The sequence below is a fragment of the Mustela lutreola genome, chromosome 4, assembly GCF_030435805.1.
Source record: "Mustela lutreola isolate mMusLut2 chromosome 4, mMusLut2.pri, whole genome shotgun sequence".
Lineage (NCBI taxonomy): Eukaryota > Metazoa > Chordata > Mammalia > Carnivora > Mustelidae > Mustela > Mustela lutreola.
Genome location: NC_081293.1, coordinates 68,946,620 through 69,090,798, shown reverse-complemented (window position 1 = coordinate 69,090,798; position 144,179 = coordinate 68,946,620).

Genomic DNA, 144,179 nt, shown 5'->3' with positions numbered 1-144,179 from the left:
ACTAACGTTACGAGTAGTTATTCAGATTCCCTTTCACTGCCTAGCTTTATGCTAGCAATAGGAATGATGAAATCACACTTTAATCTGGTACTCACTAACTCTGGTCCAGATACCGTGTCATAACCTCTAAGAGATGCTCAATCATTACAACAGGTAAATGAAGTATAGTATCCCCAGGTCAGCATTAGAGCTAAGCAAAATCTTGGGAATTATGGGGCATGCCAAGACAAGGTTGAAACTTTAGTCTTATACTCCCTTGAGCTCAAGACCCAAATACCTGGCTGTGTAGCCTCCTTACAAAGTCCTAAATTGGCCAAAACTCATATAAGATACAAGAAGTTCATTAAATTGTTACCTTATACTTTTCCCCTAGAAGCGCTACTAATGGTCCCAAGAAAAAAAGGTAAACATCTTTTCTACTTGAGATAAGGCAAATATAGAGTATAAAAGAATGTATTTTACCAATGTAAACACATTTAACTAGGAAACTGGGAAGGGTAATTATGTAAATAAGGCTTTTAACCTTTGGTGAAAATGTAAGACTTAAAGTGGATTCCTGATAAAGACAGAAAAAAGTAGATTTTGATTTTAAAAACTTCCTTGAGCAGAATGCATTCTGATCCTATTGTAGTATTAGGGTTCTGGTCAGTTATAATTAGCCCCATGTGGTTTTAGAATTCTGAACCATCAACACACATAATCTTTGAAGAATAAATATATCCATGAGTAAGTGAGAAGCTGAAATTCTATTGTCATATTTTTCTAATGCTGTCAACTCATGCCTATGACTTTTAATCTGTTCTTCCTTCTCGAAATACACAGCCGTTAACTCAAAAAGACACCCTTGGCTTGCTACAGTTCTTGATGGATTTCATTCTAAAACACTTGACCTAGCTCATTATATGCCGTTTGTTTTCCCCGGTCTTATTCTGTATTGTATTTGGCCTCATAGATCCACTCCCTCTCTCTGCTGGAAACTAATTCCATAAGACCAGCACCAGTGTTCCAGCCCAGATCCTCTTTTCTGTGCCACGTTCTGAACTCACCCATTGACTATGCTGCTTTCAAAACCTATTTGCTTTGGATGGGCTTCTGGTCTGTTGCACTTGTCAGAGGTCCTCTGAGCCAAAATTTCAACCAAAACAATTGAAATGATCCATGTAGTTTGGGATGCTGTGAGAAACAGCAGAGAAAATCCCAAGGACAGGCAATAACCTCACTTTCCCTCAGTGCATTAGCTCATTCTCAGAACCACTTATAGTCGCTTTCCCATCTTCCTTGTACACAGACATTCACAGGTAGGAGAAAATTCAAGATGACGTTTGTGTTTACTCTCCAGAATTTTAAAAAAAGGAAGGGAGATTGAAAGAAAAGAAAGGCCAACCTGAGCTGGTGAGCTGGTACACAGAATCCTTACTGAACCTGTGTTCTCTAGCTCCTTGTTTTTTGTGGATTTTTTTGTGTTTTTTTTTAATTTTAAATATTTTATTTATTTAACAGAGATCACAAGTGGGCAGAGAGGCAGTCAGGGAGAGAGAAAGGAGAAAGCAGGCTCCCTGCTGAGCAGAGAGCCGAATGTGGGGCTCGATCCCAGGGCCCTGAGATTATGACCTGACCCGAAGGCAGAGGCTTAACCCACTGAGCCACCCGGGTGCCTCTCTAGTTCCTTGTTTTGTAGGGAGAATGGAATAGCGGAAGCTTGAAACATGGCTGTAAGTGACGCACAGGGTGGGAAGCTGGTCTCCTGACCGAAGGCGGATGGCCTGCGGCTTGTGCTGTGCAAGATGCGGCCATTCCTTGCACCATTCCCAACGGCCCTTTCCCCAAGGTGTTGACCAGCTGCTCCTCAATTGTCCTCTAGGCAGGCGGTGTCATGAACACCTCCACCTCTCACCAAGTCACAAGAACCCAGACAAAGCTCCCAGGGTGATGCTGACTGAAAACTGAGCTGCTGACGTCGGGCTTGGCCCCTCCTCCCAGGCCTCGGTGGTCACGTCCCAAATCACACGCTTTCCTAATCAAAGCACACCCAGTGATCTGATTTATCGCCTTCTAACTACAGAAGTCACCTGGCACATCTCTGAGTCTCTCCCTCATGACAGAAGAAAAAAACCAACAACAACTGCTTAGAAAACACCACCTGCTCAGCACTTCAAACAGGAAAATCACAGCTGGTACCGTGTGAAACACAAAAGTGCACGGGCCGAAGCTCAGCGTGTTCTCAGCAATTTCCTTCTCTTAACCAGCCGTGCAGGGTGTGAGGCACAGAGGGTGTGAGGTTGGACACAGCACACACACATCTGCTGTGTCCTGGGACATTCCTGGTGCAAGGCGGTCAGATGCAGAGTGTGACCGATGTGGCCCATGCCCAGATCCAACCCTTGCTGTCTGAAGCTCAGGAAAAACGGTCATCACAAGGGACACCGGGAAGTCATCCAGGTAGCGCATCCGAGGGCTGGAAGGCGGCCAGTCAGGCTCTTGGCTGGGGCTGACGGTTGCCCTGACGTGCGGCAGTAGTTAACAGTTTTCAGCAGGCTCTCAGTGATGATTTTCATTTATCTCTAGGAATCAGAGGGGGGACAAGAGCCTCCCGGCATCTCACACCTGTGCTGCAGACAACACAGTCATGGGAGACAGGGAGGCAGCAGACCGCACAGGGTCAAAGACTTGCTCATGACTCAGTGCTTTGTGCTGTCCACTCCTGGGCATTTAGCACCTGCCCAAAACAGAAAGCCTTTCTCTTGCATGAGAGTTCTCACTTTCAGTCCATTGGTTCCATTCGCTAAGGTTTTTCCTTCTAGTTGGAGAAGTAATACTTAGTAAGATTACATTTATATCAATAGCAATGTTTAGCTTCATTAAAGCATGGGATAAAAATTTTGACCTTATCTGAAAAATATTAAAATATAAATCCTCTGAGTATGCGGGTATAATATTTTTAGGAAACAGAATGCCAGATTCCCTGAAGCCCTAAACCACAGACCAAAAGAGCAGCAGTTTGTTCCCAGTTCCTTTGAGCATCCAGGCTGACTCTTCCCCTCCTGCATCTGTGGGATCTAGGCTACAAGAGCATGTGAGCTAAATGGCTGGGTGCCGATCTGGGGACAGAGGTGGTAGACTGTGCAAGCACGGTTGCAGAACCACCAGCCGTGAAAATGGAGGAGAGCAGGGCCCAGAATGCAGCGGTAGCTATTGTATGTCAGACGCTCAGCATTTGAGAACAACAGAAAGTCTCCTTGGCAATTTCGAATGCTGGGCTGTTTTATCATCAGCACTCTAGAAAACAGGAAAGTTCACTTCAGGAGGTTACAGGACTCGTTTAAATTGAAATGGACCATGAAGCCATCAGCTGTGCCCTCAGAACAGAAGCTGTGGGCACCTCGCTGAGCTGTGCTGGGCCTGGCAGCCTCAGGTGCTGTCTCCGCGCATGGTCTCCGAACATACAACCTTGGCAGTGTACACCTTCTCCCCAGTACAAGCCAGAGCAGGTGCTCTCCTAGAAATGCATCTGAGCAGTCTGCCCATAGAGACACAAGTCCACACTGGGAGACAGCATCTCCTGTGTGGTGGCGGAGTCAGAAGGGCAGTGGGCAGGCACTGATGACTGAGAAACACTGGGAAGCACAGCCTAGCAGACGGAGCTCAGGGAAAGGACACCCAGATCATTCAGACAACTGTGGAACAAAGTGTTTACTGTGGTTGGAGTGGCAGACGTAAGAAATAATTACATCACTTTAAAACAGGCCCATCAGGGTGCCTGGGGCTCAGTTGTTAAGCATCTGACTTCAGTTCAGGTCATGATCTCAGGGTCCTGGGATCAAGCCCCTTATTGGGCTCCCTGCTCAGTGGGGAGTCTGCTTCTCCCTCTCCCTCTCTTTTTTTTTTTTTTTTTTAAAGATTTTATTTATTTATTTGACAGAGAGATCACAAGTAGGCAGAGAGGCAGGCATAGAGAGAAAGGAGGAAGCAGGCTCCCTGCTGAGCAGAGAGCCCGATGCGGGACTCGATCCCAGGACCCTGAGATCATGACCTGAGCCGCCCAGGTGCCCTCCCTCTCCCTCTCTTGATCTGCCTACTTGTGCTCTCTTGCTTTCTCTGTCAAATAAATAAATAAAATCTTTTAAAAAAATTTTTAAAAATAAAATAAAGCAGGCCCACTCCATGCAGAAGTAGAGTTAGGAAGGAGTTCATGTAGCAAGCCTTTAAAGACGTTAACCGTATATGCACATGATCCTGCTCTAGTCACCGAGGTTCTTGAATGAGTTCAGAGAGGAGCTCCCCATAACGGGGGCAGGACGGAGCACACAGGCACTGCAGGCACCTCATGGCCAGGCAGGCACGGCGGGGGCTGTAGTCGGTATCCACCAGCACCTTTGCCCACACTGGGCCCAGCTCTCCAGTTAGGAGCAGTGTAGAGACTGTTGTGTCAGGGGAGATCTCTTGGGGCATGAAGATGTTCCAAATACTGGTGTGAAATAAACAGAGATGAGACACGGGCATTACGGTGGGGACAGGAATGCTATCATATATGTAAGATCCATTTTAAAGAAGGAAAGTTTACAAATGTGGAATGTGCCAAAGAAAGTGAGTAATTCCAACTGTACATTTTTTCCGTCATAAGCAATCACTCCTTCGTGGTCTCATAAAGACAGTTCAAGTGTCAACTGGAGAGCTGAACTCTATTTCATGTGGCCATCTGATCTTCTGGTGTTCTTGAAAAATAAGATTGTCTACTCATACACTTCCTAGAAAGTCCTGAGTTCTAGTAGCTGCTACCATGGTTAGGTAGGTTTTCCCCATGGTCTTCAACACCCAGCACTCAACTATGTCCTTAACAATAACATTTGTCATTCCGGCCAGCTGTCAGCTATGGCGCACCACACCCAGCGTCCTTCCTTCACTTCCATCCCTTGTGTTCAAGGAAGACATTCCCACTCTCAGTCTGAGACGGCAACACATAGCTTTTGACCCAGCTTTCTTCCTTCGTTTTTTTTTTTTTTTTTCTAAAACTCTTTCTCTCTAATTTGAGACTAGGACTAGAACCCCTGAAGCTCAAATAGAGCAGTTAGGTTCTATCTAGGAAAATAATGATAAATTCTCACAGAAGAATGAAGAGAAGAAATGAATTGTCCCCAAACCCATAGCTGAGTGACAGATTTGAAAATTAAATCCTTGGTTCTTGACTTATGGTCTGGTGCTGCTAAGATGTGTAATTAGTTATCTGATTAGTCCATTTTAATGGTTCATGTAAAGTGTTGAACAGTCAAATATTATGTATGTGAAAGTCCAAAACTAGTTGTGATGTGTGAAAAGAGAAATTGGGGGGTTTTCAGATGGAGCCAGGGGCCATAAAGGAGGCAGGCCTTGTGCACATCCTCTCCTGGGGCAAGCACAGCCTTCTGGACCAGCCAAGGGCAGGGGCATGGGCCCACTTCCTTGCAGTGACAGTCCCAGCAACCGGTCATGGTTCCTCAAGAGTGTTTCTGCCACCGACACCGTCAAAACTCTTGGTGGGCATCTTATATGAGCATTTCCTTCCTATCTTTGAAAACCTCCGACATTTGCTCCCCAATGGAGCACCATTTGGGTTGTTACCCAAATCTGTGTACCCTGAACTGCAAATTCTTCGATCCCAAATACATAAATTACTTCCATCCCAAAGTAATTTGGTTAATACTGCTTCCTGACAATTTTAGGTCACCAGATATGTAATCGAATAATCAAAATTGTCAATTCCAAACAGCGAAGTGTTCTGATGGAAGGCAAAAGATCTTCTATGGAAGGAAGCTGCATCCATAAATCTGAGTAAAACTTTGAAATGTAAAATAAGACGGACTAAACCATAGATCTCTCTCAGTAATAAATGTGATGACTTATTACTTACAAGATATTGATTATAATGGAAAATTAGAAAAACAGTTCTATCAGAGTATATCATTTGCTTGTTTTCAAAAGGGAAAAAGGAATAAAGATTCAGCATGAGTTCAGTCCTTACTATACACCCATTATTGCATTAAGAGTTTTTAGATTGATTATACCATTAATACTCATGGATACCCTATGGGTAGTATATTTGGGGGGGGATTAATTTTTAAGTTCTCAATTTTCTAAATTATTTTTCTAAAATGAAAAAAAATATAGCCATACCATTTCAAAATTCATAGTTGATTGCCAATGATACTATTCCTCTACAATTTTTCTCACACAATTATTCTCAATGATTTAATAAACAGAAGTAGTAGAATTACCCTGTGTCCACAACAGCGTATTTGTGTGTATGCCTGTGTATCTGTGTGTGCACATATGCACGTGTGTGTATGTGTGTGTGTGTGCATACTCATGCATGTGTGGTGGGGGATGAGATGGCAATGTGGGAGTGTGGACTTAAACTCTGAATAATAGTGGCAATAATGGTGACCATAGGGAGAGAAGCTTGTCACCCAGCAACCCCATCTGTGGGAATTCCCATAGGAGTCTTACTTGGTGTCTACAATGTGCTCCTGCTAACTTACCTAATGTAAGAGTCCTAACTTAGGGAACTCACTCAGAAACAATACTTCTTAATATGCTTGCAAATATATCCGAGAAATAGAGTATTTTCATAGTGATTTGTAAGATAAATAGACAAATTCATCTAATAATTGCAAAAATCAGAACCAAAATGATAGTGCATATTCTGGATGAGAAAAACCATTAAAAGTGATACAAATCTTGCATCTTTGATCCAAATTACCAACTTTCTTTTTCTTCTTAAAATAATGACATTATAGGTGGAAAACAACAAGCCATAAAAAACCTGAGTATAAATAAAGGAAAAACAAATGAGAAATAGTGTTTTACTAAAGCCATTCATTCCTGTGTGTGGGGGGGTGTAGAGTTGTGAGTCCACTTAAGTGAACAAATTAACAAACTGAACAAAAGGTCTGTGTGTGTGTATGTTTCTGTCAGTATGCATCTTTGTCTCTGTGCTGGGGATTAATATTTAGATTTTATAGGACTTTCAAATAGAACATAAAATAGTGTTGTTACCCACATTGCATAGAGAACCAGAGAAAAGGCATTTAAATAACCTTGACAGAAATGTTGGAAAATTAATGCAGAGAATTGTATTTAGAGTGAGAATGCCCAAATGCCTTACAGTACTGAGAAAGTAATTAAGCAAAAGAAATTACTTTTAGAGCTTGGAAGTATTTAAAGCATCACCATTAAAGCTTGAGTGGATATTCTGCTCCATTAGCAGACTGGTTCTGTGTATACTGCTATCCTGTGTGGCCAGAGAGAGCTCACTGCACTTGCAAGGACTTTGTAAAGACTGCCATGTTGGACTTACTGCTGCTTGGAAATGTCTCCATGAAGAATATTTTTTTCTAGATGTAGATCCAAGTCAGAGATGTAAGCAGCCTGAAGTAGAAATCTATTTAAGAAATAGATTGAGGGGCACCTGGGTGGCTCAGTGAGTTAAAGCCTCTGCCTTCGGCTCACGTCATGATCTCAGGGTCCTGGGATCGAGCCTCTCCATCCGGCTCTCTGCTCGGCAGGGAGCTTGCTTCCCCCTTCTCTCTCGGCCTGCCTCTCTGCCTCTCTCTCTCTCTCTCTCTCTGTCAAATAAATAAATAAATCTTTAAAAATAAATAAATAGATCGAGTCTGTTTTAGATCATTGTGTTTGCATTGTAGCATTCCCAGTTTCTTCTTCTATTTGCCAAATTACACTTTTGTTAATTTGATTGATTTTATTTTTATCTCTGTATCTGTCTACACATCTATGTATCCACTTCTCCATCTGTCCATCCACCCATCCATCTATCTCTTCATTCTTTTTGTACTTTATATATATTGAACTGGGTCACCTAGCTGGCTTGATTTATTTTAATGTAGACAGACAGAAAGTGGAATTTCAGACAAAGTCTCCTAAACATGGAGCCACCTGAGGTCAGCAAAGAATCTGCTGCAGACCCCATCTACTTAGATTTATAACTACAGAAAAATGTCAGTAGCTGAAATACACAATTCTTGGGACCAGACCGAATTTTTAACCTTGGACTCTGCCATTGACTGGCTGTGATTTGATTTCCTTAAAGAGAGTAGGCTTTAGTTTCCTCCTTTATAAAGCAGGAATAATAAAAGGCCGACTTTATGTTAACTGATATGAATTGCTTTAAGTACTCAGAGGAGATCATAGGCTCTCATTGGACTGGGTGGCACAGATGGAAGGTTCATTTCTCAGAAGTGAAAGGAGGTCAAGACTTGCTTGACTCCTGGAGCGCAGGCCACTTAGCAGATTTGCACGTGCCCCTGATGCTCTCCCAGACCTTTCCTGGCCTGTGAGCAGCAGAGAGAGCTCATCCTGCTCACTCCCTATACCGTCTGCATGTGGAAGCTCACACAACAAGACCAAACCAGGTAAGGAGACACTGCACACATGTCTGTTCTCCAGCTGCCCAATCTAGATGCTTCCAAATGTGAAACAAAACCATCAGTAATGTGAGCTCAGGAATGAGTTCTGACCACCCACATTTTAGAATGACATATACTCCGACCAAACCAGGAAACAGACTCCTCTGTCTAGAGAACACGCTGATGGTCACCAGAGGGGAGGTGGGCAGGGTGGGGTGGGGGGTGGAGGAAAACAAGTGATGGGGATGAAGTGTACCTGTATCACTGTGAGCACTGAGTACTGTACAGAATTGCCGCATCCCTATACTGTACACCTGAAACTCCGATTACACTGTATGCTAACTAACTGGAATTTAAACAAAAACTTGAAAAAGAAACAAAAAAATTACATGTATTCTACTTGTCAGTTGTGGCTTAATCAAGGAAGCCACCAGTATCCTTCTTTCACATAGATTCATCACAAAACTGCATCCCTTTGCTTTATCTTAAATAAGTCTTTCACTTCATAAAACATTATTTGGATGGCTATTTTACCACCCAATTATGCTAATTATTACCTTTTCCTTCCTTAGTTGTAAAAGAGAAAAAAAAGAGAATACAAATTTCTCTTGGCTTGGCAGTTATTTAGTTATTTTATATTTGTGGTATTTATTTCTAGATATCACACAAGGATCTTTCCCCTATAGAAATGATTAAGAAACACATTTGATTATTACAATTTCACATTTCATTTTCCTACAAATCAGCTCTCTTGTGAAAATAGAAGAACAGTGTATGCATTTTGTAGTAAGTTTCTGATATGCAGAATTGTCAGGATTGCAGCACTAATGTTTATAGGAACGAGGCTCTGAACAAATCAAACCCTATAATAATTTTGATATTAATATTCTTTGAAAAGACTCACCGAGTCAATGAGCTAGTCATCTATGCTCACTGATTTAAAAAAGATAAAAGAAAATCATTCCATAGTGTACTAGTTGTGTTTATCTAATATTAAAGTTTGGTTTACAAGGACTATTTCTGAGCAACAGCATTTCTGTGGGATCCATCTCTGTACATGCAACTCCAGAAAATCACATTTATAATACCTTTATCTCCTCCCACAGGAGCTGTAAAGCCAAATGAGAACACATGGATGGAAGAGCTGCACAGTGAAAAGTCCTTCTTCTGCCATCTGTGGCGCACCTGTCATCCATAGGCCCAGCTACCTATCCTCCTATCTGTCTGCATGTCTGTCTGTGTGTCTGTCTATCCATCTACCCATTGATCCATCCATCCATCCACCCACCCACCCATCCATCCATTGATCCATCCATCCATCCACCTGGCTATGAGCCTGCCTCTCCCTACCTGTCCTCTGTGTGTATCGACTACACACTGTGCTCTTACTGCCGTCCAACAGTACATTTGAGGACAGAGGATGGAGCTCAGGTAAACTAGATGTGCTCTCTCTGAATGCACTACTTCATAAACACCATCAGCGAGAGAATTTGGAGACAAGAACCCACAAACCACAGATGTCAAGGCCATTATATTCACTTTAAAAAAAATTATTTATTTGACAGAGAGAGATCACAAGTAGGCAGAGCAGCCGGCAGAGAGAGAAGGGGAAGCAGGCTCCCTGCTGAGCAGAGAGCCCAATGCGGGGCTCGAGCCCAGGACCCTGGGATCATGACCTAAACTGAAGGCAGAGGCTTTAACCCACTGAGTCACCCGGGCGCCCCTATATTCACTTTCTTAATCGTTACTTAAACCTCCCTAATATGCTTCAATTTATAGTTTCCTGTTTGTTTAAAGAAGAAAGATCTCAGAAGATGCACTGCTACACCAATCGTCCTTTGAGATTTAGAAGAAAACAAATACCAGTAGTTTATTGCAAGAAAAACCAATACGCACTGGCCTCTCCCCCTTGGCAGGAAGATCTGTGCCACCTCCAAAATGCATACAAGCCAGGAGAGGAAGCATGTCTGCTTAACTTCGAGGGAAAGGGGACAATGATCAGGATCAGGAGGTAGTCATCTACCCAAAAGGAAAACCTGAATAGTCCGAGGGAAACATTTCAGGGGGTCTGGGCCAGCCCCACAGCTCTCTACCACACTCAGGGCCCTCTACCTGAACAAAGGTCAGCAAGAGAAGGAGGGTCAAGGAGAAATGTGACTGGCAGCATAGTGCGTGTGCGGTGAAACACACTTACCTGGAGTGTGAGGACGGCCCTGCTTGGGTGACGATTATACTGGGGGCTGATCCTTTGCCTTCTTAGGTCCACTGGTTGTACAGTAAGACTTGCTGGTGATATAGAGCTAGCTTTAAATCAGCTCAGTGACAACTTTTGAAGTTATCTTTTGGGAGAAAACTTTTACAAATTTATGATAGACTTGCTTCGGGGAAATTACTTTTTATTTTGGAGAGTAGACAGATCACTATGGATCAGCAGGAGGCAATCTGACAAATACCTAGTTAGCATTTGTCAGGGATGATGCCATCAGACACACAGATACTAGTGTAAATGAGATCAAAGTCTACACTGGCAATACAGTCTCTGTTACAAAACCAGTAGCCTGAATCTGTGTTAACTACTTATCTTATTGATCAATGGGTCAATAATCACAGATTAAAATTTCTTGGTGTGTGTGGGTGTGCTTGTTTCAGAATGGAATGAGCAACAGAGATTACATTCTTTCCTGAACTCATCTGCATAGAGGGCCTGCCAGATGCCAGATATTAAGCAAAGGTAATTGAGAAAAAGAATATACAAAACCTACTCAGGGCTTGGGAAACACAGTTTCTAACCAGGGAACTCAGACAAGGGTGGACACGAAGAGCGCAGGCCTGTGAGTCGGCCAAAAAAGGCAAGTACAGCCGGGACCTGCAGTGGGCCCAGGTGAGTGAGGGAGCCTCGTGTACTTCAGAGGGGACTCCTGCCACCGGAGCAGTTGCATCAGCCTGCGTACCATCGGGGAGACAGCATCTCCTTCTATAGTACCTCTATCATAGAACAACCTGGACCACCCCCCACATGACTGACTGAGCAAGCCAATCGTTAGCTGACCGCCAGCAGAGCTCAGGACCCCAGCTTGGGCTCGGCGCTCTCTCCACTAGTTATACTTAAATTTCTTTTTAGAGACAATGGAAGTTAGTAAGAATGTAACATGTGTAATGTTAATTCTTCTCCCTCATTTTTCCTTCTCTGTATTTTTTTCTTAAAATTGCTGGGAAGTGTCTGTAATTAATAAAGATACAAAACAGAAAAGTAATCAACTTGGTGGCTGACTGCTGAAGAGTAAGATCATAAAGTCCCTATAAAGGAGAGTGATGGGGGTGCCTGGGTGGGTTAAGCCGCTGCCTTCGGCTCAGGTCATGATCTCAGGGTCCTGGGATAGAGGCCTGCATCAGGCTCTCTGCTCAGCAGGGAGCCTGCTTCCCTCTCTCTCTCTCTGCCTGCCTCTCCGTCTACTTGTGATTTCTGTCTGTCAAATAAATAAATAAAATCTTAAAAAAAAAAAAAAAAAGGACAGTGATGGTCTGGGAAGCTTCATGCCAGTGAGAGCTATTTTGGGGGTTCTTCGACAACTCACTGTGCCTCTGCTGGGATAAAGGAAACAGGACTTCTGTTTCTGGACAAACCAGCACTGGGGCTTGTATTCACTTCGCTAAATTCTATACTTGGACATGATGTGACAGAATCTGAAATAATATACTACATATAATGTATCATTAGAGATTTAATGAACACCTTAACCTCCATCCATGCTACTATAAAAAAGAGGCTCATTATTATGATTAAATCTAACTGCAGGCTTAGGCTGCCCGGGTTAATAAAGATCAGGAAAATAAATTGGTCACTGGAGAAGCCTGTGCTGAGAGACGGGGAGCATGATGATATCACAGGCTCCCTAGGTTTTAACTGACACTCAGCATAATACATTGAACACTAAAGCTTGCCTGAAACAAACTGGGGAAGTAATAATGCCTTATATGCTGAACTGATTGACAGGTGAAGTGTAAATGAAGTGCCTTCGTTAGAGAGAAATTTTTATCCAAACTTCTGGGTGAACAGATGAGGGCTCTGTCTCTGGAATGCTGTGTTCTAAGGTTCACTAGCTTGCTGAGCAGCAACATGTCTGAAATATTCTAAATTTCAGGTTTTCTTAACCATAAAACAGGTAAAATTTTACAGAAGAGGTTAAAGATCTTTGGTACATACTAATTACTCAATAAACATAGATTCTTATTACATCTGAAGGTGCAATAGAAAGAAATAAAGAGGCTGTCCAGACAAGTCCCTAATCCTGGCCTTCAACAGCCCACAGCCAAGGTCAGCACACTTGCCTGGAATGGGCCAGATGGTAAATATTTTACCTTTTTAGGATATATGGTTTTTGTTGCAACAATTCACTTAACTGTAGCATAAAAGTATCCATAAACAATATGTAAATAAATGAGAAGGGTGGTACTCCTTTAAAATTTTATTTTAGTGCAGGTGGGGGTGAGTAATGTCAGCAAAATGTTGAATTAGGCAGCTCCAAGCTTCTCTTCCTCCAAAGAAACGTCAGAAACAAGCAGAAACTCTCAGAAACTACATTGCCAGAAATATGAATAATGGTCAAAGGTTTCTAGCAACAAATCTGATGTTGAATCAAGAAAAAAGCAACCAACCACAGCGGGACACCTGTTTTCACTTGCCCTGCCACTCCGGAGGTGGGGAGCAGCTCTTGAAGGCAGCACCCACGTTCCCAGTGTGGGGCTTTGGTCTGTTTGCAAAGGCAGCATCGCCAGCCCTACTCGCAATAACTGTGTGAGTCTGTTCCACACTGCAGGAGTGCCTGTCCCTGCCCAGTCTAGCTCACAACTCACCCAGGCTGAAAAGTGGTGGAAACGGCTCGAGAACAGTGTGGAGTGGGCAGGGTGACAGCTCAGGAAGGTACACACCACCCAGGCCTGGGGAGAAAAGCCAGGAGAGACAGGGTGCTGTTGTCATTGCAGTTGTAGTTGTCTTGTTTTGGACACCTGAGTAATCAACAGCACCCTGAATTAGGAGTGATTCCGAAAACCTCACACACACCAAGGGCAAGACGCATGTCCAGGAAAGACCTGAGAAGAACTTCCCCTCTCACCCGAGGCTCATCTCTACATCACTGCAGGCCTGGCTAAGTGTTTGCATGTTTGCAGAGAGATCAAGCACGTAGCGAAACAGCAGAGACAGGAAGAGGTGTCTGGTTGTAGTTGTAGCTCCTGGTATTCAATAAAAACTCACTAAGTACACTAGCCGAACAAAAACTAAGGAACAGAGACTTCACTGAAACATATGACATAAAATACATTCCTTTGAAAAGAGTGGGGAAAAGTCACTACTCACAGACTTCAAAAAATTTAAAAAAAAAAAAAAACAGCAAAACCTGGGAAAGAAAAATTAAAAAAAAAAATTCTAATTTCTAGAGTAACAAAACAATGATACCCATTTCCAGCAGCAACAACAAAAAATCGCAAGACATACAAAGAAACAGAAAAGTAAGGTCCATTTACTGGAACAAAATAAACTGACAGACAACCATCCACGAGAAGCCCAGGCACCAGATTTACTCAAAACACTTTGAACAATTAGCTTACATGTGCTTAAATGGCTAAAGAAAAATATGAACCAACAACTACAGGAAATCAAGAAAACAAGGTATAAAGAAAATGAAATATCAATAGAGATAAAAATTATAAAGGAAAAAAGTCTGGAGCTGAAAAGTACAAAAATTGACATAAAAAATTCAACCGAAGCATTCGCAGAAAAATAAAGCAAGCTGAAGACAGAATCAGCAGATTGGAGATACGATGACAGCAATCATCCAGCATGGGGAGAAGAAACAGAAAATAAGCAAAGAAAAGTGAACCAAAGCATCATCTGTGATGATAAAAGGCTGAAAGCTGTACCGTGACACCAGGAAAAGCTGAGGATGCTTGGTCTCTCACTGCTGCCAGCTGACATTGTACTGAAGTCCTTGCAGAACAATTAGGGAAAACAAACAGAGGCCTTCAAAGTAGAAGAAAGAGGTAAAACTATCTCTCTTGGCAGATGACGTGATCCTGATATAGAGGGAAAATAGGAAACAGTCCAGCACATGATGACTAGAACTAATGAATGAATTCTGCAGAACTGCATGTCTCAAGGTCAACACACAAAAATCAGCTTTGTGTCTACTCAGAAGTGAGCAATCCAAAAAAGAACTTAAGAAAATAATTCTATTCATAACAGTATCTGGAAGAACAAGATACCTAGGAATAAATGTAATGAAGGCCATAAACACTTGTACCCGGGAAGAAACAAAGCATTGCTGAAGGAAGTCAGAGAAACTTAAATGAATGAAAAGACATTCTGTGATCATGAACTGGTAAACTTACTGTTATTAAGATGGCAGTGTCCTCCAAACTATCTAACAATTCAACACAATCTCTAATGCAGGAATGGAAATGCCAATCCTCAAGCCTTTTTGGAATTGCAAAGGGCTTTAAATGACCCAAACACTCTGGAAGATAAAGAACCATACCGAAGGGCCTGCGCTTCACTATTTCAGAACCACTAAAAAGTGACAGTACTAAAACTATGGTGTTGTCATCAGAACAGATGTACTGATCAGTTGAATAAAACAACAAAAAATAAAAATTGAATAAAATAAAAATTAAATAAAATTGAGTCCAGAAATAAGCCTATCCATTTATGGCCAATTCTTTTCCAACATTGCTACCAAATCTACCCAATGAAGAAAGAATAGTTTTCAAGAAAATATTCTGGGATAACTGGATTTCTACATACAGTAGAATGAATTGGAAACCCTACTTCACACTTTGTTAAAAAAAAAAAAAAGGACTCAAAATGGATCAATGGCTCAAATATTTAAGAGCCAAAACCATGCACTTCTTAGGAGAAAACCTGGGGGTTGAACTTTATGAACTGGGAGCTGGCAACAGCATCTCAGTATAATACTTGAGAGAGCAGGTGACAAAAGAAAAAATAGATAAGGGGGAATTTACCCCAACATAAAACTTTTGTTCATCAAAGGACATTATCAAGACAGTGAAAGATAACCTACAGAATGAGGGAAAATTCTTGCAAATCATATATCTGATAAGGATCCAATATTCAAAATATATAAAGAACACCAAAAAAGACAAAGAGCCCAGTTTAAAAGTGGGCAAAAAGACTTGCAAAGACATTTTTTCAAATGCCATTGTGGCATTATTCACAAAAGTTCAAGGTGGAACAAGCCAAGTGTCCTTGCAGATATGTGGATGAAAAGAATGTGGGTCATCAATGGAAAGAACATAAAAAGGAACAAAATTCTGATACATGCTACATGATAACCCTTGAAAACGTTATCCTAAAATATACTGGAGTTTACCAAGGGCTACAGGGAGATGTTATTGCTTAATGATTTTAGAATTTTTGTTTGGGGTGATGGAAACATTCTGGAAATAGATGTTTGTAACAGTTAACACATTTTGAATTTAGTTATGTGGCTGAGTTGTACCTTCAAAAATGTTTCAAGTGACATTTTATATATTTTTCCACAATAAAATTTTAAAAAGAAAAATGTAGGTGGGGTCAGAATTGGGCCATGTAGAGTAATAAGCTGACCCCTAGTCTACAGCAAGGTTCTCCTATTTTAGTAATAATAGGATTTACTGGAGGGTCTATTCAAACACAGACACCTGCTCCCCCAGAATTTCTGATTCACTTTTCTTTCCAGGGTAGAAAAGATGAATTTGCATTTCTAGCAAGTTTGCTTAAGGTGCTGACAGCAGCTGGTCTGGGGACACCACTCTGAGAACCACTGGACTGTATTATATTGAAATCGCCTCTCTGCTCTATCAGTGCCATTGCTATTTATTTTCTAGAAGGAAACAGGTCAAGGTACTGCAACGTAATATCATACTATCATAGCTTGATGCAGTCGGTCAAAAGTAATTGTGCCCACCGAACAAGAAACAGGGAGAAAGAGGGCACCTGGGTGGCTCAGTGGGTTAAGCTGCTGCCTTCGGCTCAGGTCATGATCTCAGGGTCCTGGGATCAAGTCCCACATTGGGCTCTCTGCTCAGCAGGGAGCCTGCTTCCTCCTCTCTCTCTCTGCCTACTTGTAATCTCTCTCTGTCAAATAAATAAATAAAATCTTAAAAAAAAAAAAAAAAAAGAAAGAAACAGGGAGAAAGTAATGCAGGGTTTAAATGTAAGCTCTGAGGTTACATGCCCTGGATTGGTCTAACTTCCCATTAGTGCGGCCTTTCTGCTCTGTACCATTTAAGTCTGGGGAAACTCCCTCACACCCTGTTTTCCTCACCCGGAGAGCAGCTTTCTTTCTTTCTTTCTTTCTTTTTTTTAATTTCATTTATTTATTTGACAGACAGAGATCACAAGTAGGCAGAGAGGCAGGCAGAGAGAGGGGGAAGCAGGCTCCCCTCTGAGTAGAGAGCTGGATGTGGGGCTGGATCCCAGGACCCTGAGATCATGACCTGAGCTGAAGGCCGAGGCTTTATCCCACTGAGCCACCCAGGTGCCTCCGGAGAGCAGCTTTCAAAGAGGAAACCCCTCAGGGAGCATTGTGGGCATTGTAGGGGTAGGGGGGTGGATAACGTGAATACTGCGTTTGGTGAGCCACAGGGTTTCTGGCATAGGAAAGGCCTGACAGAGGTTTGCAAATCTAAGAGGGAGGGGCTTGAAAGGGACACTCAGGCCATGTCAAGTAAAAAATGCCCACCTAAGACATGCCTAGAATTCAGGAATTCCTAGAATGTTTTCACATTCTAAATACAACACAATCCTTCAGCTCTGTGCCTTACAAAGGGGCGAAGATCTGCATATCTGGGAAGAGTGAAAGGATGGAGAGTCCGGTTGATAAAGATCAGTCATATTTGGTTTCCAAGGAGCAGTGACCTCAATGAGGAACTGCTAACTGAAACGGGCAGTGCACCCGAGCTTATGAATTATTCACATTCTTCTGAATCAAAGTGAAAACCTGTGTGAGAGGAGTGAAGCAGCTGGTAATAAATGTGCTAATGTCTTTCCTTCTCTCTGATTTTAAGGGAGGGCAGGCCGGATGCATGGACAAGTGCTGTTTGTGGTGAGTACCAGCTAAGCTCTACAGGTGTCTTGATTTCTCTTGGAGAAATAACCTACTTTCCGACGTGTGAAGATGAACTGTCACAGCGATTCCGACGAAGAAGGCTCCAGATCTGTACAAATGGACTCATACAACTTGTCCAGTTGCTCTGCAACATTTCAGCAGAGATCCACCTGTGTCCTGTGGGGCCTGGCCTCTGTCTCTGCCCCCTGTTCCCACTCGACGGCTCCCTTCCTGGGAGACACTGGATGGTGGCAAGTTTAGGGGAGCGGCTGTGGTCACTGCAGGGAGCCTGGCCTCTCCACCCCTCAGCCCCTCAGCCCCCTGCTTCCACCTCTCCTGGGAAACTGTCAGTTGTCTGGAGCTGCAGCAGGCATCTCGGCTGGGCCACGCCCATATGCCCAGTAGTGCGTCCCCACACCAGCCGGCCGTGCTCTCTGAGGTCAGTTTCTGTCCCTCCTTCTGGGTCAGGATGGATACAGTGTGTTCACTCAGCGATCACTTACTGAGCTCCTACTGAATCCGCAGTGTGCAGATGGATTAATGGAGGGCTAGTTCTTAGAACTCTTGTTGGAGGAAGCGCTGTGGGTTTGTGGTGGAAGGAGAAGCAGAGGATTAACTGGCAGATCTACAGCAGGGGAGATTTCAGCTGTGCCCACCCTGAAAATACAGTCTCGAGCAGTGTTCTGGAGTCCCTGAGAAGGACCGGAAGGAAGGAGGGGACAGGGATCTTCAGGCGAGAGGGGGATCTGATTTCCTTGCAGGAGCGAGGGATGCAGGGAAATCGGTGAGACTCCAGGAGTACTGTCAGCCAAGCAGACCAGATGCTTTGTTGAGGTGCTGGGTGAGACCTGTGATAAAACAAAACCACCCAATAAAAGCACCCCCAAAACCCCCCTCACATTCACAAATTCTACTTCTGTTTGCCTGTGGATCCCAGGAAACCAGTATGTCTGCCATTTTGCATATGAAATTGCTCTTGGAAAAGTGGCTTAGTGGGGTCATAGACCGGACTCTTCACTTTGCCCACTTGGAAAATTATGTGCTCCCTTGGCTTTCTTGGCTACAATTTCTCCTGCTTCTTTTCTATTTTGGGAATATATTCCCCAGTCTCCATTTTAGGTTCTTATTTGTGGTCCACTTCTTAAGTATCTTTGGAATTCAAATTTTGTCAGAGACTCCCCTGCTCCTTGACAATGAAATAAAATTACCAAAAGTTCTCCCTCCATAGGTTGTATGGAAAATCAAATAACGTTTTTAAAAGTCTGCAAATTCTTGGGGTTTTACTTTTTGTTCCAATTCCAAAATGCTGCTGAAATTCATTTTCCTTTGCAACTTATTTGATGAGATTTTCTTCTCCTTTCTGCTCTTACTTTACACATATAAGTTCCTTCTCATTACTTTTTTTTTTAAAGAAGTAATTTACATTCAACATCTGTGTTCCTGAACTTAGTGGAAAAGCTCTGTTGTTCCCCACTGGCTTTTATGATATTAAGGTATGCACCCCCTATCCCTAATTGTGAAGAGTTTTAATCAAGAAAGGATGCTGTACTTTGTCAAATGCTTTTTCTGCATCTATTGAAAGTATGATATGATACCTATTCTTTCTTTTGTTAATGTAATGAATCACATTGATTGATTTGCGGATGCTGAACCAAACCTTCCAGCCCCGGAATAAATCCCACTTCTTTGTGGTGAATGATCTTTTTTACTGTACTCTTGGGTCCGATTGACTAGTATTTGGGTGAGAATTTTTGCATCCATGTTCATCAGGATATTGGTCTGTAATTCTCCTTTTTGTTGGGGTCATTGTCTGGTTTGGGGATCAAGGTAATGCTAGCCTTACAGAACGAGTTTTTAAGTTTTCCTTCCATTTCAACTTTTTAGAACAGTTTCAGGAGACTAGGTATTAATTCTTTAAATGTTTCGTAGAATTCCCCTGGGAAGCCATCTGGCCCTGGGCTCTTGTTTGTTGATAGATTTTTGATTGCTGTTTCAATTTCCTTGCTGGTGATGGGTCTGTTCAGGTTTTTCATTTCTTCCTGGTTCAGTTTTGGTCCTGTATATGTTTCTGGAAATGCATCCATTTCTTCCAGATTACCTAGTTTGTTGGCATATAGTAACTTATAAATGTTTTTATAATTGTTTGTATTTCCTTGATCTTGGTTATGGTTTCTCCTCTTTCATTTATGATTTTATTTATTTGGGTCCTTTCTCTTTTTCTTTTTGATAAGTTGGCCAGGGGTTTATCAGTTTTGTTAATTCTTTTAAAGATCCAGCTCCTACTTTTGTTGATCTGTTCTACTATTCTTTTGGTTTCTATTTCATTGCTTTCTACTCTGATTTTTATTATTTCTCTTCTTATGCTGGGTTTAGGTTTTATATGCTGTTCTTTCTCCAGCTCCTTCAGTTGTAAGATTAGGTTGTGTGTTTGAGAACATTTTTTTTTTAAGATTTTATTTATTTATTTGTCAGAGAGAGAGCACGCACAAGCAGGCAGAATGGCAGGGAGAGGCAGAAAGAGAAGCAGGCTCCATGCTGAGCAAGGAGCCCAATGTGGAACTCGATCCAAGGACTCTGGGATCATAACCTAAGTCGAAGGCAGCAGCTTAACCCACTGAGCCACACAGGCACCCCCAAGACCTTCCTTGTTTCTTGAGTAAGTCTTATATGGTATATACTTTCCTCTCAGGACCACCTTTCTTGCATCCCAAAGATTCTGAAGAGTTGTGTTTTCATTTTCATTTGTTTCCATGAATTTTTCAATTCTTCTTTAACTTCCTCATTGACCCATTCATTCTTTAGTAGGATGTCCTTTATTCTCCATGTATTTGAGTTCTTTCCAAATTCCCTCTTGTGATTGAGTTCAAGTTTCAAAGCATTGTGGTCTGAAAATATGGAGGGAATGATCCCAGTTCTTTCGGTACTGGCTGAGACCTGATTTGTGACCCAGGATGTGATCTATTCTGGAGAATATTCCATGTGCACTCAAGAAGAATGTATATTCTGTTGCTTTAGGATGGAATGTTCTGATTAGATCTGTGAAGTCCATCCGGTCCAGTGCATCCTTTAAAGCCCTTATTTCCTTGTTGATCTTTTGCTTACATGATCTGTCAATTACAGTGAGAAGGGTGTTAAATTACCCTCACTTATTGTATTATTGTTGATGTGTTTCTTTGATTTTGTTATTAACTGGCTTATATAATTGGCTGCTCCCATGTTAGGGGCATAAATATTTACAATTGTTAGATCTTCTTGTTGGATAGACCTTTCAAGTATGATATAGTGTCCCTCCTCATCTCATATTACAGTCTATGCTGTAAAATCTAATTTGTATGATATAAGGATTGCCATCCCACCTTACTTTTGATGTCCATCAACATGGTAAATTGTTTTCCACCCTCTCACTTTAAATCCGGAGGTGTCTTTGGGTCTAAAATGAGTCTCTTGCAAATGGCATATCAACGGGCCTGTTTTTTTTTTTAATATAATTTGATGTCCAGTGTCTTTTGATTGGGGCATTTAGTCCATTTACATTCAGGGTAACTACTGAAAGATATTAATTTAGTGCCATTGTATTGCCTGTAAGGTGACTGTTACTGTATACTGTTTCTGTTCCTTTCTGGTCTATGTTACCTTTAGGCTCTCTCTCTTTGCTTAGAGCACCATTTTCAATATTTCTTGTAGGGCTGGACTGGTGATGGCAAATTCTTTTAGTTTCTGTTTGTCCTGGAAGGTTTTATCTCCCCTTCTATTTCCAATGACAGCCTAGCTGAATATACTAATCTTGGCTGCAAATTTTCTTCATTTAGAACACTGAATATATCATGCCAGTCCTTTCTGGAATGCCAGTTCTTTGTGGATAAGTCTACTGCAAGTCTAATATCTCTACCATTGTATGTTACAGACTTCTTATTCTGAGCTGCTTTCAGGATTTTTCTCTTTGTCTCTGAAATTTGTAAGTTTTACTATTAGATATCGGGACACTGACCTATTTTTCCTGAATTTGAGGGGGTTTCTATGTGCCCCTATATTTTGATGCTTGTTTCCTAGCCTCAGCAATCAGACAACAAAAAGAAATAAAAAGCATCCCAATTGGCAAAGAAGAATTCAAACTCTCGGTCTTTGCAGATGACATGATACTTTATGTGGAAAACCCAAAAGATTCCACCCCAAAACTGCTAGAACTCATACAGGAATTCGGTGAAGTGGCAGGATATAAAATCAATGCACAGAAGTCAGTTGCATTTCTGTACACCAACAAGACAGAAGAAAGAGATATCAAGGCATTGATCCCATTTACAATTGCAACCAAAACCATAAGATACCTAGGAATAAATCTAACTGAAGAAGCAAAGAATTTGTACTCAGAAAAGTATAGAATACACATCAAAGAAATTGAGGAAGACACAAAAAAGTGGAAAAATATTCCATGCTCCTGGATTGGAAGAACAAATATTGTGAAAATGTCTATGCTACCCAGAGCAATCCACACATTTAATGCAATCCCTATCAAAATGCCATCAACATTTTTCACAGAGTTGAAGCAAATAATTCTAAAATTTAATGGAACCAGAAAAGACTGTAAATAGCCAGAGGAAAGTTGAAAAAGAAAACCAAAGTTGGCAACATCAAAATTCCAGACTTCAAGCTCTATTACAAAGCTGTAATCTTCAAGACAGCATGGTACTGGCACAAAAACAGACACATGGGTCAATGGAACAGAATAGAAAGCCCAGAAATGGACCCTCAACTCTATGATCAACTAATCTTCAACAAAATAAGAAAAAATGTCTAATGAAAAAAGAGAGTCTCTTCAACAAATGGTGTTGGGAAAATTGGACAAACACATGCAGAAGAATGAAATTGGACCATTTCCTTACATCACACACAAAAATAGACTCAAAATGGATGAAAGATCTCAATGTGAGAAAGGAATCCATCCAAATCCTTGAGGAGAACACAGGCAGCAACCTCTTTGATCTTAGCCGCAAGAACTTCTTCTTAGAAACATTACCAAAGGTAAGGGAAACAAAAAAATGAAGTATTGGGACTTCATCAAGATCAAAAGCTTTTGCGCAGCCAAAGGAAACAGGCAACAAAAGCAAAAGACAACTGACAGAATGGGAGAAGATATTTGCAAGCGACATATCAGATAAAGGGTTAGTATCCAAAATCTATAAAGAATTTATCAAGCTCAACACCCAAAGAACAAATAATCCAATCAAGATATGGTCAGAGGACATGAACAGAAATTTCTGCAAAGAAGACATCCAAATGGCCAATAGATAGATGACCAAGTGCTCAATATCACTATATTACTCAGCATCAGGGAAATACAAATCAAAACCACAGTGAGATACTACCTCACACCAGTCAGAATGGCTAAAAATAACCGGTCAGGAAATGACAGATGTTGGCAAGGATCCAGAGAAAAGGGAACCCTCCTATACTTCTACACTGTTGGTGGGAGTGTAAGCTGGTGCAGCCACTCTGGAAGACAGTATGGAGTTTCCTCAAAAAGTTGAAAATAGAGCCATCCTATGACCCAGAAACTGCACTACTGGGTATTTACCCTAAAGATGTAGTGATCCAAAGGGGCACATGCATCCGAATGTTTATAGCAGCAATGTCCACAATAGCCAAACTACGGAAAGAGCATAGATGTCCAATGACTAATGAAGGGATAAAGAATATGTGGTATAAAATACAATGGAATAGCTGGAGCCATCAAAAAAATGAAATGTTGCCATTCACAATGAGGTGGGTGGAACTAGAGGAGATTATGTTAAGTGAAATAAGTCAATCAGAGAAAGACAATTATCAGATAATCTCACTGATATATGGAATTTGAGTGAGAAACAAGGCAGAGGATTATAGAGGAAAGGAAGGAAAAATGAAACCAGAGAGGAAGACAAACCCTTGACTCTTAATCTTAGAAAACAAACTGAGGGTTGCTAGATTGGAGCGGGGTAGGAGGGGTGGGGTGGCTTGGGAATGGACTCTGGGGAGGATATGCGCTATGGTGAGTGCTGTGAATTGTGTAAGACTGATGAATCACAGACCTGTACCCCTGAAGCAAATAATACATTATATGTTAATAAAAATAAATGAAAGGAAAAAAAAAAGAAATTTACATGTGCAAGAAAGCTTCCTGTGGTGCAGGAGACTTTGGGGCCTGGGGGAGGAGGCATGGCAGGGTCCACACCACAGTGGGGGAGCACCAGGACACTGAACTGGAGACATTCCTGCTGGAGCAGTCGTCTTCCTTGCAGCAGCTATGAGTCTCCCTTTGAGAAATTTTCATTCACTAGATCACTGCCACTGCTTGATTCTTCGGCCTTTGGATTCCACCTTTTCCCACATTCCAGTTCTGTCATTTTATGTCTTTTAAAATTTTCTGTAAATTATTGACACAACTTCAAATTTATGGAGATGTTGTCAGACTAATTCAAGTGACTTCCACATTCTCTCCAACACTTTTGCTCCCTTTTCTTTCCCCTCATATTTATATAGACACATACATACTCATACAAATATATCACATATATTGCATTTATATAAAATATATATAATCTACATTATATGTGTGTGCTTTTTCTAATTATTTGAGATGCCCTTTTACCCTAATTACTTCTGAATGTATTTCCTAAGCACAAAGATCATCTTTATGTAACCATACATTACAGAAATATAGAAAATGAACACTAATACCTACTTACTCTTATCCAATTTCCAACTTTGATCAAACTACATTAATTACTACTATGGCATTTTGGTCTAGGGCACCACTCTTAATCACATGCTGAATTTATTGTCATGCACTACAGCCTTCTTTAATCTAGAATACATTCTTTAATCTAGAATACATTTGATATTCTGAAGAGTACAGGTCAGCTATTTTGTAAAATGTTTCTCAGTTTGAGTTTGTCTGCTGTTTCATTAAATTTTCATTAAGTAGGGTTTGCTACAGGCCCCCCAGCTTCACCCAGAATAAGCCAGGACCCAATGCAAAGTAAAATAGAAGGAAATTGGATCCAAGTGATCACATGGAGAGGAGACTCCTTGGCAGTTCTGGGCAAAGTAGCAGTAGAATGTACCGTGAAGAAAAATAACATTATCTTATTTATGTCCCTAAGTCTGGAAGTCTTTATCCAAGTTTCATTCTGATGCGTCAGTAAACACTTTAAATTGCAGATGGTATTCCTGTGATTAGCAACTGTCTACAATACCCAAAAGCTGAAATCTGAGAACATGTTGGGCTTATTCACTGCTAGCTCCCAGATACCTAGTTGAGTGTGTACCTACAGATACTAAACAAATGCTTGTTGAAAGTTGGAATCAATATGACTTTCAACAGTAATAGTTTCTGTTTGTTTGCCCTGTTGTGAGCCAATTCCGAGTTCCCTGATTGATGGCTGATTCAGTTCACACATCGACTGCTCCCCATCATGTTCTCAAGTCCCAGGTTCCCATCCACATCACCCCAGGGGCTGGCCCTGGGCCCCAACTCCACCCACATGATCCCAAACAGCCAACGCACAGGGAGCACGTGAAATGAACACTGCTCTTTGTGCCATACAAAAGCTGTCCCCTACAATTTCAGCCACATGCTGCTCCTTTGTGCCTACTTTCTTTCCATGGTTCTTTCCAATTCTAGACTTTACATAAATGCTACATATTTTCTCTCCAGTCCTTTTAAGTAATCACAAGGCTTGTGATATTTATCTGATTAATGAATGCATCATGTTCTTAGAAACTAACTGAGGGTTTTGGCGGGGGGGGGTGCAGGGAGGAGGTTGGGCGAGCCTGGTGGTGGGTATTATGGAGGGCACGTATTGCATGGAGCACTGGGTGTGGAGCATAAACAATGAATTCTGGAACACTGAAAAGAAATTTAAAAAATAAATAAAAATTAAAAAAAAAAAAGAAATAGCACTGGGGTTTACAATGATACTGAGGGCTCATCTTCCACTCTGGACACAAAGAACAGCACATCAACACAGTCTTGCCTGTTAAGGGGTGGCACACAAGCCAAAGGCACAGGCTCCGAGGCCTCTTACTTGCTCAGTGAGCAAGATCTCGAGCAGTTCGCTCCTCCCATGCCACAGTTTTCTCATGTGGAAACACCAATGTCAACAGTGCACACCTTAAAGAGGTGTTATGAGGCTCAGATGAGTTAGTCTATTTCCAGGGCTTGCGGCACTCCGTACTGCGAGCATGAGCGCTCAGTAAGTGTGATCTGGGGTAGCGAGAATTGCCACGATGAACATGCAAACCCAAAAAGGGCAGCTGCTCCAAAGAAGCCCCTCAAAATCATCAGATCCAAGAGAAAACAGACAAGTCAGAAGCAGTCAAGAACTATCAGAAAACATTTTAAGTGTTAGCCACAGTGTGAATGCTTGTTCATGTGTAGCATGCTTGACAGCGAAATGCAACCGCCTGCAAGCAGGGCTGGGAGAGGCCTGCAGGAAGCCCTCTAAGAGCTGCCAACAGAGAAGTCTGAGGCTCTCCTGCGCAGCAGGACCGCCAGGAACCCCAGGAGTCATGCACTCACTGCAGGTGCCCACACACAGTGGTTTTTCCTCTGCACATGCAAAAGCATTTAGTGATGACTTGTAGATGAAGAAATTGGGAAGAGATTTTCACTTTGTAACATTAAGAGCAATGTGAATATGTGCATGCGTGCACACACACACACACACACACTCTCTCTCTCTCATGCATGTGTATATATACTTTTTGCTATTCTTATTTAATTAATGAAACCTTACCTGGGAAAACAATTATGTCTTCTTATTCACAGTTCACTCTATTCTACAAAAAAGCATAAACATCCCGTTTTTCAAATACAGGAAGCATGAAATTGTGAATCATTGAGAGAGGAGTTTGTGTGAAGTCATCAAACATGGGGAAGAACTGCAGACACACTGGGACAGAACTAAAAGGGATCCGTTCATGGAGTAGAGAGAGCTGCACGCTCCACCAGCAAACACCAGGCCGGCTAACAGAGGAACATGTGGTGGTAGCCGTGTTTCCTGGCACGGGGGCTATTTACTGGCTACCCCTGCTGCTGTCGCTATCAAAATACAGACTTCAGTGTTTGTATTGCTTTTGGAAGAAGGGATGGGTTGGGCAGAGAACTGGAAGTATTTGCAGAAAATAAACATGATTTCCACACAGAGGAAATTTCAAAAATGAGACGGCCTTTCAAGTATCTTTGAATGAATGTTGGAAACAAGATTATGCCAGATAGATGTCTTTGTGAGTAACAATTCTCTTGTTTGGGTGGAGATGATAGCTTTGCCTGAGAGTGCTTCAGAGAGACTGTGATCGCTAGTCTTTCATGAGTGGGTGCTGAATATACAGGAGCATAAAGCCCATAGGTTCAGTGATCATCATAGATACATGTCCCCCTGGTGATGTACATGGAGCCAACAGAGATATCTGTGTGGGCGTGCATGCGTACACACACACACACACACACACACACACGATTTAGAGGAAACAGGCAAATTTAAAGCAGAAATTCACAGTGGACATGTCCCAAGAAAGTAAAGTGGAGAGAGAACCTTGTTCAGGAATTAAGTCATTTTAGGAAGAAATGAACCATCCGAGCAGCAGGTGTGTATGCTAATAGAATGGCTGTGTGTTTTAATTAAGCAGCACCTCCCTACAGAGTAATTACATATGTTGCTTACTCAACTATTTTTTTTTTAAGCCATTAACAGTTCTATAATGTACTTTCTTCCCAGGCTACAAGTTAAAAACCTTATGAACATTTGTTTTTATCATGAAAGAAATACATAATAGGTACTCGGCTTGATGCCGATACTTACTTCCTACCAATAGTGCATCCAGGAATTCAAACACATTCATGGCCTGACTTCCATAGCTCATTTTAAGATTAGAAAATTTGTCATAGCTTTGTTGTAAAGAATTATGCCTTGGATTCTACAGAAGCGCAGGAATTTTGGAGGTAAGGTCAAAGGAATTTCACTCCACTGATGGAGACTTCGCACAGCTGCGGTCCATTCTCATGGAGGCAGCACAGTGGAGGGCGGGGGAGGTGAGGGGAGGGGCTGTCACTGCGTGCACCACTGGAAAGCCACAGAGCGCCATCTTCTGAACTAAGTACTTGTCAACTGAATTAAAACCCTCCACATGAAACCTCCAGAATGTAAGCATTTATGTTCCTTTTGAAATAATTTCTTGGAAATCTTGGCAGCATTTTCTTAGGAGCACAAGAAGTCTGTATGTGTTAAGGGTTTACAGAAGACAAGCTCACAAAAAGCCCTACAGGAGAAGCCTAGACTATGATCTTTCAGAACATTCAACACGGCTTCTGAGGATCATGTACCCTAGGGTCTCTGGTTGTGACCTTCTGCTGGGAGCATGGACTTGTTGAAGGGGCCTCAACTGTTACGACAAGAATCTTGTGGAAAGAAGAGAAAGTGCTTGATTAGACTTAATTAGAGGATTGAAAAGTGATGTCTCCTTTTGTTTTTCTAACGCTACCTATCAATTTTATAAATTATTGTCAAAAATACTCATGGCTACAACTGGAAGATAATATGTGGCAGCCCGCATTTTTGACAAAAGTAATTCTAGACAAATCAGACCAGTTTAGCTGGCAAGGCAGTGAGTGTGAGCAACTGTTCAGCGGAAATGTCATGGCAGGCTTGATGTGTTTCCTTCTCTACAAAGGAGGCCCCTGAGGCTGCCGAAGTTGGGTGTCCCGGGACAGAGCTTCAAAAACAATACCAATAGATATTAATCCCAAATGCATGCTAAAAATGCCTGTGCCAACAAAGAGTATGCATTACACACATGTGTGTTTATGCCAGCATGTTCTGAAGAGGTGAATTTAAAGCACTGTGTATGGGGAAGATTGCAGCACAGATGACCCAAGAAGGGAGACTGGATAACAAGATTTTGAGTGCTTTTCTTTAGTAGCTCTGTGAAATGAAGAGTCACACTCCCTTCCTGATGGAGGGTCAAGTCCCTTCTTGGAAGTTAACTTTGGCCGTCACTTAAGGAAGCCATCACATACAACTAACTGGGTTTTGGGTTGTCTTTTCACGGTTCTCACCCTATAAGTTCATGGAAGAAATGATAGGAAACTAATTTGAATTGTTTTCGACAATTAGACCAACATTGTGCCGATAGGGTTTCAGGAGAGAAGAGGGATTCCAACACCCCTGTTGTCCGGTATCTGATGATGCCTCTTTCAATGCGGCTTTGAGAGGCAGATGGAAAGGAGCTAAAATAAAACTCCATGTGATTTGAGACCCTAGCCATTGATTACAGATATTTTGTTATTTTCCTCCTTTTTAAAAGAAGGAAATAATGATGTGTCTGCTTATCAGTGGAACACGTACTAGGGCACACTTGTCTCTGGCACAGAGAGGTGCCATCTTCTGGACAGACCTCCAAGCAGAGGTTTGCAGGTGTAGGTTCCAGGTCAAGTTAATAATTGTTATCTTGCAGCAGTAAACAGGATGTCTACAATTTTAAGATTTTCAGATTTATCAATTAGCCCAACATCAGCTATACAAAAACCATGTAAATTAATTCTCATACTTTGGATGTGAAATGTAGTCTTTTCAAAAAAGATTTTATGCATGAGAGACAGCAGAAACTGGGAGAGGGAAAAGCAGGCAGGGAGCCCAATGCAGGACTCTATCCCAGGACCCCGGGATCACAACCTAAGTTCAAGGCAGACGTATAACCTACTGAGCCACCCAGGTGCCCCTTGTGCATTATTTTCTTTTCTTTAATTTTTGTGAACTCCATATTAAAAGAAAGACCAGTTACTCTAGGTCTTATTATCTATATTGCTAAAATACCTTCCCTTAACAAGTGTTGGTACAATTTTTTGCACTATTTTAATTACAGAACCTGACTTTTTTACTCAGCAACTTACTAGATATAGGATACAGAACATGAATTAATGATTTTCCTGTTTGTATCTGACATACTTGGTGGTCACTACAGACTTATTGAATGAATATAAAGACTATTAGAACAACAATAAAGTGAATTACTTTTTAAACTGGAGACTAAAATTTTCAGAGACAGTTTATTAATTTCACTGCCTGCATTAGTCTCTAGGACTACATACCAAGTACTACAAACTGAGTGGCCTAAAGCTAGAGACACGTGTCCCTTCACAGTTCTGGAGGCTGGGGACCTGAATTCTGGGCAGCTTCCTCTGCTTACAGCTGGCTGCATTATTTCAGGCTCTTCTGTCTTCCATGGCTATCTTTCCTTCTTGTCTCTGTTCTTGTTAAGAGGACACCAGTTATATTGGGTTAAGGGCCAATCCAACTTCGGTGTGACCTCATTCTAACCAACGGCATGAGCAATGAGCCTATTCTAGAATAAGGTCACATACTGATAAAATTACCGTCGGGGCTTCAACATATCTTTTTTTTTTTAAGATTTTATTTATTTACTTGACAGAGATCATAAATAGGCAGAGAGGCAGGCAGAGAGAGAGGGGGAAGCAGGCTCACTGCTGAGCAGAGAGCCTGATGCGGGACTTGATCCCAGGACCCCGAGATCATGACCCAGGCTAAAGGCAGAGGCTTTAACCCACTGAGCCACCCAGGTGTCCCTCAATATATCTTTTTGGAGGGGATATGACTCAACCCTAATAATACCAGAGGTTAAAAGTACAATATGCCTGGTTTAAAATAATGTGATGAATGACTTAAGACTCTACCCTTGTGGAAGGAAGGAATGATAGAAAGATGGGTTCTCATAGAAAAGAAAAACTGAGAACAGTACACTGATTTAGCAAATAAAATCTGTTGACAGCCAATCTTGGCAATGAAGTTAGACATCCATGCTTGATATTTCCCTTGACCTTCATATTCACACTAAACTCACAGCTCGTAACATGTCAACAAGCCATGTGTTTTCTTACCTATAGTAGAAGCAGTGTTTCCTTTCACATACTGGACATTTAACACAATTCTGACATAAAGATGAAATCTTAGCATTAACACAAGTTTAGGTAATATTTCCAGTAGTGTATCTTCAACACACTAGGAAATGTCACTATGTAGTCTAATGAGGTATATCCCTGCTGTTCTGGATTCTCATTAGAAACCACTAGAAAAATGATGTCATTTAGATACAATCATAAGCTCTATCCCTTTATGCTTCATTTTCTCATTATATTATTTCCACTGTGATTTTGGCTATCAGAAATAAGCTGAATTTCCTTAAGTAGAGCAGTTAGTTAATTGGTTTGAGGATTCTTGGTTAGAATACAGATTTTAGCTTCAAATTTGTATGTAAATATTATCATAATAAAGAAGAAAAATATCTATCAAGATGCATTTCTTAATACATACAATGAGAAAAAGAGAAGAGAAAATATAATATATAGATATCAAATTTGCAACCAAGTGCTGCTGCTCTGTTTTATGCTGAATAATGGGTTTTTTTAATAAAGACTCAATGGCATATTTCAAGTAATTCCTTGAAAAAGCATCAAGCCAGTGAACATGTTTACATTTTTTGGCTTTATGAGTTTAACACTGCCCTAGTTTCTATAAGCAGCACTGTCGAATATGGTTACCACTGTGGTGGCTGAGCTGATATGTGGCTCGGTTGAATTTTTAATTTAAATTGTTTTAATAAAATTAAATTTAAAAACTAAAACAGAGTAAATTATTATTATTACTTTTTTTGATTAAGTACATTGTTATTGTTAGGGTAGGATTACCCTTTATCATAACTATTGAAAACACAGGATTCAAACAGAGGAGTATTGTGACTACACACCAGAATTTGAACACCGAGAACAAAAACTTGACATAAAATACCTCAATAATAAGTCTGAACTATTTGATTACACATTGAGATACTATTTTGCACATGCATTTCCTATTTTTTGTGAATCTATACATTAAACATTAACATTAAAATGTTATGTATGTGGCTCAGATTACTTTTCTATTAGATAGTGCTATGTATAGAGTAACCTAAGGAAAACAGTTCTACAGTTTCGGAAGATTTACAAACAGTTCAGTCTTAGGATGAAGTGGGGTATTTTGCCAGAAAAAGAAGAATGAAAGGAGCGTTTCAAACTCAAATCTGTCAATCAAACCTATGTGCTGGCTATCTCACATTTCTCAGGAAATTATACTTCAATGCCCCATGACTTGTATGACAGGTGCTATTACTTCTTTTTTGAATTAAACTTGAATTTACATGCAAAAAACTCCCAACTCCTACCCCATATGCATGTGTGTGTGCGCGTGTGCACACACACGTGCACATACATGTGCATACACACATACACAAAACACGCACACACATACATGTGCACAAATGAATGTGGGGGGGAGGGGCAAAGAGAGGGAATCTCAAGCACTCTCCCCATGGGGCTGGATCCCAGAACCCTGAAATCATGACCTGTGTTGAAACCAAGAGTCAGAAGCTTAGCCAAATGAGCCTCTCAGGTGCCCCACATTCAGTCTATTTTCATGTAAGAATTGAACTGACCACCTCTAAGGAGTTAGGTCAAGGATGGTTTTCTAAGACTTAAAGGAAAAAAATACCTGCTCTCAGGAAGCTATCATTCACTTGAACAAATACTAATCAAATCCATACTATGTACAAGGCCCAAATTAAGGTATCTTGTTCTTTCCTTTAATGTGTTTTCCTAAAATAAAATACTGGCTTTGTCATATAATTGATTGATTGCTATTATTTTCCATGGGTGTAAAAATAACCACTCCTGAGTCATTACTGGTATCACCGGCTTACTAATGTATTCTCTGTGAGAGTCCATAAAGCTAAACGAAGCACAGATAATTTAAACACATTCCATCAGCAGTCCTAGTACTTAGAAAAATCGTTATTATATTGGTACCCTGTTTTCTGTTTTTTTCTATACATATACATGTAATTGTGTACACCATATATGTATTTTTGAATCTTTATATTCAGTTAACAGAATGTCATAAACACTTTCCATATTATTAACTATTTTAATATTTTTCAAAGATTATTCTTAACTATTTTGATTAAGTCAAAATTCTCCCTTTAACCATATACAGACTGCTTTCAATATTTCTCAGTTATAAATAATACTTTGGTGTTTATTGTTGCAAAGTAAATCACTTTGTGTATCTCCGATTAGTATAATTTCCAAAAGGCAGAATTACATGATAAAGAAGGCAACTATTTAGAACACTTATGAAAAACTGCATAAAAGAAAAGTTGTTCAGAAGATCATTCTATTTATGTAGTTCATAAAAACATCATTTCACAAACTTTTACCAGTACTAAATATTTTCTACTTTGTAGTTTTAAAATTTTATATTTTGTAAATTTTATTTTCATATCACTTGTCAACTTTGCATATAAAATTATATTCAGTTTTAGGTGTCATATTTTCTGTATGTTTCATCACTTTCCTTTGATTAATTTAAAAAGGCATTTTCTTAGTACCTTCTTAAAATCCTGTCCTTTTAATGGCATAATAAGTGCAAACTGAGCAAACCAAAAGAAAGGAGAACAGGAAAGAACAGAGTTGTTTCTTCCCACAACTTAGTAGTTTTCCTTTCTTTGGGGGAAGAACAACACAACCCTCCCCCCTTGCCTATGATTGATTTTCCCTTTAACATCAGAAGTAGAAAAGTGTGGAGAGGAAACATGCTCACTGAGAGACTCAGACCCGACTTTCTGAATGGATGGAAGCTTCCACTGTTTGTACTTTCGATGCACAAAAAATCAATGATAAAATTAAAGCAAACAAATCCTCACAGAAATGAGATTTTTAAATATTATCAAAAGATACTGTAGACCCTCCTTACCTCTTCTGTGACCTATTTTCTATGGCCTGTAGTAGATGAAACCGTTAACAAAGATTTTTCCATACTGCTCCTACACTGAGATTCTCCTCAGACTACTGTTTTCTAGGTTTGCGGGCACAATGTGAATTAATCCACTCTGGTGGAAATGTGCTGGCCAATGGAGCCAGCAGCCGGATGGACTGCAGGTGCATGGTAGGTGTGATTCAGCTCACGCAGCTCCAGGGCTCAGCTCAGCAGCCGAGACCAACCCCCTAGAAGAATCATCTGGACATAAGTGCAACTGAATTCAATCAGGAAAGCCTTGAATTTTGGAGTCAATCTCCCAGAAAATGCCAAATTACATGGAAAATTACTCTGGTTTACCTTGGAGATAGCTTCCCACTTAGAAAATTAACCTGCAGAAGGAGTTTCTTTCTGCAATGACAAAGCTTACAGTGTGTCCTCAACACCATACAAGTAACAGGACCTCAAATAATGGTGCAGAAATAGAGGAGTTGTAGGGTTCAAGAGAATATCCAGCACAAATAAGAGGAAGACTAGCTGAGTACACTCAACTGTGTATCTCCTAAAACACTGACATGTGAAAATGTTAAATCCTTCCATTTGGGAACCATGAGATATAACCTCATAATTTTTTTTTTTACATTTGTTTTTATTTAGGGTTCTTTCAAAACTTCCAACATGTAACCACACATACATGGGAGAGAGAATCATGACTACATACCTCAATGTACTGAACACAGGGAGGCTGGAAAAAATACATAGGTTGACTGACTTATAATGAAAAGATGAGTTTTCCTTCTTGACTAAAGAGCGACCTGAATTATTTGTAATCCCCTATCTGCTATTCACAGAGCCTAGAAATTTGAGCTCTCCTGTGAAGTCCTCTGACTGTAAACTGAATCTTCTGCTCATTTTCTACTCTCTTCCTATCATTTCATTCCATTATCCTGACATATAAAGTCTTACATAACAAGTAGATTTATATAGTCTATCTAGCGCTATAATAAGATAGAGTAGGGATTTCTCCACTACAAGGTGTCAATGATGGTAACACAGGCACATTAGCTATACAGAATTTTAAAACACAATGAAGCAGACTATAGTCCAATCTGGTTTTTATTATGACCAAACACCAGGAATTCTACACAATGAGATGACAAAATGCTCCTGTTCTTCACAGAAGATCACTCATCCCCACTTCTACCCCTGTTTGGAATACACTCACAGTTCTCCTTCATCAACTGCCAAAGATTTGAGGAAAGAATCATTTTTAACCTAATTCATCCATCCATCCATCCATTCATCTATTTCCTATGTATCTGTATCTGTGGCCATACAGACAATACTCAGCAAATGTTGGTAGAACATGTCAATGAATAGTGCAGGTAGAAGGTCTTAAAGGAAGGAAAAGGAGAAAGCTGGATTTCTTTTTAAAATATATCAGAAAATGTCTTCCACATTAAAACAGGGAAAATATTATATGAAACCAAATAAATGATGGGAAGTTTTCACAAAGTCATCAAGTTGTGAATAAAGGTTATTGAAATATATGGTAAAGAATAAAATAAGCAGCAACTTAAGAAGAAAACTTGTGTCTCACATCTGCTCATGTGTCTGCCTGCAAACACCTAGGACACATGTTGAAATAAGAACTCTCCTTTGCATTGGTTTTCTGCATCTCAAAGAGTGGCTATCATTGACACAGTCAAATCCAGAAATGTGAGGAAATTGATTTTGGAATATGCAGACCATGACTGCTCTTTATGATGCAGAAGAAATCATCCTGGATGGTACTCATGCCAAGTAGATACCAGCAAACTACAATAGATCTGCGCTGGGGAAGATGGATTTGGCCAAGTCCACAAAGCAGGCAAGAAGTGGGAGTGGATAAATCTCTTTTAAAAATGAGAAAAAGAAAGTTGAGGGGCACCTGGGTGGCTCAGTTAGTTGAGTATCTGCCTTTGGCTCAGGTCATGATCTCTGGGTCCTGGGATCGAGCTGCATGATGGGCTCGCTGCTCAGCGGGGAGTCTGCTTCTCCCTCTGCCCCTCCTCCTGCTTATGCTCTCTCACTCTGGCATAAATAAATAAAATCTTTAAAAAAAATAAGAAATAAAAAAATAAAAATGAGGAAAAAAGAGGTATGGATCCCAGAGATACAAATGTATTGATTCAAAGGGGCACCCACACCCCAATGTTTATAGCAGCAATGTCCATGGCAGCCAAATGTTGGAAGGAACCCAGAGGTCCATCAACAGATGAATGGATAAAGCATATGTTATATATATATATATATATGTGTATATATATATATATATATATTTAATGGAAAATTACTGGCTATCAAAAAGAATGAAATCATACCATTTGCAATGATGTGGATGGAACTGGTGGTCATTATACTGAGCGAAATAAGTCAATCAGAGAAAAGACAATTATCAAATGGTTTCACTTATATGTGGAATTTAAGAAACAAAACAGAATATCATAGAAGAGAGGAAAATAATAAAACAAGACAAAACCAGAGAGGGAGGCAAACCATAGAGACTCTAAATCATAAGAAACAAACAGAGGGTTGCTGGAGGGGACGGGAGTTGGGATAAGGGAGTAAATGGATGATGGTCATTAAGGAGAGCACATGATGGGGATGCCTGGAGGGCTCAGTCAGTTAGGTGTCTGCCTCTGGCTTGGGTCATGATCTGGGAGTCTCATAATAAAGCCCTGCACTGGGATCGCTGTTCAACGGGGAGTTTGCGTCTCTCTCTGTCCCTCACCCCACTTGTACTCTCTCTTTCTCACTCTCTCCCTCTTGCTCTCTCTCAAATTATATAAATATATATACATATATATATATATATATTTTAAAGGGAGGAAAGGAGTGGATGGAATGAGCATCATGATGGATTCCAACATGAAGAAATGAGCACTGGGTGTTATAGAAAACTGATGAATCACTGATCTCTACCTCTGAAACTACTAATGCGTTGTCTGTTAATTAATTGAATTTAAGTTTAAAAAATGAGGGGGAAAAGTTCAATTCTACCAAAATAGCAAAATATTGGAGGTGTACATACATATAGGAGGTATACACACACGCGTATATATGGAAAAATTTGTAAGACAAAATCAAATACTGAAGGAATATGGATTTCCTTTGGAATAAAAAACAAAATGGGCATATGCAGTACAAAATCATGGTAAATCACATGTCTAATGCTGAAGAACTTCTGATTTTGATAATAATAATTTAAATGTCATTGTATCCCAGCTACAAGATTGAGTATGAAGAAGTTAATCATTAAACTATGATAGAATTGACTTTCATGCAGAAAGAAACATGGAAGGAAAAGGTTCATCTTTTATACTAAGTACAAAGTCATTTGGTGTCACTGCAAATGTAAATTGAAAGGGGAATTTATTATTTTGATGTGTACTCTCCTCTACTCAAATTAAGGCAGAGAGCTATTCAAGAATGTAAACTTCCCTGCATGCAACCAAGCCAGTGTTTGAAAGGGCTTTCAATCTGTGGCTATTAAAATTGCATTATATACAGCATATAATTTTATATATATGGTATATATTATGTACCACACATATACAATACACGTATTATACTATAAATGATGTATATAATTCATTGTAACTTACATTGCATATAAGTCATGCAATATATAAATTCTAAATACTGGGTATAATCATGACCAAGTTTTCATAAATTCACATACCATGAACCTAGAGTATATTTTCAACATTATAAGTAAATCGGAACTTCAAAGTTTCATGTGAAAAAAGGAATAGTTACCAATCAGATGTAAGTGAAAGCTGACATTACCTTTTCACTACCCTTTAATCTCCTTGAGGACAGAGATCTCTGGTTCCCTCCCACTAACCTTCAGTGAATAAGGTTACATAAAAATGAACAGTCCAGGTGGGGCAAGACAGAAACATGACTACGGTGTCAGGAACAAGATGAACGAACTATTGTCGGGTACTGGGCATTGCATAATATGCATATTTGGTGTTGACATTCTAGATGACAGAATGCAGAATGCGATAAACTGCGGCAGAAGCAAATGACTCTGATCGTGACGGTTTTGCCTGTGAGTTTCTGACACAGTGGACTGTAGGCACCAGGACATGAGCTCTGGACAGATAAGGGGCGGACAAGGTCATGGGCTCTTTTCCAAGCAGAACTCCCTGGGAGCATCCCCGTTCTGCTCCAGGCTTGTCTTCAGACACCCCTTGTCGTTTTTAGCACAGAGTCTACAAATCTGGCTCTGTTCTCGAACACTGTTACTTCTACTTCTCCTATGTTGGCTTCAACATACCCAGACACAGATACGGCAGTTACCAACTTGGATTCCTCACATTCTTGCTCCCCAAGTTAGGCCGTTTTGGTCATTGTTTTCTTACTGTTAGCAGCTCCAGAAAAATGTTTTGGAATTAATAAAAGATGATACCAACTGAAAAGAAAGTCACACACCATCTAAAATTGACTCTTACCAAAGTGGTAGAGTGTTGTACACACTTCTTGTGAACTTTCCTCCTGCCTTCCCGCCGTCTGGCAGCCCCCTGCATGCACTCAGACTGTAGTGCGGGGACTGAAACCAAGTCCCTACTCGTGCAAAAGGACATGCTACCAACCTAAGAGCAGTCATAGGTGTGAACACTGCCGAAGGCAACCTGGCCTGTGAGTTTCCTCTCCAGCCACAGCCATAAGCACGTAAGGCCCACACCGCCCATGGCTCCCACGCAGCAGCTGTCCCCACACACCCTGGCCCACCGTGGTCTCCCAGGAGGGGAGGCTGTACTGCCGCAATGCCCAGACCAGAGCACAAGCTGAAAGACAAGCTCTCTTCTGCCTGGATTTTAAAAGGCCCTAAGCAAACCCTGCCATCATCTAGCCAACTCTGCCTCACTAACCCAGGGCCTTTATGATTTCAATTTATCATGCAGCATATAGAAAGATTGTGCAGAAATGCAAAAACTTCTAGTGACACCTGATCAAACGGGTCATCTCCCTGCCTCCCCCATGGGGGTGCTACCCATCCCTCCTGCACGTAGGGCCCCCTGCATCTCCTGTAACACTGCAAGCTTGCGGCTGGGACGCTCACTCTGCAGCAGCTTTCTCTGTCCTCGGTGAACACCTCAGACACTCATCTTCCCCCTGTACCCTTGTCCATGTTTTGGTGTAAATGCTCATTCCCTTGGTGCCAAAGGTGAAACTCAGTATTGGACTACGTGGCCTGTAAGTGGGGCTGTGGGCAGAAAAGCCACAGTTACTACTCGAACTTGGTTTCCACATAAGTGTTTCAAAAATCTTGGGAGAAAATACAACTCTCAAAGTGCTTTGGGGAATTCTGTTGTTACTATGATTATTTTTTAATTTCACCAAAATTTAGTTCACTTCCAATTTGAATGGAAAGTAAGTTTGGCGTCTCAGGGAAGGTGTTCAGTGGCTCTCACCATGGGAGAACTGCTCAGGTAGACATTTGACTAAGAGTTTGAGCTCACCCTCGTGGGAGGACAGCAGGGTGAACAAATAGTATTGCTAGGCTGGTTAAATTCTAATTAAATGTGGAACATGGTGAGGGACAGATTAATATACTAAGGAAAAATTTTAATAACCTGAAAACCCTAAAATTAAACACAGCAGGTTGAAAGGATTTAGAGTGATTACCAAAGACATTATGAACTATCAATTTATATCAGGTAACACTGAATTTTTACATTTTTACCCAGATTTTCCTAATGTAAGGTGTTCTTATGAAAACCAAAATCAAAATAGCAATGCCTTAAATACCCAGGTGGCATTATAGTTCAGGTAACTTGATTTTTGGCATGTTTCTGGAAGAATTTCGGAGCATTATATAGTTACACACACACTGCTAGAGTCTAAATGTTGCTCATATTTACATTTTCCAATTGTTGAATAGTTTTAAAAAACAGAGGATAAAAAAAGGACTTCAGCCTATTTTCAGCTTCCCCAAACACCAGCCTGACTCCAGGAGTTACTAAAACCCCACTGCATTCGCACATGCACACCGGTGCCTTTAGGAATGGCTGGGTCCTGAGTAAGGGCCCCTAGGCCACAAGCATGCTCGACCTCCCCCAGGGACCCCACATGCTGTGTGGGCCATGACCAAATATGGACCTGGACTAACATTTCCTAAACACACATTTTGTGTCCAACACCCTCCATATTTCCCCCCAGGAGGTCCATGAAATTAGCCCTGTTTTACAGGCTGGGAAGATGAAGGTGAAGGAGAAAAGCTGTTGGTCTGAGAATCCGTAGGAGAGCTGGAATTTGAATCCAAATTTTTATCCAAGTCTGTAATTCCTGATTTTTTTCTATACCACAACAGACTTCACGTGTGAACTGCACTTATAGGTTTCCTAATATTTTTTTTGCAGCATTCTTTTGATATTCCACAAAAATCTCTTCATATGTAATGCCTTTAATTCTTTTATCAAGAAACTAAGAAGTAGCAGATTTGGTTCTCATTTTCTTCAGTTTATAGTTTTTAACTTCATAAAATTTGTAAATCCTTTTGAAAAATTATTTTTGTTTTAAAACAGTTTTCAATTTATCTTCATGTATGAAGATAGTACAGTTGGTTCAGCTACCCCACTGGAAAGGGCCATCTGCTCTCCTGAGCCCACCACTCAAATCTTGATCTCATCCAGAAACACCTGCACAGACACACCCAGAAATAATGTTTAACCAGACAAACGGACACATACAATTACCCACCACTGTGAGTATGGTACCCTTGTTACAGTTAATGAACTATTGATTTATTGTTATTGAATGAAGCATACTTCCTTCAGACTTGCTTGTTGCATAATATCCTTTCTCTGTTGCACACAATACCTCACTGTCCTATCTCCCTGGGCATCTCTGGGCTGTGACAGTTTCTCAGACTTCCATGGCCTGTATTGATCTCATGGCCACACACTCCTGGGGATCAGAAGTGTGGGTCGAGTATTCCATAGAATGCCCCCTCAATTTGTATTTGTCTGTTGTTTGGTTATTCTTGGACCTGAGGGAGGCAGACCACGGACAAGAAGTGTAATTTTCATCCAATCATATCAAGGACCTATGCTATTAGCACGACGTGTTACAGTTCATGGTAACGATGGTAGTTTATTTCAAGTTTCCCAATGAAAGGTCTTTTTTTTTCCTCAGGATTTCAGTTTTTTACTTTTAAATTGAAGCCCAATTGACATCAAATATCCTATTAGTTGCAGGTGCACAATGCAGTCACTTGGCATTTGTCTGTCTGTCACCATACAAAGTTACTATGACAGAACAGACTACGTTCCCTGTGCCGTAGGTCGCATTTCTGTTGTCTTTACTTTAGAACTGGAGGTCTGTACCTCTGAATCCCCTTCACCTGTGCCACCTGCCCCCTGTGACCCCTCCCCACCCTGGTAACAGATGCTCTGTTTTCTTTTCTATGAGTATGTTTTGTTTTAATTCCACCTATGCATGAGACCCTATGGTACTGGCTTTTCTCTGATTTCATTTAGCATACCTCTCTAGATCCACCTGTGCCCGTCCTTTCTTATGGCTGAGTCCTATTCCATCATATATATATATATATATGGAATATATATATATATATATATATATATATATATATATATATATATATCAGAAGGAGAGTTCCTGGATTGTACGGTAGTTCACTTTTAACTTGCTAAGGAACCTATACACTTTTTCACACAGTGGCTGCCCCAGATCACAGCTCACGGAGGGTGTATAGGGTTCCCTATTCTCCACATGCTCACCAACACCCGCTGTTTTTTTGTGTTTGGTAATAACCCAATCTAACCGGTGTGAAGTAACATCTTGTCGTGGCTTTGTCTTGCATTTCCCTGATGACAAGTGATGTTGAGCATCTTTTCAGTAGCCTATTGGCCATCTGGATGTCTTCTTTGGGAAAAAAAAAAAAAAAAGTCTGTTGAGTTCTCTGCCCATTTTGAGTGAAGTAGTTAATCTTCCTGATAATAAGCTGTGTAAATTTTCTATATATATTTGGATACTAACCCCTTACAGAATGTAAAGGTAATCTTTTTCCCCTCACTTTTCATATTGTACATGTGTGGTCAACATTTAAGGGATGGGAATTACATTCAACATCTTTGTGGGGGGGAGCATTTCTATTTCTTTTTTCTAATTATAATAATTGGCAATTATAGAACTTTTAAAAATAAAAAATCATCTATAATCTGATAGACTATTACATAGTATCAGTGATTCCAAAGTGTGAGAGTTGCAACATAGGAGACATTTGTTAATAAGGTCCCATTGTGAGAAATTTACTTCTTTTGTTCTCTTTTGAATCAATGAGAAAACCAGGAGGAAAGTTAAGTGTCTGTCTGTTATTTGCAATTATCGGACACTGTATCACTTTTTAGCACAATTGGGGCTGCCTCGGGCTCCAATGTTTATAAGCAACTCTTTCTACCTGGATCAAACGACAATATTTTATTTATGTTATGTTAATTTTTAGAATCATGATTATTTTTTGTCAGTAACAGCAGCTTCAAATTATAAAAATGAAATAAAATTACACATGTAAAAGCATTTTAGTGAGCCAATTAAAACATCTATGTAGGAGGAGTCAAGATGGTGGAGAAGTAGCAGGCTGAGACAACATCTGGTAGCAGGAGATCAACTAGATAGCTTGTCAAACCATTGCGAACACCATCAAATCCAACAGGAGATCGAAGAGAAGAAGAGCAACAATCCTAGAAACAGAAAATCGACCACTTTCTGAAAGGTAGAACCGGTGGAGAAGTGAATCCAAAGTGATGGGAAGATAGACTGTGTGTGGGGGGGGGGAAGTGGCGGAGCAACGGAGCACAAAATCAGGACTTTTAAAAGTCTGCTCCATGGAGGGACATTGCTCCAGAGGCTAAACTGGGAGGAAGCCCACGTGGGGTCAGCATAACCCCACATCCCCCGGGGTCACAGAAGAACCGGGGGTGTCTGAGTGTCGCAGAGCTTGCAGGTATTAGAGCGGGGAAGCAGGCTATAGAGACAAAGCTGAGGAGTGAGCTCTCAGCTCGGGGTTACCTTGAACTGGTCACAGGCTCAGTAAGTTCGGAGCATAGCCAGAGGCCACAGAGACGGAAGTGACCAGGCGCTTTTCTCCAAGTGCGACCGATTGAGCGCTTTCCTACAAGCGCAACCAGAGGCCAGGGAGACGGGGGCAGTTGGGCACTTTTCTCTGAGGGCGCACTGAGGAGCAGGACCCCAGGCTCTCCACCCGAGCCAGATTGGGAGGCCGCTGTCTTCATTCCTGTCTTCCGGAACTCTATAGAAAGTGCTCAGGGAACAAAAGTGAAAGCAAACCCGATCAGATTGCTTAGCCCAGCCCCTGGTAAGGGCGGTTCAATTCCGCCTGGAGCAAAGACACTTGAGAATCACTACAACAGGCCCCTCCCCAGAAGATCAATAAGAAACCCAGCCAAGACCAACTTCACTCACCAAGGAGAATAGCTGAATTCCAGAGGAGGAGAAAGCAAATCTTATCTGGACAAAATGACAAGGCAGAAAAACTCACCACAAAAAAAAAAAAAAAAAAAAAAAAAAAAGAACAAGAGGTAGTACCGAAGGCTGCAATACAGACATTGCTAATATGACAGATCTAGAGTTCAGAATGACAAATCTCAAGGTTCTAGCCGGACTCAAAAATGGCATAGAAGATATTAGAGAAACCCTCTCCAGAGAGATAAAAGCCCTTTCTGGAGAAATAAAAGAACTAAAATCTAAACAAGTTGAAATAAATAAAAGCTATTAATGAGGTGCAATAAAAAATGGAGGCTCTTACTGCTAGGATAAATGAGGAAGAAGAAAGAATTAGTGACAAAGAAGACCAAATGACAGAGAATAAAGAAGCAGAGCAAAAGAGAGACAAACAAATACTGAACACGAGGAGAGAATTTGAGAGATAAGTGACACCATAAGACAAAACAACATTAGAATAATTGGGATTCCAGAAGAAGAAGGAGAAGAAAGAAAGAGGGGAACAGAGGATATACTGGGGAGAATTTTCCTAATATGCAAAGGGAACAAACATCAAAATCCAGGAGATGCTAAGAACGCCCCTCAAAATCAATAAAAATAGGTCCACACCCCGTCACCTGATAGTAAAATTTACAAGCTTAGCAAAAAAGAGAAAATCCTGAAAGCAGTCCGGGAAAAGAAGTCTATAACACACAAGGGTAAAAACATTAGATTGGCACAAGACCTATGCACAGAGACCTGGCAGGCCAGAAAGAACTGGCATGATATATTCAGAGCACTAAATGAGAAAAACATGCATCCAACAATACTATATCCAGCTAGGCTATCATTGAAAATAGAAGGAGAGATAAAAAGCTTCCAGACAAACAAAAACTGAAAGAATTTGCAAACTCCAAACCAGCTCTACAGGAAATATTGAAAGGGGTCCTCTAAGCAAAGAGAAACCCTAAAAATAATCAGAAAGAAACAGAGACAATATACAGTAACAGCCACCTTATAGGCAATACAATGGCACTAAATTCATATCTGTCAATAGTTACCCTGAATGTTAATGGGCTAAATGCCCCAATCAAAAGACACAGGGTATCAGAATGGATAAAAAACAAAATCCATTAATATGCTGCCTACAAGAAACTCATTTTAAACCCGAAGAAACCTCCAGATTTAAAGTGAGGGGGTGGAAAACAATTTACCATGCTAATGGACATCAGAAGAAAGCTGGGGTGGCAATCCTTATATCAGATCAATTATATTTTAAGCCAAAGACTATAATAAGAGATGAGTAAGGACACTATATCATACTCAAAGGGTCTGTCCAACAAGAAGACCTAACAATTTTAAATATCTATGCCCCTAATGTGGGAGCAGCCAACTATACAAACCAATTAATAACAAAATAAAAGAAAAACATCAACAATAATACAATAATAGCAGGGGGCTTGAACACTCCCCTCACTGAAATGCACAGATCATCTAATCAAAAGATCAACAAGGAAATACAGGCCTTAAATGACACACTGAACCAGATGGACATCACAGATATATTCAGAACATTCCATCCCAAAACAACAGAGTATACATTCTTCTGTTGTGCACATGGAACATTCTCCAGAATAGATCACATCCTGGGAAATAAATCAGGTCTCAACCTGTTGCAAAAGACAGGGATCAATCCCTGCATATTTTCACACCACAATGCTCTGTAGCTAGAACTCAGTCACAAGAGGAAATTCGGAAAGAACCCAAATTCACGGAGACTAAACAGCATCCTTCTAAAAAATGAATGGGTCAACCAGGAAATTAAAGAAGAATTGAAAAAATTCATGGAAACAAATGATAATGAAAACACAATGGTTCAAAATCTCTGGGACACAACAAAGGCAGTCCTGAGAGGAAAATATATAGTGGTACAAGACTTTCTCAAGAAATAAGAAAGGTCTCAAATACACAACCAAACCCTACACTTAAAGGAGCTGGAGAAAGAACAAGAAAGTAAGCTTAAACCCAGCAGAAGAAGAGAAATCATAAAGATAAGAGCAGAAATCAAAAATAATAGAAAAAAATCAATGAAATTAGGAGATGGTTCTTTGAAAGAATTAATAAGATTGACAAACCCCTGGCCAGAATTATCAAAAAGAAAAGAGAAAGGACCCAAATAAATAAAATCATGAGTGAAAGAGGAGAGATCAAAACCAACACCAAAGAAATACAAACAATTAAAAGAACATAATATGAGCAACTCTAGACCAACAAATCTGACAATCTGGAAGAAATGGATACATTTCTAGAGACATATAAACTACCACAACTGAACCAGGAAGAAATAGAAAACCTGAACAGACCCATAACCAGTAAGGAGATTGAAACAGTCATCAAAAATCTCCAAACAAACAAAAGCCCAAGGCTAGATGACTTCCCAGGGGAATTCTACTAAACATTTAAAGAAGAACTAATTCCTATTCTCCTGAAGCTGTTCCAAAAAATAGAAATGGAAGGAAAACTTCCAAACTCATTTTATGAGGCCAGCATCACCTTGATCCCAAAACCAGACAAGGATCCCATCAAAAAAGAAAACTACAGACCAACATCCTTGATGAACACAGATGTGAAAATTCTCACCAAAATACTAGCCAATAGCATTCAACAGTACATTAAAAGGATTATCCACCACTATGAAGTGGGATTTATTCCAGGGCTGCAAGGTTGGTTCAACATCTGCAAATCAATCAATGTGATACAGTACACTAATAAAGGAAAGAATAAGAACCATATGATACTCTCAATAGATGCTGAAAAAGCATTTGACAAAGTGCAGCATCCCTTCCTGATCAAAACTCTTCAAAGTGTAGGGTTAGAGAGCACATACCTCAATATAATCAAAGCCATCTATAAAAAACCCACCACAAATATCATTCTCAATGGAGAAAAACTGAAAGCTTTTCCACTAATGTCAGGAACATGGCAGGGATGTCTATTATCACCACTGCTATTCAACATAGTACTAGACATCCTAGCCTCAGCAATCAGACAACAAAAAGAAATTAAAGGCATCCAAATCAACAAAGAAGTCAAACTATCACTCTTTGCAGATGATATGATACTATATGTGGAAAACCCAAAAGACTCCACTCCAAAACTGCTAGAACGTGTACAGGGATTCAGTAAAGTGTCAGGATATAAAGTCAATGCACAAAAATCAGTTGCATTTCTTTACACTAACAACAAGACAGAAGAAAGAGAAATTAAGGAGTCAGTCCCATTTACAATTGCACCCAAAACCCCAAGATACCTAGGAATAAACCTAACCAAAGAGGGAAAGAATCTATACTCAGAAAACTATAAAGTATTCATGAAAGAAACTGAGGAAGACACAAAGAAATGGAAAAATGTTCCATGCTCCTGGATTGGAAGAACAAATATTGTGAAAATGTCTATACTACCCAAAACAATCTACACATTTAATGCAATCCCTATCAAAATGCCATCCATTTTTTTCAAAGAAGTAGAACAAACAATCCTAAAATTTATATCGAACCAGAAAAGACCTCAAATAGCCAAAGGAATATTGAAAAAGAAAGCCAACGTTGGTGGCATCACAATTCCAGACTTCAAGCTCTATTACAAAGCTGTCATCATCAAGACAGCATGGTACTGGCACAAAAACAGACACAGAGATCAATGGAACAGAATAGAGAGCCCGGAAATAGATCCTCAACTCTATGGTCAACTAATCGTTAAAGCAGGAAGGAATGTCCAATGGAAAAAACACAGCCTCTTCAACAAATGGTGCTGGGAAAATTGGACAGCCACATGCAGAAAAATGAAATTGGACTATTTCCTTATACCACGCACAAAAATAGACTCAAAATGGATGAAGGACCTCAATGTGAGAAAGGACTCCATCAAAATCCTTGAGGAGAACACAGGCAGCAAGCTCTTTGACCTCAGCCACAGTAACATCTTCCTAGGAACATCATCAAAGGCAAGGAAAGCAAGGGGAAAAATGAACTACTGGGATTTCATCAAGATCAAAATCTTTTGCACAGCAAAGGAAACAGTTAACAAAAACAAAAGACAACTAACTGAATGGGAGAAGATATTTGTAAATGACATATCAGATAAAGGGCTAGTGTCCAAAATCTATAAAGAACTTAGGAATCTCAACACCCAAAGAACAAATAATCCAATCAAGAAATGGGAAGAAGACATGAAAAGATATTTCTGCAAAGAAGACATCCAGATGGCCAATAGACACATGAAAAAGTGCTCCACATCACTTGGCATCAAGGAAATACAAATCAAAACCACAATGAGATATCACCTCACACCAGTCAGAATGGCTAAAATTAACAAGTCAGGAAACGACAGATGCTGGCGAATATACGGAAAGGGGAACCCTCCTACTAGAGGGTTGGTGGGAATGCAAGCTGGTGCAACCACTCTGGAAAACAGCAATTGCACCACTGGATATTTACCCTAAAGATACAAATGTAGTGACCCAAAGGGGCACATGCACTTGAATGTTTATAACAGCAATGTCTACAATAGGCAAACTATGGAAAGAACCTAGATGTCCATCAACAGATGAATGGATAAAGAAGATGTAGAAGAAGATGTAGAATATATATGCAATGGAATACTATGCAGCCATCAAAAGAAATGAAATCTTGTCATTTACGATGATGTGGATGGAACTAGAGGGTATCATGCTTAGCGAAATAAGTCAATTGGAGAAAGACAACTCTCATATGATCTCCTTGATATGAGGAAGTGGAGATGCAATGTGGGGGGGTTGGGAAAAGAAAATGGAAAGGAAAAGAAAAAATGAAAAAAGGTGGGATTGGAAGGGAGACAAACCATAAAATACTCTGGGGGGAGGGGAACAGGAGAGGGTGGTAGGGATATGGACATTGGGGAGGGTATGTGCTATGAGTGCTGTGAAATGTGTGAACCTGGCGATTCACAGACCTGTACCTCTGGGGATAAAAATACATTATATCCTTATTAAAAATAAATAAACAAATTCAATTAAATAAAAGCAAAAAATATATATGTAAATATAGTGGTACAAGTTGTTTGCAGAAATAGCAACTGTTATTGGCAGCTTTTTGAGAAGTATTCATTTATCATAAGAAGAGGCAAGCTGCCAAAACTATTGGTAGAGTCCAAGTGTGTCTGCAGGTGCATGAACTCTGTGTAAATATATTTTTTGTTCATTGCCTGACGATATGAACAATTTCATTTTTTACAATACATTATAAAATTCATGGAATCATTTGAGGTCTGGCGATTTGTCAAGGAAACTTAGTAGACTAAGGAGCAAACCAGAAGTTACATATTTATTACCCAGTCTGTGCACATGGAAATTCTTCAGTGTTCAGGTACCATTTCTTTTGTTTTGTGTATAGAAACCATCTCTTCCTATTTGCATGATCCCTGCAAATTTCATATACCATACTCCAGAAAAAACCAGTGGCACGATTACTCACAAAGCCACATCGCCTCCATACCACTGTTTATGCTGCAGCCATTGAGATGCTTCTGTCTGGGCAGCTCTGGCATTTACATAAAGCTACTCACAGGCCTCCCTGCCCCTGAGGTCCCACCATTCACTGTTCATTCACCCAAGCATGGTCCTTTGCAATTGCCTTTTCTCTGTTGGTTACCCTGCTTTGTTAAGGATGTCCCAAAAGGAAAGTCTTACCCAGAATATGCAGGAAAACATGAAAAGACTGTGTTAAAGTAAAAGGTCACGTTAAATATACTAAATATACTCTCTAGAATTTCACTGGGTAAACACAGAATGTGTCTTCTAAACATGTCTGTTACATTATCCAACATGTCTTCCCTTTAACCCTTGTCACCTTCATTGCTGCATTCCCAAATGTAGTCCCTGAATACGAACCACACCCTTACCTTTCATACACTCCCTATCAGCAAGGAGGACAGTGAGACACTAATTGTCTGAGTGAGCAGTCTCCTCAAAGAATGTCTATTCTACTTCAAGAGTTCTCCAAGAGGCCCCGAAGTCACCTTCATGTTCACCAGCAATAACAGAGAGCCAACCAGAAGGACCCATGTGTTTGGAATGTCCCCAGGAAGAAGAGAGACCACCACCGCATGAGAGCTACTTCATAAAGGGTTGTCTGACCACATATCAGACCTTGGGCAGGTGAATGACCAGCTCACCAACAGAGGCACCATGAAGTCAGTGAGCCTTCAACATAGTGACTCCCTTCGTGGCTGCCCAGTGGTGGTAACAAGAGAAGGGGAGTGTCCAAAAATATGCCCTAATATGGCTCAAACCTCCGGAGATACACCAGGAGGCGAGTGCTGAACTTGACCTACATCTTACGTGAATGAGAATCATCAAAAATTAAGGTGTCTGCACTATTTGGATGACTCCATCTCAGGCCACTGGGTCACCAGACTGCCCTGTAGAACAAAGGCCAGATTAGCAGTCACCAGGATGAGGATATAAGCATAATTTCCCCCTCTTCCCAGCCCCTGAAGGCATCTGGCTGACCATAAGATTAGAGCTCAGTGAAGGGGAGATGTGGACTGAACTCCAGTCTGGGGTTACTCTTCCCAGATGGCACATTTGGGGTCTCCTAACCCTCTTGGAAGGATATAAACAAATTTTGAGAAAAGCAACCCAAACCATGGGGTCTCTGGAGCAAGGTATGAATGGAGGGAGCCTCCACTGCCTGGGTACAAGGGCAGAGCTGACTCGGTTATACCCCAAACTTCCTCTGGTTGATCACAGCATGAAGTATCCTCATTGTTAAAAATCCTTTGGTATGTAATGTGGAATAGTTGGAAAAAATCTAATTGATATTCTGTAATTTAACAGTTTAAAACATTTTGTAATGTGATGCATTAAAAAATAAACTTTTTGATTCATCACTTGAATATATGTGTGTGTGTATACATATTATACAAATACAATGTCATTATACATTTTTTCAGTATCTAAAACTTATATTTTCATGTGGTGTTTTAATGTTTTTCTTTTTAATTATGAGTGTTTTTATATTTAGTTATTTAATATGCTAATGTAAATATTTTCTGTTTCATGTTTGCCTTAAAATTATCATATCATATTTATCTCTCTGATTGACTGACTTTGCTTACCATAATACTTGTATGTGGAATTTCAGAAACAAAACAGATGAACATAGGGGAAGGAAACAAAAGACAGTGGGAAACAGACCAGAGAGACTCTTGACTTGGAGAACAAACTGAGGGTTGCTGGAGAGATGTGGGAGGGGATGGCCCAGATGGGTGATGGCATTAAGGACACTAATTCTGCTGAGCCCTGGGTATTGCATGTAAATGATGAGTCACTGAATTCTACTCCTGAAACCAACACTACCCTATAGTCTAACTACCTTGAGCTTAAACAAAATTTTAAAAATAAATTAAAAACACAATAAAGTTATCATAAATTAGATGCACAGCTTAGATAAAATACTGTCTTGAGTAATTTCCTTTGTTATGCTTTTTGAGAGTTCTAAGTTTTTAAAATTGATTAAATATCTTTGTATGTTGTTCCTTGTTTCGAATAATACTTTTTATCCATTTGTATTTATAAACCTTCATATGTTTATCAGGAATCAAACTGATTTTTTATTTTTACAAAATGTTTTCTAAGATCATTTTTAGAATCAGTAATGCCATACACATTGATGTGATCCATTATACATAAATTCACATAAATTTATAGGATTGTACTGTATTTGTTCATTTTATTTATATTCAGTGTTTGAAGGATATATATGACAGAATGCTTTAAAGTTTACTGTTATTCTAATTCTTTAAAGTACCTTGTTTAAAATATCAAAAATAGAAATGAAATACTATTTTTGATATACTTTTATAGGAAGAGAAGACTTTTAAGTCATTAACATTGTAGAGACCAGTGGCAGGCTGCCCCCACATGTGTCACTTTGGAATACTGATTATTTTAGCCGTGATTGTATAGTGGTTAGTACTCTGCGTTGTGGAATACTGATTATTTTAAATAACGTTACTTAGGGGACACAAAGACACTCAGACCCTCCTCTATCCCCTGAAGGCAGGAAATCAATCTCCCCATTGAAAGGTCCCTGTCCTGGAAGGTGAAAGGACTTCCTAATCTCCAGAAATAGGAAATTCAGAGCCAAGAATTTCATATAAACAATGTGATTTTTTTTTTTTTTACTAATTTACTACTGTCGCCCAAATTCTACTTAGAATTCTTTACTAATTGAAGTTTCCAATGCTGAGTTTTCCTTATCCTGTCAACTCCTCAGAAATGCATTGTCTCTTTGTCTAAAAAGTGTAAGAACTGTCCATCTTGGTCATTTCTTTGGGTCTCCCCCTTTCATCATGGGGCCTCCAGGCACATTTAATAAAACTTTGGGGTGCTTTCTCCTGTTCAACTGTCTCAGGTCAGTTTAACAGTTAGTCCAGAAGTAAGACCTTGGGAGCCAAGAAGAATTTTTCCTTCCCTTTGCCATCATCTGGGTTTAGAAGCAGGCTCACAAGGATGGGACATGGGATGAATGATAGAGGAGTCACTACAGAGCGATGCCCCTGGCTCCTCCTCCATCTGTGAGGACCAGGTTCCAAAGCCATCAGTGAGTGCAGCTGGGTTTGCACAAGGAGCATAGAATCGATGAAGAACTCAAATTGCATAAGAAAAACCACAGAGTCATGACTGCCAAGAATGACAGTCCTAGAGAGGAGAAACAAGGCAGGTCTGGGAAAGGCAAGGGCTGGAAGGTGTCCTTAGAGAGCATTTGAGGAAGTTGCACAGAAAGCAGCTGCCCTTCACCTCAGTCAAGGTCCTCAGAAGATGTCTGCACAGACTCTGAAGATGCCCCAAAGCTTCTGGATTTGTACACGATTTTCATTTGGATACCACGTCTTCCTGAATTTGCCCCATTTTCAGAACACAGACATGCAACTCTCCAATGGTCACTTCAAGCCTTGCTCACACGGTTTTGTTTTTTACCGTTGTGATTCAGCACACAGCTGAGGCAACACGTATTTGCTCTGCTCTGATCTACTCAATGTTCGGTGACAGAGGAAAACATTGTATGAACTTTGTTATAGCTTAACATCACCAGTGTTTGCTTTTTTAAATACAAGGTAAAATGAAAGGCTTTGAAAATGAGGAAAGCCTATCAAATACAGGCTGATACTTGGATTTTCTTACACAGTTCTGCATCACATTGTGTAACACCTTTCTCATGCCAAAGAAACTTGAATTCTCCTTCTATATATTACAATAACCAAAGGCACATAACTAAAGCTTGAAAGTAAACACATTTTAATGACCTATTAGCTATTAAAACAATGAGTTTTGGTAAATGAAAATGGAAGTATAATTTGATCAATTCAGTTTGCTATTAAAATAATACTGGAAGTAATCTGTTCTCATTCTGACATCTATAAATTCTGCATGTCCTCATCCCTCCTTACACCTAATCACATAGTTTATCACACTTTGAACACATGTTAACACATGATAAGGTTGTTCTTATCATTAGATATAACCATAAATTGAAGATGGACTCTAAATTGTTGCTTGGCAATAATTAAATACAAATTTGTAAAAATGTTAAAGTGTGAAGCTGAGATCAAAGTGAGACAAATGTTGACTGAAGAGATGGTGGGGGAAGAGATGCACATCTCCGCCTGAGACACCTGTCATGCACCTGCGTGCCTGTGTTCACAAGGACAGACACAGAGTCTCATCTGTGGTGACTTGGATCAGAGCCACTGTCAGACCCGCATTTCAGGCCTAACATATACTAGCTGGGCAAGGTATTTAACTTAACTATATCTTATATTCCCACATTGTAATTTTTTTATGATTTTATTTATTTGAGAGGGAGAGAGTAAGAAAGCACGATTGGCAGGGAGGGGTAGAGAGAGAGGGAGAAGCAGACCGCCCACAGAACAGGGAGCCAGACTTGGAGCTTGATCCCAGGATCCTGAAGGCAGACGCTTAACCAACTGAGTCACCCAGCACCCCCACACACATTGTAATTTTTACATATTTATAAGACCTTCATATTCAAGAGAAAATATTTTTGAAGTAAAGGAGTCTTTAAAAATCATTACTTCTCTATCTTTCTTATTCCTTCCTCATTTTCAAAGCCTATCATTTTACCTTGTTTCTATTTTCCTGTCCCTCCACCATAGTGCATACCCATATCTGTCACCTCGGCCCCATGGATCTGGTTTCATCATTCACCTGTTTTCTCATCTACAGCTCCAACATTCTCTATTAGATCACAGCCTCCAGCATGCAATCATATCACATACTGGGAAAAAACATTTGCAAACAGTCTATCTGATAAAGAGCTGTTACCTAAAACAGACAAGGAACTTAATCAGGAAAATGAACAAAAATCTTAACAAATAAAAGTGGGCTAAGACCTTACCAGACATCCAACCAAAAAAGGTATACAGATATCAAACAAGCATATAAAAAGCTGTCAAATATCATAAGGCATTAGATAATTACAAATTAAAATGACAATGAGATACCACTTCACACCTAGTAGAACTGCCAAAATCCAAACCACTGGCCACAGGGAATGCTGATGGGATGTGGACTCATAGGGACTCAATCTCACTGTTGCTGGGATTGCAAAACAGTACCTCCACTTTGGAAGACAGGTTGACGGTTTCTTCCAAAACTAAACACAATCCTACCATAAGATCCAACAACTGTGTTCCTTAATATTTTACCCAAACGAATTGAGAACTTACATCTTCACAAATTCTGCACATAATTGCCAGTAACTTGGACTCAACTAGGATGGCTTTTCAGTTGGTGATGGATAAATAAACTGTGGTCCATCCACACAATGGAATATGATTCAGTACTAAAAAGGAATGAGCTATAAACCCATGAAAAAGGATGTAATTTCAACTATATCACATTCAGGGAACGACAAGGTTACAGACACAGTAAAAAGATCAGTGGCTGCCAAGGACTGGGGGGAGAGTAAACAGGTAGAGCAAAGAAGAATTTAGGGTAGTGAAACTATTCTGATGGATGCTACAATTGTGGATACATGTCGTACACATGTGTCAAGACCCACAGAAGGCAGAGCACCAAGAATGAACCCCGTATAAACTACACAGCTCAGGTAGGTGGTCATGACATGTTACTTTAGATGCAGCAAAGAGAACAAATCCTCGCTGAGGAGTGAGATGTCCACAATGGCAGATGGTGATGTGTGTGGGCAAGAGATATATAGACAGTCTCTGTAGCTTTTACTCAATGTTCTATAAACCTAAAAACTGCTCTGAAAAGTAAAGTCCATTAAAAAAATGCTGAATGAAATAAGTCAAGCAGAGAGAGTCAATTATCATATGGTTTCACTTATTTGTGGAGTATAACAAATAGCATGGAGGACATGGGGAGATAGAGAGGAGAAGGGAGTTGGGGGAAATTGGAAGGGGAGGTGAACCATGAGAGACTATGAACTCTGAAAAATAATCTGAGGGTTTTGAAGGAGCAGGGGGTGGGAGGTCGGGGTACCAGGTGGTGGGTATTATAGAGGGCATGGATTGCATGGAGCATTGGGTGTGGTGCAAAAATAATAAATACTGTTATGCTGAAAATAAAAAATAAATTAAAAATGCTACATTTTTTACTTCATTTAAACTTGTGTTAAGTTATTTGACTATGTGAATACCTTTGGTGAAATTTTATGTGATTTTCCAGTATTTACAAGAGAATCACAAGACATACCCATTGTTTTTCATGCTTGCCTGTGGTATTAAAACAGTTTGATGCCCAGAAATCAGATCAGACAGGCCATGCCCCATGGTACAATTGAAATTATTCAATTATAAATTCAGAAACAGAAGGGTACATAGCTTCTTTACATTGCTCAAGTTTTAATCCAATTTGTGGATTAAACTCTTTCATTCTGCCAGCAAAAGCAAGCTGAAACTGCTGTTCTAGCTGGTATATTTACTTGCACTCAGAACTTGCATTTATCCTCTCCAAAGAGAAATAGAATTTGGCTCCATTAGAACACAGCACCCATACACATATACACACAAGGTGACATGGCCCGAGTTTTATATATTTATAACTTAGGAGTTACATACACAAACATATTTATAAACAGGTACAGCCATCTGTCACATTAATCCTGTCCAAATGAAAGAATTACTCTTACTTCAACTCTTGACTGTTCTGAATGTGGGAAAGAACAATGACCCACTCTCAAATATTTGTGAGCAAAGCTTGGTCATTCTCCTTACTTACTCTGTGACTTTTGGAAAAATGATGAGCTTTATGTTTGGGAAATAGAAGTTCTTCCTCTTACTAGTTAGAAGATATTCAGTTAAAGTATTCAATGTCTTTGAGACCCAGAGTCTTCCCCCGACAAATCAGTATAACTTACAGCCTGAACAGTTCACAGTTGTTATTACAGAGTTATACGAAGGTGTATCTTATATTTGAGATTTTAAAATCCATGCAAGAAATGGTGTTAGCCGTATTTTCCACATTGATTATTTGAAAGATGACTAGACTAATTCAGAAGACCCAAAACCTATTCCAGGGTTAACCATGTGCTGCATTATTTTGGGCATAACACGAAGATATTTGTAAAATTCATCTTTCTCAACCATAACGAATAAAATTATTGAAGCTGTTGATCAACTTTCCCTTTGTCTTTCCAGTGCAAAATGATTTGTCTCAATTTTTGTCTCATTTCATTGTCTTCTTAATGTCAAATTCTTTCTTCCCCCCTCTCCCTCTCTCTCTGCATAAGTGTTTATGCATGTGATCACCAGTGAATGCAGCAATGGGATAGCAAAGATTAGCTTTTATTCTTTCATCAGCCAAATAGAAGCTCACATTAAATGTGTGCTATCTTTCTCCTAAAATATCTAAATATATATGCCAATTAAAATAATATGCACAGAAAAGCACTTTGCCTACTTAGCTTGATAAACGCCCTCCATAGTTATGCTTGCCACCTTCAGAATTTTTCCTTCTAGAATATGATTTATAACATAATATTCTAATTAAATAATTGGAAGTTATAATTTTATTTCCTAGATAAATTGTGAAGTATGGTATACCAACAATTTGCTTACATTTGAAAAAATAAAAACTAGCAAACCACTCTCTTAGAGCTCTACTGTAGTGACAGATCAGTATACCATATGTATTTTGGTCACTTTATCTGGCAATGCTTCAAGGATGAATTCACATGCTAAATACTTTTAAGTTCCTAGATCTGGAAAAAGATTTTAGCAACTAATAACAAATTTAATTTAGAACTGAAAAATTATTAATATATATACAAACAACACAAAGTGAGAGATTTCCTTTAACATCAAGTTGGGTTCAGTAATGTTTTAGAAGCATGCAGCCACTTTGGAAAACAGTATAGAGATTCCTTAAGAAATTAAAAATAGAGCTTCCCTATGACCCTACAATTTCACTACTGGGTATTTACCCTAAAGATACAGATGTAGTGAAAAGAAGGGCCATCGGTACCCCAATATTCATTGCAGCAATGGCCACAGTCACCAAACTGTGGAAAGAACCAAGATGCCCTTCAGTGAACAAATGGATAAAGAGGATATGGTGCATATATACAATGGAGTATTATGCCTCCATCAGAAAGGATGAATATCCAACATTTATATCAATATGGATGGGACTGGAGGAGATTATGCTGAGTGAAATATGAAAGAAAAAATAGGATTTTTCTTACATGTGGAGAATAAGGAATAACATGGAGGACATGGGGAAATGGAGAGGAGAAGGGAGTTGGGGGAAACTGGAGGGGAAGACAAAACATAAGAGACTGTGGACTCTGAGAAACAAACTGAGGGTTTTGGGGCAGGGTGGGAGGTTGAGTGAACCTGGTGGTGGATATTATGGAGGGCACAGACTGCATGGAGCACTGGGTGTGGTGCATAAACAATGAATTTGGAACACTGAAAAGAAATAAAATAAAATGCAAAAAAACCCAGAAGCATGGAATGAATTGAATGGAAATATGAAAGCCACATTTTTTAGGGCATGTGCACATGCTTATGTATAAACACAAGATTTCTGAATTTTTCTATCTACTGTAGGATCATTCAGTCATGCACACTTATGATTTTGTGCATGGAACTATGCTAGACATTCTTGGGTATTTCCAGGGCCACACCTGGGGAAGGGTTAATGATCACTATATTGAATGTAGAGCTAATTATAATTAACAAAACTGAGAAGTAGGGGAAAAAAAGATGAAAAAAAGAAGTTGATTAGTAAGAAATAAAAGTAACACACAAGCGGGGCGCCTGGGTGGCTCAGTGGGTTAAGCCGCTGCCTTCGGCTCAGGTCATGATCTCAGGGTCCTGGGATCGAGTCCCACATCGGGCTCTCTGCTCAGCGGGGAGCCTGCTTCCTCCTCTCTCTCTCTCTGCCTGCCTCTCTGCCTGCTTGTGATTTCTCTCTGTCAAATAAATAAATAAAATCTTTAAAAAAAAAAAAAAAAAAAAGTAACACACAAGCAAATAAGAATAAACCTCCCATCCCCCCTACCACCACTTCCTGAGGACATCTCCTCAGGTCCTGTATAGACAGAAATCACTGGTGAGCTACCTACCTTCCTGAGGACTTCTCTTCCAGACCCCATGGGGAAAGAAATCACTGGCAATGACAACAGGTGGGGCACCCTTCCTATCTGCCACAGTGGGAAGAGAAAGGTCAGTCTCTGAAATAATCCTGGAAAATACGAAACCATTTGGTTCAATGTAAGCTAGAATGTAATATTCCGCATCAGCAGTGCAGGAGTGAGATTCCTTTGTCAGAGCCATAAGGAATGAAGTCAGGACACCTGCTGACCAGGTGTTCTCACAGAATGTGTCATTGAGGGTGAAGGTCAGGAGAGGATGTGGATGAGGGCAAGCAGGTTAGGAAGGAAGCAGGATCACAGAAGAAGAGTCTTACAAGAGAGTCTAACCTGCCAGATGCAGGTTATTTTATTTATTCATGTGCCATTTACATCAAACACTAGGAAGAGAAAGTTAGCAGAGGAAAATAATACTGAAATATTCATAATCAAATTTCCAGCTATGCTTTGTCATGCATTTATTTTGGGATAATCAGAAATATAAAACTGTGTCTAAAATAGTTAATATATTGTCAAAATTTTATAGAGGTTGTATTTAGACCCATTCAACTCAGTATAAAGGCTTTCCTAGGATTTATTTCTCGGGTATCTGAGTAAATTAATGATCCCTATGATTAACATTTCCTTAAAATAGATACGCCTGTACAGAGATACATGATGTAAACTCACAATCTTCACTTAAGAATTTAAGCAAAATGCATAACACTTCCTGGAGACTTTTTCCAAGAAAGAGAATTAAGTTTTGCTGTGCTTGATAGAAAATTTGTGCCACCCATAAAAATAAAGAAAAGCAATTAATTTTACCTTGTAAACACTGTTGTATATTTTGTCTGCATAAGTATATCTCATATACTTTTTATGCATTTTTATTTTAGATTTCTTTATTTATAGAGAATAAGGGAGCAGGGGGAAGGGTAGAGGGAGAGAGAGAATCTTAACCAGGCTCCAACCCAGTGTGGAGCACAATGTGGGGCTTGATCCTATAACCCAGAAATCATGACCTGAGCCAAAATCAAGACTGACACCTAATCTACTGAGCCACCCAGGCATTCCCATCAGTTCATTTTGAAAGAATAGATGGCCATTCAAGGCTGATTTTTTAAAAGGTACTTTCTTCCACAAAAAAATTCCATTTCTTCATTGTCTAATATTGCAGAGTTTATGGAGTTGTGGCATGGATACAGATATTCAGGTGGAACACTGAACTCAACTTTTTATTCTAAACCACTGCCTCAAATCCTAGAGTATTTTCTAATTAAAAGATTACTAAATAAATGAAATTAGCTATATGCCTTTATGCTTCGCATGTTCCCACCCTACACATCCTATGATTATTTTATGAACAGATTCTGTCCCTGAGGCTCTAAGAAGAATTAAATTTTCACATTATACAGAGGAGAGAATTGTAGAGTGGGGCACACATGTTAAACTTGGTGCTTTCCAATGTTGAGGGTGTTGGGTTTGTCAATTTCAAGCTCTGTGCCTTTTCAAATGGCCATTAATCCTTGGAGTGCAGACACCATTCCTCAGGCTCACAATTCACCGATAGAAGTCTTAATGGGCTCTAACGCTTTCCCATGGATTACATATGAATTACTCATAGGTCAATGTACACTGACAGGTTGTTCAAAAATATTCCATAGGCAAAAGCTAAAGTATGTTTTTGATAATTTTCACAGATGGAACAAGTTAGTAGGCAGATGAAGGCCCTTCTCTTATGTCCTAATCCTTAGTGTTTAAAGAAAACTAATTCAAACATTGTAAACTCATCAATACAATGTCTTTGAGTTTCATAAGACCATAAAAATTTATGAAAATAAAAGTTTATTTTGCATTTCCATGTGTGAAGTGTAGCAGTGAGCAGCCCTTACAACACTACAAAAGGTACAACAGGACATATGCTTCTGTGACCTGGTTTTAATAGAGTAATACCTAGGGTCTGGCTATCTGGACTGAAATCCTGACTCAAAACAACTCAGAAATTATGTGAATTTGGTCAACATATATACTGTCCCTGCACCTGCTCATTTAGAAAAGGAAAGGAAAGGAAAGGAAAGGAAAGGAAAAGGAGGAGAGGAGAGGGGAGGAGAAGAGAGGAGAGGAGAGGAAAGAAGAAAAGAAAAGTAAAAAGAAAAGTTCTGTATTAGGGATAACCACTCTTCATTCAGGCATTCTGACTCTAAGGTAAGCCAAAACCATTTTGCCAAAATTCGATTATTTCATCTCTAAAATGGTATCATTTATATTTTAGCATTGTGAGAGGAATAAAGTAAATTATTATAGGTAAAAATTCTTCAAACTGTGTAAAATACTTGACAATTTTTTTTAGCCAATAAGAGAACATTCAAATTGACTGACTACAGGGATGCCATTAGTGCCCTGGGGTCAAAGAAAGTTAATTGAGCAAATTGAGAATTTAAACTCATTTTCTGGCTTCATTAGCACAATTTTCTTGTCAGCTGATTTAACCAGTCACAGACCTAAACTGCTAAAAACAGAACTGCTATGTACTTTAGCAAATCACTTCCACAAGAAATGATTTTAAAAAGGTATTTTGTTTCCCTATCACCTGTGCCTTTAGCCTAAATTTAAAGTGATTATTGGCAAAGTCATTTAGTAAACAAAAGAGTCTCGTACTTCTGACTGCTCCAGTATGTGGTTTAAAATAGTTATTAACAATAAATTTTTAGAAAATGTTAACACATCCATCAAAGCAGAAGTCTTGCCAAGCAAAGTTTAAAAAAAAAGAGAAGCTGAAAAATTTCAAAGCTGAAAAAAAGGTGTTTTTCTCACCCTCTGAAAATTCAAAATTGGATGAACAGAAATTAAGACAATTTTCCAATAGTTCAATACAGATATGGAACTCTGTCATATGGCTTTTAGCCTAAAGGAAATATTTTATACCCTACAAACACTGTGTAAAAGAAAAAAAAATTAAAACCCGAAATTATTACAAAATTTAACTGATGATTATAATAATGTGTTCATTCAACAGCATAGGTTTTCTTCATTAAGGTTTTGGTGTCAGAGAGGAGTCAAGATGGCAGAGAAGTAGTAGGCTGAGACTATATCAAGCAGCAGGAGATCAGCTAGATAGCTTATCTAAAGATTGCAAACACCTACAAATCCAACGGGAGATCAAAGAGAAGAAGAACAGCAATTCTAGAAACAGAAAATCAACCACTTTCTGAAAGGTAGGACTGGCGGAGAAGTGAATCCAAAGCGACGGGAACATAGACCACAGAGGGAGGGGCCAGCTCCCAGCAAGCGGCAGAGCAACAGAGCACTAAATCAGGACTTTTAAAAAGTCTGTTCCACTAAGGGACATAACTCCAGAGGCTAAACCGGGGTGCAGCCCATGCGGGATCATGGTGGCCTCAGGTTCTGCAGGGTCACAGAAGGATTGGGGGTGTTTGAGTGTCGCAGAGCTTGCAGGTATTAGAACAGGGAAGCCAGCTACAGAGAGAGAGCCGAGGAGTAAGCTCGCAGCTCGGGGTTACCTTGAACCAGTCACAGGCTCGGTGATGTTGGAGTGCGGCCGGAGGCCAGGGAGATAGGAGTAATTGGGCGCTATTCTCTGAGGGCGCACTGAGGAGTGGGGCCCTGAGCTCTTGGTTCCTCTGGGTTAGAGGAACCATTTTCATTCCTCTGGGTTAGAGGAACCATTTTCATTCCCATCCTCCGGAATTCTATGGAAAGCAGTCATGGAACAAAAGCTCCTGAAAGTGAACCCGAGCTGATTACTCAGCCATGCCCCTGGTAAGGCAGAGCAAATATGCTTGGGGCAAAGACACTTGAGAATCAGTACAACCGGCCTCTCCCCCAGAAGATCAACAAGAAATCCAGCCAGGATCAGGTTCACCTACCAAGGAGTGCAGGTTCAATACCAAGGAGAGCAGCAGAATTCCAGAGGAGGAGAAAGCAAAGCATGGAACTCATGACTTTCTCCCCATGATTCTTTAGTCTCACAGTTAATTTAATTTTTTTTTCAATTTTTTTTCTTCGTCTTCTAAATTTTTTTAAACTTTTACCCTTTTCTTTTTTAACATTCTTTAACTAGTTTATCTAATATATATATATATATATATATATATATATATATATATATATTTCTTTTTTATAATTTTTCTTTGTTTTCTTTTTTAAATTTCTTTCTTTTTTTTTTTTTTTTCCTGAACCTCTTTTTATCTGCTTTCTCCCCGCCATGATTCTGGATCTCTTCTAATTTGGTTAAAGCATATTTTCCTGGGGTCTTTGCCACCCTTTTATATACTCTTATCGGGACAAAATGGCAAGGCAGAAAAAACTCACCATAAAAGAAAGAACAAAAGGCAGTACTGAAGGCTAGGGACCTAATCAATACAGACGTTGGTAATATGTCAGATCTAGAGTTCAGAATGATAATTCTCAAGGTTCTAGCCACACTCAAAAAAGGCATGGAAGATATTGGAGAAATCCCTCTCGGGACATATAAAAGCCCTCTCTGGAGAAATAAAAGAACTAAAATCTAAACAAGTTGATATCAAAAAAGCTATTAATGAGGTTCAATCAAAAATGGAGGCTCTCACTGCTAGGATAAATGAAGCAGAAGAAAGAATTAGCGATATAGAAGACCAAATGACAGAGAATAAAGAAGCTGAGCAAAAGAGGGACAAGCAAATACTGGACCACGAGGAGAGAATTCAAGAGATAAGTGACACCATAAGATGAAACAACATTAGAATAATTGTAATTCCAGAAGAAGAAGAAAGAGAGAGGGGAACAGAAGGTAAATTGGAGAGAATTTCCCTAATATGGCAAAGGGAACAAACATCAAAATCGAAGAGTACAGAGAACCCCCCTCAAAATCAACAAGAATAGGTCCACATCCCATCAACTAATAATAAAACTTAAAAGTCTCAGTGACAAAGAGAACATCCTGAAAGCAGCCCGGGAAAAGAAGTCTGTAACATACAATGGTAAAAATATTAGATGGCAGCAGACTTACCCACAGAGACCTGGCAGGCCAGAAAGAACTGCCGTGATATATTCAGAGCACTAAATGAGAAAAACATGCAGCCAAGAATACCATATCCAGCTAGGCTATCATTGAAAATAGAAGGAGAGATTAAAAGCTTCCAGGACAAACAAAAACTGAAAGAATTTGCAAACACCAAATCAGCTCTATAGGAAATATTGAAAGGGGTCCTCTAAGCAAAGAGAGACCTTAAAAGTAATAGATCAGAAAGGAACAGAGACAATATAAAGTAACAGTCACCTTACAGGCAATGCAATGGCACTAAATTCATATCTCTCAATAGTTCCCCTGAATGTTAATGAGCTAAATGCCCCAATCAAAAGACACAGGGTATCAGAATGGATTAAAAAATAAAACCCATCTATATGTTGCCTACAAAAAACTCATTTTAGAACCAAAGACACCTCCAGATTTAAAGTAAGGGGGTGAAAAACAATGTACCATGCTAATGGACATCAGAAGAAAGCAGGGGTGGCAATCCTTATATCAGATCAATTAGATTTTAAGCCAAAGGCTATAATAACAGATGAAGGAGGACACTATATCATACTCAAAGTATCTGTCCAACAAGAAGATCTAACAATTTTAAATATCTATGCCCCTAACGTGGGATCAGCCAACTATATAAACCATTTAATAACAAAATCAAAGAAAAATATCAACAATAATACAATAATAGTAGAGGACTTTAACACTCCCCTCACTGAAATGGACAGATCATCCAAACAAAAGATCAACAAGAAAATAAAAGCCTTAAATGACACACTGGACCAGATGGACATCACAGATATATTCAGAACATTCCACCCCAAAGCAACAGAATACACATTCTTCTCCAGCGCACACGGAACATTCTCCAGAACAGATCACATCCTGGGACATAAACCAGGTCTCAACTGGTATCAAAAGATTGGGATCATTTCCTGCGTATTTTCAGACCACAATGCTCTGAAGCTAGAACTCAATCACAAGAGGAAATTCGGAAAGAATCCAAATACATGGAGACTAAACAGCATCCTTTTAAAGAATGAGCGGGTCAACCAGGAAATTAAAGGAGAATTGAAAAAATTCATGGAAACAAATGATAATGAAAACACAACAGTTCCAAATCTGTGGGACACAGCAAAGGCAGTCCTGAGAGGAAAATATATAGCGGTACAAGACTTTCTCAAGAAACAAGAAAGGTCTCAAATACACCACCTAATCCTACGCTTAAAGGAGCTGGAGAAAGAACAAAAGAGAAAGCCTAAACCCAGCAGGAGAAGAGAAATCATAAAGATAAGAGCAGAAATCAATGAAATAGAAACAAACAAACAAACAAAAAGATCAAATCAACAAAAGTAGGAGCTGGTTCTTTGAAAGAATTAATAAAATTGATAAACTCCTGGCCAGACTTAGCAAAAAGAAAAGAGAAAGGGCCCAAATAAATAAAATCATGAATGAAAGAGGAGAGATCACAACTAACACTAATGAAATACAAACAATTATAAGAACATAGTATGAGCAACTCTATGCCAACAAATTGGACCATCTGGAAAAAATGGATGCATTCCTAGAGACATATAAACCACCACAACTGAACCAGGAAGAAATAGAAAACCTGAACAAACCCATAACCAGTAAGGAGATTGAAAGTCATCAAAAATCTCCAAACAAAAGCCCAGGGCCAGATGGCTTCCTAGGGGAATTCTACCAAACATTTAAAGACGAACTAATTCCTATTCTCCTGAAACTGTTCCAAAAAATAGAAATGGAAGGAAAACTTCCAAACTCATTTTATTAGGCCAGCATCACCTTGATCCCAAAACAGGACAAGGATCCCATCAAAAAAGAGAACTACAGACCAATATCCTTGATGAACACAGATGCAAAAATTCTCACCAAAATACTAGCCAATAGGATTCAACAGTACATTAAAAGGATTATTCACCACGACGAAGTGGGATTTATTCCAGGGCTGCAAGGTTGGTTCAACTTCTGCAAATCAATCAATGTGGTACAACACATCAATAAAAGAAAGAACAAGAACCATATGATACTCTCACTAGATGCTGACAAAGCATTTGACAAAGTGCAGCATCCCTTCCTGATCAAAACTCTTCAAAGTGTAGGGATAGAGGGCACATACCTCAATACTGTCAAAGACATCTATGAAAAACCCGCTTCAAATATCATTCTCAATGGAGAAAAATTGAAGGCTTTTCTGCTAAGGTCAGGAACACGGTAAAGATATCCATTATCACCATTGCTATTCAACATAGTACTAGAAGTCCTAGCCTCAGCAATCTGACAACAAAAGGAAATTAAAGGCATCCAAATTGGCAAAGAAAAGTGAAACTATCCCTCTTCACAGATGATATGATACTATATGCTGAAAACCCAAAAGACTCCATTTCAAAACTGCTAAAACTTGTCCAGGAATTCAGTAAAGTGTCAGGATATAAAATCAATGCACAGAAATCAGTTGCCTTTCTCTACACTAACAAGACAGAAGAAACAGAAATTAAGTAGTCAATTTTATTTACAATTGCACCCCAAACTATAAGATACCTAGGAATAAACCTAAACAGGAGGCTAAGAATCTATACTCAGAAAACTATAAAGTACTCATGAAAGAAACTGAGGAAGACACAAAGAAATGGAATTCCATGCTCCTGGATTGGAAGAACAAATATTGTGAAAATGTCTATGCTACCTAAAGCAATCTACATATTTAATGCAATTCCTATCAAAATACCATCCATTTTTTTTCAAAGAAATGGAACAAATAATCCTAAAACTTATATGGAACCAGAAAAGACCTCAAATAGCCAAAGGAATATTGAAAAACAAAGCCAAAGTTGGTGGCATCACAATTCCAGACCTCAAGCTGTATTACAAAGCTGTCATCATCAAGGCAGCATGGAACTGGCACAAAAACAGACACAGAGATCAATGGAACAGAATAGAGAGCCCAGAAATTGACCCTCAACTCTATGGTCAACTATTCTTCGACAAAGCAGGAAAGAATTTCCAATGGAAAAAAGACAGCCTCTTCAATAAATGATGTTAGGACAATTGGACAGCCACATGCAGAAAAATGAAATTGGACCATTTCCTTACACCACACACACAAAAATAGGCTCAAAATGGATGAAGGACCTCAATGTGAGAAAGGAATCCAACAAAATCTTTGAGGAGAACACGGACAGCAACCTCTTCAACTTCAGCTGCAGCAACATCTTCCTAGGAACATCACCAAAGGCAAGGGAAGCAAGGGCAAAAATGAACTCCTGGGATTTCATCAAGATCAAAAGCTTTTTCAAAGCAAAGGAAAAGTTAACAAAACCAAAAGACAACTGACAGAATGGAGAAGATATTTGTAAAGGATATATCAGATAAAAGGCTAGTGTCCAAAATCTATAAAGAACTTAGGAATCTCAACACCCAAAGAACAAATAATTCAATCAAGAAATGGGCAGAAGACATGAACAGACATTTTTGCAAAGAAGAGATCCAGATGGCCAACAGACACATGAAAAAGTGCTCCACATAACTCAGCATTAGGGAAACACAAATCAAAACCACAATGAGATATCACCTCACTCCAGTCAGAATGGCTAAAATTAACAAGTCAGGAATAGACAGACACTGGCGATTATGCGGAGAAAGGGGAAGCCTCCTACACTCTTGGTGGGAATGCGAGCTGGTGCAACCACTCTGGAAAACAGCATGGAGGTTCCTCAAAATGTTGAAAATAGAACTACCCTATGACCCAGCAATTGCACTACTGGGTATTTACCCTAAAGATACAAATGTAGTGATCCTAAGGGGAACATGCACCCGAATGTTTATAGCAGCAATGTCTACAATAAGCAAACTATGGAAAGAACCTAGATGTCCATCAACAGATGAATGGATCAAGAAGATGTGTTATATATACACAATGGAATACTATGCAGCCATCAAAGGAAATGAAATCTTTCCATTTGCGACAACGTGGTGGAACTAGAGGGTATCATGCTTAGCAAAATAAGTCAATTGGAGAAAGACAACTATCATATGATCTCCCTGATATGAGGAAGTGGAGATGCAACATGGGGTGTTTAGGTGGTAGGAGAAGAATAAATGAAACAAGATGGGATTGGGAGGGAGACATACCATAAGTGACTCTTAATCTCACAAAACAAACTGGGGGGGGGGGGCGTCCAGAGGGGAGTCAGGAGAGGGGGGTGGGGTTATGGACATTGGGGAGGTATGTGCTATGGTGAGTACTGTGAAGTGTGTAAACTTGGTGATTCACAGACCTGTACCCCTGGGGATAAAAATATATGTTCATAAAAAATTAAAAAAAAATAAAAAAAATAAGTTCTTGGTGTCATGTGACTGTCTAGATTTCTTTTTTAAATTGGATTGAGGAAGACAATCAACTTTTGCTTCATTTTTTAAAATACTGATTTTGATGGGAAACAAAGGATGGTAAACAAAAAGAAGAGCTGTAACATTACTTATATTAAACAATATGTGTCAATTTCCATCATAAAAAATAGATGTAATTCTATTTAAAATGTTATTTCAAGGTTACTAAATATTTTTAAATTTATTATTTATTTCTGGTTCTGGCAGTATGGCAGACAGGGTGATCAGAGTAACTGGAAGAAACTTTTCAGGAATTACCTAAAGGAAATCAACCAAATGCTCAATAAAATTTAGAAAAATATATGTATATGTGATGACCATTGTCTTGGTGAGACAGTAAGGAGATCTTAAAATGTCATAAATAAAATAAAATTGGGAATCCAGAGAGGTCAAGTCAGCTTGGAAGTAACCTTTGCTCTAGGAAATTCTAGCCCAGATCTCAGATTCCAATGGATCTTTCAGAGAGATGCTCTAAGGATCCCTGCATGGAAGGGTGAAGCAAAGGTAACACACCCCCACCACAAAAGATATCTGGGTCTTTGAAAAACCAATGTCTAAAAGGAACAAAATAAGCATGAAAAGCATAAACATTCCATAAAGTGGGGAAAAAAAAAAAGTTTCTGTCCTAACAATCCCTAACCACAAGCTGAGTATCACACAGTATTGGAACTTATATTTATAACATATGTGTTCACTTATCTACCTAAAAATGAACAGGCAAAAATAAAAATAGATTGTTTATATTTGTAAGTCCTGAGGGACCTGTCAGAATCAACTATACCTTCTGGAGAAATGCAGTTAAACTTTCAAAAAATTCCTACAGATAAGTTGCATGTGTTACGGTCTCAACATTAAAGATCACAAAAATAAGGGTGCTTGATGACTCAGTCATTATGCATCTACCTTCAGCTCAGGGTCCTGGGATGGAGCCCCTCATCAGGCTCCCTGCTCATCAGGAAGCCTACTTCTCCTTCTCCCACTTCCCCTGTCCATGTTCCCTCCCTTGCTATCTCTTTGACAAATAAATAATCTTTTTTTAAAAAATCACAAAAATACATGAAGAAATAATCCACTGTAGTGTTCCTGGGTGGCTCCATCAGTTAAGTATCTGCCTTCGGCTTAGGTCATGATCTCAGGGTGTGGGAGTGAGCCCCACATCAGGTTCCCTGCTCAACGGGAGTCTGCTTCTCCCTCTCCCTCTGTGTGCCACTCCCCCTGCTTATGCACTCTCTCTCTTTCAAATAAATAAATAAAATCTTAAAAAAATAAGTAATAATCCACTGTTAATGAGAGTTTGGAGAGCTGAAAAAAAAACTGTAAATCATCCTGCATATACTAGAGTAACCAGAGCCAGAATAAAAACATGTTAGTATATTTTGAGATATAAAGCAAGGTGTTATGAAACAGAGACTGTCAAAATATCCAGAAATAGCTGTAAAGAAAAGAGTTTTCCAGAAATTTCAGAAAAAAGATATGCACACACTATATCTGAAGTTAGCAGTTCAATCCAGAATTAAGCAGTAGCTTGTAATCAGCAAAATACAGAACCAGCATCCTGGAGAATAGAAGAACCAACACAGAACATTGTACAGACAGACAAGAAGAAGGAAATGTGATGTGTGGTTGAGACGTTATTGGTGGAATGAGACCTATCAGATTATGAACTGGAATTAGAACAAATGGTGCCAGTGAGAATGGAGAAAGGGAGATACTCACACACACCAGGTATCTTTTCCTTCTCTGTGCTCCTCCTCTAACTCCTCTTTTTCTTAAAAGTCTTTCCAGCTCATAAACACTCAGCCCGAAGGCAGACAGGAAGGGTCCACAGAGGTGGCCATTTAAAGCACCCACATTTGGGGTGAGGGGAGCATTCACATGGGGAGATGAAAATACAGAGGACCGCTGATGAAGTAAATAAATAGAAGCCAAATGGAGTCATTTTCTCAATATTAGAGACGGTAATACAGATATGGAAAGAAATAAAACAAGAATATACCCTACAGTGTGGGATTGGATTTGGGGATATTTAGTAGATTCAAAATAATTGAACAATTCTTTTTTAAAGATTTTATTTTTATTTATTTATTTGACAGAGAGAAATCACAAGTAGATGGAGAGGCAGGCATAGAGAGAGAGAGAGAGGGAAGCAGGCTCCCCACTGAGCAGAGAGCCCGATGTGGGACTCGATCCCAGGACCCTGAGATCATGACCTGAGCCGAAGGCAGTGGCTTAACCCACTGAGCCACCCAGGCGCCCTAGATTCAAGGTTTTTGATGGTACATAGACAGATTGTCAGGAGCATAACTAGAGATGGAAATGTGAACAAATACACATTTTATAACTCTACCACTGAGAGAGCTGGACACAATGAACACAACAAATACAATTTGGTGGCATATAAAAGTGTACAATGATCCTAGAACAACTTCTGTCATGTAGCAATAAAGTGCGCCAAGATGAATGTATGTCAAAAACACACAGAAGACAAAGATACTCCTCTTGGACAAATCCAGAGAAATCTGACCATCAAAAATATTAAGTAATGGACTGTAACATCAAATAAGGCAGTATGATGACTGTAACATCAAATGAAACTAAAGTGATATAAATAAATAAGCTGGAGTTTCATGAGAGACAGGATTTTTACATAGTTTCAAAGTAACTGCTAAGAAAGTATTTATCCATTACTCAGGGAACACTTGAGATGTTTGAGGCACCAAGTCTGGTAGACAAGACCGTGTAGACCATGTTCCAGTGAGCCAAGTGACCATCACTACTAACAGAAGTGTGCACCCCTAACAGATGTGATGAGAAGAACACAGCACAACTCAGTCATGCTTTGGCTGAAGTCTCTAGACCTGGATGGTATCAGGGAGAAACATCACACAAACCCAAGGGGAGGCGCATTTTCAAATATGTGAAAGGCATAAACCTAAGGGATAAAAGAACTGTTCGAAGTTGGAGGTGACTCAAGACACCTGAAGTCTCAATGCAACCCATGTTTCTAAGCCAAACTGTTTAGCAATGAAGGACATTATTGGAAAAACTGAAACAGAGTTCAAATATTACACAGAAGCAGTAATCCATGGTTTGTTGTCTCTATTTGGTGGTTGAACAGAGAACAAGAATTCTACTTTGTACTAAATATGCAGTAAAGTTTTTTGTTCATAGCACTGAGTCAACAACACACTCAAATACTTCAAAAAAAGTCTTTGTTCTATATATGCAACTATTTCATGACTTTGAGAATACTTTAAAGTAGAACTATTTTATTACAAACATTTCTTCTTAAATGACCTTCATTTATAATAGTGGTTTATAAATCTTTCTTTTTAAAATTTTTTTTTAAATTTCAAGCTTTTTTGCTCTTTTTTTCCCCCATAACTTCAACTTCCTTAAAAAACGGCAAGACATACACTTATTACTGAGGGTAAAATAATAATTCATGTGGGGCGTTTTTCCTAAAGGCTTTTTTATACCATTGTCCTACACTGTACAACTCACAGAATTACTTTGAGGGTGAAATTCACAATTCAAAATGCATTTACAGAAGTTTTTCATTATGAAAAGTTATATTAAATTCAAAAGAAAGTTTTCATAGACACTGCATATGTGTTTTTTTTTTTTTTCCTGCATATGGTTTTTATTGAAGAATATTGATTGCTGGATCTGGAAGAAAGTGAGGGCATGCCATTTCCAGAAAAAGACCATAAGTAAGCTACATCTTTCTAAAATTAGTTAAGCAAGTTCAAAAGTCTATGTATTCAAAAGGGTTTTACATAGAACCCCAAATATAATAAGAACACATGGGGCGGTTAAACTGCATACTGGTTTCAAATTAAGCAACTCAGAAGTCATGTTCCAATACTCCATGGTACTATGTGGAGAAATTACAACACACAATTACTGTCCAAATGGCACCCCAGTGACCTGAAATGTTGAATGTAGGACTTCTTTAAGGAAGAAGCTTATGCACTCAACTTTGGTTCAGTAATTAATACTTAATTTTAATTTTACTAAAATTTTCTATAGTGTAAAGAATAGTTTGTATTTCAAAACATATTAGGTAAATATATACAACTATGAAACTATAATAGAAAGTAAATGCCTTTTAATCACTAAGAACATGTAAAGTAGAACCATGGACCAACTATTGTTCAGATATATAAAAAACTTAAAAATACAGGATTATCTCAAAAGAAGCAAAAATGTCCCAAATAACCCACAAAATTATGAATTATTCTAAAGGGCAAAATTATTATTTTTCCCAACCAAAAAGCACATTAATATGCTTACTTGACATTGAAGAATAGTAATAGTCAATATTGAGCCTGAAACAATAAACAAGTCACCTCTCCTGGCCTCCGTCCATCTGGCCATGGCCTCCTGATGAACGTCTGGTCCCTGACACTTGGAGGAAGGTTGTGTGAAACTTCTACAGCACGTCTTGAGGAGACCAGTTGCCCTCTGCTTTCTATCTTCCACAGACAGCAGAAACTGGTAGGAATTAGCTTCAACAATGCATTGGGGAACACATGGAGAAAGCAGATAAAAAGGTACAAGGAGTTCTGAGTGTCTTGATTCACTTTATTTTAGGATCTTTTTAAAACAGCTTAATCTTTACCCTAACTCAGAGGCTTTGTACATGTGGGAGCTTGAAGATTCTTTGAAGATTATGAAAACATAGACAGATCTAAGAGATTTGATTGTCAACCATTTAACTTCCATTTATATCTCTTACAAGAAATGATCTGTCTGAGAACTTGCCAAATAACTCACAGTCTTTCTCCATATTCACAAAAGAAAGGCAGGCATATCCACCTAACCAACCCCAGTCTTGGTATAGGTAGAGCCTATACCTCTAGTATAGCCTTGCTCAGGCTGTGGAGGTATATAGGCTATACCAAGTTATAGGCTCTACCTGAGCTGTGGCTGTGGAGATCCCTCATGGTATGAAAGTGGGAATCCATAATCCCACATGATCTCCTGTGTGTTCCCATCATAACAAAGTTATGTAACATGAATAAACGGAGGTATCTGAATTCAGACCTAGGCAGCTGGCCCCAGTGCCTTTTCTACTAATCACAAGATGTACTCCAGAAAGACAAGCCCCAAAGACAAAACCACTGTACATAAAGCTCTAATCATGGATTTTCAGTTTCTTAGTCATATCAACTACTATGTCAAGGTGAAAAGCCCAATTTAGATGAGGGGTAAGGCACCAAGTGCTCTTGGCATCCAAGTATTAAAATAAAAACAACAATAAGAAACTAAAATTTATGGAATATTCCCTATGTTCTAGGCAACATGCTAAGCTATTCACAAAGATGTACAATAACTCTGTGAGAAGTTTATTATTATACTCATTTTACAGAGTGAGGCACAAAGAGGTAAAGCAAACATTTCAGAGTAGCAAAAGAAGAAGGTGGTTAAGTATTCAAATCAGCTTGCTCTGAATATAGAATGGGGGTGTCAATTTGTGTTTATCTAGCTGAACACCTTAATTACAAAGAGCATGTCTGGTAAGTCAATATCAGTAAAGGCAAATAGGTGAGTTTAGGATCCCTTCAAACTTTATATTCTCTAAAAGGCCATGAATTTTGTTAAGCAAGGAATATTTTCTGATTACTTAAGATGTCACAGAAAAATCATACAATGTAATGTCAAAAATGCTGATACTCTGTATATTGATAATAATGGCTACTTCACTTTCATACCTACCTACACTATTAATCAAGAAGCCACACTGGATGGCTTGTCTGGTAAAGTCCTGGATTTTCATGGAGGTCCAGGCTGCTGCTGCAAATGTTCATGTACCAGTGTATACACTAGTACACTTATTTTCTGGGTTGTATGGTTAACTTTAAGTATAATTCTATAACTAACCTGAAGTGTTTTCCAAAGGAAGTGTTTGTATAACTACAGAGATAACTTCAAAGAATGCCCATGGTTGTACCAGTTTTTTGCTACCTCTCCTACTGGTGCTGCATGGGAGTTCTGGTTGATCTATAAGTACAACACCACTTGTTTATCCCAATACTTTAAATTTAAGCCATTCTAGTCTGTCTATAGCTGTGTATCTTGCTGGTTTTAATTTGCATTTCTCAGAACATTAATTTTTTTTATATTTACTTAAATTCCAGTTAACATACAGCATAATATTAGTGTCAGGTGTACAATACAGTGATTCAGCACTTCCACACATCACCCTGTGCTCATCATAACAAGTGCCCTCCTTCGCCCCCCTAATTTTTGAGCATATTTTATGTTCCTATTAGAAATTTATATATCTTTTTAATTTTTCAAGTCTTTTGACCATTTTCTTGGGTTGCTTCCCTCTTATTATTAGGTTTAAGAGTTCTCATTTATTCTTGATACAAGTCAGAAGCCTGTATTTTTAACATTTTCTCCCATCTCTGGAGACCCTTCTCTCCTTAATTGTTTCCCTTTAAGAACTAAAGTTTTTAGTTTTGATGAAGTGATTTATCCTTCTGTTAAAAATTGTTCATGCTGCTTTTGGCCTAACTAAACTTTCCCTTTCCCAATATCACACAGATATTTTCACAGATCTTTTTTTTTTTTTTTAAAGATTTTATTTATTTATTTGACAGAGAGAAATCACAAGTAGATGGAGAGGCAGGCAGAGAGAGAGAGAGGGAAGCAGGCTCTCTGCTGAGCAGAGAGCCCGATGCGGGACTCGATCCCAGGACTCTGAGATCATGACCTGAGCCGAAGGCAGCGGCTTAACCCACTGAGCCACCCAGGTGCCCCCTTCACAGATCTTTTAATGGATAACTTGGTTCTCAGTTTTATTTTTGGGTCTATGGTCCACTTCAAGTTAAGCTTTTGTATAATGGGAGGTTATGCTCAAGGTTTTTATCTTCCCCAAAAAGATGTAAAGGTTTTCCTCTCTATTTTTTTTTGTTCTTAATATTTTACATATTTGACAGAGAGAGAGCAAGCAAGCAAGTGCACAAGCAGGAGGTGTGGCAGAGGGAGAAATAAGCTCCCGCCAAGCAGGGAGCCTAACCCCAAACTTGATCCCACAACCCTGAGATCATGACCTGAGCCAAAGGCAAATGCTTAACCAACTGAGCCACCCAGGTGCCCCATCATCTCCACTTGTGAGAAAGACTGCTCTCTCCCCCATTTAATATTCTTGGAGTTTTAGCCAAAAACCATTTGAACGTACATGTGGGACTTAGTTTGGATTCAAAATTCTTTTGACTGAGTCCATGTGTCCATTTTTACTCCAGTGACACACTGTACTGACTACTCTGTAGTAAGTCTTGAAATTAGTTAATGGAATGCCTCTATTTTGTTCTTTGTCTAGAAGGTCCAAACCTTCTATTTCTATACACATTTTAGAATCAAATGGATAATTTTTGCAAATCACCTGCTAGATATTAATTGGAATTACATTAAATCTATAAATTAGTTTGGGGTAAGCTGTAAACAATATCAAATATAAATACAGTGTTAAGTAAATAAATATCAAATATAAATATAGTGTTAAGTCATTCACACATTAAGAAAAATGTGAAAATTAATGGAATTCCAGTTATAAGAAATAACTACTAGTACATTTCAGTTTTAGAAAGGCAGACAAATAATAGATTAAAAATCAAAGGAGCTATTTAGTTTAGTTTGGTAGGATATACACTTACCGTAAATATTATTAAGTATACGATGTTATATATTTCAAACCTGTGTGTTTTAACACTGTAATTACCCAGATATGTCCATTTTAGAAAACATGGATCTTATTTATTTTTGTGCCTACAAGTCACATTTTTCCATTATCTCAATATGACTTCATTGATTAATTTTAGAACCTTCAGAATACTTAGATTTTTCATTAACATTAAAACAACTTTATAATATAAATTCTTGTGCAGAAATTTGATATAGCAATCTACTTATACAAGTAGGATAAATTTCTAAAACTGTTACTGTTAAATTTGCATATTTAAAATTTTTCACATACGCATTTTTAAAATATGAAAATGTCCTTTATAAATATTGGTGCCCAAGGTTTTTACTACAATGTATAAGAGAGTCCATTTCCATGGACATCTGCAAGCATTAAGTAATTCTTTTCCATCTTTTTACATTCTTTTCAAATTACTGATTATGATCTTATTGATAAACTTGAGAAGAACTTATCTTAGTATACTAGAATCTATCACATATATGGTGTTAAAGTACTTTTAATGTTGGGTAAGGCTAGAAATGTGTAAATTCTGTAAGTAACTTAAAAAAAATAACTGCTTAGGGGCTCCTGGGTGGTTCAGGTGGTAAAACGTCTGCCTTCAGCTCAGGTCATGATCTCAGGGTCCTGGAATCAAGTCCCTCATCAGTCTCCCTGCTCAACAGAGAGTTTGCTTCTTCCTCTGCCCCTCCCCCTGCTTGCAGTCTCTCTCTGTCAAATGAATAAAAATATTTATTTATTTATTTGTCAGAGAGAGGGAGAGAGCACAAGCAGGGGAAGCGTCAGGCAGAGGGAGAAGCAGGCTCCCTGCTGAGTAAGGAGTCTAATATGGGACTTGATCCTAGGACCCAGGGATCATGACCTGAGCCGAAGGCAGATGCTTAAGTGACTAAGCCACCCAGGCATCCCAAATAAATAAATTCTTTAAAAAAAAATAATTGTTCATCTCACGACAAGTGCACCATGTAATTAAATATGTCTGAATTCTTTCTGTATTTGCCAAGCACTTCTTATGTACTATAGATAAACTGGTGAAGAAGGCAGGCAAAAACATTGTATTTCAGAGATCTTAATTTTAAGGGTGTTGGGTGTATAATAAATGAATAGTTTTAACAAGAAAAATACAAAACTTTTCATTGGCACTAAAGATATATTTATGAAGCACCCACATTCCTTAGTATAAAGCATGGAAAATGCCCATCCTTGTGGGTCCGACATATTAGAAACCATTACAACAGCAAGTAAGTGATTGGCAGTTTTTATTGTCTGATGGATGCTTGGAAGTGGCATGAAACCACAGGACAGGGCACAGGAATCAGGAAGTACCTATCAGAGGACCACATATGCACTATAGCACGTAAGGGTGGAAGGACGAGCAATCACCATGGAGGGGAAAGACAGCCTGAGGTGTGAATGACATATAAGGAAACACTGAGAGAAGGAGGACAGATCCTGCAGAGGCTGTACCGCAGGGGTGAACACTGGCTCTCTGCAGCAGAGACACAGGGGGCCTATGAGCCCTGAGCACAGAAGCAGTGTAAGAATGCCAAGAGCTGGCCTTGGACAAGCACGTGGGGGCCAGACTCGAGAAAGGCATGTGCAGAGGAGTGCAAGTGTTTAGGTCTTATCCTGTCACAGCTTAGAAAGTGAAATACACATACATCCTCATGAACCTCCACGTAAGTATATTTATGTGTGTGTGTTTCTAGAAAAAACCCAATGCTGACATGAGAGATGGGACCGAATTCAGACTTCCCTTGATTCCACAGACCTTTCACAATGATTGGCTACATTCTCGGAGTTGTTCCATATGAGAGGTCAGAAGTGCATGCAGTTGACTTGTCATGCTCCCAGGTGGCCCGAGAGAACATAGAGCTCAGGGAAGTCAACCACCGGGGGAGGCCATGAGGTGTCCATGGGAGGCCATGAGAAGAAGGTGGAACAAGGTCGGCTTGTCCCTGAAACCTAAGAGTACGCCTCGGCAGTAATCAGGATCTAAGTGCCCGACTTAATTTCTGCCATGTGTCCACTTCACCAAACAAAGGTAATTAACCTGTGATTCCTTCCTATCATCTACTGCTTTATCTAAATGCACAGATTGGGAGAAGGGGATTACCTGTTTTCATGTCACTATGCAACCTGATGATCTTTAGCCAGTGAGGTCCTCACCATCAGTCCACACAAGCAGCCAGAGAATTCCTGCAACAACTCTTTTTACTTTACTTATTTTTACATTTTGACTGAAGTGTAATGAATACACAACATCCCAGTAGTTCCAGGTTACATCACTGTGGTTTGCTATTTCTGTGCATTAGAGAACAACGCTCATGACCACTCCAGTTACCATCTGTTCCCATGACTGTATTGACTATACTCCATGTACGCCCAGGTTCTTCCTCATGTTACAACAGAAGTCTGTACCTCCTAGTCCCCTTCACCTGTGTCACCTGCCCTTGTCCCTGCCCTGCTGATAACCACCAGTCCCATATTTGACTTTGTTTCTGTCCTGTTGTTTGTTTGTTTGTTTTAGATTCTACATGTGAATGAAATCATACAGGTTTAGTCTTTTCCTGCCTTATTTCACTTAGGATAACTCCCTTTAGGTCCATCCATATTGTCACAGTGACAGGATCTAATTCTTTTTTTTAAGGCTGGCACTGCACCGTGTGTCTACACACCCCTGACCTGCACTGTCCCTCCAGCCTCTGCAGCAGTGAGAGCAGCACACTCAGCATGCCCCTCCTGTCCACTCTGTCCTCTTCCAGTGACCACTCTTCCACCTCTTCTCACTCTCTTTCCTGTCCTGAAGCTGAATCTCAGAAACATGACACCACTCTGCTCTGAAATGTCCTAAAGGACACGGCTTTTTCCTTCTTCACATTACTGTCTTCTTTCTTAGGGTTCAGCCCTTGTAGCAGGTTAGCAAACATGCTCCCGTTTCCGGGAAGCCATGAATGCAGATGTACAAGTTTCCTACCCCTGACCACCCTCACCCCCACAAACATCACTTTCTCTTCTCTAGTCTCAAAATAAAAAACACTGTTCACTTATCAATATGCTTCCTGTAAAATAATTTTCACAGTTGGGAACCATTCTAGTCCCTGAGGTCCTAAATTTGCAAAATCAAAATGCAAGGAAATATGAGAATATTTGGGAGGTTTTTTGTTTTATTTTGCGGTGGTAGTGGTGTTTTCTTTTTGCTCTTATCCTCTTCCCATGAGTGGATGAGCACAGCAGAAATGTCAGCTGACTTGGTGATGGGGTGCATGAGTGTGTGAGTATGTGTGTCTGTGTATGTGACTGTGTGTGCGTGTCATAGGGTCATAGGGAAGTTCTATTTTTAATTTCTTGAGGAATCTCCACACTGTTCTTCAAAGAGGCTGCACCAACTTGCATTCCCACCAACAGTGGAAGAGGGCTCCCCTTTCTGCACATCCCCTCCAACACATGTTGTTTCCTGTCTTGCTAATTTTGGCCATTCTAACTGGTGTAAGGTGATATCTCAATGTAGTTTTAATTTGAATCTCCCTGATGACCAGTGATGATGAGCATGTTTTCATGTGTCTGATAACCATTTGTATGTCTTCATTGGAGAAGTGTCTGTTCATATCTTCTGCCCATTTTTTGATATGATTGCCTGTTTTGTGTGTGTTGAGTTTGAGGAGTTCATTATAGATCCTGGATATCAACCTTTTGTCTGTACTGTCATTTCCAAATATCTTCTCCCATTCCGTGGGTTGCCTCTTTGTTTTCTTGACTGTTTCCTTTGCTGTGCAGAAGCTTTTGATTTTGATAAATATCATCCTCAATGGGGAAAAGCTTGCATCCTTCCCGTTGAGATCAGGAACACGACAAGGATGTCCACTCTCAACACTCTTGTTCAACATAGTATTAGAAGCCCTAGCAACAGCAATCAGACAACAAAGAGAAATAAAATGTATCCAAATTGGTAATGAAGAAGTCAAACTCTCTCTCTTCGTAGATGACATGATTCTTTATATGGAAAACCCAAAAGACTCCACCCCCAAACTACTAGAACTCATACAACAATTCAGCAACGTGGCAGGATACAAAGTCAATGTACAGAAATCAGTGGCTTTCTTATACACTAATAATGAAAATACAGAAAGGGAAATTAGAGAATTAATTCCATTTACTATAGCACCAAGAACCATAAGATTCCTGGGAATAAACTTAACCAAAGAGGTAAAGGATCTGTACTGGAGGAACTACAGAACACTCATGAAAGAAATTGAAGAAGACAAAAAGATGGAAGACCATTCCATGCTCTTGTATCGGAAGAATAAACATTGTTAAAATGTCTATACTGCCTAGAGCAATCTATACTTTTAATGCTATTCCTATCAAAATTCCACCGGTATTCTTCAAAGAGCTGGAGCAAATAATCCTAAAATTTGTATGGAATCAGAAGAGACCCCGAATCGCTAAGGAAATGTAAAACAAAAATAAAATGGGGGGCATCACATTACTTGATTTCAAGCTTTACTACAAAGCTGTGATCACCAAGATAGCATGGTACTGGCATAAAAACAGACACATAGACCAGTGGAGCAGAGTAGAGAGCCCAGATATAGACCCTCAACTCTATGGTCAAATAATCTTCGACAAAACAGGAAAAAATATACAGTGGAAAAAAGACAGTCTTTTCAATAAATGGTGCTGGGAAAACTGGGCAGCTATATGTAGAATAATGAAAATCGACCATTCTCTTACACCGTACACAAAGGTAAACTCAAAATGGATAAAAGACCTCAATGTGAGACAGGAATCCATCAGAATCCTAGAGGAGAACATAGGCAGTAATCTCTTTGATATCAGCAACAGCAACTATTTTCAAGATATGTCTCCAAAGGCAAAGGAAACAAAAGTGAAGATGAACTTTTGGGACTTCATCCTTATTTATTTTAAAACAAAGAATATGAGTTCCTTTTTTTCTGCTCACCACTCATATAATACATTGTATTAATTTGTAAAAAAAAAACAGTATCAGTAATAAATGTAGTTTTATGCTATTTTGCTGACAAGAAAGGTCATGGAAGAGAGATTTGCTTTTACATTTGTGTTAGTCTGATTATAAAAACCTTTCCATAATAATGAATTCAAGTATTGGGAGAACATACACCTTATTCTTTTACTAGCTATCACTGAACAAATCATGGAGAAGTCTTTGAATGCTACCCAGCTATGTGCGCATCTTCGGTATCATAAAAACACTAAAATGAGTAATCAACCTAATTAAAGAAATCTGAAAGGGTAGGATATAAACTTCCATGTTAAGTATAACTGAGAGGGCAAATCTAATTTGAAAGGTTAAGAAGCACTTTAAAACCATTGAATCAAGTAAAGAGTGATGCAACTAATATACTTTTCATAGTTAGAAGGCATATTCATTTGTATATATTAAAATCCAATATATATGGATTATGCCAAACAATAATATTATGTCAAACAAAATCTGAACTGAAGATGCTGCAGCTTATATTATATAAAATATGAATTAAAGTTTTTAATTTATTTGAAATGCAAATCCATTTTGGTAATTAAACAGTATACAAACTATTTATTTTAAAGCATCATCATAAACGGTCTTTATTTTATACATTTACTAAATACTTTTGGGTACTTGATATGTCATTCACTAATGAACAAGGCTCCAAACCTATTCTCAAAAGCTAGTATGACCCACACCATGATAATGAAACAAAGAAGTGTGTAACAAGTAATAACAGGAGGAATTTAGACTCCCTCTAAGATGAAAGTGGGAGGATTTGGGAACTGTTTGTAAACACAGCCCCTCAATGACTGGGCATGACAGGGCAGGAGATAGAACAGGGTTCTGAGCAGGGAAGAGTCAGTGGGTACAGAGCTACAAGGAGGAGGAAAACCCAGCACATGCGTACAACCCTCAAGAGCTGAAATAACTACATCCTAAAATAGAGCAAGAGCATAGAGGGAATGATGGCTAGAAACACAGGCAGACACCAAAGGTGTAATGGTGGCATATGCCAAAACAAGGATTTGAGCTTTGTTTCAAAGTCTCTGTGTGTTTTTAAACACGACATGTTCCAAGATGTATGTTTAGTCTATTTCAGAAGGATATTTCTTCTAGAGATATTTAGCAGCAAACATGCAACCCAGGACACAGAAGCAGTTATAATGACAGACTATGAAGAAAGGAACAAAAAGATACAATGCACGGCATCTCAGTTTATGTCCTTTTCTTCTTTTTTCATTTTCATGTCATATCTCTCAGTAGGTAAAACACGGCCTGCCATTTCTTGTGGAACATCAGAACGGACGGGGGTGTAAAATTTTGGGTGAAATGCAGTAACAGAGCCCCAACAAGATATTTTAGATTGACACAACCTAAAAAAGGTTATGTTTATCAGACTGGAGATGCATTTCTTTACAACCTCAAAGATCAGCATCAAAATCAGTGTATTTCAAAGCACGGAACAGTATATTTAATGCCCAAAGGCAGTCTGGGGTCCTATTTCACTCAGAACCAGGTTTGAGGGGAGGTTTGTAGGACACAGCGTGGCTAACAACAGTGCACTATCCCGATCCCAGCAGCTCCTTACGTAGACAGCACTTTTCCTGAGAGAGGAACGAACTTTCTTCACTGGTCGAAAAATGTCATTGTTTACATGGTTAAGAGTATTTTGGTAATTCAAATAGGAGAGCACATGTCTAGAAGGCTTGTCCGCTCACTGAAATGATGCAAAAAAACCAGTGGGAGTGAGGCTTGGTTGGCATGGAATGTGAGTCATTCCTTCTGACCCACGCCGGCATCTGAGCTGCCAAAACCAGGAAATGGGCACAGAGAATGGAATCAAGTGGAAAGTTCATGCAAAGTTGACAGAGGACCCAAGTTCTGTGAAAGAAGAAGTTAGATGCCTACTGAGTTTGTCAGTGAGAGTTAAAGGAGTTCCTAATTCTTTCTTCATATTTTTTTCCTAAACAACAACAACAAACAACAACAACAAAAAAAACTCTCTCCCTGTTGCTACTGTTCCTGCATAGATCTTCAGCACGTTGTGATGATTCAGATATAGCAGAGCACGAAGAAATCTGGACACTGCTGTGGTTCATGCTTGATTTGTAGTTAAAGCAGAGAAGAAATAATGAATCAAATCCCTAGGTCCTCTCAGAAACAAAACAATGCAGAGAATCAATAAAGGACGGCACAGCTCAACGTGGAATTGACAGCAGAGACGAGTATGAGGAACGGGTCTGCCTGCTGAGATTCTGGGGAGAATCCTCTAGCACCAGCTAGATGGACCACAGCCAGGCTGCCAGAGATGTCAGCCTAGAGTCCAAGTATTCGTGGCATGGAAATTAGTGGGCTGATTTTTAAAAAAGCTATTTAAGAAGTAAGTGCCTCTAGTCTCACTGGTTAAATGAATGTGATTCTTAGGGGTCCTTGTAAGAAGTTTCCTTAGATTAGTTGGGGGAGAAAGTAGATAATAATGGGCTGAGTAATGAGTGTACAATAGGTAATTAAACCAAAATATACACATCTAACAGCAGTTTGGCTGCACAAGGAAGAGAAATGTGATGGGTTGGCCATGGTGGGGGTGGGCATAGATATGTGAGGAGGGTCAGTGCTCATGGCAGGAAGCCAATGCAGGGAGAGGGAGACTGCTGAGAACACCCCAGGAAAGGAAGACTGGAATTGAAGCGCTTTTCCTAACGAGGTAGATGTGGTTGGCTTCAAAGCCAAGGGAGACACGTGAGCTGTACAGGGGACTGCACATTTTCACATCAAGTAGAGGAATCAGCTCTGCTGCTCTGGAAGGCTTTGTGGCCAGCAGTGAACGGGCAGAATTGCTGGGAAGATGAGGGACAAAGCGTGGGGATACTTAGAACCAAGAGCTGAAGCTATAGCTTGTTAGATGTAACCTGGGACAAAACCAGGGAAAAATCCAAAGAGGACACTCTAGAGACAGCAGTGACCAGAGGGGCTGGGTCCCTCTGAAGTCTGAAGAACAGACAAGGAAGCATGAACCATGGAAAACAGGACAGAAGCTCTTCATCACAGGCCAATATCACCCAAGGGAAAATATGGTCAAGGGATCTGTCAGAGGAAACATGACTCCAGTGGATAGAGGAGAAAGTCACAGAGATCAGGAGGTCAAGGATCAAAGGCCAGAGTTCTTGATGGGCTAGCACTGAAATCATGTCTCTCTCTCTCACACACACAGCAGTAAAGAGGATAAGGAGGCGGCAAAGGATTTCGAGGGGAAATGAGGGAGTGTCGCCATATGTTCATATGGCCCTTGCCTCAAAACAGCCTGCTGACGAGCCAGAGATGAAGGCGCTCACCCAAAACTGGTTCTATCATAAAGAACACTGGTCTCCCAGAGACAGCAAATGTGAAATAATCAAGTATCTGAGAATCAAATAGCCATTTAATCAAGGACATCAAAAATCTCCTCTCTAAAATAAGACTTTTTCTAACTAATCCATCTCTCCTGTTCTCTCCTTCCAGACTTTCTCTGTTCATGTCAAATGTGATATTAATTTCATTTCCACATCACAGAAAATGGATTCATTTTTATGCTCACGGTTATGATATGATACCAGTTACAGTATTACCTGCAATTAAATTTTACCTAGACAATTTATCACTGTTTTTTTACCAAGCATTTTGCTACATTCTAAGAGGGTTGTAAATTATTTCAAACTTTAAACAAGAAATTAATCAATATCTGAAAACAAAATACATTTTGGTGAGAAATCTTTCAGTCTAAGGGCAGGTGGCTAGTGGCTCAGTCAGGTGAGCATATGACTCTTGATTCTAACCCAGGTCTATGATCTCAGGGCTGTGAGACTGAGCTCCCCATTCAGCAAGGAGTCTTCTTGACATCCCTTTTCCCTCTCCCTGCTCATGCCTGTGTGTGTTCTCTAAATTAAAATAAATAAAATCTTTTTTTTTTTTTTTAAGAAATCTTCCATTCTGGAACTAAACACTCTCCCATGCATGTGTGTACACACACACACACACACACATACACGCACACCTGCACACAAATACTTCTAGAACAAAAATATTTCATGCTAAACGGACTTTATCATGGAGCTAATGCCCATCTAGGCCTGCCTGAAGTGATTTATTGTTTCTCATAATTGCTATTGGAAAAACCTAACATGAGTTTGATTAGAAAATGATTATTTTCAAATTGGCTGCTAGAGAACAACTCTAAAAAGTTTTCTTATGATGATAAATTTTAATTTCTTCAATTTTAGTGTATTAAATCTCAGAGATTCATTTTATATCCCAACAAGATAGTTAGTAAGACAAGGAAATACGTAGGTTAGAAAGACTAGTTGAGGAAGCTCTGCCATAGAATTCTGTTAACAGTTTCTTCATTTGCCCTTCAATCCTGGTAACAGGTCTGTTGGTCATGAGATCATATTCTCAGCCCGTAGTAACACAGACTAAGAGACCTAGGTGCCTCCTGCTCCAAGGAGGACAGGGACTGGGTTCCTGCTGTGCTGTTTCTTTTCTTTCTGTTCTAGGCTCTGTCTTTTGTGCCATACACGGCCCCCGGTTTAGCTACTTCATCCACACCTTCCCCATCTCATAGCATTGACTTCCAGACCCTGGCCTCAGACCCATGTCAAATATTTTGTCCCAGAGATACATCAATGACTCTGGACACTACGCTCCTTTATTCAAGTTCTATGGTTGTTAAGTAAAGATGGTTTATATCACTCTCTTTCCTCCCAGTATTCGTGGCAAGGGAACTCACTGTGTACTACGTTCTTTTTACGTTACACACCTGGGAAAAATCCATACGTCTGACACATGGCACAATATTCACAGCATCTGATAACTGTGTCTAAAAGGTTCAGGCCAAGAGGAAGTGTTAAAGTTACACACTTTGTAGATATCTCTGCTTTCAAATGCATTCCGTGGCCAAATAAGTCATTGAACATGGCCCATCATGTCTAGAGATATTTAGTAAGTAAATTTGATTTTTTTTTTTTCAGATGGATTCGCCTTTGCATCATTTTACTTCTACTAACAACTTTTGTTTTAGATCCTCAGTTTTTGTGGTGGTAAATATATGTAATATACATAAATATATGTAATATATATTTTAACCATTTTTACGCATCTGGCTCAGAGGCGATAGCTACCTCCACAGTATCACATGCCATCTCCTGCTCTCCCATGCTTGCCACCCTCATGGAGCCTTCAGTAGTAGTTCTCTATGCCAATAACTTGGAATTTCACTATTCTGAATTTCACTACTTTAGATATTTCTTTTAAAGTTGAATTAATAACATAGCATTTGTCCTTTTGTGTTTGGCTTTCCTCAGCAAACTCATTTTAAGTCTCATCCAAGCTACAGGATGTACCAAGACTCCATTGTCCACACTGGCTGAATAGTGCCATAGTCCAGGTACACATCACATGCTGTTTGTTGGGTCCTCTGCTGATGGGCATTTGGACTGTTTGCTCCTTCTGGCTTCTGTGAATAAAGTTGCAGTGAACAGCAGCACACAGCAGTGACCTGCTGCCCTGTGTTCAGTCCTCTCAGGAACTCTTGGGCAGGTGGGCCACACACCAGTTCCGCATGAGGAGGAAGTCGCCCACCCATTCTCCACCATGGCTGCACCCAGTAACATGCCCACCAGCAAGCGGCGGAATGCCTAATTCTCCATGTCTCTGCTCAAAGAGAGATGGCCTCTCTTTGCACCTTTGTTTCCTATAGTGGTTCTAGTAGGTGTGACGTGGTTTTCAAGATGTTTTTATTTCCCTTTCTCTAATGACTAATGCTGCAGAGGTTGCAAGTGCTCACTGGTCATCCGCATGTCTCCTTTAGAGAAATTTTTACTCATGTTCTTTGCCTATTTTATAAATGGGGCTGTTTGTTCATTTTCTTAAAAGTATTCTTTGATGCATAGAAATTGGAAATTTTGATGAAGTTCAAGTTACCAGTTTTCTTTTGTTGCTTATGCTTTTAGTGCCGTATCTAAGAATCTACGTGCAAGTCCAAAGTCTTGTTTTACATTTTTATTTTATTATACATGGTATTCATGATTTTCTTCAGTTCTCTGTCCATCTATTCCTTTAGCTCTTTGAGAATATTAAAGATTTTTTTTTTTACAAAATATTTTTTCAGCTAAAGCCAATGTCTGGACTTTCTTAAGGATGGTTTCTGTCAATTTGCTTTGCTGTTCTGAGTAGAACATGCATCCATTCCAGTTTCTTTGTCTGTCTTGTGATGTTGTTGTTGTTAGGGAAAACTGGACATCTGAGTTTGATAAAATAGAGGTGGAAACTGCAGAAACCAGATTGCCCTTCCTCATGATGTTGATTGCTGAAGGCTTGAACTAGAGCATTTGTAAATTATGTCACCTAACTCATTCTGCAAAGACTGTGTTTCTCTTTCTGTGTGACCACTCAAGTCTCTACCCCTTTACCTTGTGTTGACCTAATCTTTAGACATATTTCCTTGGACACCAAATAAAAGAAGAAATCAATAAAATAACAACAAGAAATATGACAGAAACACAAGCATCCCCCAAACAGCAACAAAAGAAAGAAAGAGAAACAGAACATCCAAATGTCCCTCTCTCTGCAGACTGGCTTTGTGTTGGACATGTCAACACTTGGCTAGCATGGTCCTGAGCCCACCGAGCAGCCTAAAGTGAAAATTTAAGATTTGCAGATCTTTTCTCAGCATGTGTCTTGCTTTAGTCATGTGCACAGCTTTCTAAATTTCTCCATATTTAAGGATGCTTTGGAATGTCCTGATTTCCCAAACTCTCCCAGATTTTCCTGCCAGCTGTCAGGCATCCCCTTGTTTAACTTGATGGCAATAATTTGCTTCTGAAATTTACAGGTCTTTAGTTCACCTTGTAGCATTTTTAAGATGCCATGGTTTTTCCAGCCTAACTTGAGTTTGGCAAAATAGATCAAGCACCTTAAAATTTTCTTGGTGTAGTTCCCCTCCACCTTAGAACAGAGATACACAATTTTTCAGAAATGGGTCTTTTTCTCTCCTCCCTGAACAAGAGCAAGGTCTCAAACCAGAAGGAGAGTCTTATCTTCAGCACTGTCTCTGCCATGACAGAGAGGGACTTAGGCAAGACAAATAAAAGGGCCACCTGAAAGCCTTCCTACCAGTTTGAAATGGCCTTGTCTTGATTCAGCATTCACTTGGTTGCTGAAAACCTTTGATGGTTTTCCAGGGTTCTGAAACAGTTGGCTGTGGAAGAATCTGCTTGTTTTCTAGATGTTTCTGTGAAGGGACAGAAGCTGCCTTTTAGAAGTCTTTTCTGATCTCAGATGGGCCACTCCAACACACTTCTGATCTACCTGTATCCATCCAGCAAAGCTGGTGCGCTAAGGAAGGCCTTTCTTCTGGTCTCCTCTCCCTGTACTGCAGGGTAGATGGCAACCCTGCCCATCCTTCTCCCCAGCTATATTGTGAGGACTGAGTTGTTTTATTTCTGTGATTCATATTGATGAACAGGATGGAGTAGAGGCAATATTATCCTTGGCTTTGTTAACTAAAATTGCAAAGGTGAAAGAAAATCACAGTAAAGACTGAAATTCAGATTCTAAAAAGGTTTATACTCAAAGTATATTCAAAACATAGAAAGGTATGTTTTGATTATTGGTATTTCCTAACTAAAAAAGAGAAGAAAATAACCTGAGAATCAAAATATCATTAACATTATATAGCAAAAATCTGTGACATATAGTATCAAAATTTCCCCTAAAAATAGAAGGAAAAAACAAAATAGCAAATATAAAATGAAATTCAAATAGCATAAAAATCATACATTCTCTTCTACTTCAGGTCTATCATTTTCTCCATGTTCCTTGTTCAAAATTAGCTGAAACCAGAACCTCTCAGGTTCACCCTAATGCAAATTCATGCCTGAGGCACCTATTTTTTTATTTCAGTATTCTCCAGTGTTGTTAGCAAAACTGATTTCTTATAAGCCATGTATCTCCCTCAAATTGGAATAAAAACTGATGGTTATATAAATGTTAGGAATCTTATAAGGTTTGATATTCTATAGTAGCATTTTTATTTTCCCAGACTTTTTCTTTTACATTTAGTTCAGCATCCTAGAGATTCTCTAGGAATTCAAGGTTTGCCAATTACCACTACCAATTCTCAGGTTTTCTTTGGCAATGCAATTTCCTAAGAAACATCGTAAATGTCCTATCATTTACCTCCCAGCGACAGCTGTGCTTAGTAACCATAAAGGATTCTGTCTTGCTGGTGCATTCTTCCATCTACACATCTCACTGACCCTTAAGGAAACAGACCTTCTCTTGAAGGAATCCAGCACAGCAACATCTACTGGGGAGACATAATCTTTAATCCAATTTGAGCTGCAGTGTTCCATTCAGGCAGAGGAAATTTAACAGAAGGTGCTTGAGATCATACCCTTTCCTCATGGCGAGGCTGTCTTTTTGTAGCTACTTCAAGCTCCTTCCCTGAGGCCTGCAAGGGCCACATCTTTGAATCCGGGTAGTTTACAAGCATTGGGAATTTCACTGAATGTAGATTGTCTGTCACAGCCTGTGTATTCCTTCTTCCTCTGCTTGCAAAGGGACTGGGCCTCAGCTTATGCTACTTTCCCTGTCACAGAGCCCTTCAGAGGAAGCAGTAAGATGAACAAGAAAGCAAGTCTGATTTTCTGTTTATCTTGCTCCTTCTGCTCGGTCCTCATGAGGGATCCTACTCGATAGTCTGAACACAAAACCTCACCTCAAGTGTCTGACCGTTCTGGCTGTCCATCCCAAAGCTCATCGGCATGTGAGCGCTTCAGATGGAGGTCTGCAGATGCCTCTAGCCTACCCTTGTGGAGATTGCTCTTCCATATATTAAATTCTGTTTTGACCATAACACTTTCCTGGATAACTAACTCTGTATTCATGAACGCACTTAGACGCCAAAACAGATTATTCTTGCCAAATGACTTCATCAGGTGTTTATTTGCTTATTTGTTTACAAACTGTTAAGAAGTCACAAGCGGGCTGTGAAGAGTTGTATGGTGATTCCATTTTTATGTCAAGGACTCTGGATCCTACTCTCTCTCTACCCATTATTCCTAGCATGGGTTTATTCCCCTTCTCATCATGCTTTCAAGATATCTGCATGGCTGGTTTCCTAGGCATGAGACCTACATAGTAACACTAAGCCCTACTCTCTGAAGGCATTCTGTTCTTGTAACTGAAGTCCACTGGAGCACAAAACAGGTGCGGGGACAGACCAGACACTCGGGGCACCCTGGGTGCACGCTCCGGGTTTCGGGCAGGGAGAGCTCCATACATACAACCCCTGTGCCCAGCAGACTGGCTGACCGCCTGGTGGGCTCAAGGCACAGACAGTAAATGTTAGAGAGAATAATGAAATGTCATTGTATAAAGTTATAATTCAATCTAGACTTACAAAAACGTAATTTGTTTGAAGAGTTATGTATTTTTGGGGAAAAAATTTCCCTAAGAATTATCAGCAACAGATGTACTAAAATTGTTATTCTGAAATAATTAATCATAAAACTATTACAAACATTTCTTATCCTATAAAATAAAATTAACAATTGCAATAACAATGGCATCAAGAGAAAAACCTTTCTCAAAATTAAAAATTAAGATTTATGATTTTGCATTTATCAAGATAAACTGGCATTTTCAACTATACTGTTTAAAAATGAAGTTGCTAGAAGTATATAGATTGATTACATAAAATATTTTGCAGACATGCAAAAAAGAGACAAAAATATTATGATAATCAAATAACACATTAATAAATTTTTATTTAATATGAAATATTTTATTGCAATTTGCAATATTTTTCTACCATGATATTGTTACTTCTGTATAGTACTAATCCTTTTACATACTAAAGTAATGAAATACTTTAAAGGAAATGTTCTAGATTTATCCATATATTTTATCCCTGTTTTTTGAATGGGGGGGTCCTATATTTTTATTTACACCAGGTCCTGCTAATTATGTTGCTGATTTGGGATGTTTGTAATAACTGTAATAAGTAATGTATCTGTGTTGCAGCCAGGAAGAATGAGAAAGAAGAAAAAAAATAATAAAAGAAGTATGTGGACATATCCATAGCCTTTAAAAACACTAACTTTTTCCTCAACCAGGGGTTATTGGACAATTTTGGGCCATAATTGTATCAGGTACTCTCATAATTTCAAGGAAATTCTGGCAGCAGAGCATATTAATTGAGCACTTTGCCACTCTGAGAAAATCCTTTGTAGAGCTCTCTTTGTAGAGGAGAAAGAGTGAATGGGTATTAAGCTATCCACATGGTACTTTTCATTTTATCAGTGGGGAGAACATGCCCATGGTTCTCCTCATTAGCACATCCAACACCCATTTTTATTTTAAGTTGGTGCCACACCCAACTTGGGGCCTGACCTCACAACCCTCAGATCAAGACCTGAGATCAATAGTCAGAAGCTCTACCGACTGAACCACCCAGGTGTCCCCGATACGTTTTTTCTAAGAAATATTTGCAGTACTTCCTTTATGATTGTAAAATAAAATTCTGAAAGAGTTGTATATGTTATACAAAACGTAAAAACAAATCAGGATGATGGCCAAAATTAGTTCCAATCATTATTCTAAGAAGAAACAAAGGAGATTAGGTATAATAATATGTACTCACATATATTTACCTTAGAAGTCACAATAACTGAGTCTTTGTTCACCCTGCATATAGAATCCTAGTCAGACATGGCAGCCCATGACGGCAACAAGTCAGGCAAGTAGATATGACAGCCAGCACAGTCATTACCAACATGATCTTCTGAAATTGCGGGGGAAAAAACATCCTCTAGAAATACACAAAAATATACTGTGGTTTCTCTTCATTTACAATGAAGTCATAATCCTGAAAAAGGTAGTATATATTAAAATGATGTAAACTGAAGAGGTGGATTCTAGACTCAGATAAATAAACATGTTTGTGACAAGGATGTCCTAGGAGAAGGGTGAAATCTGTTCCAGAGCTCCTCATGCTGGGGAAGGAACACTGCGCAATGGGCAAGTCATCTGTCCCCAACCCTTTGCTCCAGTGTCAGTAACCCATCCACGTGACCAATGCCCACCACATGGATCGCATGTCTAGAATGCTCCCTACAGGTTAACCCTCCCCCACAACAACTGATGATGCACATGTAGATTTCTTTAACAGGATTCCTGTTTCGGTACAGTTCACTTCCACAGCCTTGACAGCACCCACTGCTTCCTGAGCAAAATTTCTCCCCAGTGCCACCAAATGCCCTGATCTTCACAAGTGGCTGTCACTCCATAGCCTCACCATGCTTCACCTTGGCATGGAAATCCTTGATCTTTGTGAGAATACCTACTAAATTTATAAAGATTTTCCTCAGTGATGGGGGTGTCTGGGTGGCTCAGTGAATTGAGCATCTGACTCTTGGTCTTGGCTTAGGTCATGATCTCAGGGCCACTGAGTGTGGAGCCTGCATGGGATTCTCTCCCTCTATTCCTGCCCCTGCTCACACATGCGCACACATGTTCTTGCTCTCTCTCTCAAATAAGTAACAAATAAATCTTTAAAATTACAAAGATTCTCCTCAATTTTAAGGCTATTTCCTCAAATTTAGGTCTATTTCCTTTGCTAACAATAACTGTATCCTTCTACTAAAACTTGCTGGTAATGGAACTCTGGCAGTCACTGGTGCTCCGTGGGTCTGAATTCTGTATGGTGTCACTGAGGCCACACTGGTAGGTACTTCGTATGGTGATTATAATCGTTCAGTGGGATGGTGCCCGCCCTTACTTCAGAGGACGCACTCAGTCAAGCATCATTAAACCCCAATATGCAGCACTGTTCTACACATTTTTTACCAGTCTTCCTGTACTAGTTATGACTCTTAGGAAGCTTAAAGCTCATTTCTAGCAATTTATTCACTGTAGAACATACAGTAAAAACTCAACTATTTCTGAGGGAATAAATAAGTGTATGTATTAATCTTCTGCAACGTGTCTGTGTAGGGAGAGGAATGGGTATGTGATTTTGGAAAGATATCTTCCCTTGAATTCATTTTTCTACAATATCTCATGTTCAGAGCCCAAGTTACAACCTAAATTAATGTTGTCCATCACCATATATCAGCTTGATATTAATGACATGGCTTTATCTGAGTAGGAAGCACTTAAATAGGAAACCTGACATGAGTGAAAACTTCTCAGGTTTTTTGGTCTCAAAATAATACTCCCTAGAAAGCCACATTATTCCACAGAATGTCGGGAGTAATTACAAGAAAAGATGCATGAACTGTTCTGGCAAGAACACTTTGAAAATTGTTAAATAGCAATTTCTAAAGCAAGCTAAACTTTGGTGGCCTCTGTGTGGCTAGGGGTCATAAGAGCACGGGCCCCCAGGTCGTGGGCTACAAAAGAAGGTGTGAAATTCTCACACCAGCATGCAATGCAGCTCAGCGGAGGGCTGGCCTGCACAGTTCATGTGACTAAGTGCACTTACGAAGGAGGTGGGAGGGCCGAGCAGGGTGGTGGGAGAGTGTCCTGTGCTCTGAGACACTCACACGTGGAGAAAGCATGTCAGGAAGACCACTAGGAGAGTTTTACATGCGTATCTTCAAACTCAGCTGACAATGTGAATGGATGTCGACTCGTTCGGACAAACTCTCAGTGATGACCAGCTTCTCTGACAGCACAGTAGAGATGTCACTGCCTGGGCGAAGGCTGTCATCCAGCACCGATCAGGGCAAATCATGCACAAGCATGTGCACTGAGGCCCATGGGGAGAGGAGAAGTGGGGCAAGATGAACCACTTACAGCCTTTCTGGGGGGCTGGGGGCAGAGCAGAGAGCTCACTCCCAAAGAAGACTGGGAAGGCTGCAGCGACCGTGAACTCTGCAGGGGAGTATGAAGCATCCCCACACTGGATGCGCACGCCGTTCCCTGAGATCACGGATTTTCAGGTAGGTGGTTCTCAGGAACAGTGGGAGACTCTCCCAAGTACACAAGCATCACACACGAGCTAGAGGAGACAAGACTGCTGCTGTCTGCCTGCTGCACAACAGCAGCAGGATGTCACCAGAACCTCAACTCTCAGCAGGAAGGAGGGGAAGAAGCCGACCTCCAGCCTTTGCCCCATCCCTGCACAGGAGCCAGCCTGGGGCAGGCCTGCCCAGAACAGAAGGTATAACCTGAATGGCTGGACATACAGTGTTAGGGATAAAACAGGTTGGAAATCTAAAACAGAAGAACACATTTTTTTTTTTTTTAAATTACCTAAGAATGATCAGAAAAAATCGACGAGGGTAAACCCAGATTTCAACCAAGACAGAAGGAAAAATCAGCTCTACAGGGTGGTTAATGATGGGTATAGGAAAGAAAAGAATGAAAGTACTTTCTGTTAATACCCATTGGGTCCCATTTGTTTAGTGTACAAATTACACACCCTTACAGTTCAACAATACTGTGCATTCCCACGAGCCCATGGTCATGACTTTGACACCAAGGACACTGAGCTGCAATACGGTTAAGCACTTTCCCCAAGTCTTCCAGGGGCGTCATAGAAAGCAGCATCATCCAGTGTGGGAAGACGGAGGGTGAGCCTTGCCAAACCTCACAGCACAGTAGTGTTCCCACAGCGCGGTGTCCCACTGTCTGCCCCATCACTGTCTGCCCCATCACTGCCCCGCCCCACCCTGGGCAGCCCCTGACTATAGCTTCCTGTTGAGGAAAGTCTCCCAAAATAACCTGGCATAAAATGTCCACTCCCTATGTGTGGCTATATTCACTCCCTGGCTCATGAACTACATCTCCCTAAAAACACAACTCTGAAGAAATGATGCAGGAACCAAAGCCTGTCTGTGGAGTGTCCCGGTCGCTGCTGTCACTGTGGAGACCTGCCAAGACCCTCTTCCTTTCCTGGTGAGCTCATGTTTCATTTACGCACACAGCTGGTTGGGATTCTAAATGAACATAATCAGGATGGTACTGAGGACTTTGTGGATAATAACCAGCAGATTTTAGCAGATAAAGTTGTATAACACTACAAGCTCTCCTTAGCCCAAACTCAACATTATCCATGTGCCACCAGAGATTTCCGTGGCAGGTGACGAGCTGGTGAATTATGTCAGGATCTAAGAGATAGTTAATTTATCTAATTAGGTATTTAATAAATCTGCCTTTAGTTCTTGTCTCCCTATACTTGAAGTACATTTCTTGTTTCTGTTGTGGGGGTGATGATTCATCCTTCTTTCCCTTTTATTTTTAACCCAAGCCTTTTGACATGTTCTTTATCAACTCCCAGACTAATGCAGATACTGGCAAATCCCCGAGGTTCTTCATCTAAGCTCTGCCATGGACTTGATCTGTGTGATGCAGGAATTAATTTATGGACAATTGGTGTTGGACAGTCATCAGCCTCCACTGGAAATCTGGGGAACTGGGAAGAGAGGCTCTCGGCAAGAGTCATAGCTGTATCTGGTCACAGGGTGATCTGTTGACGTAGATGGCGAGCCTGACACAGCAATCTCACACCCTTGTCCTCTGCTCCTGCAAGCCTGACACAGCACGGCCCATACCCCTGTTCTCTGCCCCTGCGAGCCTGACACAGCATGGTCCATACCCTGTCCTTTGCCCCCACCAGCCTGATATAGCACGGCCCTCATGAGCCTACATAGTGCGGTCCACACAGCTGTCCTCTGCCCCTGCCACCCTGACATAGTATGGCCCACACCCTTGTCTTCTGCCCCTGCGAGCATGACACAGCGCACTCCACACCCCTGTCCTCTGTGCCCCCGCCACGCAAGCGTGACACAGTGCAGTCCACATGGTTATCCTCTGCTCCTGCGAGTGTGACACAGCACGGTCCACACCATCACAAGTGAAACTATATGATGACTGGATCTCTCTGCTTGATTTATTTCACCCATTAAATCTCTCTAGAAAACACGTGTTCCTCCTATGCTAACATCAGATCTTTCCAGGATGTTCTCATGTCCCTGGACCATTTCTTCTTCTGCTGCTCCTCTGTTAATATCTCAGCATGACCTTGCCACCATTTCTAAATTCTGTTTTCTTTCTTTACACTGTCAGGCAGCTACAGCAGGTCTCCATTGTGGACTCCCTTTTAAGGCCCCTCCCTCTAATCTTGCTTCAGGCAGTGCAACTCTATTAAAACTCTTCAAGTCACAAATTACCTAATTCTTGGCTATTTAACTCCTATTTAATTATACCTCTTTCTTCCTGAGCTCTTTTTAAAAAGATGAAGTCTGGAATATTTTGTTGCTTGTAATTGTTTTTGAGAAAAATATTAATGGGAAACCAATAATTTCCAGGTATGAAATTGTGGCTCTATATTAATGAAAAAGGTATCTATTTAGGGATGAGGTGACGGGTGAGGGGATGACTTGCATCAATTTTAGTACAGAGTAATATTAATAAACTACAGTGGCTTAATAAACTTAGAGCAGCATACACAAACCTGGAGCTCTACTCTCACACCTAGAGTGATACACACAACCAGAGAACAGTACACACAAACCCAGAGCAGTATACCCGAATCTAGAGCAGCATACACAGACCTGAAAAGGCATACATAAATCCAGAATGCATACACACAACCGGGAGCATATAAACAAATCCACAGCAGGATACATAAGCCTAGAGTGATATACTCACATCTAGAGTGACATACACAAGGCCCAGGAAAGTGAACTGGAATATTTTTAGGAGGGGCATATCCTTGACCTAAGACTTGAAATGTAGAGAGCAAAGGACAGATCAACTCTGTTGATGGGAGCCCATCTGGATTATATCTGGATCACAAATTGGAAAATGCACCTGTTATTCTTACTGGATCTCTTTCACTGTGCTGAAGAAATTTGTGAAGGAGAAATAAAATAGGGAAACAGTGATTGTTTGAATTACAGGTTTTGTTTACATACATACTAGATGAGAATCATTTGACCATGAATTTTTAAAAAATTATTTTTGTTTCTCTAAAATTCATAAATATTCTAATTGTAGGTACCCTACATTTTTTTTTCCTTCCTCCCTCCTCCACTTCCCAACCCAACACTGAGCACAACGTACACAGATGCTGAAATGAATTCCAATCGAACGGGGTGATCTTTCTATGACATGGTGGACTAATATATTTCCAGGTGTTTGAAGTTTATCATTCATAATGTGCTATCTCTGAAAACACAGGCAAATAGATGTACACTGTGATAGACTTTAAGAGTTGAATACCATTTCAGCAATAATGGGGTATATCAGGATAAGGCGATTTCTATGTGATTTTAGTTCCAAGAAGAAATGTTCTCCTTCCTCTCTTCACTGTGGACAAAGTATTTTCATTTCCGTACTCAGTAGGAAGTCAATCCAACACTAAAAAGAGATAATTTCATTTTTATTTTTAGATATCGGCTTGAGAGTCCCCACGTCTCCTAGATTATTACAATAAAAAATTAAGTCAAATAAAGGGAATTTAAAGAAGAAATACAACATTCTCTAACACGCCATTTCACTCTTCACACACTATTCCTTTTATTAGCTATATATTTTCCAGTGTTTCTTCCAATTTTGGAACAAGTATAGTAAGTTTTGAAAGAAAACCTCATAAGACACATATATTTTATGTATGTCTTTATGACAAGTTATCTATTGCAGCGGAGAGAATCGTCTGCAGACTTGCCATCAAGATTCATTACAATCATTATTGCTTCACATAAAGGGGGATTCTGCCTAAAAAATAAAGCATAAGGACTTTGGGAACTGCTACTTAAAATGAGATGAGAGTCTGAATTGTGCTAATGCAGATAAAGCAGCCTTGACAGGACTATCTTTAGACTGAATGTACCAATCACTGGTATTCTTTGGGAAATAAATGACTGCATTTTAATTATCAACTCAAAACAGTGTCATTTGGGTAAATTACGAAGTTTATGGCTGAATGCCGGACTTAACTTTCACTTACAAATGAACATGCGACAACGCATAAAAAATGAAAAATTACCAGTGAACTTAGAAACTGTGTGGCTAATTTTAATGTGGTCACAGCGTAAATCAATACGAAGAATAAGTAAATGCAGCAGAAAACCAATAGTCTTTTACTGTTTTAATCTACCCCACTTAAAGGCATCTTAAAAATACATTGCACTTTTACCAGTTTCATAACTGCGGTGACACAGTGGTGATATCCATCACTTGCTGGGGGATGGCTGTAAGTGCTGGGCCACCCCTCACAGCCACGCTCCTTTTATACGGTCTATGGTCACTTCCTGAGAACTGCATGGTTTGTACATTCATTGTTCAGATTGTCTGGCCCTACCTCAGACAAATTCGATCAAAAGTACCAGTATTTGGCACAGGAATCTAAAACATTTAATATATACTGATATTTGAGAATCCTGACTTAGAAGGGTAGGATATCCACGTATGTTCTTTATCACTATCAAACCCATTCATAAACTAGGAGGACTCACATTAGAAGTCATCAAAAGTAAACTTCAAAGAAAAAAATTCCTCACTAAATATTCATACCCATGGTTTGGTTTTATTTCAGAAAAAAAATGTTTGGGGCACCTGGATGGCTCAGAGGGCTGAGCGTCCAACTCTCAGTTTTGGCTCAGGTCATGATCCCAGGGTCCTGGGCTCGAGTCCTGCATCAGGCTCCCTGTTCAGTGGGGAGTCTGCTTCTCCCACTACCTGCCCCTCCCCCTGTTCTCTTTTTCTCTCTCTCTAAAATAAATAAATATCTTAAAAAAAAAAAAAGAACTAAAACTTTGGATGATATATTCACTTGTCAAAAAATATTTCTTGAGACTTTATCAAAGAGCAATGTCTTAAGCCCTGGGGATACAGAAATGAAAGCAAACAAAACACAGAAAAATGTTCTCAAGCCAGCATCAACATTTCTTCCCACAGCATCTTAGTGGCAGAAAGCAGAAAACAGTAACATAATAACTGAACTATGAAGAAGATAGGAAATAATGTGTGATATCATTCATTTTTGAAGGCTGCATTATGGAATTTTCCATTAGACTTACTATTCTCAGCAATTTCAATATGTTATTCTTTTATCTTCTGGGTTCCATTGTCTCTATGAAAATCATATGTCCCTTTCTCTACTGTTCCATAAAGATAAAGTGTCTTCCTTTCTCTGGATACTTTTTTAAGTTTCTCTTTGTCTTTGGGTTTTCAACAGTTGCACTGTGATATTTAGGTATGTGGCATGCATCTGCACATGTGTGTGTGTACACATGTGTGTGTGTGCATGTGCATGTACCAGCATAGGGTTTATAAACCTTCTTGATTCTTTGGTCTGATATCTGTTGTCAGTTTTGAATTATTATTTTTTTAATCAAGCAGTATCTCTGCAAACATTTATGTTCCTAATTCTCGCTGTGCTCATATCCTCTGAGTCACAAATTATGTGTATCTTAGAATTTTAAACTATTTCCTATGTTACTTTTAGGGTGTCTTGTATATTTTCTCTCTGCATTTTAATGTGGATGTTTTCTACTCCCTATTTTCCAGTTCACCAATCTTCTTATTGTGTCTAAACTGTTTTTAGACATAACCATTTGATACCATATTTTTAAATAAATTCAAGTTCTCAGACACAACTGTCTGATATTTTCTCTAATATATATTTGTTATTTTTAAATGTCTGTCCTATAACTATAAAATTCAGATCACTTTGAATGTGTTATTCATTTCTCCTTATCTCTGTGTGTGTGTGTGTGCATGTGTAAGTGTGAGTGTGTAATATTACATGAGAAAGGAATCCACCTCTTTAATTCACTCGTCTGACCTATTTAGGGTAGGCCCACCTCCTGCTGGCTGCCAAAGGAAACTGCCGGCTTGTTCTAAAGGACACTTACCACCCCTAGAGTCTATGGAAGATTTTTCCAAATGGGCTTCTCCTTGGCTGCTGACTTCTTCAAGCCAACAGAACACCCATCCATCAGAGCAACCTTAATCCTTTTTTAGAGGCTTCCACCTGATTTAGGGACATCCACCCTGTAGAATAACCGTTCTGAAGACCTCAAAGTCATCTGACTTGGAACCTTAATTATACCTGCAGAATTCTCTCACTTTGTCCTGTTGGCAAGGAGCAGGTCACAGACCTCACCCCTAAAGGGATGATACAGACCAGGAAAAAGAAGAGGCAGGCGTCATATGGATAACCCTGGAGTTTACCCTACAAAGTCACCTCATGAAAAGTCACTCCTAGGATAGAAGATGCACCTTCCTGCACAGCCTTGATTGATGTTCTTGGCTCTTTGATCCCTGAAAGCCCTGAATGCAAAATGTTCTCCCCCGCCTGTCGGTGCCCGAGCGGCTTGTAGCGCATGCGCGGTGATGCTTCTGGGCTCGGCCGTGCCCGCTCGCTGCCTGGGCCAACGATGCCTCAAGCCAACGCCGCCGCTGGGTGGCGATGCTCCGGCTGGGCCCGCGGGGGGGTGGGTGTGGGGGGGGTGGGCGTGGGGGGGGTGGGGGGGGCGGGCGCCGCACGACTTTTTCGGTGCCAGAAAGTAAACACGCCATTAAGATGGCAGCTGGATGTGAGCCAGTAGGCGGAACTTAGGATTTTGTATCTATGTGGCTGCGAGTGATTGTTTGTGCAATCTTGATATATATAGACATGCACGGGCAGGGGAGAGGAAGATTCCAACAGCTACGCAGAAAGAAAGCTTGCTTCGCTGAGGTCTCCTGGACGTTCTTGCTGGCGAGAGCGACAAGTGGTGCCGAAACCCGGGAAACCCGAAACCTACACCGAGGAGTTCTCAGTGAATGCAACGATCTGGTAAGTGTGCACAAAATTTCAGATAAGAAAGTTCCTAAGTATAGGATGAGAAGTGAGAAAGTTCCTAAGTATAGGACGAGAAGTGAGAAAGTTCCTAAGTATAGGACAAGAAGTAGTAAAAGGGTTCCTAGGCATAGGACAAGAAGTAATGGGATCAAAGTTTACTAAGATGGGAGGATTGCTGACGGAGGTGCTTAAGGCTAACGGCACTCCGCTAGACTCTAACCATAAAACGGTTAAAAATGTTATCGAGGAGCAGGTCAGAGAAGCCTCTAAGGCAGGATCTAGCAGAGGGGGAGAAAATTCAGAGGAGAGCTCCTCTGAAGATGAGCTTGGGGAAGCCATGACACACTTAAAATTAAAAGAGGAAGTCCCTAACGAACCTTTAAAGGGAAAGACATACAAAGAAGCCGGGAAAAAATATGACTCCCTAGCACCCTCTGTCAGAAAGTCAAGAATTCCTACCCCTGAATGTAGGCCTATAGCGCCACCTGCAGAATGGCCGCCACCATATAACACTTCATGCTCCCGAGGGGCATGCGGTTGTCCAGAATGTAGAAATGCAGGATGGAGGGACATTACGGACTTTACTAAACCCTCCCCTCTTGCATACCCAGTGTTAGAAGATCAAAATCAACAGAGGTTTCATCAGCCACTAGACTTCAAACTTATTAAACAGTTTAAGGAAGCAGTCACTACTTATGGGCCACAGGCTGCTTATCACTTTTGGAAGCAGTTGGTAGCATGAACCTTACCCCAGATGATTGGACTAACATGGCAAAAGCAACTCTGCCTGGTGGACAATACTTGATATGGAAAACTGCTTGGCAAGAGTGTAGCTCAGAAACTGCCCAGTGTAACGCCGTGTCAGGGAATCCCCACTGGAATATTGACATGCTCATGGGAGGAGGTCAATTTGTGGGACAAAACAATCAGATTGGGTACCCCCCCGAGGGGTGTATGTACAGATAGCAGCTGCAGCCACTAGGGCTTGGAAGACCATACAGGGTTCTGGCGATTTGCAGGGACAACTTTCCAAGGTGTTGCAGGGGCCTAATGAACCCTATGCTGACTTTGTAGATCATCTGCTCCAAGTAGCAAGGTGCATATTTGGGGATGTGGACCAAGCAATGCCCTTGTTAAATAATTAGCCTATGAACAAGCAAATAAATGGTGTAAAGAGGCTATCCGCCCTTGGAAGTCTAAGGACCTGATTACATATATCAAAGTGTGTCGAGACATCACTGATACAGTTGTTCAGGGCCAAGTTGTGGCAGCAGCAGTAGCCCAAGGGATAAGAAGTTTTAATGGAGGAACCAGGAGTTCTTCCAAGGCTTGTTTCCTTTGTGGAAGGGACGGTTATCTTAAGAGGGATTGTCCAAAGGGTAAAGGACCTCCTAGACCAGTCAAGCCCACACCTGGGTGTGCCCTCGTTGCTGTAAAGGGAATCATTGGGCTAATGAATGTAGGTCCCAGAAAGATATTCAAGGAAATCCCCTGCCACTGAATAACTGGATTCAATCCAATGACTCAAAAAACGGGAAGCAGGGCTCCGCACCCCGGGGCCCGACACAAATTTATGGGGCGCTAACGCAAATGCCCAGGACATGGTATCCTCCCTCAGAGAAAGGCGCGCAACCTCTGGATCAGCAAGGGCTTGATATCAGAGCAGCCGCCCAAATGGTCCTAACACTGGAGATAGATCACATCAGAGCCCATATGAGCCTACCGGGAACATTATCCAAGGGCAATGCTCTAGCAGACCAAAATAGTCGTTTCCAACTTATTTGCCCTACCTTAGAACAGGTGAAGCTGTTCCATAGCAAATGGCATGTGAATTCTAATACCTTAAGATATAGATTCCATATCACCAAAGAACAGGCAAGAGATATAGTAAGGACCTGTGGGAATTGTGCCACATTACTCCCTCAGCCTTCCGTAGGGGTAAATCCCAAAGGCCTTCAAGCTAATCACCTATGGCAAATGGATGTCACACATGTACCTGAATTCGGGTAACAAAAGTACGTACACATATCAGTGGACACTTATTCGGGTATCATAATGGCTACTCCCCTCACAGGGGAGAATTCAAAACAAGTCATCACACATTGCCTATGATGCTTCGCAGATTGGGGTATCCCAAAACAAATAAAGACAGATAATGGACCTGCATATACATCAAAATCTGTCCATCAATTCCTAAGTCAATTTGGTATAGTCCATACTATAGGTATACCTTACAATCCACAAGGTCAAGGAATAATTGAACGCGCCAATGGCACCTTCAAACGATGCTTACAAAAAATAAGAAAAGGGGGAATAGGGGATGACCACAAGTCACCCCATGATCTTACATCTCTCACCCTTTACATTTTAAATTTTTTGTCCTTGGACCATAATGGTACATCTGCAGTGGACAGGCATGCAGCAGTTACCAAAGGCACTCTAGACCAGGCAAAGTGGAAGGATATACTCACGGGCCAATGGAGAGGCCCTGACCCGGTCCTAAGATGGCACCGAGGTTCTGTTTGTCTTTTTCCACAGGATGCCCAAGTGCCTATCTGGGTCCTGGAGCGACTGATTAGAAGAATCGATCAACATGGCCCGCCCCGTCCTGATGCTCGGCCTGATAGCGATCCTGGTGACACCAGCATCCCTTCAATAGATGCACCAATGGGCAATAGTGAAAGCCTGGCCGTTCCCCATGCCACTGATGAATGAGTCCACCATCCTCCCTCCTGTATACCTACTTTCATTCCCATGCCCGTTTCTGTAAATCCTAACAATTCACCTGTACTGCTCTCAAGACATAAAAGAGACTTTGGGATCACTGCAGCCATTATTGCGGCTATAGCAGCCTCCACAGTTGCAGCAACTGCAGCGGCTATAGATCTCACCACATCTGTAACAAGTGGACATTCTCCAGAAACTATTGACGACCGGATGCATCCAATCACTTTCTGGACTTTTCATAACCTCTGTGGCCTATAATGACCTTTCTATTGCTGCTAATCTGTCGCAAGAGTTAAGCAGATGAGATTGACATAGCTCCATTACGGGATTGGGTATCTGTTGTAAATCCTTATGTTCCGCCATTTTGCATCATTACGTAAACAACAATGTAGGCAACAGTTGGCACTAGTACAAGCTTGCATGGCACTGGAAGCTGGTACATTTCCCCAAATCTGGCTGGCAGCGCTAGATCGGTAGTCAATGACGGATAAGATTGGCTGCATGCACATAGCAACCTAAGCCAGGAGTTCTCCAAACAGGGGGAATTATCCGATGACGGGTAAGCATGTTCATGGCAGCTGACAACCTAAGACAGGCACGATCTCCTGCCTTGCATGCCTAATATAAAAGAAAAGGGGGAGATGTCAGTGCCCGAGCGGCTTGTAGCACATGCACGGTGATGCTTCTGGGCTCTGCCATGCCCACTCGTTGCCTCGGCTGCCGCTGCCTCAAACCGTCGCCGCCGCTGGGTGGCGACGGTGCGGAGCTGCTCCGGCTGGGCCCGCGGGGGCGTCCGGGGCGCCGCAGGACTTTTTCGGTGCCCGAAAGTAAACACGCCATTAAGGTGGCGGAACTTAGGATTTTGTATCTATGTGGCTGCAAGTGATTGGTTGTGCAACCTTGGTATATATAGACATGCACGGGCGGGGGAGAGAGAGAGATCCCAACGGCTACGCAGAAAGAAAGCTTGCTTCGCTGAGGTCTCCTGGTCGTTCTTGCTGGCGAGAGCAACACCCGCCCAGTCCAGTAAGATTTCTGCAAGTCCTCATCTGCCACTTTCTTTTCAAGTTGTGGCCCATGAAATGAGTTGACAAATAACCTTTGAGGGGAAAATAAAATATTTGCCTTCTTTTCCATCACATCCTACTGCCCCTTAGTTGTTCTTTGTACCTTCAGCCTGTCTGTCTAATTTTGTCTCTCTGGTTGTTGTGTTTTGAATCTAGTTTTTATAGTTATTTCCAGGGACATTTCTCCATCAATACCAGCCACTTCCCCCAAGCTCAAAGTAGAGTCTGATTGTACACAATTAATCTTTTCCAAACTCAACTCTTTCTTCTTTGAAATTAGATTCATTTTGTTTTACATAATATATAGCATGAGGCAGAACTTAGAGGAATTAGTGTCGATCATAAGCCTGTCTTTTCACCCCTAGCCCAGAGGTATGGTTTGGGAATGTTAGTCTTGTTTTGTTTTTGGAATGTTAGCATTTTAGAACCCTAAAGAAAGAAGAGAAGCTGACCCAAGGGGAAAAAGTTCTTGTACATCTCCCTGTCCTCCACACATGCTTTTTAAAGTCATTTCGTAATTTTGTTGCCACCGGTGTTAGTGACAAAGCAGAGCTTTGATAAGAACTTTAATCACCCCATAATCTCCATTAATCTCCTCTCCATCAATCTTCAAGGTGAAAGATAACATCTCAATCATGATACAGGAAGCATCCAGCCCAGTTCAAGTAAGATTGCTACTCCTAACCCCTTCCTATAGAAATTTCTGCATTTGCATTGGCTGCCATCTACTATCTTTCTTTATGTCACTGACTGAGCCCCCCACCCCAATTGCCCCTACAACTTAAGTTTTAAGGATACTCAAAGGCTGAAAGTGAGGAATAACAAAATATATTCCATGCAAACGGAAACCAAAAGAGATCAGGGTAACTATACTTGTATCAAAAAAAAAAAAATAGACTTTAAGACAAAGGCTATAAGAGACAAAGAAGATCTACATATAATGTTAAAGAAGCCAACTGATCAAAGGATATGACAACTCTAATTATACACACACCCAATATTGTAGTATCTAAATATATTAAACAACTATTACCAGATCTAAAGGCAAAAACAGACTGCAATGGAATAATAATAGCAGGTGAGTTCTATATTCCCACTTTCAACGAGGCCAGGTCAACCAGACAATCAATGAGGAAATAACACCCTTGAACTGTGTCTTAGAGCAGGTGGACCTCAAGGAACACCCAAGGAACATTCCATCCCACAGCAACAGAACACATGTTCCTCTCAAGCTCACATGGTCTCAGGCTAGCCAAAAAACAAGTCTGAAATTTAGGAAGATGGAGATCATATCAGGTACCTTTTCTAATCAAAATGGTATGAAACTACAAAACCAGTAAGAGGAGTGAAGCTAGAAAATGCACAAATATGTGTAAACTAAGTAATACACTTATGAAAAACCAATGTATCTGTGATGAAATTGAAAGGGAAATCTTGAGATCTCAGAAAAAAAAATCAGATAAATGAAAATAGAAACACTGCTTACTAAACTTAAAAGATATAGTGAAAAGCATTATCTACTATCACCATTTAAAGGAAGAATTTTATAATGATGCCTTCATTTAGAAAAAAAGAAGACCTCAAATAAAAAGCCTAATCTTGCACCTCAAGGAATAGAAAAGGATAAACACACTAAACCCAGAGTTGGCAGAAGAAAGAAAATAATAAGGGTTAGAGAAAAGATAAATGAAACAGACACTAGAAAGACAATAGAAAAGAGCAATAAACTTAAAATTTTTTAAGATAAATGAAATTGACAAAACTTTAGCTAGACTAAGGGAAAGGAGAGAGGACTCAAATAAAATCATAAGTAAAAGAGGAGACATTACAACTGATCTACAGAACTACACAGGATCATAAGAGGCTGCTATGAACAATTATACACCAACACAGGGGTAATGGAAGAATGAATAAATTCCCAGAAACATAAAACTTAGCAAGAGACTATCATGAAGTAATAGAAAATATGAACAAATAATAAGCAAGGGGCTGAATCAGCAATCAAAATTTTCCAGACAAATAAAAGTCCAAATGGTTTCATAGGTAAATTTTAACAGTTTTTAAAAGAAGCCTTAGTGCCAATCCTTCTCAAGCTTTTACAAAAAAACTGAAGATGAGGTAACACTCCCATATTCATTTGATAAGGCCAGCATACCCCTAAGACCAAAGCCAGTTAAAGACACTATAAGAAATGAAAATTATAGACAAATATCCCTGATAAAATCTTAAAAAAAAAAACCACAAAAAAAAAAAAAAAAGCAGACAGACAAACCTAATTTCAAGGGCACATTAAAAGAAGCATGAACCATGATCAAGAGATACTCATCACTGGAATGCAAGGCTGGCTCAACAGCAGGTGTGATACACACAGTAAAAGAATGACTGATAATTATATAATGAGATCACTTCAATAGTAGCAGAGAATGCATTTGACCAAATTCAACATCCTTTGATAATAAAAACTCTCAACAAATTGTATTTAGAAAGAATGTTTCACAACATAACAAAGACAATATAGGACAAGCCCACAAACTACCATAATACTCCATCATACATGTAAAAGCCTTTTCTCTAAGATCAAGAACAAGACAAGGATTCTCCCTCTTCTCATTTCCATTCAACATAATGCTGGAAGTCCTGGTCAGAGAAACTAGGTAAAGATGAGAAATAAAAGCCTTCCAATTCAGAAAGGAAGAAGTTGAATGATCTTTTTGCAAATGGCATGCACTTTTCTGTAGAAAACTCTTAAGGTTTTCTGTAGAAAACTGTTAAGATCTGCAAGAAAAATCTGTTAGAATTAATAAATTCAGTAAAGGCACAGGTTATAAAGTCAACATCCAGAAAGCAGTTGTGTTTCTATACAATAAAAACAAAATATCTGAGAATGAAATTAAGAAACCAATTCCATTTATAGTAACAGCAATAAAATATTCAGAAATAAATTCAACCATGTAGGTGAACAACCTGTGTATTAAAACTATAAGACACGGATGAAAACCACTGAAGAACACACAGATAAATGAAGACGAAGCCTGTGTTTTGGATTAGAAGAATTAATATAGTGAGCATACACACACTACCAAAAGCAACCTATAGTCCTAATGCAATACCTGCCAAAATTCAAAAAGCATTTTTCATAGAAAGAGGGAAAAAACCCCTAATAAAGTTTGTATGGAACCACAAAAACCCTGAATGGCCAAAGCAATCCTGAGGAAAATTAAAAAGTCTGGGGCACCTGGATGTCTCAGTGGGTTAAAGCCTCTGCCTTCAGCTCAGGTCATGATCCCAGGCTCCTGGGATCGAACCCCGCACGGGCTATGCTTAGCGGGGAGCCTGCTTCCTCCTCTCTCTCTGCCTGCTTCTCTGCCTACTTGTGATCTCTCTTTGTCAAATAAATAAATAAAATCTAAGGAAAAAAAAGTCAAAAGTATCACACTTCCTGATTTGAACCATATCATAAAGCCATAGTATTCAAAACAGTGTTTTAGTGGCATGAAAACAGGCTCATAAACCAGTGGAACAAAACAGAAAGCACAGACACAAAACCTTGAGCATACAGACAACTCGTACTTGACAAGGGAGCCAAGAACACTCATGGGAAAAGGGAAATCTCTTTAATAAATGGTGCTGGGAAAACTGCATACCCACATATAAAAGAAGATAACTGGACTCAATCTTATACCCCTAAAAACATTAACTCAAAATGCATTAAAGACTTAAATATAAGACCTGAAACCATAGAACTCCTAGAGGAAACACAGGGGAAAGATCCTGACATTGGTTTTGGCAGTGATTTCTTGGATGACACACCAAAAGCAAAGGCAATAAAAGTGAAAATAAACAAGTAGGACTATATCAAACTAAAAAGCTCTGCACAGCAAGGGAAACATACAATAAATTGTAAGCCTGTTTATGAAAAATGGTATGCTGCTTCTTCAAAAAATGAGAATTGAACTACCATATGATCTAGCAAGCACACTCTTACATATACGTCTAGAACTGAAATCAGCTCCTGAGGAGACACCTATCTGCTCACCCATGTTCACTGTGGCATTCGTCACAATAGCTGAGTTACGGGAGCAACTGTGATGTCCTCCAACAAATGAATGAATGAAGAGAATGTGTCATGTACACACACGTCCCCAAACAGACACATGCCGACACACACAAACACACAGACACATAAACACACAGAGACACCCCCCCCCACACACAGACATACACATACCTCGAGTATTATTCACTCATAAAATAGAAGAAATCCTACCATTTGTAAAACATGGATGAAGCTGGAGGGCATTATGCTACGTACAACAAGCCAGAGAGAGAAGGACACATGCTGTGTAAATCACTAATATGTGGAATCTGAAAACAAAACAAAAGAGCCAATTTTATGGAGGCAGAAAAAAAAGAATGGTGGTTTCTAAGAATGAGGGAGGGGTGGGGGAATGGGGTGATACAGATCAAATGATATAATTTTTAGTTGTGGTAACAACAGATCAAATACACAGCATGGTAACTACAGTTAATAATTTAATAATACAGTATTATGTACTTGAAAATTGTGCTTTGGTGAGTGCTGTGAAGTGTGTAAACCTGGTGATTCACACACCTGTACCCCTGGGGATAAAAATATATGTTTATAAAAAATAAAAAATTAATTAAAAAAAAGAAAGTTGTTGAGAGTAAATCTTAAGCATTCTCACTATTTAAAAAATTTTTTTTAAAAAGTTAGCTATGTGAGTTGACAGATGTGTTAATCATCATGATTATGGCAATCATCCCACAATATATATTTCTATCAAATAACCATACTGTACACTTTAAATATATACAGTTAGATTTGTAAATTATTCCTCAGTAATATTAAACTAAACAAAACAAAAAGTTGAACAACCTTCCAAATTGTTCAGGGAACAGAATACTCTTTAGAGAAAAAGACACATGGAAAAATGAGGCTTAAATTATATACAGGGGAACCTAGGATTTTTGGTCTGGCTTCTTAAGCATGAGCAGCAGACATATGCAAGACAGAGTCTGTCTTTACTTTATTATTATCTCCAGAAATTCTGTGAATGACCCAACATGTAGGGTACTTTAAAGAGATACCCAAATTTACATTGTGTTCAGAGTAATGTCATTTGAAAGCCTAAGTGACCACCAATGTAGAGACACTCACTACCTCTATTTCTCTACCAAGCCCTCCTTCAGTTTCCTCCTGTCAATATGTTGTCATATAATCACATTTTTATATATACTTCTACTCGCTTAACTCAATAAGCTAAGAAATAAAAAGGGCTTTAAAATTTTGAATTGAACAAGTCTTCAAATAACATTCAGAATTTTGTTTTTTCCTCCTGGTTTTCCCTCCACTGAATCAGTAATAATTCTTTAGAGATCCCAATGACCTGCTGCTATCACACTTCCCCAAACAATAAAAGTAAAAACCTTTTCAAATACAGTGAGGTGTGGTAAAAGGTACTAACAGGAAAAATCCTCCAAACTAAGAGCGGCATTCTTTTCATGTCATGGAGCCCCATGTTCCTTCTCTTGCTGGACTCCAATACAAGAAATTTAAATCTTTTTCTAAAGATTTTTACCCGAAAATCTTCTGCTAACATCTCTGGCAAACTTAAGCTAGCAATTATAACCATCAGATCAATATGGGTCATGTTTTTTTAGCTGACATGCCTTCTCCAAGAACATGAGTTATTTATTTATTTATTATTTAAGGAAATTTAAGGAATATCTAACACCACTCGATGTCAACATGATTAGGGGTGACTCAAGTTTAACAACCATATAAAACTTCTATTTTGCCAATGAGAGGTTTGAAGTATTGTATTCTTTATGACATTTCACATGTTTCAGTAATACCAGATCTGAACCACAGCCCAGGGTTACATCCAGCCCATCTATTTCCCACATTTCCATATACCCTTACTGTATAGCCCTTCATACAATATTGGTGCAAAACCTTTTTTATTTCTCTTTAAAGAACATAAGTGAGTTAGAACTGGTCCAATCTAAAGAGTACCTGCAAACTATCCAAACTTTTAATAAATCACTTAGTCATGACAGGTATTCAGGCATTTTGACTTAATGACTTAAATAATGCACTAAACAGAATAGCTCTACCATTAAATAGGATACCACACTTTCTCATCCTCTTTATCTCCCTTTTCTATTTCCATAGAAGGGGCTCCGTCCCCTCCTCTGAAGTTTTTCTCTCCCTTAATTGACTTTCTCACACCTCACACTTGCCACACTGTCTGCCTATGGAGAGCCGATTCCCATTGCTCAGATCGATTTCCTAGGTGTTTCAAGTCATGGGATTTTTCTATAAAATGTGTGACAAATATTTCATAGGGCTTATTTAAATTTTATAACAAAAATTTGTTTCTTAATCTTCAGCTTGGAACACTTTGTAATCAATGACTGAGTAAGAAAAATCACAGCAAAATTAGTTTATAAATTCTCTTGTTGTTTTACCCTTTTCAGAGCAGAATTGGCAAGGTAGTGTGTTATAAACCATATCCCATGAGGATGAGGGTTTCTTTAACTCATACTGCTTTTGGATTGCAGTAGATTTTAAAAAATGGGATATTTCACATAAAATATGTATTGTATATATGTATATATATATGTGTGTGTGTTTCAAAAATATATTTTATATATAAGAAATCTTATTTTTAAATTTCATATTTAAATACAATAAATATTTATAAGTTAATCACAAAATGTAAACTCTAAATTGAATATATATTTGAAACATATATGAGAATATACACACAGATACTCACACATAGATATATAAAAATTCTAGTCTATCTTGAGAAGAATTCAAAGTTTTGACAACATATTTATAACATGACAACATGTTATAGCTTAGCTAGAGCTAGCTAAGCTTAGCTAGAGCTAGCTAACAACATGTTATAGCTTAGCTAGAGCTAGCTAAGCTTAGCTAGAGCTAGCTATAGCTTAGCTAGAGCTAAGCTACACCACTTTGGGGAAGCTAAGCTCCCCTGACCTATACGCATCTCCCACCTCCCCATGAGGCTATACTTGCTAGACCATAGTGCCTTGACTTTACCACCCCGAGACTACAGAGATTGCTCCTGAGCATACATATTTGTTTCAGTCTACCCCAGCTGAAGCAGTTTGCAGTGAGCTAATACTTTAAGAGTGTATGTTATTTCATTATCAAGAAAATGCTAAATAACACTTAATAGTGTAAGCTGTCTTAAATTTCTAACAATGTGAAAACAGAAATTAAAAAAGAGAAAAAATCTTTTCTGCTTGACTAAGTTAATCAGAAAATTCAATTAAACTGGACCTATTTTGCAGAAACAATAAAATTGGTGAAATCTTTACTTTTTAGAAATAAGTGATAAATCCAATATACAAATCAATTTAGAAAGCAACATAAAATTCCTGCAGGGGGAGATTTTATTTTTAAATTTAATATTCAATTCAAATAAATAATTTATAAGTTAATCACAAAATTAAAATGGTCTAAATTGAATATATAGTTATTATTTAATTATTAAATGCTTAATAAATTTCTAACATATTGTATTCATTTAGACACAATAAACCTCTTGTGATGTTCCCTGAATATCTAGATGGTTCAGAGTATAAATTTCTCTACTAAACTGTCTTTTAAAAACCGCTAACATTGTTGTTTATGATTGATTTAAACCCAGGTCATAACTAGAAATTTCCATTATTAGGTTGTGTGTACTCTTAAGTAGTAAAAAACTACCAGGGAGGAGGAAGCAAGATGGTGTAGGAGTAGGAGACTGAAATACCGTCAGGTCCCAACTGTTTAGCTAGATAGTTATCAAACCATTCTGAACACCTACAAACTCAACAGGATATAGAAGAGAAGAAGAGCAGCAATTCTAGGAACAAAAAATCCATCACTTTCTGGAATTTAGGATGTGTGAAGAAGTGAATCTGAAGCGATAGGAAGACAGACCATGGGAGGAGAGGACAGCTCCCAGTGAACACTTGAGCAGTGGACCACAAAATTGGAACTTTTAGACATCGGCTCCACTGAGGGACACTGCTCCAGAGGCTAAGCAGTAGTGGATCCTTCATGACGACAGTGTGGTCTCAGGTCCCTTGGGGTCACAGAAAGACCAGGGGTGTCTGAGGGTGGCAGAGCTCCCAGATATCAGAGCAGGGAAGCTGGCTATAGAGACTGAGCCAAGGAGTGAGCTCTCAGCTCGGGGTTACCTTAAACTGTTATCCACGGCACAGTCAGACCAGGACCCCTTGAGCAGTGGAACATCTGTGGAGACCCCCTCCTTCATCCTTCAGGAGGAGTGGTGTGGAAGCACCTGGCAGGAATCTGCTGGATTTGGAGACTCCAAACAGGGGTATGCGCTGGAGACATAAACGCTCAGTTACAAGCCAGGTGAGCACAAGCCAGGTGAGCACAGAGTGTGGAGAGACTGGGAAGACAGGAGGTAATGACTGTTTTTCTCTGATGGCACACTGAGAAGTGGGGCCTTGAGCTCTCAGCTGTTCCGGGATGGAGTTTGGGAGGCTGCCATCTTCATTATCCTTCTCCAAAGCTCTAAGAAAAGCATTCAGAAATCAAAAGCTCCCCAGCAAGAACCCTGGCAGATTACTTAGCGTGGGCCCTGACAAGGGTGATGCAATTCTACCTCCGGGAAAGATATTCGAGAATCACTGCAACAGGCCCCTCCCTGAGAAGATCAGCAAGAACATCCAGCCAAGTCAAGTTCACCAATCAAAGAGAACAGTGGAACTCCAGAGCTAGGAGAAAGCAATGAATAGAATTCATGACTTCTTTCCAATAATCTTTTAGTCTTGCAAAGTTAAATTCTTTTTATTTTATTTTTTCTTACTCTATTATTTTTAACTTTTCCTCTTTCATCTTTTAACATTTATAATTATTTTATCTTATCAATACCTTTTTAAAAAATATTTTTAAATTTCAATGTTATAGTCATATTTTATCCCTTCATTCTATTCAACTTTATTTTTTTACATACATATAGGTTTTTTTTCTTTAAAATTCTGGAATACAATCTCTTCTAATATATTAAAATATACCCTAAATCTAGGGCATGCCTTATTCTACTCTCCACCTGATAAATTCTTTTTTTTTCTTTTTCCAACCAACTTATCAATTCCTTTTTTAGAATCATTTTTAATTTTCATCTTTACAGTCATTTTCCATCCCTTCATTGTGATAACCATTATTGATCTGTATGTGTATACATATATGTGTGTATATATATACACACATATACATATATGTATATATGTATATGTGTATAGAAATATATAGATATATGTATATGTATAGTTCTTTAAAATTTAGGGAAGGAGCTTCTCCTAAGAGACCTGAATGCACACAAAAAATCAAGTGGGTGGCTCTGTTCTATTCATTGGTCTAATATATATATTTTTATTTTTTTGTCTTTTCTTTCCTCCCATTCTTCTCCCCCTAATTTTGGATCTTTTCTGATTTGGTTAGCATATATTTTTCTGGGGTCTTTGCAACCCCTTAGTATTTTGTTCTCTCATTTATCTAGTCTTATCTGGATAAAAAGACAATGCAGAAAAAATCACCACACACACACACACACACACACACACACACACAGAATAAGAGACAGTACTGATGGCTAGGTACCTAATCAATACGGATATTGGGAATACATCAGAACTAGAATTCAGAATGACAATCACCAAGGTGCTAACTGGGCTTGAAAAAGACATGGAAGATATTAGAGAATCCTTTTTTAAAGAAATAAAATCCCTTTCTGGAGAAATAAAAGAACTAAAAATCTAACCTAGTGGAAATAAAAAAGATTATTAATGAGTTGCAATAAAAAATGGAGGCTCCTGGAGAATCTGGGTGGCTCAGCAGATAAAGCCTCTGACTTTGGCTCAGGTCATGATGTCAGGGAGCCTGCTTCCCCCTCTCTCTTTCTGCCTGCCACTCTGTCTACTTGTGATCTCTGTCTGTCAAATAAATAAATAAAATCTTTTAAAAAATGGAGGCTCTTACTGCTAGGATAAATGAGGCAGAAGAGAGTATTAGTGCTATAGAAGACCCAATGACAGAGAACAAAGAAGCTGAGCAAAAGAGAGACAAACAACAACTGGACCACAAGGGGAGAATTCAAGAAATAAGTGATACCATAAGACAAACCAATATTAGAATAATTGGGATCCCAGAAGACAAAGAAAGAGAGAGAGGGGAAGAAGGTATATTGGAGCAAATTATAGTAGAGAATCTCCCTAGTAGGACAAAGGGAACATCACTGAAATTCAGGAGGTATTGAGAACTTCCCTCAAAACCAATAATAATAGGTCCACACCCTGTCATTTAATAGTTAAAATTCCAAGTCTTAATGACAAAGAAAAAGTCCTGAACACTACTTGGGACAAGAGGTCTATAACATGCAATGGTAGAAATATTAGATTGGCAGCAGACTTATCCAGAGAACTGGCAGGACAGAAAGGACAGGCATGATATATTCAGAGAACTAAATGGGAAAAATATACAGCCAAGAATACTATATCCAGTTAAGGTGTCATTTAAAATAGAAGGAGACATAAAAAGTTTCCAGGATCAACAAAACTAAAAGAATTTGCAAACAACAAACCAGCCTTACAGGAAATATTGAAAGGGGTCCTCTAAGCAAAGACAGAGCTCAAAAGTAGTAGACCAGAAAGGAACAGAGACAATATACAGTAACAGTCTCCTTGTAGGAAATACAATGGCACTAAATACATATCTTTCAATAGTTACCCTGATGTAAATGGGCTGAATGCCCCAATCAAAAGACACAGGGTATCAGAATGGAAAAAAAAAAAAAAAAGACCTACTAATATGCTGTCTATAAGAAACTCACTTTAGACGCAAAGACACCACCAGATTTAAAATGAGGAGGTGGAAAACAATTCACCATGCTAATGGACATCAAAACAAAGCTGGGGTGGCAATCCTTATGTCAGATAAATAAGACTTTAGGCCAAAGACTATAATAAGAGATGAGGAAGGACACTATATCATACTTAAAAGGTCTGTCAAACAAGAAAATCTAACAGTTTTAAATACCTATGCTCCTAACATGGGAGCAGCCAATTATATAAACCAATCAATAACAAAATCAAAGAAACACGTTATCACTAATACAATTAACAGTAGGGGGCTTTAACACTCCCTCACTGAAATAGACAGATCATCTAAGCAAAAGATAAACAAGGAAATAAAGGCTTTAAATGACACACTGGACCAGATGGACATACAGATATATTTAGAACATTCCATCTCAAAGCAACAGAATATGCATTCATCTCTAGTGCACATGGAACATTCTCCAGAATAGATCACATCCTGGGTCACAAATCAGGTCTCAACCAGTACAAAAATTGGGACCATTCCCTGCACAATTTCAGACCACAATGCTCTGAAGCTAAAACTCAGTCACAAGAGGAAAGCTGGAAAGAATGCAAATGCATGGAGGCTAAAGAGCATCCTACTAAAGAATGAATGGGTCAACAAGGAAAATTAAAGAAGAATTGAAAAAATTCAAGGAAACAAATGAAAATGAAAACACAACAGTTCAAAATCTTTGGGACATAGCAAAGGCAGTCCCGAGAGGAAAGCATGTAGCCATACAAGACTTTCTCAAGAAACAAGTAAGTTCTCAAGTACACAACCTAACTCTACACCTAAAGGAGCTGGAGAAAGAACAGCAAAGAAAGCTAAGCCCAGCAGGAGAAGAGAAATCATAAAGATCAGAGCAGAAATCAATGAATAGAAACCAAAAGAACAGCAGAACAGATCAATGAAACTAGGAGCTGGGGTGGTTTTTTCTTTGAAAGAATTCTTTCAAATAATTAATTCTTTTAATTCTTTGAATTTCTTTGAAATTGATTTCAAAGAATCTTTGAAAGATTCTTTGAAAGAATTCTTTGAAAGAAAGATTCTTTCTTCTTTGAAAGAATTAATTCTTTGATTAGATTCTTTGAAAGAATTAAGATTGACAACCCCCTGGCCAGACTTACCAAAAGAAAAGAGAAAGGATCCAAATTAATAAAATCATGAATGAAGGAGGAGAGATCACAACCAACAACAAAGAAATGCAAGCAATTATAAGAATATATTATGAGCAAGTACATACCAGAAAGTTTGATAATCTGGAAGAAACTGTTACATTCCTAGAGACATAAAAACTACCACAACCAAACCAGGAAGAAATAGAAAATCTGAACAGACCCCTAACAGTAAGGAGATTGAAGCAGTCATTAAAAATCTCCCAACAAACAAAATCCCAAGGCCAGATGGCGTCCCAGGGATATTCTACCAAACATTTAAAGAAGAATTAATTAATTAATTAATTAATTCAGTTCTCCTGAAACTGTTCCAAAAATAGAAATAGAAGGAGAACTTCGAAACTCATTTTCTGAGGCCAGCATTACCTTGATCCCAAAACCAAACAAAGCACCCACCAAAAAGGAGAATTACAGACCAATATCCTTGATGAACACAGATGCAAAAATTCTCACCAAAATACTAGCCAATAGGATCCAACAGTACCTTAAAAGGATTATTCACCATGACCAAGTCGCATGTATTCCTGGGCTGCAAGCTTGGTTCAATATCCACAAATCAATCAATGTGATACAATACATTAATAAAAGGAAGAACAAGAACCATGTGATACTCTCAACAGATGCTGGAAAAGCATTTGACAAAGTACAGCATCCACTCTTGATCAAAACTCTTCAAAGTGTAGGGATAGAGGGTACCTACCTCAATATCATCAAAGGAATCTAAGAAAAACCCACAGCAAATATCATTCTCAATTGGGAAAAACTGAGAGCTTTTTGCCTAAGGTCAGGAACATGGCAGGGATGCCCACTATTACCACTGCTATTCAACATGGTACTAGAAATCCTAGCCTCAGCAATCAGACAACAAAAAGAAATAAAAGGCATCCCAATCAGCAAAGAAGAAGTCAAACTCTCACTCTTTGCAGATGATATGATACTTTATGTAGAAAAGCCAAAAGACTCCACTCCAAAAGTACTAGAACTCATACAAAAGTTCAGTAAAGTGTCAGGATATAAAATCAATGCACAAAAATCAGTTGCATTCCTATACACCAATAGTTAAGACAGAAAAAAGGGAAATCAATAAGTCAATCCCATTTACAATTTCACCAAAAACCACAAGATACCTAGTAATAAATCTAACCAAAGAGGCAAAAAATCTGTACTCAGAAATCTATAAAGGACTCATGAAAGAAACTGAGGAAGACACAAAGATATGGAAAAATTATCCATGCTCATGGATTGGAAAACCAAATACTGTGAAAATGTCTACGCTACCTCAAGCATTCTGCACATTTAAAGCAATCCTTATCAAAATCCCATCATGTTTTTTCAAAGAAATGGAACAAATAATCCTATAATTTATATGGAACTAGATAAGACCCTGAATAGCCAGAGGAATGTTGAAAAAGAAAGCCAAAGTTGGTGGCATCAAAATTCCAGAGTTCAAGTGCTATTACAAAACTGTAATCATCAAGGCAGTATGGTACTGGCACAAAAACAGATACATAGATCAGTGCAACAGAATAAAGAGCCCAGAAATTGACCCTTAACTCTTGGTCAACTAATCCTTGACAAAGCAGGAAAGAATGTCCAATGGAAAAAAGACAGTCTCTTCAACAGATGGTGTTGGGAAAATTGGAAAGCCACATGCAGAAGAATGAAACTGGACCATTTCCTTATACCACACACAAAAATAGACCCAAAATGGAGAAAATACCTCAATGTGAGACAGGAATCCATCAAAATCCTTGAGGAGAACACAAGCAATAATATCTTTGACTACAGCCACAGCAACTTCTTCCTTGAATAATCACCAAGGCAAGGGAAGCAAGGGCAAAAATAAACTATTGGGACTTCATCAAGATCAAAAGCTTTTGCACAGCAAAGTAAACAGTTAACAAAAACAAAAGACAACTGACAGAATGGGAGAAGAGATTTGCAAATGTCATATCAGATATAGGGTTATTATCCAAAACCTATAAAGAGCTTAGCAAACTCAACACTGAAAGAACAAATAATCCAATCAAGAAATGAGCAGAAGACATAAACAGGCATTTCTGCAAATAAGACATCCAGATGGACAACAGACACATGAAAAAGTGCTCCACATCGCTCTAATTACAAATCAAAACCACAATGAGATGCAACCTCACACCAGTCAGAATGGCTAAAATTAACATGTCAGGAAAAGACAGATGTTGGCAAGGATGCGAAGAAAGGGGAACCCTCCTACACTGTTGGTGGGAATGTAGGCTGGTGCATCCACCTGGGAAACAGTGGTGGTTCCTCAAAAAATTGAAAATAGAGCTACCCTATGACCCAGCAATCACACTACTGGGTATTTACCCTAAAGATACAAATGTAGTGATCTGAAGGGACACATGTACCCAAGTGTTTATAGCAACAATGTCTGCAATAGCCAAACTATGGAAAGAACCTAGATGTCCATCAACAGAAGAATGGATAAAGAAGAAGTGATATATCTATATCTATCTATCTATCTATCTATCTATCTATCTATATATATATATATATATCTCCAAATACTATGTGGTCATCAAAAGAAATGAAATCTTGCCATTTGCCATGACATGGATGGAACCAGAGGGTATTATGCTGACCGAAATAAGCCAATCAGAGAAAGACAATTATCTTATGATCTTTCTGATATGAGAAATTTGAGAGGCAGAGCAGGAGGTTGCAGGGGTTAGGGAAGGAAAAAATGAAACATGAGGGGACTGGGAGGAAGACAAACCACAAGAGACTCTTAATCTCAGGAAATATACTGAGGGTTGATGGGGGCAGAGGGTATGGAGAGGATGGTTGGGTTATGGACACGGGGTACGGTATGTGCTATGGTGAGTGCTATGAAATGTGTAAGCCTGATGATTCACAGACCTGTACTCCTGGGGTAAATAATACATTATATGTTAATACAAATAATTTTTTTAAAAGTTTATACTTCCTATCAATGAAAATGGTTTTCTCATATGAATGACTGTGAATTACTGTAATTTGAGAATTACCTGGTATAATTTATCTAGGATTTTCTTTCACTTTTACATTTAACTCTTACTTGTCAGCATTTTAAGTATAGTACTGATGACAGTCTGGTTCCCCTACTCTTCTATAAAATGGGTGTCTCTTTTTTACCACTGATGTTTCTGACATTTATACAATCAATATATTCTTATACTGGTGTTGTGACATACACTTTATTACTCAGAAGCTTTTTGACTATTACTCTGTTTTAAAAGGTAAATTTGTGAAATAGCCTAATTCTGGATAAATGATGTGTTACTGCATCAATATTTGTTTATGGGTTTCTCAAATAATTGGCAGAAACAGTTTAGGAACTTTAATTTGGAACTATAAACAGTTATGCCTACTCACTGTTAGCTGACACGATTTGGGGAAGAGGGCGTGTACTTTGAACATCAAAGGAGTAACAAGACGGGATATTAGTAAATGAAAGTAAAAATACCGAATGCTTTGAGCTTATGGTTACATAACAAATTGTCCCAAAGACGACAGAAGGAAAAGTGAGAAAATCAGGTACAAAGGGTAAGAAGACCCAGCTTGGATTTTAGATTTGCTATATACTAATGAGGATCCTATGGAAGATACCTAACATCTCCTATCCTTGACTTACCTGACTATCAAATCAACAGAGTAAATACCTCAGTGGTTAAAGATAAAGAAGATAATTCAAAAGAAAAAAATCCTCTAAACTCTACGTTTAGTTAATTTATTTTCCCCCTTTAGAAATATGTGAAAGCGATTGCCTTACACATTGTTCACTTTATGTGGGAAAACAAGCTCATTGTAGTTTGGTTACTCAAAGTTTAGAAATATTTTGGTGGCTAACATTTACTGAGAGGCACAGTGGCCCACTATTCCGAGCAGCAAATAAGCTATGATCCCAGAAACCCTAGCTGTGGTCTTAGCCTCATACCCTGACAACCTGAGAAACTCATGCACTATCTCCTAGTCTCTTTCAGCGAAGTGCCATTTATGATCCTTACCTACTGAGGTGTTAAAAGGTGTTAAAAGGATTAGTACTTGTAAAATATTTAAAAACCTCTTCACTGAATATAAAAAATCATTGTGTTAAGTATTTTCCCCATTCCACAATCAAAGATACGCATGGGCTATTTAGTTTTAAATAAATGCTCTAGATAATCCAGCTTTGGGTGATTGTAACAACTGACTTGGTAATGTAAATTTCATTCTTGTAACGTTTACTGATAGAGATTTTTAAGGTTGCAACATGAAAAAACAGAGCTGGTCCAGTAAAGCTGAGATAAGGACAGAGCTAAATAAAGATGGCTATCTACAAAGTCATCTGAGAAAATTTTCCCAGGTAATTTACACCGGCATCTCTCCTTCCTGACCCTAACATTCAGAACTGAAGCTATCAGGTAAGCATTTCAACCCGTTTTTAAACTTTGATAAGAACTACTAATGCATCCATATGTTTGATTGCCCCTTATTCACCACTCTACCATTCATAGAAACCGAGGACTCCTCACCTCATTAAAAAAATGAACACATTAAAAATGTGTCATAATGATAAAAACAGTGGAAACATTAGACTGCAAGTAATTCCATTTTTAAAACCTAGAATGTGAGAAGCCACCATATAGTTCTAGACAATAAACTGTTGCAGGCAAAATAAACAAAGAAAGTTCCTTACAGGAATAATATAAAAATAGAATTACCAAGCTTACTTAGGGATATATGCTCATTTGAGGTTTCAAAAAAGAAAGCAGAAAGCCCAAATGTTAATGAGCTGCTGCGCTTCAATGTAAACATTGCAAAAGCCAAAGAAAATGTCTCTATCTCCCAACCCCAGACAAACAACTCAATCTCTCCATTTGAGGGCATCATGGACCCTCGAGGATCTAGTTCGCTTGCCCCCCTCATGTCACGGGCCATGGTGGAGGATGCAAGCCTCCTGGGCTCACAAAGGTGTCCTGCCAGTTCTGCTTTGGGGATGAAAAGACCGCTTCACTTCTTGGGAAGAGAGAAGTCGTTGACACCTGTATCAAAGTTCTGAGAGGGTGAAGTTTGACCTCCTCTTTTTAAAAAGAAGTCATGTTTCTGTAGCTTTTATAAGTATCTTAGGATTTTTCACACAATGTATTTCATTTAATTTTAACAGCAATTCTCTATGGATGGGAAAAAAAAATTGTAATTTATCCAAGTGACTATTAAATGCAGAGTTAAGACTATAGTTCTTATTTTCTGATTCCGATTCCAAACACTTAAATATTGTTTTCCAGCATTTCAACTTTTTAAGGCAATAAACTAAGGCAACCCATTTGATACTATACTGATTTTTAAATAAAAATTCTCAGGGCACCCGGGTGGCTCACTGGGTTAAGCCTCTGCCTTCGGCTCAGGTCATGATCCCAGGGTCTTGGGATCCAGCCTGGCATCAGGCTCTCTGCTCGGCAGGGAGCCTACTTCCCCCTCTCTACCTGCCTCTCTGCCTACTTGTGATCTCTCTCTTTCAAACTGAAAAAAAAAAAAAATCTCCTTAAGTGAGTTTTTATTGCTATATTCACAAGGATCATGAGAAACTGAGTGCATCCTGAGTACTTCTTGAACCGGAGACAAACCAGGTGTTCTGGGCGCAGAACCTTATGCCATCCACAACACATCCGCAATACAGTGCCAGTATCAGCAGGTACCTGTGTGGACTCAGAAGGACCTTCCAATGGGAATCAGTGAAAACCCCCTTGGAGGGGCTAGTGTTGTTTTGATTTCACGTTTAAATACGAGTTCCCTACAGAGGCCAGGCTCATCCACTCCCCACATTTCCATCAACGCCGGTAAATTACCATTTCTGAGCTCCAAGGATGGTAATGTCTCCCCCAACAGCACAGTTTCCTCTCTCAGCCTAGGCCCCGCTGTCATTCTGAATGTGAGCTCTGCCCTCAGTAACAAGAGTTTGTGTGACCCCCCCGCCCCCCGAATCTAGAGAAAGGGAAGAAGGAGATCGGGCAGAAGGAATCACTCTTCTTTGTATTTCAGCCCCACTGTGGATTCCACGGTTTGCCAGGTAAGTCCAAAGAACCAGAGGAGCAGCAGGAAAACGAGTGACAGGCAGTATAAAGGTCAGAAAGGTCGACAGGAGACCTGGGATCATTCCCGCTGTGCTCAGGAGCTCAGAGCACAATTTTAAGGCTGCAGGACAGGAAGCAAGCCTGGATTATAACCCATCAGCGATGCATTCACTCAACGCAAACGTCTAGCGGAACAAAGGGACTTGTCTTTGGTTCATGTTTGTTACTGAACACCGCTGAAAAAGCATTTTTAATTTTCTCTGTCACCATGGGACCGTGCTGAAAGTGGGGTGTGTCGTGCGAACAGCGTTCTTGGCGAAATTCAAGCTCGATCTCTTCCCATCCTGCATAGGAATAAGACGATTTGTCATTAAGGTACATGATAATGAATCCCAAAGAACAGAAATCAGACACTTTTCTGATTTTAGAATAAATGAGTGCCATCAACTGGTTTAGAAAATAACTATGAGTTAGCCTTGCAAAACTATGCTTTTATACGAAGACAGAAACAGTGCACTGGAAAAGAATCCCATTTCTGTAATGGAAACGTTTATCTTGACCGTACTTCCTGTGAACATAGAAGTCTTTGGCCCTTGATCCAGATAGCACAAAACAAGGATCCTCCTTTCTCATTTAGACAAATTGAGGCAAAACTGCAACATCAGGCACATGCTTCTGAGTTTCCCTCCTGGGTGCTGGAGCTCATCTAAGCATCCTGGTGGTCCGCCAGCCTCTCCCACAGGCATTTCCCCACCCCTCCTGCTCTTCCATGCTTGTACTACCTAAGGAGCCCTGAGCTCCAGCAGCACAGGCGCACCCTCCAGGGCACACAGCGAAGCTGCAAAGGGTCTGCGGAGTGGCGCCTGAGAAACACAGGATGGCATCTCTGCAGAGCACGAGGCACAAAGGCAGCCGCCTCCAGCTCCATGTGGGTCATACCTGCATGGTCTTTGTCCCACTCTGGTTTTATTTCACATTGAAATAAAAACTTGAAACAAAGAACACGTTCTCAACCCATTCTTCAAACACAAAACTCTACATGTTGTTTTCCTTATTTTAAAATATTGGGTAATAGAAAATTGTTTTCTACTCTAAGAACAGTAAAAAACAAAAATGACTTCAACTGATACTCGAGATCAATACTGAGGAATTAACAAAGGAGCCGTGGGGAATACTGGGAACAAAAATCACACGTCCCTTCTAAAGCGGCAGCCCATACTCCTATCCAACATATCTTCACCATGTGAAAATGTAGTCCGAGGGTTCCTTGAAAATCTAGTATTTCTAGAGAAGCCAAAAATACAGATTTTGAAGTAAGAAACATCTATCTTTAAACTTTCTTTTTTAAATGCAATATTAAAGGCTCATTCACTCTGAGGGCCACATATATATCTGTGTGTGTGTACATGTGCGTGTGATACATTTAGCCCACAGGCTAAGGATCTTTAGCTTCTCATATTGAAGATGAATTTTGTATAACCTGAATTAAATCAGGAAGCTATGGCCATCATGAGCAATTTAACTTTACCCTACTTAAAAGTGTGTACTTGACTGTGTATGCAGCTGACTAGCATGTAAATCAAAACAGAACACAATTCAGCCTTCTAGCTCTCTACAATTAGTTCAGATAAAATGACTAGCTTGGATGAATACTGGGCACAGGAAGGTTCTGTGGAGTAGGGATTACAACAGGGCCAGTTGTGTGTGTCCCATTTTGCTGTCACAGTAAATACGATCGCCATATTGCAGGGCATTTCACGCTGTATGCAGAGACAATGCCAAGCTGAGCTCCAGCATTTCTGAATTCATTTAATGTTCAGTTATAACACTAATGCAGTGAATCTAATGAAAGGACATTATGTAATCCCCTGTCTAATTCATGCTTCTTGTGAATATACTGATACTGGGAACATGATTCTTTTTCAGGTACATACTGCTAGCTTTCATTATTGCCATATGCCTACTTGTATTTTTTAAATTTTTATTAACAGACAACACATATACAGAAAAGTATGTGTGTGTGTGTGTGTGTGTGTGTGTGTGTAAAATTGTGTAGTTTAGGGAGCCTGGGTGGCTAATTGGTTAAGCAACTGCCTTCGGCTCAGGTCATGATCCTAGTCCCAGGATCAAGTCCTACATCAGGCTCCCAGCTCCATAGGGTGTCTGCTTATCCCTCTGACCTTCTCCCCTTTCATGTTCTCTCTCACTGTATCTCTCCCAAATAAATAAATTAAAAAAATAAAAATAAATTGTGTGGTTTGATGAATTTATACAGAATGAACACCTGCCTAATCAGCACCCAGATGAGGTACTGCACATTTTTTAGCACACTAGCCCCTTCTTCTGTCTTCTACTAGTTTAATTCTCTAAAAGTGTAACCAATATCCTGATTTTTAAACAGGGACTAGTCTTGCAATCCTTTGACCTTCAAGAGTCAAGGGGTGTGAGAGGTGAGCACATAAATTCTGTGACTGATTCTTTTCATTCATGACTATGTCTGTGAGATTAGCTATACTGTAGAATGTACTTGTAGTCAATTCATTCTTAGTCACTGCACAGCATTTCATTCTGTGAGTATTTCACAGTTAATGTAGGGATCCCCTTGGCTGGCCTGCTGCAGATTTCCATGGGTTGGCCAATACAAACAGAACCACCACGACACTCTTACATGTGTTCTGGGGAACAGAGAGGTTCACTCCTTGGAGACAGAGCCACAGAATTCAAACACCATTGGTTTTATGTCTGTATGTACAGGTTCCTAATATTGCTCATTTCCCAAATTCACTGAGAAACTACTTTGGACTCTGAATGTAGCATGTGAGAGTTTGCAGTTCTAAGTATTCTACACAGTACTGAGTAGTTAAAATTATATTTTATTTAAACACAGGGCTATACACAATTCTTCCCCTTGTTATAAAGAGAAAACTCAAACCAGTTCAATTACCCTGACACCTCTTGTGCATGTCTGCGTGCTTTTTCATTAGACATCAAAAAGCATGATCTTTCTAGAACTTCTCTTGATGCCATCATGAAACACATATTCTGAGTTGAAGGGACTCAGAGCTGTTTCATGTTTAATTTTCTAAAGTGTTAACATAATGTATTTCCCAAAGTTTCACAAATTATTTGATTTCTGGGGGAGATAGAGTGGTTCTGAGGCTAAGGATACAAGGTCTTGCATTCATATTAATTTTCCATGAGAAAAATCACTTCTAATGAAGCTTAGGATGATGGAGTACATCCAGGTCAGGGAAGAAAAGGCTTCCTTTGCTGTCCTTTCTTGACTATTTGACAAGCCTCTATGTTACAGAGGCCTACACAGATTGCCAGATGCCTCTCACCCAAATGTAACCCATCTCTAGCTCTAAACCTCATCCTGGGAAAGGAAACACATCCAGCTGGAAGATAATAACTGCAAGATGAATTAAAGAAGATTTTCACCCAACAGCAAGGTCAGTCACGGACTTTCTGGGTCATTAAAAGTAATTAGTCTTGCCACAGCAACTAACAACTTGACAGTTACATTTTAAAGAAAAGATATAAAGGGGAAGTAATAGAATATATTAAAGAAAAATAAGAATCCTCCTCCCCTAGGGGATCATAAATTAAAATACTGATCTTAAATGTCATTTTTAAAAATTTTCTTAATGTTTAAAATAGACGACTGAATTATTCTGCATGGCACTCTCAACAGGTCCTAGAATCCCAGGCAAGTTTTTATAGATCACACCTTACTTTGACTTGATTCTTTTGTTTCTAACTACGCTTTGGCTGGTTTTCTCACATAAGGAGTGTGCCAGCATGATGATTTCAGCTTCTAAAAACCTAAGCTAACATACCTGTATGTAAATATTTTTTAAAGACCCTCAACTCCTTTTTATCCTTGACACTTGAGCAGAGCAGCAAGCCAGGATGGTTTAGGCATATGCCCCAGTGCTTGGTCATTAGTTAAAAAATGCTGGCAATGAGGGTGAGTTGATACATAACTTTTGAATTCCAAAATTTAGGGAAGATAAATCAAAGACAACAACAGTAGTAGTCTTTTGGAATGATTTGTGGGTACTCCTTACAAGCAATCCCTTGCATCCAGGCCACCACATGGAAAAATATAATCTACATAAGAATCTCTTGCTATGAGAAAAGAATTGTTCAATTCAGTCTTTATGGTTTTCCATACAAAGTACCATGTCATCTATAAAGAATGACAGATTTACTTCTTCTTTTCCTATTTGGATGCCTTTGATTTCTTCCTAACTGCTCTGGGGAGCATTTCTAATACTATGTTGAATAAAAGTGACAAGATGAGGCTTTCTTCTTTTCACTGTTGAGAATGTTAGCAGAGAGTTTATCATATATAGGCTTTACTGAAGTACATTCCTTCTATACTCACTTTGTTGAGAGTTCTTACCCTAAATAGATGTTGAATTTTGTTAAATGCTTTTACATCACTGAGATGATCATACAATTTGCAGCTTCCCTTTTGTTGGTGTTGTCATGTTGATCTATTTGTGGCTGTTGAGCCATCCTTGCATGCCTGGAATAAATCCCACCTGATCACAGTGTATGACCCTTTTAATGTATTGTTGAATTCAGTTTGCTAATATTTTTATTGAGGATTTTTGAATCCATGCTCATCAGAGATACTGGCCTATAATTTTCACTCTTTGTAGTATCCTTGTCTAGTCTGGTAATCAGGGTAATGATGGACTTGTAAAATGAATCTGGAAACATTCCCTCCTCTTCAGTTTTTTTTGGAAGAATTTGAGAAGGACAAGTATTGCATCTTCTTTAATGTTTGGTAGATTTTGCCAGTGAAGCCACCTGATCTGTATTTTATTTGTTGGATGTTTTTGATTACTGTCTCATTCTCTTTCCTAATAATTGGTCTATTCATATTTTCTATTCATCATTCAGTCTTAGAAGATTATATATTTCTAGGGATTATCCACTTCTTCTATGTTGTCCAGTTCACTGGTATATAATTGTTCACAGCAGTCTCTCATGATCCTGTGTATTTCTGAGGTATCAGTTTTAACTTCTTCTCTTTTATTTCTAACTTCATTTATTTGAGTCTCCTCTCTTATCTTGATGAGTCTAGCTAAAGTTTTGTCAAATTTGCTTATCTTTTCAAAGAACTGGTTCTTTGTGTTACTGATCTTTTTTTGTGTGTCTCTATTTCACTTATTTCCACTGATCTTCATTATTTCTTTCTTTCTACCAACTTTGGGCTTTATCTTCTTTTTCTAGTTTTTTTATTCATAAAGTTGGATTGTCAGAACTAATTAATTCAATAAAGCTAGAGAATACAATATTTATTATTCAGAAATTTGTTGTTTCTATATGCTAATAATGAACCAAGAGAAAGAAATTAAGAAAACAATCCATTTACAATTGTGTCAAAAAGAATACTTATGAATAAATTAAATGATGGGAGTGAAAAAGCTATACACTGAAAACTATAAGATATTTATGAAAGAAACTGAAGGTGATACAAATAAATTGAAAAAGGTATCCCATGTTCATAAATTGGAATAATACTGTTAAAATGTCATACTATATGAAGCAGTCTGCAAATTCAATGCAATCCTGATCAAAATTCCAATATTCCAATACCACTTTTCATAGAACTAGAACAAATAATTTTAACCAACTAAAAGACTAAAAGACTCTGAATAGCCAAAGCAATCTCAGTAAAGAAGAATAAGTCTGGAAGCTTCACAATCTTTGATTTTAAACTACATTACAATGCTGTAGTAATCAAAATAGCATAGTACTGGCAAAAAACAAAAACAAAAACAAAACAAAAAACCCAGACACATAGGTCAATAAAGCAGAATAGAGCCTAGAAGTAAACCTTCACAAGCATGGTCAATGAATTTATGATAAAGGAGTCAAGAATCTGCAATGGACTGTTGACCACTACATGAAAAATTTATGTTATACTATATGCTGGCTAACTGAGCATTAAAAAATGAATATGCAATGGGGAAAAGGAATAAATGCTGTTTATTTTAATCTGTTTATTTTAATCTTTAATCTTTAATAAATGCTGCTGATAAAACTGGACAACTACATACAAAAGAGTGAAACTGGACAACTATCTTACAACAAACACAAAACTTAATTCAGATGGATTAGACATAAGCACCTGGGTGACTCAGTCAGTTAAGCCTCTGACTCCTGATTTTGGCTCAGGTCATGATCTCAGAGTTGTGGGATCAAGCCTCACACAGGGCTCTGCACTCAGCAGGAGTCTGCTTGATATTCTCTCTCCCTCCCTCTCCCTTTGTCCTTCCCCCTACTCATGCATGTTCACTTTCTCTCAAATAAAGTTTTAAAAACAACAACAAATGGATTAGACCTGAATGTAAGACTTGAAGCCATAAATCTCCTAAAATAAAACAGTAAGCTCCTTGGCAGTAATCTCCTTGACATCAGTCTTAGCTTTGAATTTTCGGATCTGACTCTAATAGCAAGGGCAACAAAAAGCAAAAATAAACACTATGTAAAATTAAATGGCTTCTGAAGAACAAAGGAAGCAATTAACAAAACAAAAAGGCAAACTATTGAATGGGAGAAGATATTTGTAAATCATATATCTGATGGGGGTAAATTTCCAAAGTATATAAAGAATTCAAATAATTCAATATAAAAAAATTTAATTAAAAATGGGCAGAGAGAATCTTAATAGATATTTTTCCAAAGAAGACATACAAATGGTTAACAGAACATGAACAGTTGTTCAACATCACAGATTATTAGGGAAATACAAATCAGAACCACTATGAGATGTGACTATTAAAATGGCTATTATCAAAAAGACAATGAGTTTTGTGAGGATGTCAAGAAAAAGGAACCTTCTTGCATTGTTGGTGGGAATGTAAATTCCCACTATAGAAGTCAGAATGGAGGCTCCTCAAAAAATTAAAAATAGAACTACTATATGATTCAAATATTCCACTTCTGGATATTTCTGAAAAAACCTTGTAAATTCAAAAATATATATGCCCCTCATACTAATTGGAATATTATTTACAATAGCCAAGATGTGGAAACAACCTAGTGACCATTGATGGATGAATGGATTATAGAGATCTGGAATAACTATATCTGTATATTTATCTCTCTCTCTCTCTCTCTCTCTCTCTCTCTCTATATATATATATATATATATATATATATCTGTATATATCTATATCTGTATATATCTACCTATAGGTAGATATTTATACACACACACACACACACACATACACACAAGGGAATGTGACCCAACCACGAAAAGGAAGAAATTATTGCAATTTTCAACAACATAGAAACATGGATGGACTTTGAGGATATTATGCTAAATGAAATAAGTCAGACAAAGATAAATACTGTATGATTCCACTTACATGTGGAATCTAAAAAAAACATGAAACAGAACTCAAAGATACTAAGAATAGAGGGATGGTTATCAGAGAAGGGGGTGGGAGAGTGGGTAAAGTGGGTAAAGGGGGTGAAAGGTGTTATGATGGATGGTAACTGGACTTATTGTGGTGATCATTTTGTAGTGTATACAAATACCTAATTATTATGTTGTATACCTGAAACTAACACAATGTTAATGTTATATATCAATTTTACTTCAATAAAAGTAAAGATGATATGTCAAAAAAAATAGTTTAAAGACAGGAACTACAATAAATAATGTATGCCCTAGTTATATTCTACCTAACTAGCTACCTCTGGCCCTCCTGTATAAAAATTCTATAATTGTCATTGAAAATACTCTGGAAAGGACAGTCCAAAGGTTTTATGTGTTATGAGACCAAGCCTTATAAATCTTTGGTATACAAACTTTATAGATCTTTGGTTTATAAGGGCAGAAACATAAACTTTATACTGCCAACAACTGTCATTATGCCCATACTGAAGAAGGTAATGGAGAAGAGTGAGGAGAATAGATTACTTTGGGTCCCTAAAAAGCTCCTGAATGCTAACCTCTTGGCTCATGTCTGAAGTAAATGGAATCAGATTAGACCAAGAGACTTATGGTGATCTCAGAACAGAGAGGCTGGCATGTCTCAGCAGAACAGAGTGGGCTCAAGACACTCTGAATTTCCTGACAGCCTGAGCATGACTAGAAAAGAGCTAAATTTGACCATGCTCCCTTGAAGGACATGGGGACTTTTGAGAGGATGAAATCAATGGGTCAAAGAGATCCACGGTCCTACTGAGGGAACCCCACAGCAAAATGCACTGTGGACTATATGATGAGAAAAATGTGGGGATACATGCATTCCAGTAGAAGCTACTAATGAGCTACCACTGTGTAACAAATCACTCTGACTTTAGTGCCTGAAACTCCAAGTTTATTATTCCTCACAGTCTGTGGGTGATGTGGGCCCTGTCAGCTTTATCTGATCTTGGAAGCACTGCTCACCAGTGTGTAGTGAAGCTGAATCTCTGGCTAGAGACTGATGAGGTGAGTCTAGGAGAACCTCAGATCCAGTGGGTTTGCTCTCAGGCATGCATCTCTCACATTCTCCAGAGCATGCACAGTTTTATTTTGGTGGCAATGCCCAAGGAAGAAGAAGAGACATGCAAATATATTTCCAAGTTGTTCAAAGTCAGCTGTCACTGTCCTGGTAAAATGTCTGCCATAAGAGGGGACTATATCATGACATGGCAAAGGTGTGAGGAGGAGGAAGACACTGACTGGGGATATTAATGCAATCAGCCAAAACCAGCTGACAAAGAGGAAAGCTCATGACAGTGGGGAGTGGCTTAGTGACACTGTGGTTGACACACAGCATGGTGCAAGACAGGCTACACAAGCTTCTTTGTCCCAAGAGCTTAGAGGCTGTGTCAGAAGGGAGAAAAATACAGAGAAGACCACACTGAATAAAAGAATTTATCCAGAAACTTAAATATAAGGTGCTCTCGTAAAATTTATTGACATTTTCCCCACATGAAAACAGAAAATTTACAGGGGAAAATGATGTTCTGCACACCTGTATAAATGGTGTGAAAAGTAAAAACAGCACATAGATTTCAGATGTATCTGATTTCATTGTAAAACAAACATTGTGGTGTTTCTATTAATTTTACTGTGAATTCTTTCCACAGTGCTTTGGCAAACCAAATGAGATGTGTGTATATAAGTTGAAGAAATCACGTATTTTTAAAAATTTTCTGAAATATTTTAGAGTTATTTAACTGCACTTCCAGTGTTACCACCCAAATAAAACTCATTATTGTATGTGAATACAAGTACATCAGCATCCTAACAGTCTCTGATCTGTCTCTGTCTAACTTTCAGAACCACCGCAGCAATTACATGGGTTAGGGCGTACATTGCTCTCACACTGGTGACTGCTCAGCGTAAGATGTTAACAGTAGCAGCAGCTATGACACTTCATATTATCTCAGTATTAAACTAAATACAACCTCATTAACAAACAGTATTTTCATATTTTTATTTTTCTGCTTCCGTAACTTTGGTTATTTTTATTTTTTTGGCACAAAACGCCATGTGCATCCAAACACACATCAGTCTTTCTCTCTTAAACTTCCTTACAGACACCCAGGCCACTCTTTGCTCCAGTCAGAAGCCTTGAGTCTTCATTTTCTCTGTGATATATCCTGCACAGCCACCAGCGGGGAAAGTATTTTCCTCTCCTCCGAGTAGGTTTACTTAAATTTGTGTGCATCTAGTAAGAAGGTGATCCACCATGAATATTGTGATGTATACCTTACCCATGAGTGTTAAAATAATTTTTGGAGGTTATCTTTTTTTTTTTTTTTTGAGCCACCCAGGTGTCCTCCAGGTTATCTCTTTAATATCACAATGTTGATTTCCAGTTTCTCCTAAAATGCTAGAATGTCTGGCAGCCCCAGGACTGGCCTTCCACATGGCAGCACTTGCTGGTTTGTCATATCCACCATTCTTTACTCTGTGAGATGCCCTTTACCACTGAAAATACCCTCTGTTTTCTACATTTTCTACAGAGTTAAGAAATACATTTATTATATCACGACAAAGGTGATTAAAACATGGAAGAGAGCATATTTCTTTGTGAAAGGAAAGCTAATTCACACGTGTTTCCCAGGTGAACGCCTGCTCTGCTAGTCTCGTTTTCATTAGTCCTGTCAGTTTCTATGCTGCAACTCATATACTGTCTCATTTTTTAGATATTTTGTGTATATACTTTATTTTCCAGATTATAAATTAACTGATGATAAGGAATCACATTTTGATGCATGGTTTATACTTAACACTTGAATGCTTTACTAAATTTGTTTTCATAAATGACTTCACCATGTTGACATAGATGTGTATACGCATAGACACATGATGAGAAAGAAAAGCATTTTGGAAGACATCTTTCAGTATATCATGACTTCAAAGTGATGTTGAAGTGTTGATCTCACTTTTTGCAGGGACTGGGGATCTACCCTGTTGTCAGTTGTCACTGACTCATGATTATAAATATCAGAATTTTCATTTCTATTGTTGCTAACTCTCAATTCCATTGGGCCAGGTATAATTTTGATTGTACAAGTTTTGGGCTAGGTGATATTCCATTTAATAATGTAACCCAATGCAGCCTTCCAAGTTCTCACATCTGTCAATGAGTCTTCTCTCATTCTTTGGCAATATAATGCAAAGTTTTCCTTGCCAACGCATAGACCCATAATATGTTCGTGAGAACAGTGAATCAAGGTTAAGTAAGTTTGTGAAATGCAGTGAAGTATATTTTAATTTTGGAACACTTTTGGCAAGTGTTAGTGTGTTCAAGACTCTCCGAAATGTCAAATGAAGAAACTCCTTTAATTTAGTACAACTCAGCATGTCCAGGTGTATTTGAATGGAGAGCCCTTTTTCCTCTACCCATCCAAGTAGGACTGAATATTCTCAGGATACCACTAGAGTAAGATCTTATCAAGGTAAAAACTAAATGGTTTTTAATATCCTAATGAGCTAAAGAAAAAAACATTAAGAAATTATCTTTCTCCCCCAGTATTTATATCTCCAGTTTCTGAAGAAATAGGTAAAATTTATTTTTCCATTTACTTCCTTGGAATATCGAATTCAGATTTAAAGGTTAACCATATGATGAAATCATTCAGTTTCCTTAATACATTTTCCTTTATATTTGCCCTTTTTATAATTTTATATAGCCTGTTTTTATTTTAAACTACCCTTTGAAAATATATTTATATATATTTTTGCAGATATCTCCAGCAAAGAGTTCCTCTCTTCTGTATTATTCAAAAGACATTGTATTTAATTGATATTAATCCTTTCTAAAAATGTTAGATAGAATACACCAATAAAGATTTCTGGGCTTGAAGTTTTCATGGAGAGAGTGATTTTTAATTAAAATTAAGTTAGATTACACTAGAAGATGGTTGGGAGTAGGAGGACCCTAGGCTTGGCTTGTCCCATGAACACAACTAGATACCTATCAAACCATCCTAAATATCCCCCAAATCAAGCCGGAAACCAGCAGAACAAACTCCTCAACTGAAAGAAAGAAGAGGCCATGTGAAAGGAGACAGGAAGTGCAGAGACTGGCTTGGGGAGGGAGAGGTCCTGGCTGTAGCAAAAGGGAGGGAGCTGTGGTCATAGAAAAAAAGGCAAGAGAGAGAGGAGCACAGAGAGGGATGAATAAGGATGAATAAGTTTCCCCAAAGTCACCGGCTTGGAAAGTGAGAGGGGCCGAATTTTATAAGTCCTAGCAACCACCAGGGCTTCATGCCTGGAATTTCAAAGGTCGGCATGCTTGATTCTGGGTAAGTTCAAAGGACATTGTGCTGTTCTTGGAGAAAAGGCATGACAAACAACATGTGGACAAACAGTGAGGAAACAGTGATTTGAAGAGCACCTAGTGCCCACAGTGGGGAGGTTGGTTGTATGTTTCAGAGAGGCAGCATTCACAGGAACCCTTCAGGAACAAAGGAATTGGCAAGTGCCCTTTCCTCCCCCACCTATGCATAGTGCCTTTCCTGACATGGGAGTTTTCCAGAGCCTTGGTTCTGGTGGTGGTGGTGGTGACAGGTCTCATTTCACAAGCAGAACAGAATACACCTAGTTAAAATGCACCACATTCAGACCAGGGACCAAATATTGCCCACAACAGGCAAAGAAAACCTCTGCAAAAGAACGGCCTGAGGGATAAAGTAGCAAGGAGAAACATACATACATACAACATACATACATACATAGAACATACAACACATACTAGAGATACTCTTGAAAATGCCAGGTCCTGGGGAATAGGGGACTCTGCCTGCAGGACACTGTAGGACCTCTTCTTCGTAAGGCCATTACCCTAAAAAATAAGAGGCATAGCTGACTTTCCATACACACACAGAAACAGGCACAGAGACTTAAACAAAATGAGAACACAAAGATCTAAGTGAAATGGATATAAGTTAACATAACTGATAGACAGTTTAAGATAATGATCATACTCACTGGACTTCAGGAATGTGTAGAACACATGAGTGAAACCTTTAATACAGAGATAAGGAATAAGCCCAGGATCAAATGGCCTCACAAGTGAATTCTGCCAAACACTTAAAGAAGACTTAAAACATAATCTTGTTAAGGTATTCCAAAAAAATGGAAATAGAAGGAAAACTTCTAAATTCACTCTATCTGGTGTTACCCTCATAATGACACCATTTAAAAAGAGAACTAAAGGTCAATATCCCTGATGAAGATAGATGCAAAAATCCTCAATGAAATACTAGCAAAATGAATCCAATAATACATTAAAAAAGTCATCTACCACAGTCAAGTGGGATTTATTCCTGAGTTGCAAGGGTGGTTCAATATTTGTAAATCAATCAATGTGATATATCACATCAATAAGAGAAAGGATAAAAACCATTTGATCATTTCAATAGATGCAGAAAAACCATTTGACAAAATACAGCATCCACTCATGATAAAAATCCTCAACAAAGTAGGTTTAGAGAGAATATATCTCAACATAATAAAGACCCTATATGGAAAAACTACAGCTAACATCATCCTTATTGGGGGAAAATAGAGATTTTTACCTTAAGGTTAGGAAAAAGACAAGGATGTCAATTCCCACTTCTTTTATTCAACACAGTACTGGAAGACCTTACCAAAGCCAAAATACAGCAAAAAGAAAAAAAATAATAATAAAAGGCATGCTAATTGGCAAGAAAGAAGTAAAATTTCCACTATTTGCAGATGACATGATACTCTATATAGTAAACCTAAAAGACTCCACCAACAAACTGCTAGAACTGATAAATAAATTCAGTAAGTTACAGGATTCAAAAGCAATCTACAGAAATCTATGGATTTTTATATACCAGTAATTAAGTAGCAGAAAGATAAATTAAAAAATTAAGAAAAAGAAATTTAGTGCAGTTATAATTGCACCAAAAATAATAAAATAACTAGGAATAAGTCTAACTAAAGAAGTGAAAGAACTATATAGTATGAAAACTATAAAACACTGATGAAAAAAAAAATGAGTTAACACAAAGAAACAAACATATTCCATGCTCATTGGTTGAAAGAACAAATACTGTCAAAATGTCTATGCCACCCAAGGCAAACTACACATTTAATTCAATCCCTATCAAAATACCAACAGCATCTTTCACAGAACTAGAAAAGGCAATCTTAAAAGTTGCATGGAACCAAAAAAGCCCAAATAGCCAAAGCAATCTTGAAAAAGAAAAGCAAAGTGGGAGGCATTACAATTCTGGACTTCAAGTGATAACACAAAGCTGCAGTTATTAAGACAGTATGGTACTGACAAAAACAAATAGGAACAGATTCTGTATCTTGTCAAATGCTTTTTCTCCATCAATTGAGAGGACTGTGTGGTTCTTCTCTCTTCTCTTATTGATTTGTTCTGTCACATTGATTGATTTGTGAATGTGGAACTACCCTTGCATCCCAGGGATAAATCCCACCTGGTCATGGTGGATAATATTTTTAATTACTGTTGGATCCTATTAGCTAGGATCTTGTTGAGAATCTTGGCATCCGTATTCCTTAGGGATACTGATCTGCAATTCTCCTTTTTGGTGGGGTCTTTGCCTGGTTTGGGAATCAGGGTAATGCTGGCTTCATAAAAAGAGTCTGGAAGTTTTCCTTCTGTTTCTATCTTTTGAAACAGCTTCAGGAGAATAGGTATCATTTCTTCTTTGAATGTTTGGTAGAATTCCCCAGGGAATCCATGAGATCCTGGTTTTTTGGGACATTTTTGACCACTGCTTTAATCTCGTTACTAGATATTGGTCTATTCAGGTTGTCAATTTTTTCCTGATTCAGTTTTTGAAGTTTATAGATATCCAGGAATGCATTCATTTCATCTATGTTGCTTAACTTATTGGCATATAACTGCTGATAATAATTTCTGATGATTGTTTCTATTTCCTTAGTGTTAGTCATGATCTCTCCCTTTTCATTCATAATTTTATTAATTTGGGTCCTCTCTCTTTTCTTTTGGATTAGTTTGGCCAATGAGTTATCAATCTTACTGATTCTTTCAAAACATCAGCTTCTAGTTTTGTTGATGTGTTCCACTGTAACGCTAGTTTCTATCTCATTGATCTCTGCTATAATCTTAATTATTCCCTTTCTTATGTGGGGCGTGGCTGGCTTACTTTGTGGTTGATTCTCCAGTTCTTTAAGGCATAAGAGCTGATGTATTCTGGAATTTTCTTCCCTTTTATTTATTTATTTATTTATTTTTTGAGGGAGGCTTAAATGGCTATGTGTTTTCCCCTTAGGACCAACTTTGCCGTATCCGATAGGTTTTGGACCAAAGTATCTTCATTCTCATTGGTTTCCATGAATTCTTTTAAGTTCTTCTTTGATTTCCTGATTAACCCAAACATTCTTCAGCAGAGTGGTCTTTAGCTTCCAAGTGTTTGAATTCCTTCCAAACTTTTTCTTGTTGTTCAGTTCCAGTTTCAAAGCAATGTGGTCTGAGAATATGCAGGGAACAATCTCAATCTTTTGATATCGGTTGAGCCCTGATTTGTGATGCAGTATGTGGTCTATTCTGGAAAAAGTTCCATGTGCGCTTGAGTAAGATGAGTATTCTGTTGTTTTAGGGTGCAATGTACTGTATATATCTATGAGGTCCAACTGGTCCAATGTGTAATTCAGTGTTCTGGCTTCTTTTTTGATTTTCTGCTTGGATGATTGGTCTATTACTGAGAGTGGAGTGCTGAAATCCCCTACTATTAATGTATTCATATCAATATGACTCTTTATCTTGATTAACAGTTGTCTTAGGTAGTTGGCTGCTCCTGTATTGGGGGCATAAATATTTACGATTGTTAGGTCATACTGGTGGATAGATCCTTTAAGAATGATGTAGTGTAGGGGCTCCTGGGTGGCTCAGTGGGTTAAGCTGCTGCCTTTGGCTCGGGTCATGATCACAGGGTCCTGGGATCAAGCCCCGCATCGGGCTCTCTGCTCAGCTGGGAGCCTGCTTCCTTTTCTCTTCTCTCTGCCTGCCTGCCTCTCTGCCTGCTTCTGATCTCTCTCTGTCAAATAAATAAATAAAATCTTAAAAAAAAAAGAATGATTTAGTGTCCTTCTTTATCTCTGACTACAGTCTTTATTTTAAAATCTACTTTAACTGATATGAGAATTGCTACCCCAGCTTTCTTTTGAGGCCCACTGGCATGAAAGATGCTTCTCCATACCTTTACTTTCAGTCTTGATGTATCCTTAAGTTCCAAATGTCGCTTGTAGACAACATATGGATAGGTCCTGTAAAGGATCTGTACTCAAAGAACTACAGAACACTCATGAAAGAAACTGAAGACACAAACAGATGGAAGAGCACTCCATGCTCATTGATCAGAATAAACATTGTCAAAATGTTTATACTGCCTAGAGCCATCTATACTTTCAATGCCATCCTGTTCAAAATTTCACCAGCATTTTTCAAGGTGCTGGACCAAACAATCCTAAAATTTGTATGGAACCAGAAGAGACACCACATTGCTAAGGAAATGTTGAAAAAAACAGCCACATGAAAAAATGTTCATCATCATTAGCCATCAGGGAGATTCAAATCAAAACCACATTGAGATATCACCTATATATACCAGCTCAAATGGCCAAAATCAACAAGACAATAAATAACATGTGCCGGAGAGGATGTGGAGAAAGGGGAACCCTCTTACACTGTTGGTGGGAATGCAAGCTGGTACAGCCACATTGGAAAACAGTGTGGAGATTCCTTAAGAAATCAAAAATAGAGCTACCCTATGACCCTGCAATTTCACTACTGGGTATTTACTCCAAAGATACAGATGTAGTGAAAAGAAGGGCCACCTGTACCCCAATATTTATAGCAGCAATGGCACAGTCACCAAACTTGGAAAGAACCAAGATTCTATTCAATGGACGAATAGATAAAGAAGATATGGCCCATCTATACAATGGATAGATGTATGCCTCCATCAGAAAGGATGAATACCAAACTTTTATATCAACATGGACGGGACTGGAAGAGATTATGCTGAGTGAAATAAGTCAAGCAGACAGAGTGAATTATCATATGTTTCAATTACTTGTAGAGCATAAGGAATAACATGGAGGGCATGGGGAGATGGAGAGAAGAAGTGAATTTGGGGAAATTGGATGGGGAGAAAAACCATGAGAGACTGTGGACTCTGAGAGACAAACTGACGGTTTTGGGGGGTGGGGGTGGGGTGAGCCTGGTAGTGAGTATTATGGTGGGCATGTATTGAATGGAGCACTGGGTGTGGTGCACAATCAATGAATTTTGGAACACTGAAAAAATAATTCAACACAAACCAAACCAAACAAACAAACAAAAAACAGACAAACAGATCAGTATAACAGAGTAGAAAATCCAGAGATGGACTCACAACTAAATGGTCAATTAATATTTGACAATGCAGAAATGAATATATGGGGGGAAATGGTGTTGGGAACACAGGACTGAAGTACGCTGAAGAATGAAACTGGATCACTTCCTTACACCATACACAAAAATAAATTCAAAATGTATGAAAGTCCTCATGACAAATAAATAAAACCTTTAAAAAATAAACAAAAATAAAAAGTAAATGTCCTTATGCAATCATAAATCTATTCAGATTTTTTTATTTGTCAATTTTGTATACAAGCATCTTTTAAGGATTTTGTCCATTCCATTAATTTATGGGCTTTATTCGCATCAAGTTTTTCATAGTTCTTCCATTTATCCTTTTCATCTCTCCAGGATTTTGAGTGATTGTTCTTATTTTGCACATGATATTGTTAACCTATGCCTTCTCTCCTTCCTCCCTGGATATATTGGAAAGAGTTTATCAATTTTACTGACCTTTTGGATGAACTGCCATTAGACTGACTTGACATCTTTATCATAAATCTGTTTTATTTTTTGGTCCTGTTCTTGTCTTCATTATTTATTTTGGGATTTTTTTTCAGTTATCTTTCTCTTACTGATCTCTAATTTATGTGTGTCGTGGTCAGGATACATGGTACGTATAAGTACAATCCTTATAATTAATGGAGACATAATTTGGTCCATTATAATTCTTATCTTTATGTATTTCTTGACAGCTAGAATAAATGTGAGTTCTACTTTTGTCTGGAGCAGTGGTTCACAAATATAAATTAAGTCAAGTTGGTTAATGGTGCTGCTCAACATTTTTTATATGCTTACTTCTCTTCTGTCTACTTGTCAGTTACAGAGAGAAGAGGGTTAAATATATTTGTGGGATTATATATTTCTCTTTTCAGTATCCTCTGATTTTGTTTAATTTAAAGCATTTGTGATTTTTATGTGTCTTCTGTGGATTGATCTACTATTCTGAAATGCCTCTATTATCGCTAGAAAACCTGCTCTGCACTCTACCTTGTCTGATATTAATGTAGCCGCTCCAGCTTTGTCATGCTTAGTGCTTACATGGTTTGCTTAGTCATCCTTTTACTTCTAATCTCTCAGTGTTTTTGTATTTGATAGGGGTTTTTATTTCTATGGCTATGGAACATACTTCCATCTTGAATTTCTATTCTGCCTCAATCCTCTGCCTTAATTGGCAGGCATAAATCCATTAGCGTTAATAACCTTAATGATACGGTTGGCTTATATTTGTCACTTAAATGACTGTTTCCCATATGCCTTACATTTACTTTGATCCTTTACCTTCTTTTGACTTGACTTCATTTGGAATAACTAAGTAATTTTTTTTTTATTATTTCATTTTATGTCCTCTACTGGTTTATTATCTATTGTTCTGCTTTAGTTCTGTATATCATAAATACCATAAAGGCTTTAAAAAATAATTCTGCTAGAATTTTAAGGTTGGGGAATAGTGAATTCTGTGGCACCCGATCCTTCTGACAGCACAGTGTGTGCTCATCCTTAGGAAGCCCTGAGAGGATTTTCAGTTTTACTCACTTATGCTGATGTATTCAGATGGCCACAAAGCTCTTCTACTTAATGGTCTCTAATAGGCTTTACATGAAAGTTTAACTTGCATGGCCATCATTGTTTTTCATCCATTGGTACTCAATAATACTTATAGGAATGCTTCACTTTCATAGCTAGGTGCATATACACTAACTAGGTATGTATATATTTATTTTAAGCTTAATATAATGAATATAACCAGATGGTAATTAATCTATAATAAGCTGTCATTATATTAAATGCACTCACCAATGTCATTACTTTTTGTTCATTTCTATTCTGGATATTACAATTATTTTTTACTTTTATTAATCCTGCTAAACCTAACTACCATATTAATTAAAAACTTATGATTAACATTTTACTACTCAAAATATTTCTAAAAAGGATGAAATGGATATCAGAAGATCAAGTAAGGGAATGATTCATCTATTAGAAGGTCATAGTAGAGATAAACAACAAAGAATTGGTTGATTTAAAATACAGATGAGTGCTCTACTTTCTAATTAATTTGTAAGTCTCACAGATTCCTTTAGCATTCAATCCTATGCAGCCTATGGAAGGATCACTGCATAGCTAAGCTACATTGCCACACTGATACGCAGTTTTACTAAGGTACACTGACCCACGGCTAACAGACCAGGGACACTACAACTGTCCACGAGGACATGCAGGAGGGTAATCCTACAATGGTAATACACTTGGGGAGTCATCCACTGGTCAATGGATATTTGTTTGCTGCAGTCCCATGGGTCCCATGAATGTGAGCTCTGTGAGCCCATAAAGCCGGGCTATCCTGGGTACCTCTCTGGGAGGCAGTGACCCAAAGATGGGCTACTGGACACGTGCACAAGCTCCACCCAAGGAGATATGGGCAGCCTAGCATAAGACAGGGAGCATGAGGAGGGGGTCTGACTGTCTTCCCCATCTCCAGGAAGAAGCACAGTCAGCTAGGGATGTGTGCTTTGTTGGAAGGCAGACCGAGAGAGCTCTTTCAGGTCTCTTCTGTCTGCAGCCTGCTCTGAGCCCTCAAGCACAGCCATAGCAAGTTCTAGGGAGCCTGTTCAGAACATTCTTCTGCACTATGGTCTAGCAGGTCTCATTGCTGCAAATCCTATTAGCTTTCAGAGCCCTGTACTTTAAGGGCATGTTTTCCCATGGAAATCTTCAAAGTTTGGTCCTTAGATAGGAGGTCCAAATCCTCTGTGCCTCAGGAAGAGGCAGGAGCTCTGCGTTCCCTCCTGAGTGTATTGCACAATGCCAAGCGAAGGGAACATGACAGAGCATGAGTCAGCCTTTTCCTACTTGCGCCTGTGTACAAGTCATCCAGCTCCTTTCTGGATTTCCTTCCTAGGGCACTGCTACACGTGCAGATGAAGGTTTGCTGTATCCAAGGGAGGAGGTGAGCTCAGGAGCCTCCTACTTTGACATCTTGGACCAGAACCTCTCTGCATGATTCTTATCTGAATTCTGAATCAAGAAAATAATACTCTTAGGACTTTAGTGGAATAATTATGAACTTTAATATGCACTGAAATTTTTAAAAATAGTACAGTAACACTGTTAAATTTTCTGAGTGTTGGAGAGATACTGGCAGATATCCTCATCTACAGGACAAACATGTGAAATGGTTTAAAAAAGGGAGGATTTTTTAAATTAGCAAAACATTAAGCAATTCAATAACATGTGAAAGGTAAGTAGTGTTCATGGCATTTTTCTTTGACCTTTCCATAGCTTTGACAGTTTTCCAAATAAGAAGTAGAAAATGCGGGTCTACAGGTTCAACCACCTAGAAATGATCCACTTGAATATAAACATTTACATATGTTAAGAGAAGAGAGTTGAAACTGAAAACAAATATAAAGGCAAACACTAGTATTATGAATGCAGGGCACTCCCTCAGGGAAGCAGAAGAACAAAGAGAGAGAGGCACAGGCAGGTTGAGGCTTGGCATCAGGAGTCTTGGGAAACTCCAGTAGTTTGTCACAGGGCTCCCTGCAGAGTAAGAAGGAGGCCAGCCTCTGCTGGTGTTAAGGGTACAGCAAAGTTGGCACGTTTCAGGGAGTGTCCAGTAGAAGCACATGTTTACCACAGAAATATAGTTTGATTTTAAAACCAGCATCAGACTTTCTTAACATAGCTAATTGACAATAAGAATACAGTAATATGATCCCACTTTCCCTACGCAGCTGCAGAAACCAGATAGCAACGGCCAAGCATCTAGGTCCCATGCAGGAATGGGTGTTCACACAGACAGAGCATGAAGGCTCAAGCCCAAGGGACCAATGCCCTTCCAAGGATGGACAAGACGGATAAGCTGATGGCGCTGACAGAGCAGAAGGACAAAAAGTAACTATTTTCTAGCCACAGTAATGTCAGATTTGGGGGCTCATGATTTTTGAGAGAATGTGTTCTTAGAATGATACATAATTTCTTTAATATAATTATGAATCAGATAATCTGATTTATCAATTTTCTTTTCCAAGAAAAAAAAATCTGGTCTCAGTAACATTTAACTTTTAGTATCTCCAAAAAAACTGCTGAAAAGACCAATTTTATGAAGTTTGGTCAACAGTTTATATTAAAATTAAGATAAGACTGATAACACTTAACATAGCAATGTTTAAAGAAAAGGTATTCACGGGCATCTGGGTGCCTCAGTCAGTTAAGCAACAAACTCTTGATTTCAACTCAGGTCATGATCTCAGGGTCTTGAGATCAAGCCCCATATGGGGCTCTGCACAAGGTGTGGAGTCTCCTTGGGATTCTCTCTCTCCCTCTCCCTCCCTGCTCATGCTTTCTCTCTCTAAGGAAGGAAAGAAGAAAGGAAGGAAAAAGAAAACATGTTCACAGATCTGACTTCCTGTATGCACTATAGATAGACTAGCATACGCAATGATACAGTTAGTCCATGTTCAGTGTCCTGGAACTGTGTTGAAGAACTCTGGTTAAATATCAGAATCAAGCGCCCAGGAGGTCATGGCCAAAGGTGGAGGCAGTCCACCTACAGGGGGGCCAGAAGCACATGGTGGGGTGTAAGGATGGCACCGTCCTGGGTCTTGCATTCCTCCATCCCCGTTCTGCCAGTAGTAAGTGTTGGGTCGGTGGTCCCGAGAATGCAGGAGGAACAATAAAAATGACCCCCAGGCTGCCATCTTCCAGCACCCCCCACCCCATTTCCTAACCCTTGACTCTCCCACCATAAGGATATATGCCTAGGTCATGTCTCCACAAGTAACCCGATACCTGTGCAGGAAACAGGAGCATCAGGACTCCCCCCCGGCCCTCCAATCACCAAATACCCTGCCTTATATGGCTGTAAACCTATGCCCTGTCTTAACCCAGATAAAAGACTCCCCCAACCCACTCCCGGTGCGACTTCCCTGACTCTCCTCTCTGGAGTCGAGGAACCTCGCCGAGGGCGCCTTTAATAAATATTGCCTTGAGCCTACCTTGCCTGGTGTTGTGTTTATCTTGCCTATAAAACCTTACAGTAGCTAAGTGCTGGGATGGACAACCTAGTCAGCATCTACAGCATGCCCACAGGGACCATGCTGTTCCAGGTCCCTAAGACCTCCTCCATCCTGTGCTCTGAAGCGTCCCCAACAACTCACTGATCATCACAGGGTCCAGGGACCATGCCTCAGTGTGCCAGACCACCTGCTGAGGGCTTGGCACTGTCCTACCTAAACTTGGGATCCCCCCAATAAGTTGCAGGTATAGTGGCAGACAGGTTTCTTTCACATTGCACAAATGGGCCATCGATTTTTGTCACATGAAATAAAGTAACTGGAAAAAGAAAAATCAGTGAGTTTCTTTCTTGCCTACTCACTATTATACAGTGCTGATATAAGTATGTGAAATTCTTATAGTAATATTACCCTTGTCATTAATTTTTGGTTTTAGTTGTGTTAACTATACTGCAAATTAGAAAGCTTGTTCTTCTGACCACAAGGATAAGAACATAACCAATATTATCTAAATTTTTAAAATAATCTTAAAAAAAAAGAAGAAGAAGAGAAAAAGCTTTTATTTTCCTTGTAGAAAAGCAAATTCGACCTGGATATTCAGGTCTGTATTTCGTACACTGTGTCTGAAGGCAAAATGACATGAGATGGTTCATGTTTTTAAAAGAGTAAGTGATCATTTTGAATATATAACCTCTAATGTCAGGATTCTTAATCTGAAGTCTGAAAACCATTAAGCCATGAATTTGCTTCAGAGGGCCTACAAATATATTCTGT